This window comes from Pseudonaja textilis, chromosome 1 (genome assembly GCF_049901715.1).
Source record: "Pseudonaja textilis isolate UNSWEBS1 chromosome 1, rPseTex1.2, whole genome shotgun sequence".
In the NCBI taxonomy this organism is placed as follows: Eukaryota; Metazoa; Chordata; class Lepidosauria; order Squamata; family Elapidae; genus Pseudonaja; species Pseudonaja textilis.
This window is the reverse complement of record NC_141990.1, coordinates 181,751,774-181,895,952: the sequence shown is the minus strand read 5'-3', so window position 1 is coordinate 181,895,952 and position 144,179 is coordinate 181,751,774. Positions and strand designations below refer to the sequence as shown.

The following is a 144,179-nucleotide window of genomic DNA, read 5'->3' as shown; positions in this document are numbered from 1 at the left end:
GATATATGGATCTTTGGTTATTTGGGTTTTCTCCCGCGTAAGATTGGAAGTATCTAGGCAACGTTTCGATGAAGTCTCATTCATCATCTTCAGGCTTGTGTCTTCGGCTCTGTGACTTCATCGAAACATTGCCTAGATACTTCCAATCTTTCGCGGAAGAAAACCCGAATAAGGCAAAGGGTGGGCTTTGAGTCCCACAGCTGTGTGCTCCCATACAAGGCCACAGAACTGTGTCTTAACTCCTTTTTCAGAAGGCCAGGAGCTATCATCTTTTGTGGACCACACAGTCCTCTTCATCAGCTGCACAATCTTTCAGGAGCAAAACATTACACATAGCCCTGATTGAGGCGAGCTAATATTAGCAGTAAAGTTCAAAGCAAGTGAAATGCAGAGGTTGCAATTAAAGTCACTTTTGAATCAACTCTAAGAACGTACTGTAAAAATCCATGTAGATTTGTTTTGGAGATTGACATCAGTGGGAGGAGATTTGCCACTCTCTTCTTCTGAGATGTTTTTAAAACTTCCTAGTCTATATTTTAGCCTAGCTACTCTGAGGTCTCCCATTTAATTCTAACTGGGCCTAACTCAACTTCTCTTCCTCTTTAGACATATGTTACAGAGAATGATCCTGAAATCACATTATTTTCACTGGGTATTCATAAAATCACTGCTAGAGGTAACACACTGTTTTAAGGGTAACCTATTTAATGGAAGCAGTGTGAAAAAAACTTGTGTTGTTGTTTAGTCCCTAGGAAATTGAGCTGGTTACTCTAGATGAATGTTACTTTTCTGCTGCTCTTTGATGTAATTGTCTTCATAATTATTTGATTCAAGGAAAACCTCTTATGGTTTTGAGTTTTGCCACTTTTGATGCCAGATGTCTGGTTTATTAGATCATGAGAGGACATCTTAACCACAACTGTCCATGATCCTCAGCAGTGGAAATGTGGGTAGATCTGAGGAGTTATAATGCGCTGTGGGACCAGTGCAAATCTTTTGCTAGGAAAGATCAGTGTTCTGATCATTTTAATTCCTTTTTAATTTTCTACTGGTGCCATGCACAGGTATAGAAGAGGTTTTACATGGCTTAACAGTAGTATTTGTGAGAGGGATCTAGGTGTCCTAGTGGACTACCACTTAAGTATGAGCCAGCAGTGAGCTGCAGCTGCCAAAAAAATGTAGTCTTGTGCTATATCAACAGAGGGATAGCATCAAGTGAAGTGGTAGAATTGCTTTATACCGCACTAATGATGTCAGACTTAGAATACTGCATCCAATTCTGGTCACCACAATACAAAAAAGATGCTGAAATCCTAGAAAGATTACAAAGAAGAGCAACTAAGATGACAAGAGGTCTACAGGATAAATCATATGAGGAGTGGTTAAGGAACTAGGCATGTTTAGCCTAACAAAGAGAATTTGGGTGATAGGATAGCTGTCCTTTGGTACACGAGGGGCTATCACAGAGAGGAGGGCATTTACTTGTTCTGCAGAGCTCCTGAGGGTAAGACAAGAAGCAATAGGTGAAAGCTCATTAAAGAGAGATCTAACCTGGAATTAAAGAGAAATTTCCTGACAGTGAAAACATTTAACCAATAAAACATTCACTGGAGGATGACTAGTAGAAAACCCCACTGGAGGTTTTCTAGAGAGGATTGAACAACCATATGGCTGAGATCATATAAGGTCTCCTGCCATTAACAGTGGGTTTGTATTAGAGGACCTCAAGATCTTTTCCAGCCCTAAGATTCTATTCTACCTCAAGCTTCTCATGGGTGCTACTAAAAAGGAAGTTGCATAAGTATGATTCAAAATTATAGATCTCTAATAAGTAAGCTCATTGCAAGAAACAGGAAAGCCATTAAAAAAGAATTCTACTACTAAGTATAGAATTCAACCTCTGTATATAGTGAATTCAAGATTTAATTCTTCTGTTTGCACAGTACAGTGGGCTCGAGGGTTTTCACTTAATGTGAGAGAACTGGTTGCTAGCAGCCTTTTTTAAAAAAAAAAAAAAAACCTGTAATGGCCTTATCTAGTTTCGGATTATTTGCTTTTGACCTGTTCAATCAACATCATCTAAAACCTTCCCTGCTAGATGAAAGCATAGCACCCAGGGCTTAACTGGGACTCAATAATTTTTCATTTATACATCTTGAAAAATCAGCATTGGTCCTTGCCTGAAGTGCAAGCTCCCAATGCTCCAAAAGGGTGAGGGATCGCTAATTTGCTAAAAGATAATTGACTCCTTTTATATATAGCAAACTTTGCCCCAAGATATTTAATGAAAAGGTTTTCAACACTGAAAATGAAAAACTTCAAATACAAATCCCAATATCTTGGGATATGTTTCCACAAGGTTTAACCTTAATCTGTATCAGTAAATTCCCTGGATGAGTTTTGAACCACAATAATAAGCTACCCTAAGACTGTAGCACAAGAATCTGCCACTGCCTCTCTCCTTTGTCCTTTCGCAGTTGGAATATAATCTAGTCAGTCCATCACAGATTTTCAGTAACTGTGAGTGACAAATCCTTATGTGTTACAAGTCCCCAGTGCCCCTTGCTGTATCTGGTAAATTGGTCCTATGTTTAGGAAATTTGAATAGACAAAATTCCTTCCTTCCTTCCTTCCTTCCTTCCTTCCTTCCTTCCTTCCTTCCTTCCTTCCTTCCTTCCTTCCTTCCTTCCTTCCTTCCTTCCTTCCTACCTACCTATTATCTATCAATCATCTGTCTGTCTGTCCATAGTTCTTCTCAGCATGTATAATGCATGGTGAAAACAGACCAGTTCATTATTCACTGTGATGACAATTTCAGCCAATAAGTAATTTTGTGGTTTTTTTAGCTAGATTTCTGATATCAGAGTACAACACTAATTCCAATTGTCCAATCAATAGATGCTGGTTTTCCCTTATTTTTGCTATCCATAAAAGTGTGAGACCTTTGCTTTGAAAGAGAGAGAAGCAGATACAAAAAGGGCCTGTTAAACTACCTTCAAGGAAGCCTAGGTGTTTTCTATCATATCATCCCACCCTTAATCAAATTCTTTCTATGTCCTAAAATCAATACTACCTATATATTCAGATACTAAGCACTAACAAAATTATATTGACTGTGTTGCTTTCAGCTCTTTCTATGTCTTCCATTTATGTCTAGGGATTTGGCCATCTTGTTTTAAAAAGGAATTTTTCATTAAAACGATTTTCACATGGTCTTGTTTAGTTCTGGGCTTTGGGCAAGAAAATTTAACGTGTTTTCTTTTCCATGTGTTCCTGCAGCTGGACAAACTACTAGGTGTCAGGAGCTCAGCCTAATTGTTGACAACTTCCTGTAATTTTTTTTTTTTACTGTGGAACACTTAAAAGAAATATCTGCCAGTAAGATAAAATCACCATGGCTGCTAATTTATTATGCTTGAGAAGGTTGGTCAGTAGAGAGAGTTTTTCCCTTGCAGTGATACCAGAGGCAAACAAAATCTTTATACAGTCCATTACATGCATAATGATTCTGTCTGTCTACACAGGTTCTGTTTTAAGGTCTTGTTCTGTTGCAAGTTGAAAGGGCAGCAGGGGCTAGAAAGAGCTTTCTTGATTACAATGGATTCTACTTCTGGTTCTGTTGCTCTTATCAATCTATTCTTTTTAAGTGGACATTTCTGATGGTGACTAGGCAGCCCTTAGGTTTTGATGCTAATTTATTGCTATATTTGTTTTTATAATTGATTTGTTACTTTGTAGAACTCTTGGAGTCTATAGCACAACAGCTCAATCATCTTGACTGTAAATGGATTGCTCTTTGTGTGTAGAATGTGAGAAAGAAAATATAGTTTCCCGTTGAATAGCACATTTAACAAAAGTTGGATGACATCCCATCTACAACTATAGAGCTTCCCCAAATAGGAGTATAAGGATGGAAAGGCAGTTCTTGAAGCAGAAGTGGCCTGGACGTTTGAAGGCTTTTAAAGTGAGACAGCTGCACCTTTTTCTTTTAAGGTAAGGGTCTTCAAACTTGGGAAGTTTAAGACTTGTGGACTTCAACTCCCAGAATCCCTGAGCTAACATGATTGGAGGAGGAATTCTGGGAGTTGAAGTCCACCAGTCTTAAAGCTGTCAAGTTTGAAGACCCCTGTTTTAAGGCAAAGAGTAACCTGTTTATGATGCCTTCTGACACTCTGCCAGTGCTGGAATGGATGGAAGAAAAAGCCATAATAAATATAGGTAGTCCTTGACTTACAACTGCTTGTTTAGTGACTGTTCAAAGTTTACAACTGCACTGGAAAAAGTGACATGACAATTTTCACATTTATGACTGTCACAGTATCTCCATGGTCATGTGATCAAAATTCAGATGCTTGGCAACCAGCATGTGTCTATGATGGCTGGTGTGTCCTGGGGTCATATTTAACAGATAACAGATAATCAGAGTTGGAAGGGACTTTGTATGTCATCGAGTCCAACCCCACACCCAAGCAGGAGACGCTACACCATTTCTGACAAATGGCAGTCCAATCTCTTCTTGAAAATCTCAAGTGATGACGCTCCCACAGCTTCTGAGGGCAAGGTGTTCCACTGATTGATTGTTCTCACTGTCAGAAAGTTTCTCCTTATTTCCAGGTTAAATCTCTCCTTGTTCAGTTTCCATCCATTATTTCTTGTCTGGCCTACAGGCGCTTTCGAAATAGCTTGAACCCTTCTTCTCTGTGGCAGCCCCTCAAATATTGGAAGACCGCAATTTTGCAACTTTCTGATAGGCAAACTCAACGAGGAAGCCAGATTCACTTAACAATTCCCTTAACAACTGTGTAACTAACTTAATATCTGTAGTGATTCACTTAACAATGGTGACAAGAAAGCAATAGCAAGGGTCTAAGGGTCATGTGATCAATGTTTGTGACCTTCTGATGAGCAAAGCCAATGGGGAAGCCAGATTCACTTAACTACCAAGTTACCAACTTAACAACTGCAATGATTCACTTAACAATTCTGGCAAGAAAGGTTGTAAAATGGGGGGGGAGGGCAGGGAAACTCCCTTAACAATTATAAATATTGGCCTCAGTTGTGGTTCTAAGTCCTGAGGTAATGCTGTCATTGGCAGAAAGAACCTCTTTTTCACTATAGAGAAAAATAAGTTTTTGAGGGAATGCCAGAATCTGTGGTCTCATGCTTGTCCCCCCCTTGGCGATTCCAGAAAACATTGGCTGTTTTCAAACTTGAGCTCTGTTATTGCAGAGGAAACATTTACCTGATTGAGCTGCTAAAGTAACTAGGGAGAGAAAGAAGTGGGAAGGCAGCAATCAGACATTTTGTGCTAGGAAAAGAAAAAGTGGATTAGAGGAACAATGAAGAAAACACACACACACACACACCTCAATTTTCCAGAACCTTCTCTGGCTATAAGAATGGCCCTCACCGCATGTATCTCTTCAGTGGAGGGAGGCTGTTATTGATACATATGGCCTATTTTCCAACTGCCTTTTACAACACATTCAATTAGCATCAAAGTCAGTGTTTACAGTCATTCGCTTCCATCTGCCATCATTTCTCATTTCCACCCACTTCATAATACTACAAGTTCACTAATCATAACACCAGTGGATCATTTTCCCCCCAGTATGTAAAGACAAAGAAAGTATTTTTTTTTTATATATCCTTGAACAGTCTTGAAAAGATTAAGCTTCGCTCCCTTTCCTCCCAGGTGTTTCCATAGATACAATAAGTCTTTTAGATAAATTGAATAATAGTTTCTGAACTGAGTACAGGGTGTACCACTCTGGCACCCGGCTTTCCCTGAATTAACCTTTTAATACAGGGGCAGCTCCTTTATTCTGCCTCAGTATGGAAGACCAGGATTAGGGAGGGTATTACAAATCTACTGGGTGTCTCTTTTGTCCATCATGCACTCCTCTGTAATGTTGGTTGAGTAGTAAAGTTCATGTTGTTCAGAGCTATGTATACCCTGCTGAACGACTTCAGCCTCGATATTAAATTGAAGCTTCGGCAAAAGTAAGGCAGGCAGTCATCTAGTAATAAGAGGTTCAATGGAGACTAGCCTCCTCATGATACGTTCCTGGCAACGTGACTTTGTCATGGCCAAATAGTCTACACTTTCTGGCTGTTGGACCTTACAAAGATCTCTCAGCAAGAAGCAACAGCATGAGTACTGAAAAACAACAGTTAATGCCAAAACAAAGAGGGGTCAACCTATTATTCAAAGCACCTGTCATGCCCCTGTTGAAGACTGACTCTGAGGGAGAGGAGGAACAGCCGACAGAGAGTGGAAGTGTGGCTCCAGAGGTTGGGGAGGAGGCTGGAGAAGCGCAGAGGCCGGCTGGGCAGTCAGAGGAAGACCCAAGCCCATCCCCTCTCCATCCTAGGGCACGCAGGGAGGAGAGGATAAGGGAGACACATGAATGGCGTGGTCTACAGGAGAGGAAAGGGCCTTGATCCTCTTCATGGGCCGCAGCTGTGAAAACTGGTTAAAAGGACAGACATGTGTATGGGCCAGTGCTGCAAACAAAGCATGGAAATATCTCTAGTCTCTTGTTCCTCTCTGAGTTTGGCGTCCTTCCCAATGTGTGTTCCAATATCTGTGGTTGTAATAAAAAATAATAAGTCTTTATTGATTAGCTCTTGGGCCATATTGAAGTGCAAAGTTCCAGCAATTTGTTACTAAAATTTAATAAAAGCAATTCAAAATGAAATTTGATAAAATACTATTTAAAATGGAACTTGATAAAATACAATTTAAAATGGAATCTAGACAAAATACGATTTAAGATGAAATAGTAATAAAATACAATCCAAAATAAAATTGTAATAATGTACAATAATTTAAGATATAGATAAAATATAATAACATTATATTTCGGAGTTGCCCTTGCAATCTATCCTAATCAATCCCACATATGCAGATCTCAACCGAATCATTTTGTTTAAATACTGTGCTACTTTAAATGTTATTTTCAAGTTCTGCCCAGACATAAGGTAAGTTATTTTGATATCGGTATCCCAATGGGTCATTTGTCGGATATATAGACCAAGATACCTGTCTCTCATCCTCTTATACAGGCAACAGTCAAATAGGATATGAGCCAGGTCCTCTACCTCTGCCGCTCTGCAAATGCAGAGACACTCATTGTACAGTATTGCATGAAATCTCCTGTATCTAACCATTGTGTCAAACTGTTCAAATCTTGCTCTCATGAATATCTTCCTAAAATGTTTTGGGATTTGTGACTTCAAGTAGCTATTTACTTGGAAAGTACATTTGTATTTACTCAACCATTTCAAGTTGCCTACCTTACTAAGGATAGCTATATCAGTTTGTGCATCTATATCCTTAATTCTTCGGGCAACTCTTTTTTTAGATTGTTCTCCTGTTACACATGAGATAGGAAGACCACAACTTCTTACAAAATGTGTTAGTTTAATGATCCAGGAGATTTGTGATTGTAGTTTTATTTGCTCTAGTAGGCATAATTTGGGTAGTCTATCAGTCTCCATTTCATTAACTTTGCACCAGTAGTTATAAGCTTTAATTTTAGATAAAGCCTGAATTGTATAAATTCCCAATTCAGTTCTAACTGCTGCAGCAGATGTTCTTGGGTCTACACCCAAAATACATCTCAAATGCTGGGACTGTGTTTGTTCTAGGACTGTGGTTAAGTAAAGACCCCAAATTTCTGCTCCATACAAGAGCATTGTGGTAACCTTAGCCTTATAAACCTTGATTAATGGGACTAGGGACCCTGGATAACTACGTTTTTTTAGTTTGAGCAATAAATTCAAATGGGCTTTTGCTCTAAATGTACTCTGTTGATAATGGCAGCCCAAGATCCAGCCTTGGAAAAAGTTATGCCCAAATATACAAAGGAATTAACCTGTTCAATTGGTTCATCATCCAATTGCCACCTATGTCTCTGATGGTTTCTTCCAAACACCATTATTTCTGATTTAGATTTACTAATGATTAGAGAGTTATCCTGGCAATAAGAGCTAAATCTTCTTAATAGCCTATGTAATCCTACTTGTGTGTATGATAATAAAATCATATCATCAGCATAAAGCAAGCTGTTATAGTAAGTATTTAAGATCATCAGCACGTGTACCATGGTATCCTTCATTAACCCTGGCAAGTCATTGATGTATAAGTTAAATAATAATGGGGCAGGATAGACCCTTGTCTTATTCCTTTATTTGTGCAAATCCTGTTAGTCAGGGCACCATTAACCTCATACCGCACCCTCAAACAGGTACTTGTGTAAAGGGTTTTAATCAAAGCCAGAAGTCTGGGTTCTATTTTAAGAGATGTCAGTTTACTGCATAGTACGTCTCTATTTACCATATCAAATGCTGCTGTAAGGTCTAAGAAAGCAGCAAACAGGGGTCTTCTCTTATAGGCATATTTGGCAATTAGATGATTCATGACAAAGCAGTTATCAATAGTAGATCTGCCTTGTCTAAAACCATTGTAGGCTGACATCCAGTTAGTAGTAAATGACTGGATTGTTCTAGCCCACTTAATAGCATTCTCACTTTTAAGGCATTCTAATATTGCCTTACTGTCAACCTTAGCACAAATTAACCTTTTATTTTGAGTCACTTCTACCTTTTTACTAAGCCATCTGTCAGCCATGTTATATGGTCTTAAATCTGAGTGGCCTCGCAATGTCACACTTATAGGCTGATGGTCGCTATTGTCGCTAAGGTGTACTGTGACCTCCGAGAAGAGGTCAGTGCTATCTCTAGACACACAAAAGAGATCCAGTACACTACTTGAATTAGTTGAGTGGTGTGTATAAGGGTATATGTCATTCTTATTCTTACCTCCCAAAATTTGGAGATTACCCTTAAAAATTAAGGAGACTAGGAGCAAACCAGCGGCATTACTTTTACAATCTCTCGAGAGCCACTGAGGATGGTTTTCAAAGAACTCCCCTGGGATTCCCTTCTTCTGGGCAAGCTCATACAAAGAGGGACCCAGTCTAGCATTCAGATCTCCTAATAAAACCACTATGGACTGAGGATACAGAATTTCTGTATCTTCTAGGATAACTTCCAAGCACATCCAATATTTGGAATTATAGTGCTGGGATGTGTTTGGGAGAATACACACATTTACCAATATTAATTCAAACTGGTCATATTTAAATTTGACAGCTAGAAAGTACGGATACTTATCTCCATTATATAATTTCTCTCCCTGCCATTGCAACTCTTGCTTTATAAGAATGCATAGTTCACCAGAGGATCTCCCTTTGTTCTTTGTTTTTTGGGCTGGGGAGGCCCATCCCTGAAAGCCTGGCAGTTGTACTGGTTCGTCCACTTTGGTTTGCCAAGTTTCTTGAAGGGCTATTACGTCAAATCTAGAGAAAAAGCTCATTAGTCCACTATCAACTATCCCTTTCCAGCCCGCTATGTTCCAGGACACCAACTGTATGGGGTTCTCAGAAGCAAGATGATCTGGCTTGGTTAATTGGCTGGATGGTAAAGATGTCTGATGTCAACTTGACATTGGAGCCAGATCAATATCATCTAAGCTTCCCATATAAACACAATTGTTGTGAGGTTTGATATTTCTCCTCATGGGTTGCAGAACTTGTTGTTGCTCCTCTATATCTCCGTTGCCAGTATGCCTTTGCTCTTGCTCCAAGAATGTTTTTTTTTTCCCAGTGGGCAGGTAGTCTGGTTTAAATCTATAAATGTAGATTTATGTCCATTTTTGGTGTGGCATAGCTGTGGATTCATCTTGTGGAAAGCTGTTATGGGAGCTTCTAAATCAATTGAAGATGGAAGATGGATTATCTCCTTAGTGTTTGTCAGCTTAGAGGGCACTGTGTGATGAAGCCCTTTGTCTTTCAGTTGTTTCTCAGAGGTTGGGTCAGTCAGTGAAGTTACCCCACAGTCAGCCTGTGTGACAGTACCTTCTTTTACTGTTAAGGTAGAGGCAATTTGTTGATTAAATACTGTACATTGTCACAAGATTGTGTGGTTAGTGGAGCCAAATTAAACAGAGGCTTTGCTGTAGATTGACTTGTTGTCAATGCCTCTTTTAGGTCATCCAATCTTTGAATGATGCTAACTTGCTCAGGTTCTGACAATGCACTGTATAACATTTCCTCTGGCACATCCTCAGCAGTTCTTACAACTGTGGGTAATACAGTTTGTATATTGCTTCTTTGCCTTCTGGGGTGACTTCAGTTGCAGCAGCCTCAGGTTTAGCAATGTGAGAGCTGTTGCAACCTAGATTTAAAGCAACAGTTCCCACTTGGTGATGCTGTTTCAGGAGTGGGTACAATTTTCTGAGCAAAAAACCCTTATTCAAAATATTGGGAAGGTGCTCAGAAAGGGCTTCATTCTGAAAAGCATGGAGGGTATTATGGGTTGCTTGAACAATAGGAGAATTCTCATACATTGCATTCTTGCTGGCAGCCACTCTGCATGTTGTAGATCTATCAGAGTGAGTTCACAATGGAGCAGCTGGCTCAAGGACAGCCTAGTAGCTTTTTTATACTGCAACGCTCTCTATTTACTCTCCTGTCATAAATTTGCAAGGTAACCTGGTTAGTTTGCAGACTGTAGTTTTGTTGGTCATCTCTTTGGCCTTTACCTGATTGAGTGTTTTCTCTATATGTGTTCAAATTTTTGAGAGGAAATCAAGGTCCTTCGCTAGTTTCATTTTCTGAGTTAGCCATCCCATATCTATCCATGGTTATCCTCCCAAGTCCTTCTACAGTATTTGAGTGGCTCCTAACAAACGTTGCAAAAGATTCTTTCAGGCAATCAACCTTATTTATGACAATTAACAAAAGATCATATATTGAGTTTACAGTTTGAGCTGTAAGCAAACATTGTCTAGAGAGGAAGTCTGTCACATTTTCCTTCTTTAAATTTGTTACATCTCCCTCCTGAGCAAAGAAGACTGCTGTTGGGCTCCAAGAACAGGAGCCACTGTCCGCTAGGGAGGACAGCTCTACACACTGCTTATCTTCCAGTTCGGTTTGTAAGTCCCATTCCAATGAATCACATAAATTAAGTTTGTCTGACAAGGTGCCTGTGAATGAGTTACTCACTGGAACAGACTGTTTGCAATATAATCTTCCATTTTCTGCTGCTTCAAAGGCTTGGATGAACTCTCTGCTGCAGAGTGCTGTCTCTTCCTTCTTTTCCCCATTCTGATTTGTCCAGTAGTCTTTGCAAGGCAACTCAATATGCTGCCTTCATGCAGCTGGGACATCTTCAAGCCTTTATCTTGCCAGGTTCCCTTAATTGCTTCAGTGTGGTTTGTGTTGTTTTTACTCTTCATAATTTGTTGGCATTTTTAGTTTAAACGGCATTTCCTCCTTTTTGTAACTGCTTGTGGGGGAGTTTTTTGTCTCCAGTCAAGGGTATTTGGAGCTTTTTTTAAAAAAAAAATGTTGGTTTTTAAAACAAACATAAACAAACAAAACATAAAAACATCAAGTCATCTTCCATATATATACATACAGTGTGCCAGTTGGTTTACAAATTGCTTTGTGCTTCCATTTCATAGTTTTCAATTACAATTACATTGTATATATTCTCGTATTTTCAATCAAGTATAAAATACATTAATATCATTATTAATCAATCATTTGACTATACTTTTATTCATTCATGTTTTACGAAATCATCATATTTAACTTAATTTGTTTTATGACAGTTCATATTATCATCTCAAATCTATTCTACGATCATTTTGTAGATATAAGAAAAGAGTACATCTTTATATACTTATTATTTTCTAAGACTCTACATATTTCATTACTATGTTTTATTGTCTAACCATTGATAGAATAGATCCCAAATTTTATAAAATTGTTTATCATCTTGTTCTCTAATTTCAAATGTCAATCTACTCATTTTAGCACATTCCAATATTTTCTTAATGATTTCCTCCTGTAATGATATTTTCTCATTTTTCCAGTTTTTAGCAAGTACAGTCCTAGCCACTGTTAATACATTTACAATCAAATATTTCAATTCTTTACTATATATTTCAGGTAAAATTCCCAACAAAAATATCTCTGGTTTCAAATCTATATGCTTTTTTGTCATTTTTTCCAACCACGTGTGGATATTAGTCCAATATTTTTTAGCATCCACACATGTCCACCACATATGGTAATATGAGCCAGGTGTCTGATAACATTTCCAACATTTTTCAGATTTGTTCTTGAACATTCTTGCTATTCTTGTCAGTGGAAAATGCCACCTGTAAAACATCTTATACAAATTTTCTTTATATGCTGTTGACATTGTCATTTTATAATTTTGAGGCCACAATTTTTGCCATTTCTCTAGATCAATCCCATATCCAAAATTCTTTCCCCAAGCAATCATTGTTTCTTTAACTTGAGACTTCCGAATATAGTGTCTTCTAAAATACCCCTGTGTTTTAGTTCCTTTATACCATAAAAAAGCATGCCACCCCAACAACAGATCATGTCCTTCTAATGTCAACAATCTAGTGTTTCTTAGTGTTATCCATTCCTTAACCCACATCAGATTTGTAGCTTGATAGTACAACTCCTAATTAGGCAAACCAAATCCTCCTCTTATTCTAGCATCTTGCAAAAGTTTTAACTTTATTCTCGCTTTCTTACCTTGCCATATATATTTCAACACAATTTTATTTAAATGTTCAAAGTAATCTTTTCCAAGCCTAATTGGAATTGTTTGGAACAAATATAAAATTCTGGATTATATTCTTCTTGATTGTTGATATTCTCCCTATTAATTTTGCCATTTCGCCAAATCTAGCGCTATCTGCTGCTTAAGTTTGATATAATTATTCTCTTTTAGTGTACTGCATCTTGCTGTCAAGTGTATCCCCAAATACTTGATCTATTTTCAATAGATCTGCCAATTCTTCCTTTTGTCTTAATAGCATATTCTTTGTCAAGATCTTTGTCTTATTTTTATTTATTTTCAAACCAGCCACCTTTCCATATGTCTCTATCTTTTCTATAAATTTTGATGCTGTTTCTAGTGGGTCTTCTAAAATGAAAACCAGATCATCTGCAAATGCTTGCAACTTAAATTCTTCCTTTTTGATTTTCATCCCTTTTATATCCTTTTCATCTCTAATATTTCTGTTTAGCACTTCCAAGGTTAACACAAACAACAGAAGTGATAGTGGGCACCCTTGTTTTGTTCCTTTTCTTACATCAATAGAGTCTGTCAGTTCTCCCTTTATCATTACCTTTGCCGTTTGCTTATGATATATAGCTTCTATTGCTTGAATAATTTTTTTTGCAAAGCCCATCTGTTCCAGCTGTAATAACATGAATCGCCAATTCACATTATCAAATGTCTTCTGTGCATCTAGAAATATTAAAGCCATTTGTTTTTCAGGATATGCCTCGTAGTATTCCAAAGTGTCAAAGATTACTTTCATATTGTCTTTAATTTGTCTCTTTGGCAGAAATCCATTTTGATCAGGATGGATAAAATTGTTTAAGTATTTTTTAAGTCTTTCTGCCAATATTGAAGCAAAAATTTTATAATCTGCATTTAGTAAGGAAATAGGTCTAAAGTTCTTGATTTGTAATGGATCGGCCTCCTCTTTTGGGACAAGTGTAATATAAGCTTCTGACCATGATTTAGGTATCTTTTTCTTTGACATAACTTCATTCATAATTTCTAGCAATGGAAGGTTCAGTGATTCTTGTAATGTTTTATAAAATTCTGCTGGAAGGCAATCTGGGCCTGGTGCCTTTCCATTGTTTTGCTTCTTGAGTGCTTCATTTAACTCCATCATCGTTATATTGCTTTCTAACGTTGTCTCAATCTCTTTAGGTATCTGGGGTAGATTAGCATTCTGTAAATACTGTTTAAGTCTTTCCTCATCGATATTCTTTGTGTGTATAATTTCCCATAATAGTCTCGTATGATTTCCTTCTTCTCTTTACTACCATAGCAAACTTTTCCTTGGTCATCTACTAATTGCAATATTTTCCTTGATTCTTTCTCCTTTCTCAGTTTATATGCTAATCATCTACCTGGTTTATTTGCATCTTCAAAGTAGTTCTATTTAGCACCTCTAATTTTCTGTGCTAGTTCTTTTTCTATTAGACCCATTTTATGTTTGATTATATCCATTTTAAACTTAATGTCTTTTTTCTGTGGCATTTTCTGTAGCTCTTTTTCAAGTCCTTTATACTCATCCTCTTATGCCTTAGAGGCTAACCTTTTCATGGTATTTCTTTTCCTTGTATAGTCTATTATCAAGCCTCTGGCATATGCCTTCATTGTATCCCATACATTCTGGATTGATGTATCTTCTTTTTTGTTTTCTCTAAAGAAGAAAGCCAGTTCTTTCTCCATCCCCTGTGTGAAGTCTTTTTCCTTTAATATAGTATTATTTAACATCCATCTAGATCTTCTTCTTTGTCCTTTCCGTTTAATTGTCATTGGATTGTGATCTTCCCAAGTGCCTATTTCAATATTTATTTCTTGAATATTAGTTACCAATTCTGTTGACATCCATATCATATCTATTCTGGACCATAATAAACATCTATTTGAGTAGAAGGTGTATTGTTTAGTTTTAGCATTTCTTTCTCTCCATGTATTTTTTAAGTTTATTTCATCTACCATTTTAAAAATAAGATTTAGGGAGAATCTTTCTGTTTTGCTTTGTTGTTCTCTGTGCTGTGTAGTCCAGTTTATTGTCTACAATTCCATTAAAATCTCCCATCATAACTATATTAGCATAGTCCAGTTCAATTATTTTCATATGTAATTTTTTTATAAAATTCTTCTTGATTGTCATTCGGGGCATAGATTGCAATCAGGAGTGTTTTCACATTATTGTCCATTTTTTTCCACCATTAGTATTCTTCCATCGTCATCAGTATAAATCAATTTTGCTAGGATAGTATCTTTAATATATAGAACCACTCCTCTTTTCTTGCATTGTGTCAAAGAAATAAATATTTTCCCTAATTTTGGCTGTATCAACAATTGTTCATATTGCTTTTTGCATATTGTACTTCTTGTAGGCAGATTATATCAAATTTTAATTTCTCTAATTTATGGAAGGTTTTCCTTCTTTTAACAGTTGAGTTAAGTCCATTTATATTAATTGTAATCAGTTTTTTCTCTTCCATGGTTATATTTTGTAGTTAGGTTTAGCAGCTCTCATAGATCTTGGTTCACGTTGTTCTTTGGCTTCTACCTTTCCACCTATTGCACCTTCTTCTTTTTCAGTCATCATTTGGCAGTCCTCTTGGAATTCAATTAGTGAAATTTGTTTTTCTGCCTCTTCCTCTTTCCCTCCAAAAAAATTCTGTGTAAAATGATTCAGCTTTCTCAATTGAGTCAATTCTATATCTCTGTTCTTTCCATGTGAACATTAAACCTTCTTGAATCAGCCATCTATAATTCACGTCTTTTTTAAGTAGCATTTTGGTCAGGAATCGGTATTCTCTTTTCATCTCTCTCACTCTTCTGGGTACTTGTTTCAAGACCACAATCTCCTTGTCTTTATATTTCAATGTTTTCTCTTTTGCCACTTGCAATATTTGCGGTTTAATGGCTTTCTTTGTAAATCTGATGTGAACTTCTCTTGGTAAGCTATTTCTCATTGCATATCTTGTGAAGATTCGATAAACCTCATCTATTCCATCCATTATCTTCTCTTCAGTTATTTCCAAAGCTTCAGCCAATATTTCTATCATTATCTCAGTTAGGTTTTGTCCTCTATGTTTTGGAATCTAAGATAAAATTCTGATCTGTCCATCTCCCATCTCAGCATACCACTTTTATCTTGTTCAACCACAGTTAATCTGTTATCAATATCTCCAATCTTCTTGTCTCTTTGTTTATCTTCTTCATTTTTTTGGAATCTCTCATCATACTTCATCATCATTTGTTGAATGTTCTCCACCTTTTCATCAGTTTTCCCTGTTCTTTGTTCGATGTTATCTGTTTTCTTTTCAATATTCTCTGTTCTTGTTTGAATATTTTGAATTCCTTGTATAATCATCTGCAGGGTCACTTTTTCTTGTTCTTTTTCTTGCTATAACATTGTCTGTATTGAACATTGTCCTCCAGATGGTGGAGAGGAAGCAGAAGTTGAGGGACCAGGGGCTGTTAGTTTCCTACTCATTTTGAGCAATTCAAAATCTTCAGGTTCTTCTAGACCTTAATCCAATTGTGAAGTAACCAATTGCAGTTCCAAATAAAAATAGCAGGAAAAAAGAAGCCAAATAATAATAATAATAATAATAATAATAATAATAATGATGAAAAAATATCCAGGTTCTTGTATACCTTAATCCAATCAATTGGTTAAATAACAATAAAAACTCAAAAATGGAGGAAAAGACCATAAACAGATACAAAAAAGAAAAAGTTGTTAAATCCTAAAAAAGGCGGAAAAGTAAAAAATAAAAAGCTAAAAAAGAAAAGAAAAATTCTTCAGGTTCTGCAACACCTTAATCCAATTAAGAAGTCACAGATATGAAAGGATGCATAAGAAAAAAAAGGCCAGAAAAAATAAAAAAGAACCAATATGGAAGGTAAATGGAAAGAAGAAAAAAATACCAGGGACGGAGAGAGAAAAAAGAAAAAAGACTACTCCCTTAAAAAGAAAAGGAAGGAAATCATTAATACTAAAGCTTTTCCTTTAAAATAAAAAGCAAATGTAGAAATTTAACTTAAAAAGACAAGGAAAAAACAAAACAAAGACAAGTTCAAAAGGGCCAAAAATCCAAATAGCTATTACAAAAAGTAAACTAATGAGGAAGGGTAGCGCAGCTTAGAAAAAATAAAAACAGCATACTGCACTTTCTTTAATTATCCAAGGCTCTTGTTATAACTCTCTTCTCTAGAGACTTATCACCTTTTCTTTTCCTATAAGCTTCAACACCAGACTCCAGCTGTTGATAGAAGCCCAGAAGAGCACCTGCAATAATACTCTCTCATGCTCTTCCCTCTATCTTATCAAATAGCAATGTCCTTGAAAAGAAATCTCAGCTCTTTCTCAGCTTTGTCTGGTCAAGAAAACGAAATAGAATATTTCGAAGCCTCTAGTTGGCAGCGTAACAAAGTTTCTTTTGCTTTCGCTTTCCCCCTCTTTTTCTAAGCAAAGTATAATAAGAATTAATTAAAAAAAGAAAAAGATAATTAAAAAAAATAACTAAAAGGGAGTATCTAGCCTAGAATATTATAAAGTCAAAAAGGAGAGAAAGAGTAGATGAAAAGAAGAGAAAAAAAACAGTCCAGTTTCAATATGTAAGATCATGTATAGAAAATCCAGCAATGAGAAAAAAAAAATATTTGTTGGGTATATGGATACACCAACCAGGTTTGGGTTGAATAAATATGTAAACCTAGGATTAAGTGTCTTGTAGCTTTAAGCACAAGAAACTGCAATGTCATTGTGGGTGCGGTTGCAGACAGTAATATAGGTAGGAAGGGAAACGAAATAGACCCGGCTTCTGGATGCACCTGGTTTCTGATCCTGGTCTCGAGTTCCTGGTGTTACTGATCTCTGGTCTGTCTGCTGTCTGCCTACTGTTTCCTCCTGTATGAGATGTCTACTGCGCAAGATACTTCTCTCAACTGAACACAAGGACTGTTTGCTTGGTGAGCTGTGGATTCAGCATTGTCTTTGAGAGAAAGGTATCAGAGGAGAAGATTTACAAGCAGATAAAGACATTGTATTTACTGTTTAAAAGACTAGATAACTGGATTGATAAACTGGATACTGACATATGGACTGAATGACTATTCTTAATCTCTGTATGAATTAAATACCTATTTAAAAACCACAAACAGTGTTTTTGTCTCAAGTGTGTGTATACTCTAGGGCCCAGCCCCACTCTCATTTGGCTGCCTGGCTTGACTGCTGCTGTGCACTCAGCTCGGGGGTTTATCCCCAAATCACTAACAATATTACTTTGACATTCCTGTTTAAAATAGCTGCTTAGTCACTTCTGTCAAGACTTTTACTAATTCCTTCTTTTCCTTAGGGTGTCCTTTCAAATTTTAAAATAAAGAAAAAGTTCTCACCAAACCGGCACACTCTCTCTTTCTGTTTTCTTTCGTTTCGGAGCTGTCCCAACTCCAGCAGCTTTAATGGCTGCCTCTTTGCCGCTGGCAAAAAGAGCTTCTCCTGGATCTACCAGGGACTTAGCGATATCCCTGGGATCAACAGGATGCACTCTTTACATTCACCTTCTCTTTGGGACAGTTTAGATCCGATTGGACCGTCCAGGAGCAAAGATATCGGCAGCGATCTCAGACCTCCAAGATCGCATGCCGTATCGTCATGACGCCAGCTCTGCCCTCCGATATTTGGAGCTTTGAAGCAAAGTGAAGGAAGAAAAGGGGCTTCACCTATTTTTGTGACTGTGCTTACTTTGTGTCCCACCCTGGGTCATCACAGCACCTGAAGGCAGGACAGGAAGCGATGAATGGAAACTAATCAAAGAGAGAAGCAACCTAGAACTAAGGAGAAATTTCCTAGAAGTTAGAACAATTATTCAGTGGAACAACTTGCCTGCAGAAGTTGTAAATGCTCCAACACTGATTGGATAACCATTTGTCTAAAATGGTATAGGGTTTCCTGCTTGAGCAGGAGGTTGGACTAGAAGACCTCCAAGGCCCCTTCCAACTCTGTCATTCTACTATATTCTGTTACATCATACAGAATTGATAAATAAATCCAGTAACATAATTATTGTTTGGAAACTGAGACAGTATTTTGCTGTGTAAACAAGAAGGAAACAGCAAGGAGCCTGGGTGAGGCTGTGTTTTGTACTAATGCTGGTTGCTGCTGTGAAAGTAAAACTGAAATTGAAACTTCTCTTTTCTGCTTGTGTTTTGCATTTGGAACAGATTTCTTTTCAGGTGGGGAGGGGGAATAGAACTCCTTAGTATCAGAGCATGTTAATAATAATATACGAAATATTAATGCTCTGGTGGTCATTTTGAAAAATCCTTTCTCAGTGAGCACCTAGAGGCCAAGAGGAACATACGTGCCAAATTTCAACTTTATAGACTTTATGGTTCTGGAGATTTTGTGATGATGCATGAGTGGTATTTTGCTTTTATATATATATGTAGATTAGGATAAAAAGAAGAAAACGTTCTGATTGATTAGAAGATATAGGACAGCATACTGTACAAACTATAGAACAGTATTTAGCTGTGGTCAGAGAAATAAAAATAGATTGATCTGATAATAACAACTTAAGATAAAAAGCAAATCAGAAAGACCAGAATGTTTAGTGAAGAATAGAAATAATCATTCCTGGCAAGCATCTGTACAGAAGGGACAATACAAAAATAACATAATCCTCCACTTCATGGACTCAGTCTCTGATCAAAAAGAATCTTCTGGTATCTTTCATTAATAATTTCTGTTGGGAGGGCGTTGAATCTAGCCAAAGATAAAGCTTTTCTAAGTTTTGTAATCATTAAGAGGGCCTGCTATTAAGCTGCTAACAAACTATTAAGAGCTTTTATAAGTCACAAATCTGCTTTAGTGACAACTACTTGATTTTAATTACTTTGCCTATGCTTTTGCTTTGATATAGCTGTTGTTAAGATAAGCAGTTAGCTAACACTTACTTTGACGCTTACCAGAAGAAGCTAAAGAGGCTAACCACAAATGCTTCAGTTATAGGAAGTGTTAGCCTAGCTGACCAATTGGGCCTGTAACTGGATGAAAGGATTTTTCAAGTGTGCCTGTTACTGAAGCAAGAAAAGGTAACGTGGCACTTTGCTTAAACTTTGGTCAAGAATATCCAGGCAAAATCCAGAAGTATTCATCCTTAGCATGTATATTAAAAAACACATCCAGAAGTGGAGAGTTTAGCCAATTAAGAGCACCCCCATGCTTATTATGGGACGTTAGCTTAAACTGTGCCTGTGTTCAATAAATCAGGAACCAGTCGTGACATATCAGGAAATTCTGATATGTTTATGTGGCTTTATGGTATAAAAGCAGCATGTTGAATATCAGCAGACATGCTTGATTTGGACTGCCAGAAATAAATTGCTGAACCCAGTTTCCTCTCTGTGTGATTATTGGCTCAAATTATACTGGCAAAATGAACCAAGTATAGGACTGGGACAACAGTTATGCACCTAAGGTATTTAGCTACTTGTAGAAGATGTGCAGAGTGGCTCACGAATGTGTTTCTAGATAAAGGTGATAAATAAACTTGCAATATTCATCTGGCTAGCATCCTTGCGGCAAACAGCAAGTAGCCTGCCTCCTCAGTTTCTGCTGCTTCTGCCAGGGAAAGCTGGAGCTTTCACTGCTGTGCAACTGATTGGCAGTTGGATCAGCCTCTGCTTCTTCATAGCTTCCATGGAAGCCACTTCCTGGTTCAATTGTTTTCTCTAGTCTTAAGCTAATCCTTCTATAAATAAGGAAGGGATTTGACTTATGTAAATAAACTCTCTTCTGGACTGCTGGAAAAAAAAAGATGGGAGTACCTCAGCCTTTCCATGTTGACAGGGAAGAACTGTTCAGCTTCAACCACATTACAGTTTCAATAGTAAATCAAGCCTAACATACTTGAGTTTGTTAACAAATTCTCTTAAGTGTAGCATTGATCTCCTCCACAAACCATAAATCTTCTAGCTTGTTAATTGAGAAGCTCTCACAATATTATTTAGCCACAGTTGTTTTGCAGACCTTCCTCACCAACTTTGGACAGCTGGACCAGAGGAAATAGAGTGTGTGGTTCCATCTCCCTTCCATAGAAATAATGTGCTTGTTTGGTTTGGGTTTGCATGTAGAAAAAATCGAATAACACAATCAAATAAGGGGAAAATTAGATCAATTAATATTTTGGGGTCTCTAGTCTTGCTCTATACAAGTCCCTAGTTCTGAAGATTTATATATGTTACTCCAGTCTCAAAAGCATGTCCTACATACATGGTTTATTTTTGTCAGTTTGCTATGTTCATAAAAATATTTGCAGTAATAGAGCTTGACATGATTCTGCATTTTATAAACATGATGCAGTAATACATTAGCTTTTCAAACCAATATTATCAGTTGAATTAAAGTTTAAAATACAGGAAACCAAAAGAACAATGCTACAAAGTAGCATTAAAAAGTCATGTAAAAGACAAAATGTTCACTTTAATTGTAACCAGTTAGAATCCTTAATAAATTTTGGGTTGCCTTATAGCATAAGCAGAATAACACAGCAAATGGAAATCTCACTAATTACTGAGAGAATTTGGATGTGTACATTAGGTAGATGATCTGTATTTAGAAAGAGCATATGAGTTTTTTTGAATTGGAATGTAATAAAAAGCTTGGGACTGAATTTCATTCATTTATGTATTAGCAGAGAATAAGATGGAAATTCTCAGCATATTTACCTCAGTACACTGAGACTGCTGCAGTAGCATCCCCATAGGTTCATGGAGTTCACATTCAGAAGTATATTTTCCATACCTTTAATTCAGCATTCCTTTTCAGCTTCATTAAGGCATAAGCAACCTGAGATTCACAGGACACAAAAGAAATCCGAGAGTCCTTTTATGTGATCCTTAAAATCAGGCTGGTAAAAATATGGCCACTAATTTCCAAATTAAAGTGACATGATTTTTTTTTTCATTCATTTGAGACAACAAAGCAAGTAGAATGAAAGTAATAAGCCTCTAACCAGTTTGGTATGCGATTAAACATACAAGACCAGAAACCAGAGGACTATGATTTTTTGGCATGAAGCTTGTGTCAATCAGCTTCTTTAGGAAGAAAGTAAGGTCAAAGCACTTCTGAAAATGTTCTTAAGAAAACTGAAGGCCTTCCTCAGGCATTTTCCAAGAGTCAAAATTGACTCAAAGTCATACTTTGTTCTTCCAGCCTCTAATGCGCATAGCCTGCTTATTTGTTTGTTTTTCTAAATACCCCCCAGCAGAAAAAGGACACGAAAATTCCAAAACCACTCCATCTGTGATGTCAGCTGGTCACTACCATATTCTCTATGACTACCTTGGCAGGCACACAAACCAGATTAATAGCCAATACCACAGTCTATTCATCAACTAAGAACAAATACCACAATCTGTCATTCTCTAGACCAGGTATTTCAGCAGAATTTATTACATAAGTTTAAGTGAAAATGTAAAAACAACTAAGGCAATGCAATCTTTTGCAAATGATTAGAGTACACTCCAGATAGTTGGCTACATTAAAATTTATTTGCATCTGGGGACATATTTGAATTTTCTAACATAGAACGCTCCTGTGTGAAAATTCTGAAAACCTAAGGGCCTATGGTGGAACATAAAACAATAGGACGAATTTAAGTGGACTTGAAAGTGCATGTTAAATATGCATTTGCATGTAACTCTATTTTTCTGATATTTATGGAAGCAGCAAAGTGGACATCCTGAAATGAGGCTTAACTAACTTTATTGTTAATATATATCAAGTGTTTCCTGTCTTAAGGATTGTATGATCAAAGAAATACCTTCCAGCTCTAGGAATTGGTTATAATTATGAGGAAATAGAAACTGCTTTAGAATTATGATGTAGGCACAGTTTGAAGTATAAAGGAAAATGTTGCCCCAAGATAAAGATAGCATATTGAATTAGGACTGGGGATATTTGCCTTATATCTCCATGCATTATGGAATTAATTGACACAACGTGTCACCTTTTCTTATAGGGTTGTTTGGAAGAAAAAAATGTTGGGAGAAACCAGTTAAATAGCGTAAGCACGTGAAAGAAAGGATAACTACAAACAAAGACATATAAAGTACAGTGATGTAAAACAAAGTTGAGTAGAGTTGAGAAGCTACCTTAGAAATCATGCAGAGTCTGTTGTAGAGTCATTTATTAAGCAGTAAGCAAGTATAATAAGGTAAAGTACTTCACTAATGTGAAGATGGAAGGGAACAAGATCCAGTGGCTGGTTTCATGCTTTCATCTTTAATTTGGACTATCGAGGAAAATGACCGGAAAATAAGCCCAAGTGGAAGAATGCCTTGGCCAGCTTTCCATTAATGAAACATTCCATGGAAAAAGTCTCCAAAGAGAAAACATTTGAAGACATATATCTAATTCTGGTTATCATGCCCTTGAAAGTGAGGATGTAAAAAAATCAGACTGGCTGATTTGCTGTAGAAATGGTTGCAGAATCAATATGAGTAGGAAACTAGTTGAAGAAACAATGATTGTGTGTGTGTGTGTGTGTGTGTGTGTATATACACATACATATTTGAAGATTGTTAGAAAGGGATCAGTACCCTCTTATTTTCTTTGGAAGTAGGATATGCAAATGATATCTAATTTATTCATAATAAAGGGAGGAGTCTTTACAGAATTCCACTCTGACAGTGACCACAATTACAGAACAAAGGAACTTTAGAATTATGAATGTTTCTCTTTTTTACTGAATGGAGGAATTTATGTTTTACCAACAAAGGGAAAGTAGTATAGATCTATTTCAAGCTATTTAGCTCTCATCAGCTAGCCATAACCTTCTAGTATTCAAACCCAGGCTACTTGCATATTAGGTAGATGTATTAGCCTCTAAGCTATGGCTAGCTGATGAAAGCTAAATAGCTTGAAATAGATCTACAGTTATAGTAGTCTCCCTTTATTTCTTTATCAGTAAAACATAAATTCAACACAAAAATAATTTGTTGCAAAAGGAACTGCCTGTGAAGGCTCCTGGTTTGGGGCTGAAAGGTGAAAGCAGAAGCAGTATGCTCCCTCCCGTAATTGGGTAGACCAGATTGTCCTGATAGACCAGTCTCACCAGAAAAGAGAAAAAGAAAAAAAATCCCACTCCCAAACTAAGACATTGCATGCGTAAAATATTGCACCACTCCAAATGAAGTCCCAGCCTTGCACGTGCTTTGCTGGCAAGGAACAGCAATGAGGAAACATGAATGCCAGGAACCATTGGCAGACTTGGCCTTGAGCCGGGCAGCCTAGGCTTTGCTAGCTCTTTGGAAAAATATACAGGAAAATGCGACATCTTGAAAGTGAAGGAGATGTGATCAACAACAGCCCTCATCTCCAGCTTACCATATTAAAGATCTCCTATAAAATCATTTGCCAAAGAAAAAAAGAAAAGAAAGAAAGCATTGCTAACAGTTTTGTTAAGTTTTATTTCAAAAGAAGCTCTTAGCTGCTTTTAAGGAAAGGTTGAGGTAATGTTCCTGCTGTTGACAGTTCTTCAGTCATTGCATAAGATACAGGCTTCTTTTCCATGGTAATGAATGACAGCTCCACAATTACACTGAGGAAAATAAAGAATAAAAGGTGAAAAACAAGTGAAAGCCTGATTCTTTTACACCATATGTTTGATTAACAAATCCACTCCACCACCCCCACCAAAAAAAGCAATGACAGGATAAACATCCAAGTTGATATTTTTAATTCTTCTGCACTTAACAATCTGTGTATACCAGCAAGATTGAGTTTATACTGTAGAAGTGGTATTTAAAGAGCTGCTTGATAATTAAGCCACTTTCTCCTATTCTTTACCTTAATGGTGTTGTATGCCTTCATTCTGTGGGTAAAAGCTCTGAAAGAAAATTGTTTCCAAAAGAGATTCTATTTTAACCTTTAATCACTGTATCTGAACTGGAGACATAATGTTTCTTTAAAAATGATGATAACAAGCTTTTCATTAGCTCCATCAAAATGTAGTTTTATTATGCAGTAACCAATAGGTTAAGAGTGAAAAACTCTTAACTAGATCGATTACAAAGCTGCTGGGGTTTTATATATATATATATATAAATCATTGTATTGACAGAGGTCCAATTAATTAAGCTGGCATATTTCATAGCATTGGTTTTGGCATCAGATGTTGCCTTCTAACCACAATACTGTTCTGCAGAAAAATGGTTTCAGAAATACAACAGATTTTCCAGTTATTTCACTTCCTTGAATCTCTTCAAGATGATCACATTTCAGTAGGAAAAAAGCAAGCAAAGCAATTCTTATGAATTAGACTGCAATACTCATAAGCAGATACAGAGGTTAGGGTATAATGCAAAGTGTAATTTCAAACACTGTGCGTCCAGAAGATTATCTACTCTAGGCAAGATTTCCCTGACTCCTTCCATCCCACCTCCCAGTATTGAAATGTAAGGATTTTTTAAGTTTTGCACATTTTTAACAGACTCAGAAGCTTCTCTAGAGTCTAGACTACATATAGACTGATGTCTCCTATCCTGAACAGTCCACAGTAATGGTGGGATTCAAATTTTCTTTACTACCAATTCTGTGGGTATACTTGGTAGGCATGGCAGGGGAAGAATACTGTAAAATCTCCAGTCAAAGGTGGTATTTGCCGGTGTTCCAAACTTCTCAAAATTTCCACTACTGGTTCTCTAGAACTGGTCAGAACCTGCTGAATACCACCCTCTGGTCCACAGAATATTCCAGCTTTTCCTTAACAGGTATGAATTTGGGAGGAGGAAAAAAAGTTTCCCTTTCTCCTATTCCCATGAACAAGGCATGGCAACTACAAAATAAAGGCATAATCTCGAATCACTTTTGCTCTCTCCCAATAAAACTCTTCTTATGTACTTAAGTTGAATGTTAAGTACTTCTTATGAACTTAGGTTGAAAGCATTATATTCTTGACAGCTATTAGCTGTGGATGTGAATTTGTTTATTCATATAATGCCTGCTGTGCACTTGAGGAAAGGTGATAATACCCTCACCCAATCATCTCGATAAACACCATGTATGGATAAGCAATGTTATGACATCATCCAAAACATAAAATAGCATTAAAATGGAATAGTGTCTCAATGAGACTGCAGTGTCTTATGAAAGACAGGTAAACTGATATATTACTCCATAGATCAATTAGTCATTTGGCTTCATCAAGGCAATTTGTCTATTCCATCCCATCCCACCCCATTCTTAATGCTGCATATTGGGTGAATTGTTGGCCCCTTAAAGGAGAATTGTATCCTCAGTTAGAACATTACACCCTTCCAGAATCAGCTGAGGAAACTTGCAAAACTGATAAATCTGACAGTTTCACTTGGCTTTTTTTTAATCTTAAATTTGCTCATAATTCTTATGTATTAGACTGCAATACTCTGCCACTGAAAAAGTTACCACAACCCTCACATGTATTTTAATGCAATTTGTGTACTTTGAAAAAAATAATGCACCCAATAAACATCGTATGTCATATTATTTTACAGGATATTGTTGACCATGATTGTCACAAGTGCCTCTTTATAACTTTTTTATAAAAAAAAACACAAATATATTTCAAAACATAAGGAAAAGAAAGAATATTACTGTCTGTACTGATTTGGGAAGACTATGAAAACAGAATACTGTATCTTTCAACCCCGTGCCAAGCAGCAAGCCTTCAAATGTGGGACTGCCTGAATTAAACAAAAGTCAATTTACTCCTTGGTTGACTTAAAAAATGGACTTTGTGTTCCCCAGCTTCTTCTGAAGGAAGTTTGAAAACCGCAGTTTCATTACTGTTTGCAGCAATGTACAGAGTACACCAAAGAGTAAAGATTGAATGGTTTGTTAAAACAAAGACTAATCCAACACAGACATATTTTTTCACTACAAGCTTTCTGCTTCATGGTCCAGAGCTAGAGAGAAAATAGAGTTAGGAAGTGTGATGGTTTGAGGAGCAAGTCCATTTATTTCTGGGCACATTTCCCTTCAAAATGCCTTATCAAACTTGACCTGAATTATCCTGCCAACTAGAGCTTTAAGGGAGTGCTGAGTAAAAGAACATAAAGAATAAAGTCACCTTTCAGGGCCATCTATTTTAGTATGGTTCATATGGGCAGAATATTAGAGACATCTTAAAAATATATATATATATTCTTAAGTTTTCGCAGGCATCTATATGTATGGTATTCAGCTTTGTTCGGGTATTTTCCCATGTCATTATAGTTGTGCTTTTAAAGTTGTAGCAACGTTTTGGCAGAATCTCACCTGCCATCATCAGGCTTCTGTATTGTGTTCGTCTGTGAGTCAGACTTTCACAGCCGTTTCTGTTTTAAATTTGGGGCTAGCCTACTGCTGTGCCAGAATGGTTTTTTTCTTCATCCTGCTTGGTTGGGAGTCTTGGTCTGTGTTTATTGGTCTTGGAGTTTGCTGTGTTCTGTTTGATTGGTGTTTCTAATATCTTCTGTCTGTTTTGTGGCTTTTTTTGTCTTGATTGGCTGGCAACATTGTGGTTCCTGTATTGGAGGCTTTTAGTGTGGCTTGGCTCTGAGTAAATGGATGGCTATCATTTATTAGGAAGTTAGGTTTCATCTGGGTGCCTGGTTGGGGTGTGTTTGAGCTGGAGGTATCGGGCGGTGGGGGGGAAGGATCTGTTTGTGCCCAGGTGTTTGCCTGGCTTGTGGTGTGGAGATTTTTTTGTTTGTGAGTGCAGGCTTCCAAATAATTGACAGTCTGGTGGAATCATCTCTTCTATTCATGCTTTCTGGTCTTTTTTCAATCTCTATGGCTTCTCTGATAATTCTGTGGCTGGGGTTTTCTATAGTGGCTAGGGTTTTGGTGCCATTGAAGTCAATGCTATGACCTGTTGCTTTCATGTGTTGGACTAGTGAGGAAGTGTGTTCCAGCTTTTTTACTGCATTTTTGTGTTCATCCGGGCAAGTACTTATTCTTCTATTGGTCTGTCCAATATATGTGGCAGGGCATGATGCACAGGGGACTTCATATATGCCTTGGTTATGTATATATGTATGTATATGTGTGTGTGTGTGTGTGTGTGTGTATGTATGTATGTATGTATATATATATATATATATATATATATATATATATATATATATATATATATATATATTTGTTTTCTGAGGTTCTGGTATTTGTATGTGGATCTTTGGTTGTTCGGGTTTTCTCCGCGTAAGATTCAAGTATCTAGCAACGTTTCGAATATATATATATATTCGTAGATTTTCACAGGTACAGGTATGTAGGTCTAGGTGTGTTCGGGTCTTTTCCCATGTAAGATTAAGAGTATCTTGCAGCGTTTGGCGAGGTCCCACTCGCCATCCTCAGGCTGGTGCTTTTGGCTTTGTGCTTGCACTGGCACGGCCGAAAGCACCAGTCTGAGGATGGTGAGTGGGACCTCACCGAAACGTTGCCAAGATACTCTTAATCTTACACGGGAAAAGACCCGAACACACCTAGACCTACATATAGATATAGATATAGATATAGATATAGATATAGATATAGATATAGATATAGATAGATAGATATAGATATAGATATAGATATAGATATAGATATAGATATAGATATAGATATAGATATAGATATAGATATAGATATAGACATAGATTGCTCAAAAAAATAAAGGGAACACTTAAACAACACAATGTAACTCCAAGTCAATCACACTTCTGTGAAATCAAACTGTCCAATTAGGCAGTAACACTGATTGACAATCAATTTCACATGCTGTTGTGCAAATGGAATAGACAACAGGTGGAAAGCATAGGCAGTTAGCAAGACATAGGAGGGCAACAACCCATCATCAGGATCGCTACCTCCGCCTTTGTGCAAGGAGGGACAGGAGGAGCACTGCCAAAGCCCTGCAAAATGACCTCCAGCGGGCCACAAATGTGCATGTGGCTGCTCAAATGGTCAGAAACAGACTCCATGAGAGTGGTATGAGGGCCCGACATCCACAGGTGGGGGTTGTGCTTACAGCCCAACACTATGCAGGACGTTTGGCATTTGCCAGAGAACACCAAGATTGGCAAATTTGCCACTGGCGCCCTGTGCTCTTCACAGATGAAAGCAGGTTCACACTGAGCACATGTGACCAACATGACAGGGTCTGGAGACACCATGGAGAATGTTCTGCTGCCTGCAACATCCTCCAGCATGACCGGTTTGGCAGTGGGTCAGTAATGGTGTAGGGTGGCATTTCTTTAGGGGACCGCACAGCCCTCCATATGTTCGCCAGAGGTAGCCTGACTGCCATTAGGTACCAAGATGAGATCCTCAGACCCCTTGTGAGACCATATGCTGATGTGGTTGGCCCTGGGTTCCTCCTAATGCAAGACAATGCTATACCTCATGTGGTTGGAGTGTGTCAGCAGTTCCTGCAAGATGAAGGCATTGATGCTATGGACTGGCCCGCCCATTCTCCAGACCTGAATCCAGTTGAGCACATCTGGAACATCATGTCTCGCTCCATTCACCAACGCCACGTTGCACCACAGACTGTCCAGAAATTGGGGATGCTTTAGTCCAGTGTGGGAGCAGATCTCTCATGAAACCATCTGCCAACTCATCAGGAGCATGCCCAGGCATTGTAGGGAGGTCATACAGGCACGTGGAGGCCACACATACTACTCGTTTTAAGGACATTACATCAAAGTTGGATCAGCCTATAGTGTTTTTTTCTACTTTAATTTTGAGTGTAACTCCAAATCCAGACCTCTATGGGATGCTAAATTTGATTTCCATTGATAATTTTTGTGTGAGTTTGTTGTCAGCACATTCAACTATGTAATGAACAAAGTATTTAATAAGAATATTTCATTCATTCAGATCTAGGATGTCTTATTTTTGTGTTCCCTTTATTTTTTTGAGCAGTGTATATATATATATGTATATGTATTCCATTGGAGAGAAATATATTAATTTCCAGTCTATTCCCTGTTATGCTCATTACCTCAATAAAGAAAGTTTTTGTTTTTGTCATTTTACCTAGGGGAGAAGTCAAAATTATAACTCTCTCCACCTGAAGCTTAATGAGCTAGGGCTTATTTCTTATTATCTCTCTGTTAATAAGTATTTCAGTGTATTCCAGCTATGTCTCCAAGGTACAGCTAATCTCTGAATTACTACCGTTTTATTTATCTGTCTATTTATTTTAAACTGTTATTTGGTCTGAAGGATTTACTAAAATCATATTGTGCCTTTTTAACTGCTCTTATATCTTGGCCAATATTTTATTGCAGTTCAACTGATACCTTGCAACCTACTCTGGATTTATTCTGTTGGAGATCACGCACGCAAAAGTAAGGATGAAAATGTGCCCAATGCATTTCTATTTGAAATAAACTAACCATCATAGTGGTTGAAGCTCCACTGTGCAATTCAATGTTTGAAGCTAAACAGATCTGGTCCTGTAAGAGTTCAGGATGGAAGATCAACTGAGACCCACAGATCAGGTGTTTTGATTCTTCAAAGGAAAACATGAATGTCACTATACTATAACAGCAATTGTCATTTTCGTTTTCTGTAGGCCTGTGGTTCCTCTTTTATAACCCTGGGTTCCTGTTGGTTTTTCTAAAAAGATTATTGAACTGTGTTGGTTTGAAACAACTTTCAAATGAAATACTTCTCAGTGTGTGTCACAGAATATAAACAAGTTCCAGCATATGGTTGCAGTGAATTAATCAGGAAATGTAACCAGGGGGAAAAAGAAACTGCTTTCAATTTTTTAAAAAAATGTATTTTACTTGCATGAAAACAATTCAACATTTTGTCAAGAAAATTGATCTGTTCAATCTTGAATGTTCAGAAAGCACAGCTGCTAATATCGAGATATGTTAATTGAAATTAGTTTTCACAGTAAGTTTCCCAGTGTAAAAAGTTTTGAAGCTTTATCTTATTTTTAAGTTTATAGAATGTATTATGATCAAGAATGCTACACTCCTATGACAGCTCTTTATCCTGCAAGTAGAAGTACAAGGATACACAGCAAAAGCAAAAGCAGCAAAAGTCTTTCTTTCTCTCCTCCAAACTCTGCCAGAAATGAGTCTTTGGGACCCTGCAAGGCATCCTGATCCAAAAGGCTGCACCAGCAAAGACTCATTTCTGGTGGAGTTTGAGGAAGAGAAAGACTTCTGCTGCTTCTGCTGTTTTCCTTGCATGAAGCCAAAAGTCTTTCTCTCTCTCCCACCAATGTCAGCAAACTACCGTCAGTCAACATTCATATTAATGGTTTGCAGGATTTAAAATTATGAGTTCGGTGGTCCCTGAGGTCCAAAAGATTGGCAACCTGTGACCTATAGCATGATCTGTTCTCTTCACAAATCCAAACTAGTTAAAGAGATCCCAATTTAAAAAAGTCAAAAACATTACCTCAGACTTGCATCAGTATGACTAGTTTGATCCTCCAAGGATGTTACTGCAGAGAGGGAACATAGCAGATTTGATCCGTTTCTCTTCTTCAGTAACATCATGTTCCACTACTTTCAAAGAGGCTACAGAACCTCTCCCTCAGACATGTTAATGTGCAGTTCTTCAATCAATAGAAATATACACTGGCATAAATGGCTTTGGGTCAAGGGTCAAGCTCAATTCTATCTCAGAAAGGGGAAGATGTACTGCCCTTACAGATTAAGGTGAGCAAATTAAAGAAGGAAATGGATTTCCCCAGCTTCACTTTGCTTCTCAACCAAGGACCACCTCTCGGTGGTGAAATCTCCACCAAGCATTCTCCTTAATGTGGACTAAGGCCAAGGTTTTTGTGCAGGTGTTTTGCAAAGGTGCGTTCAAAAGAATATTCCTCCAACATCCGTCAGTGGTTTTTCAAGCTACATTTAAGCCTGAAAAACTAGAGACAGGCGAAGGCATTCATGTGTGTGAAGAATCACTCCCATAGCATTAAGCAACACCTTCTGCCTGTCAGCTCTTTTTTGAGTGGTTAAATCAATGGTAATGTGTGCATGCATGCCTTCTCCTTTTCTCGCTTGTCAGTGAAGGGCTTTCTTTATACTAAAGTTGACATTTTAAACAGAGCAATCTTACCACCTGCAATTAAAGGCATCTCCTATAATTTTAAATGAAATTTCAAATGAATATCTTGGAGATAGGAGGGGGAGATCTGGGAGGGTTTTTTTCCCCTATGTTTTGGAAACTTTTAAAGAAAAGTCATTGGATTCTATGGTAGTGTGACTTGAAACCCAGCTCATGTGTTGAGCTGCAATTAATCTGCAATTTTTTTAAAAAAGGGAAGACTATACTTTTGGTTATTGGTGGTGTAGTTGAGAAATTCATCAGTTTCTCATCTCTTTAGTCAATTCTAGGGAGGGGAGAATGAAGTGGGAAAGAGATCAATCAATCAGAATAGAGTTGGAAGGGTCTTCTACTCCAACCACCTGTGCAAGCAGGAGACCCTATACATTTCAGACAGGCTCTTCTTAAAAACCTCCAGTGAGGTTTTTAACTTCTTAAGGCAGGGGTCCCCAAACTTGGCAACTTTAAGACTTGTGGACTTCAACTCCCAGAATTCTGCAGCCTGCAGGCTGGAGAATTCTGGGAGTTGAAGTCCACAAGTCTTAAAGTTGCCAAGTTTGGGGACCCCTGCCTTAAGGCAAGCTGTTCTACACATTAATTGTCTTCATTGCTAGGAAGTTTCTCTTTGTTCCGGGCTGCTTCTCTCCTTGATAAATTCCCATCCATTATTTCTTGCCATGCCTACAGGTGTTTGTAGATGTGATGAGAAAGAGGGGTGGGGAGAGAAGAGAAATTTAAATATGCTCTACATCAAGAGTGTCAAGCTCATGTTGTCACAGCAGTGTCACGTGACTTATCATTTCCCCCCCCTTCACTAAACCACAAGTGGGCATGGCCAGCACATGACATATCTGGCCCATGGGCCAGGAGTTTGACAGCCCTACTCAACATGGAACTGTTCTTGAAAACCACCTGGAAGTTACAACTAGTCCAGAATGTGGCAGTGCACACAATATTGGCCACCTTTAGATTTGCCCACATTATACCTCTTAGTGCAAGTTGCACAAGCTCCCTTTCCTTCTGGTTGAAATTCAATTTAGAAGTGATGCTGGTCATCACTTCTAAAGTCTTACATGGCACAGTTCCAGTTTATTTGAGAGACTGTCTCTGTTTGAGAACTTCTGCTCATCCCATGAGATGGAGAGGGTAGCTACACTCCAGGTCCCATACCTTGAATTTCACAATCTTATGGGACCTATGAAATGTGCCCTTTTTATTACAGCCATAGAATACTTTTCTTTTTGATATCCAGCAGGCCCCTACTTTTTTCATCTTCTGGAAAGTACATAAATAGCTGGCTTTTCCCCCAAGCATTGGGATAAAATGAAGGCAGAATATTCCTGTGTCCTATATTGGGAAATTTAGTTCTGGCACCAGGTTTCCCTGGTTTTGAGTTTATTGTGGGGAGAGGGGTTTGTTTACATTGTCTGCATATATCATTTTTATTCTTTGCTTGTGAACCATCCAGTGTCTGGTTTAATGTGGGTGGTTATATAAATGTTTTAAATAAATAAGGGAGGGAAAGCTGCTAGCACTATAAACACACCAGCTACCCTGCAGATAAAAATGGAAGAAGGGGCAACAATATTCACACAAGCATATACCCCTTCCCACAAGAAAGCAAGGATCTGGGTTTTCTAAAGGCACGTCTACCACGCTTTTAAAAGAACAGCAAACTCAGAACTTAGAAGGAGCCCATATAGCAAAGGGACAATACTTCAAAAAGGCCCAGTCAGGCCTGATCATTTCCCAAAAGCAGAAGCCAAAATGGCCATGGAGGATAGTGCTAGGGCAGGGGTGTCAAACTCACAGCGTCGTGTTGTCATCATGTGCCATATTGCAACTTTTTTCCCTTTCACTAAACCGGGGGTGGGGATGGCCAGTGCATGTGCTAGGGGAAGGGGCACACTTCCAGCAGCTCAAATAATCCGTGGTCTCTAGGAAGATCCCAGAATAGCCATTTAGGGTAGTACATGACATGATTTCCACTGACACAAGAGGAAAATTGGTATTTTAAACTAGAACAATTAATAACCTATTTAATCCATCTCCACTGAAAGCTGGCAATGGGCCAGAGTGACATCCTTTGATTCATCCTTCTGCCAAGATTAATGGGATGTAAAGAGGAGCCCTAAACAAAACCTAACATGGTAGGTCCCACTGGGTATTTAACCAACCTGGCTCCCACTGAGAAGACCATCTAATGGGCTTATTTACCTATTCATGTGGATTTTGAGATTCATCAACCTTGCCTTTTAGAAGGAATTTTTTTTTTTAAGTATGACTTTATTTCTGCTTCTTTGGCATCTCTTAAGCAACATATTGTATCATTATGGAAGTATTTCTCTTGTGATTATGTTCTTCATGTAATAATTCTTGTGATAATGATAACTGGCTTCTCCAGCTGCTGAAAAATAAATGGCTGAATTTTTCTTTGTGAAAAAGGAATTTTAATGGTCTTTGCCAGAAATAGCAGGAGCTGAAGTGTCTTATGCAAAATAATAATTTTTTTTAAAAAAAAAAGCACTCAGGATGTGAGTCATTACCAACAGCAGGATAGTTTAAGCATTCTTCATTTTCCTATTGTTACAACATTAAAAAAAATAAAAGAATTGATACAGAAAAATATAGTTCCTATAAGCTGACCAGAGATCATGTGGCATCCCCATTCCCTTGTCTTCAGATCAGTGCATTTCATTTTCCACAAATAAGTTGACAATGCAGGAAATAAAAAGATGGAAAACTACACAACAGCACAACTGGTTTGCTAATTAATACAGAAGGAAAGTGAAATTCACTGTTTATAAGCTGAAGTATTTCTTTGGTATCTTCACATCTCATAATGATCCACAGTAGGAAAAAAAACACATTATCATAGTCTGCATGGAATGGAATTATAACTAAAACATAATATTTATTTATTTATTTGATTTGATTTGATTTGTCGATCGCTTACAAGGTATAAGTATAAACATGAGTAAGAATACAGGAAATAGGTACAAATAAATGGGGACAATAGGACAGAGACGGGAGGCACGATGGTGCACTTATGCATGCTCCTTACAGACCTCTTAGGTATGGGGTGAGGTCAATAGTGGATAGTTTGAGGTTGAAGGAGTGGGGGTTTGAGGATGTAACAACAAACTCAGGTGGTGTATTCCAGGCATTGACCACTCTGTTGCTGAAGTCGTACTTTCTGCAATCAAGTTTGGAGCAATTAACATTAAGTTTGTATCTGTTGTGTGCTCTTGTATTGTTGCAGTTGAAGCTGAAGTAGTCATTGACTGGTAGGACATTGTAGCAGATAATACATCTATCTAGGATTGACTGGAATATCATCAAAAGTTTGCAAAACTTCTGCAGTGGAAAAAAAAGTGAACCTGTACTGCTGAAATATTAATGGAGCGTTTGCTTGCAAGTTGTATACAACCCGTGCATAATGTCACATTTTATCAGGTCCTGCTATTTGCAGAAAGTATTTTGTTCTCAGTAGAAAGAAGGAAATTGATAATGTTGGGCAAATGAAAACATGGCATTGTGCCCAAAGGATCACTGTAACACAAAAGGAAAGGAATGTATAAGGTGGGGCGTCTGCTATCATGATCATCTCTTGTGAGCTGCTTTGGAGACCTCTTTTAAATGATGGAAGCAGGACATTACTGATTTTATGCATAAATAAATCACAGGATAAATAATGCTTTAAAATCATTTTCATCTTCATAGTTAATCCTAAACTAATCAAGAGCAGAGGTGGTATTCAGCAGGTTCTGACCAGTTCTGGAGAACTGGTGGTGGAAATGTTGAGTAGTTTGGAGAACCGGCAAATACCACCTCTGACTGGCCCCGCCCCAACTATTCTCTGCCTCCCGAGTCCCAGCTGATTGGCTGGGTCTTCTTTTGTTGCTCTGCACAGGAGAACAGAGCTGGAAAGCAGGTTAGTGGGGTGGGGAGGGAATGGGGTTTTGCAGTATCCTTCCCCTGCCATGCCCACTAAGCCTCACCCACCAAGCTATGCCATGGCCATTAAGCCACGCCCACAAAACCAGTAGTAATTTTTTTTTAATCCCACCATTGAGCAAGAAGTAAAATTTTATGTTCCAAAAATAACACAAAGAAGATAGCAGAAACTGTTTCTTAAGGTAGTTCTTCCGGAAAAACAAAAGATTCATCTGTGATGCAGTTTTCTTCTTAGCTTGGGAATAATAAAAAAAAATCCTGTCACATATGCATTTAAAATATTTTAAAATCAATTAAACTAAGGGAAGAGAAGTAATCAAAGTGCAACAGTAAATTCAGATACAGTAAAGTATAGATTACTCTTCTATGCTTAAGCTTGACTTCTCTCCGTGGATATAAAACAGGAAGCTTTAGAAACTTAGGATAAACTTCTGATTGATATTAGGCTATGCTTTTTAAGCACCTGAGCAGGACTTGTATTTAAAAACAATGTTTAAACTTCATTTCAAAGAGTGTCTGATAAGAAAAATGTATTGGGAGTGGGGAGAAGAGAAATAAAATGAAATTCTTGCCTTATAAGCAAAAATTAGTTTGCATAACCTGAGCAAGCTGATTAATACTTTGGCAGGAAACCATCAAGACTCTTGGCTGGATTGGACTGGGAAGTTTTTAAAAAAAACCCAAAAGGGGCAATGGCAAAGTTACTTAGATAATGAGATGGGCAGTGCCTTAATTTAATTAATTAAATAAATACTTTTGTACAGTCATCCAGAAAATTACCCAAATGAATCCTTCAAGATTTCAACAATAGAGTATGACTCAGAGAAAACTGTAGCTGAATTCCTTAATGATTATGGAGGATGATGGCCTTACATCTCATACTCTAAGCTAATGTGAATACTTTTAATACATCTCTCAGGATGTTACCTTACATTCACAAGACTGACAGCTGCTTCCCAGATGGGGAATACACATCCTTCAGTGTCAAACATGAACTTCTTAAAGGAGAAACTTAATCTACAAATCTCCTTGCTACCCCCCATTTCTACACTTCATACGCTGCCTCGTCTTTAAACTTCTCATCTCTGAGTTTTTCATCAGCTCCATCCAATTACAACTTTTTTGCTCCTCCCGTATCCTTCAAGCAGTTCATCTAGTAGTATGTTGGTAAATGTTTAAGAATCAATTCAGAGGTGGTATTCAGCAGGTTCATACCAGTTCTGGAGAACGAGTAGCGGAAATTTTGAATAGTTCAGAGAACCGGCAAATACCAGCTCTGACTGGAGATTTTATAGTATCCTTCCCCTTCCACACCCACCAAGCCACGCCCACAGAACCAGTAGTAAAAAAATTTGAATCCCACCACTGATCGGTTCCATTGTCTCTGCTGTGCCACTAACCATGGAACAACAGATCAACGCAAAGGGTGCTGTAGTTTAGTTCTGCTTTCAATTGGCTTGCAAAATTCATGAAAATTGGGGGGTGGGGCGTGTGAAACTGATTTTGGGTTTTATCAATTAGACAAGTTTGTTGTTATAGAAATGGCTAGTTTATATTGTTATGTTAAAAGTAAATACCTGAGGTTTGATGCTATTGTTTTATTCTACTGCACCAAAGGGAGTCAGAAGTCAATGCCTTTTCTTTCTTTTTTCCCTTTGCCTTACACTTTTCCCTTCCCCTTTTCCTTATTTATTTTTCTATTTCCTTATATTATAAATTAATAAAGAAAATGGAATGAGAGGGAAGGATAGTTCCAGTGAACAAGGGCAACCATAGAAAAATTCCAATATTATGACAAAATTCAAAGGAAGGAACCTGGAGCAGGTACTCCTGGGGCAGTTGTTTTTGGAGAAGGCAATCTGTCAGCCTTCAAGATTTTCTCCCTTTGCTTTGCATCTTTCGACTGTCATAAGTAATGGGGGGGGGGGGGGAATGGTTATGGGAAGTGAGCTGGAGGTGTTATAAACCAGAACTGTATAAGCTGTGTGGGGGGGATTACATTCTTGCTTAGGTTTCTATCCTATGCTATGCGCAGCTGCAACCCTTTATCAAACTATGTCAAGGTCAACGGACAGAAGCCTCATCACCACCTGGAGATGCCCACATGATGATATACACAACTTTTAATTGGATGAGCCAATTGAACTATTGGGGGTGGGAATGTTGTCATTACTTTGTATATGTGATTTACGCGCCCATTTTCTCAGATTCAGAATTCTTTTGTTGCTACCACTTGATTTCCAGTAAAAGATATCTTTTCTCTGATTAAATGAGTCTAAGTATTTCTTTCATGGATTTTGAATGGAGCACCAGCTGACATTATTCTGAATCTCCACATTACCAGCCCACCCGGAGAATTAATACTTTTTTTTCCGAGGGGGTCTGAACACAGTGTCAAATCCAGCCAATGACCAAGAAGACCTGGGAGCAACTGGAGGACAAGATTATCTGCTGCTAGAGGAAGCAGGGGAAGCCAACTTGTTAGCAGAACTAAATCTTGGGGAAAAACCAGCTGTAAAACCCAAATGGTCCCTGGGATTCGGTTGGAAGGATCCTGAGGAAAAGCCTCCTCCAGGAGTGACCACTACCTGTTGGCGTGGAAGAGAGGAGCCATGGCAGGAGAAGGAAAGAATTTTTTTTTTTACTAACTCAAGCCATGCATCTTCTAAATGAAGCTATCGGAGAACCTCAAACTTATCAAAGGTATGAGGGAGAGGAGGGGGAGGCAGCCCCAGCCAGAAGAATTAGAGCAGCCACCCCCATAAATCAACCTGGGCTACCGCAACAGGCAGCAGCAGCCCAGGGGCCCCCAGCGGGAGGAGTAATTGCCAGAAGACGTAGAACTCCAAAGGTGCCTCCATTGGAAGTAAAATATGAGAGGGATCCCAAGGAGTTAGGATTCTTCCTGGCACAAGTCTGGAGCCATAGGGAGGAATATGGAGGGGATTCACGTTAGTTTATTAAAACCTGAACATACCTCCGACTTGAGACCAACTCAAGTTGATCTCCCTGTACCATTGCTAATTGAAGGTGAACAACATTTTGAAGTTAAAGAAATTTTGGATCCTCAAAAACGAAGGGGTCGACTCCAGTATTTGGTTGCTTGGAAACATTTTCCTCTTTCCCAGGCTGAGTGGGTGAATGAGAAGGATGTTAGAGCTCCTACACTTATCAAGGCACTTATAAACTGGGGTGGGGGGGGAGTAGATTCTTGCTTAGGTTTCTATCCTATGCTATGCGCAGCTGCAACCCTTTATCAAACTATGTCAAGGTCAACGGACAGAAGCCTCATCACCATCTGGAGATGCCCACATGATGATATACACAACATTTAATTGGATGAGCCAATTGAACTATTGGGGGTGGGAATGTTGCCATTACTTTGTATATGTGATTTACGCGCCCATTTTCTCAGATTCAGAATTCTTTTGTTGCTACCACTTGATTTCCAGTAAAAGATATCTTTTCTCTGATTAAAGGAGTCTAAGTATTTCTTTCTTGGATTTTGAATGGAGCACCAGCTGACACAGTCTTTCAAATAATTTAATCTTATGCCATATAAAGCTTGTAAGGTACCAAGAACCTTCAATTACATTCGGAGTGCCTACTTGCAGCCAGTGCAGCTTGCAGAGTGGCAGGGTATATTATGCAAAAGTTTCATAATTCAAGTCTATTTACTTTCTTGTAACCTTTCTATAAATTAATAAACGGGTAGTCCACTTTCTTTTTCACAACTCTATTTTTTCAGTGACCTGCTGAACAGCAAAAATTTGCTCTGCAGAAAGCCAGACTGTAGTTTGGCTGAACTTTTGTTTAAATTCTTAAATTTAAATTTTGCTAACACCTTCCCGGGCACACTTTTAAAAATCATTTTTAAACATGCACCTTTTGTAACTTTGTAGAACGTCAAAGAACATGAAATGAATGCTTCTAAATATGTAACCTGAAAAGGGACTGAACTTAAATGCAGATACTAAAACACTAGAGAAAATATAAAATAATTAAAGATTAATGACTAAATTGCTCAAGTACTATGTACTGTAGAAGACACTACAATATTAAATGCTATTTAACTTCCAAACTATTAAATGCTAAAATAGTTGATTGTACTTTTATGTCATTTGTTAATAATCCAAATCTTGCACCTTTAAATTTTATATATTTGTCTAAAACTCAGAAACTTCAGATAATTAAGAGAAAACTTAAAAATAGAGAAAACTAGCCCGTGGTGATTTAAGTGCTGTTGTGTCCTCCCTCTTGCAGTGCCCGGAGGCTGTTAGGGGCTGGATGGGAGCAACAGGTTGAAACTAAAGCCTGGGAAGACCGAGTGGCTTTGAGTTAGGGGTTCATTGGCTCAGGGAGAATTGCCACCTTCGGTCTTTAATGGGGTGGCACTACCCCAAACAGACCCTGTGCATAATCTGGGGGTTCTCCTGGACTCACGACTCCTGCTCAAAGAGCAGGTGGTGGTTATGGCCAGGAGGGCCTTTGCGCAACTGCAGGTTATGCACCAGTTACGCCCTTTCCTGGACTAACAATCCCTACCCAGTCATGCCCTAGTCACTTCCTGTCTTGACTATTGCAATGTGCTCTACATGCGGCTGCCGCTGAAGAGCATCCAGAAGCTCCAGTTGGTGAAAAATGCAGCAGCCTGCATGGTTTTGTGCAGACCCAGATGTGCACAGGTATCACCTCTCCTGCAGGAGCTTCATTGGCTGCCAATTTGCTTCCGGATGCAATTCACGGTGCTGGTCGTCACCTTTAAAGCCCTTCATGGCTTGGGATCATTATCTGAGGGACTGTCTCTTGTCAGTCACATCTACCCAACCCATCAAAGTGGAGAGGCAGGGACTGCTGCAGGTCCCATCCCTGAGTGAGATACACTTGGTAGGACCCAGAAGGGCCTTCTCCATGGTGGCTCGCTCTCTCTGGAACATCATCTCCCAAAGATTAGAATGGGCCCCTCTCTAATACTCTTCCAGAAGGCGCTGAAGACCTGGTTCTGCCAGCAGGCCTGAGGAACCCAGAGTTGGATGGAGCCCATTAAATGGTTCATATGATCTATTGTCACTGGAGCAAGTGGATGGGGGGGGTTGATTTTATTATATTACACTATATTTATTTGATTCTTTTTATTAACTTTATTGTTTTAAGTATGGTTTATATTCTGTAAATCATCTTGAGTCGCCATGGGCAAATAGGCAGCAATATAAATTCAATAAATAAATACATAAATAAATAAATATTGCTATTGCCAAAATATATGGCTGATTCATGACTCCCTTTAATTTTTTTCCCATTATTATGGCTACTGCAGGTGGGATCCCATAAAAAGAATGAATGACGCACAACAGAATGAAGAGTTTTGTTTTATTTAAGGGATAAATCCAATACACATACAAAGAGAAGATCGTTTCCTGATCAATTGTGATCACCATCAGCGGGGGAGTTTTGTCATTTCTGTTCAAAATTGCTCCATTCTCTTTTCTTCTCCAAGCTGTCCTCCCATAAGGTTGAGGTACAATTGCTACACTCTGTGTTTGAATGCTGTAAAATATTCAAGTAAAAAAAAAAAAATCCCTTGTTTCCCTTTTTTGATATCATATCTGATGGTTTACTTGAAAAAAAGGAACCAGAGGATCTTCTGATTAGAGAAAAATGTTATTTTTGACAGTTGCATATCTTTCTTAAGTGGAAAAAAATTAGTAGCTTTGCTGTCAGTATTGGAAATGCTTCTGATCGTTAAATCTGTGAGTGACTTTGTTGGAGAATGTATAACAGTGAACCGAAGTACTGAAATGAAAATGAAATGAAATTTAAATTCCTATCATTTAATTATAAAATGGATTTGTGTAATAGTGCCAAAAAAGAGCCAACTTTACTTTGCTTGGTAGGATCCTGTTGCTTAAAAAACATTTTATCTAACCCATTTAAATTACAGAATTATGTGCTCATTATCCCACATTATCCCAAGCCTACATATAAAAATACCTAAGACTTTTTAGGGCTTATATATTTCAAATAACATGAATATTTAGGATTAATGATGCAGGCTTCAGAAATAGATCAAATGTATTAAAATCTCTTGAACAGCATTGGTAGGGGCAGATGTCTCAAAAGTTCTTTTTAATAGAATACCATAGCTTAAGGCATGAGGTAGCCTAGCGGTTAAGACCGGAAGGTTGGCAGTTCTAATCGAAGTACCGTGTGATGGGGTGACCTCCCATCCTTGCCGCAGCTTCTGCCCACCTAGCAGTTCTAAAGCATGCAAAAGCAAGTAGATAAATAAGTACCATTTTGGTGGGAAGGTAAAGGCATTCCATATGCATCAGTGTATAGTCATGCTGGCCACATAACCTTGGAAGCATCTTTGGACAATGCTGGCTCCCTCGGTTAGGAAATGGAGAAAAGAGTCAGACAAAACTAGACACTACAGTTGGACAAAACTTACTTTTACTTTTTTTTAACCATAGTTTTATGATTTTATATATTATTACTGGAAACTTTTTTAAATTCAATTTGGAGCCTGGATATTGTGAAAAATTTAAACCAAGTAAACAACTGTACATGATATCTGAAAGGAAGATGCCCAGAGGAGAAATTTCTGTACCTGTATCACCCCTATTTGTAGAGATTATAACTAACTTTGTGGGCTACTGCTGCATAAACCTAAAGAGGACCATCAGATGATAGGTGAAAGCCAGAAACATTTGTCTGCCTAAGGAATTTTTCTTCTTTGGAGCTGAGTCACACAACCTGAATTCCTTTTCTTTCTGGACTATCAGAATTTGGTTGTTCATGCAGGCTACTATTTTTTTTTCCCAGAATACCTCAAATATTTTTTTTAAAATGTGGTTGCTGTATTTTTGTAGGCTAAAACTAGCACTTTAGGCTGTACTCAGAAACTCACTGGTAGTTAAAACCCACAATATTAATATTTGCTGTTCGGCTGTAATCTGCCATCACACAGACTGCTTTATTCTTCTGCACCAATTGTGATTTTATACTAGCCATCAAAAAGCAGCCTCAAATAAAGCACATTGGGGCAGTCTGCTGTAGTGATAGAAAGGGCACGAGTCATAACTACCAGGGCCTTTTGTTCCAGATTGGGTACAATTTTGGTAAAGCTGAGTAAAGTTCCCACAATCTCCACCTACAGTACTCCTTCTGGGGTGGGTGACACCATGTCCAGAATTATGAAAGAGAGACAGATGGCTTCTTGGCAAACAGCAGCTCTACCATGATAGGATTCAAAATCCTATTTAGACTTCAGTCTCTAGAAGCTGAGACAAAATGTCTATATAGATATCTGGCCTAAATACCTGCAATTTGACAGATCGAATCTCGCCAGGCTCAGGGTTGACATAGCATTCCCTCCTTCCGAGGTGGGTAAAATGAGGACCCAGATTGTTGGGGGCAAAATGCTGACTCTGTAAACCACTTAGAGAGTGCTGTAAAAGCACTGTGATGTGGTATATAAGTCTAAGTGCTATTGCTACAGCAGCTTGGAGATGTACCAAGAGCATACTATACTTCTTTCAAATCTTATGAATAACTTGTTTCAAGCAGATGGCAAAACAGGGATAAGGAGACTAAACCCCGCTGCATCATAAATAGAATTTCCTACTGGGCCAATCTTTTTCCTCACCATTGACTGATTCTGCACTGATAAAGGAATGGAACCACTGCAGAACAGTTTTCCTACACTTACTTTAGATGGGCACCATAATAAATAATGAAAGGTCAAGAATGGAAGGGCATATTCCTCCCGTCCAGGTTCTGATGAAAGTCATCCACCAGAGCAACCAATGCCATTTCTGTCCATGTTCATGCCTGAATCCTAACTGAATTACTTTGTAGTTAAAGCCATACCTAAAAAGGTTGTATATAAAGCAGTAGTTGTTCAATTATAGGATGGGCCTGAGAGGATGCAACACTATCTCTTTCCCTGCACAATCCCGTCTCCCAAAGAGGCATAGACCATGTCCCAGATGAATCTATTACCACATATGCCAACTGAAGAAGCAAGGAGGGACATGGATCCAAGCCACAGATGGCAAAGATTGGATCAGAATATTTTTTTTCTGCTTCATCTGAGATGCCAAAGCAAATCCCAAATCACCCTTCAAAATGCTACCTTGGCAATTCAGATCCCTCCCATGGAGATAAGACTTAATTAATTTGTCTCTGTAGGCAAAATGCCATGCAATCCCATCAAAGCAGCATGGTGGCAGATATTCCTTGCCGCTTATTTCCAACTGAAAGGCTCCCTTAAATAGTGCTACTGGATACTAGATGAATAAATGATAAAGTAAGGTTGGAAAAGTACTGACACTCTTCCAAGGTGTGGGCTTGAATATGAACTTGCTTGGTCATGGTCACTTTTTGTTTTCATTCCCTGGCACTTCAAGCATTCACTCGTCACTTCAACTTTTGCAGCAATTCAGCAAACTAAGGAGCACCCTGAGGTCAGAAAATAAGAGAGGCTGCTCAGAGGCAATCATGTCAAATGCAATGGTCACCTCCTAACCGTAATTCTTAACGAAGTACTCAAAAGAAATTCTTTCCCTGCAGCGGACTGTAAGCTTATTTTGTGTTGGCTTTAATTTTCATTCGGCTACAAAACTCAACGCTTCTCTTGCAAGATTCTATAATTTGGGATTATATTTTGCATTTATCATAACACATGGGGCCATTATTATCTTAATTTCATTAAATTACTAGTTTGATAATAGTTTTAAATAACTGTGAGAAACTTCCCTCTGTGGATGCATTTCAACAATCCAGTTTTCTTACAAGCATATTTGTTCAATTGTAATGTGGGATGTTTAATTTTTACCTAGCACAATGTATGAACAGAATTGTGTGGTTGGTTTATGCACTGATGCTTTATGTGAACAACAAACCAAATTTTCTGCTCTTTTGTGAAAGTGTCAAGGTTGGGGAGGAAATCACTGTAGCTTTCTTTTAAGCCATTGCTGTCTTGCTGAATATTCTTCACTGCCTTGATACAAAACTTTCTGTCTCTTTCTTCAAGCTGAAACAACTTTTTTTAAAAAATAAATTGCCTACGCAATTTGTACAATTTTAAAAGGCTTTATCTATTCACCGTGTTATGTCTTTTCTTTTTTACCTTAACAGAAACGTTAATGTTATTAGCTATATTTCAGCTTTAACTGAGACTTAATAGACAAGTTGTAATATGCAATTTTTATGACATCAAATGTGAATCAGCAATTGCATGTATAGAAAGTTAATTATGAGCCTGTCAGCTATAACCATATGTGCAAAGAAACCACAAGGTAGGCTTTCAAAGGAAAAAAGATAAATGGCCTATCAACAATACAAAAAAATTAAAAACATTCAGACAAAAGATGCTTTCAACTAGAAACAGTATAAAAATTGAAAACCACTGGTGAAAAGTACACAATAGTCCTTAAAACCCAAGACTAGTTTTTCTTAAATGTTCCTTATACTAGTGTATAACTACAACAACATATTGGACATGAGTTGCATTTGTTTTGTTGCTTCATTCTGTCCCACCCCAGCAACAATTCATACTATTTCTGTTTATAAATCTTGCAGTTTGAATTAGAAATGTGTCCTGAAAGCACAGCAGGCCAATCAGTCACTAAAGACCTGATTTTTATCACTCTCAGCCTTCTGAGACATTACATCATAGTTAGTGAGGTTTTGTTATACTGATCTTTGTCTTTAGCATGGAAGGAAAATGTCTATGCTTTCAGTTTGAACATAAAAAATATACAAGAAGGTCAGCAAAAAAATTTAAATGATATTTTGCAGCTTCCCTAAAGGGAGGAATAAAAATATTCAGAACAAAATTGCTTCTTCCCAATAACTTAACACAAACAGTATTTTCAGTCTGAAGTCATAATTACACTCATTAAAATCTCTTGGGAGATTCAGAGTCAAGGACAGTTAGCATCAGGCATCGTAGCTCCATTTTCAGAGCCCAGTAAACAACATTTCTCAATATTATTTCACTAACATTTAAAAAAAAACAGATAACCATGTTTTGTTATTACTAAACTATGTAAATGATAGAGATGTTTGATGAATACTATCAATTTATTTATTGGATTTATACCCTGCTCTGTAACCAAAAAAGCATCCTAGCCTCTTAAATCCATTCAGTTAACAAAAAAAAATGATATGTGTTTACCATCAAAAGTACTCAGTGCCAAGGAAAGCAAGGTAGAGAAGGAAGAGAGGAGTTACTACTGAATCATGGCAAAATCTGTCCACCCAGAGACGATTCAGAGGACAGCCAATAAATATATTTCTTCCAGTGGTGGGATTCAATTTTTTTTTACTACGGGTTCTGTAAACATGGCTTGGTGGGCATGGTGGGCATGGCAGGGGAAGGATACTGTAAAATCCCCATTCCTCCCCTACTCCTGGGGAAAGGTTACTGCAAAATCCCATTCCCTCCCCACCCCACTAACCTGCTTTCCAGCTCCGTTCTCCTGTGCAGGGCAACAGAAAAAGTCCCAATCAGCTGGGACTCTGGAGGCAGAGAATAGATGGGGGCAGGGCCAGTCAGAGGTGTATTTGCCAGTTCTCCAAACTACTCAAAATTACTACCGGTTCTCCAGAACTGGTCAGAACCTGCTGAATACCACCTCTGATTCCTTCTCTAAAATTCCATCTTGAATTAATGCACGAAGCATGGAAACAATTGCTTCATCTGGAGCAAATAAAGCAGTATTTAAAACAATGGGGGCGTTTCCCCCATCCCTCCTAAACTCTATTTCTCCAAATGAAAACCATGTTCATTCTCTAGGGCTTGGAAAGGCAATAGGCCTTGGCAAGCTGAATGGAGAACCGTTCATGCGCTCTCTGGATCAGGGCTATTAAACTTGTGGGCAGCAGGCCAGATGCATCATGCGCTAGCCACACGCACACCCAGCTTAGTGGAGGGGGGGGAAAGTCCTGATACACCGCCATGATGACATGAGTTTGACCCTCCTGCTCTAAATGCTTCCCCTCGCTAGTAAATTGCTTCCCAAGCTAGTAATTGTGGGAATACTTGTTTTTAATCTATTCATTAATATTGCTGGGGGATCATTACTTGGGAATTCCCACCTTCAGAAAATAGCTTTTCTTTATAGAGGAAAAAGCCAACAGCATTTGAAAGCAATCAATGGCTCGAAAATTATCAGAACAAAATTGTCATACAAATACACTTCTAAAAAAAAAAAAAAGAGGTTGCTGTTACAATTGAATTTATCAAAAACATGCTTTGCCATATGACCAACTTAACATAGATTGCTGATACTATTTGAACATATTTCAACAGTACTGACTTTCTCAAAGGTACATTCACTAAAAACAAATTGGCTCTTCCAATTGAACGTCAAAGACAGGAAAATTAATCATGCAAGTCCACTGATCCTTAGCAAGAATATTAGGAAAAGGCTGGCTACTAATACCTTACTATGTCCTGTCCAAAAGTCTTGATTCTGGAGCAAGTACAAGATTTCTTTTGTTGCCTTTTACGGTTTCCTTTTTGAAGATTTAAGCTACAAATGAATGCTCATTTTGAAGGGTAGAAGCAACTCTGACAATTTCTCATCAAGTCCTCAGAGTATTTATCTGAAGAGTATTTATATAAATGCTATAGGTTGAAATTGGTTAAACTCTGTTTTTATTTTTATTTTTTTTCTTTCTGGTATATGTGTAATAGAAAATGCAATTGATTATACAAAGGATATGAGAAAATAGAAAACATAATGAACTAGAAGGGATTATGTGGGAATGTTAAATATTTATAATGAATGTATTATATGGAAACAAAGAAAAAATATGAAATGATTATATGAATATCTCTGGAATATATATAAGATATATCATTAGATGGGGGCATATACAATGTGGATCCTAAATGTATTAATCTTACTTTACTTTTACTCATTTTTTCTTTCATTGTCTAATTATATATTGGTCTTGAGAAAGTTATAGATGATAACAATACATAATGTAATATAAAATAGGTGGTAAGCTGAAAATGGAAATAAAAGGAGCTAAAGAATTGAAAATATATGTGAGGATGAAATGATTTTGATATTGAATTAATGAATTGAAATATGAAAGGGAAATTTATCTAAAGATTAGTTGAATAGATAATAATTTGAGATGATATTAATTAAGAAAGGTAAAAATGTAACTATGACTATGTATAAATATTTTAATCTGGAACTACGTTGCTCACGTGAAGAGATGTGTAAAAAATAAAAACAAAAAAAACTTTGGGGAAAAAAAAGAGTATTTATCTGAAGCGGACTGACAGAGAGGAAACAAGGCCATTGAACTCAGATATTTACATCTTAGGATTTTATTGTATGCTGAGGATGTAGGATGTAAGTAGTACAAGTGGGAATTCAGCCAAAACTCAAAATATACAACCCTATACATTACAAATCTTCCATATGTTAACGAACTGGTGCAAACTGCTAAAGCCGGTATTAGGAGAGACATAGTTTCTGCAGAATGCTGTTACCTACTTATTTAAAGAGGCCTTGTTATGTTTAATAGGCTTTACTGGCACAGATGTCCTTCAGTTTAGAGTCACAGCAAGGTAGTACTGTTGCATATAGGACAATATTTCCTAAACTAATAATTGCGCAGATGCTTGCTGTTGTTTTTAACCCTATTCATTACTATTGTTGGGAGATCATCTGGGTGGGCTTTTTCCCCAGGAAGCGACACTGGGGGCTTTTGTCCATACAGTAGAAAGTCAACAGCATTTGAAAGCAATCAATCGCTCAATAATTATCAGAACAAAATCTTCATACAAATAGATCACTAAATAAAGAAGTTGCCATTACAACTGAATATATCAAAGATGTTTACCACATATATAATTTAACAGATTGTTGACTCTGTCTGAACATATTCCCCACGTAAATCAATATGAAAACATGTACATATTTTTGAGGTTGTCCTCTAATATATGCATAGATATAATATATGCAAGTTATTTTTCATAAATACCTATTTTTGTTGCATTTGTCCTCAATATTCAGTTTGTGCACAGTTTGAATTCGGGTATTTGGACATTTACTTATATTTGCATACTAGTTTGTGAACAGATTTTTGGATCTGCAAAATGTATAGGCTTCCACTGAATCACAAACATGTTTCTAATATCCATGCTCCTAAGTGGACATTTGTGAAATATACAGTGTCAAAGAAAAGTTTAAGTCCAATAAATGATTATGAATTATGTACATACGTTGCAACTATAGGCACCTAAACATATATTGTATATCTGTATTGTATATCTGTCAGCATGGTAAATGAATCAAAGAGATTTTGTTTTCAAAACTAATGTTCACATGAAAGGATCTAGTATCTTAGATATATGCAATAGATTTGATAAAATTTCTTTTTATACTTCATAACAAAAGTTTCTCCCATCAGAAAACAAATGGGATCAGAGCGCCCTCTTGTGTCTAAGCACTTGTATTGTCTAACAAAGAAAACCACTGCCTAGCAAAATGCACAGTTGAGAATTCTTATCTGGGGCTGCCATCTGCACAATGCCATAAAATTACCTGTTTAAAAAAGATGAAGTACAGCCTGGTTTGATCTGGATGAGAATACAAAGTAATTCTCATTGTTAAAAAGAAAATCCTGGACTAGAAAAATAAATGCAAACTTGGTAAACGTTCTTAAGATTTGGTTTGGCAATGTAATTATTTTAAACGTAAGTTTCTTCATTGTTTATGCCTGAATAATATGTTTAAGGATACTTACATAGTTGAAAAAGAAAGAAGGAAAAAAAAGGTTCCTCATGATATACAATATCTATGCTAAGAGCAGGAATACTTTTTTTTCCCTTCAAGGGCTGTTAAGTTCTTGAATAAAGGCTTTAAAGACAGGTAATCATACTTGGGACTTCTGCTTTGGGTTCCTTACAGCATAAAGGGCTGAACATACTCATCAAATTGCACTAACTGCTGTTTCCAAATCTTACAGCTAAAATGTGTAAGGATGACTTTCAGTAGTTCTGCTTGTCACGTTTCCCAATTAACTTTAGTTCTACTTTTATAGAGACAAAGGCCACAATAGACCTTTCAAGTCTCAGAAAATTAGCAAGAGTTAGAACTTCTACGCAGAAGAATGCTTTGGCAAAATTTATCCAGCTATTTGATGATTCCACCTGGAATAATACTTTCCCCCAGCATGTCTAAGACATTAATGTAACCATCCTACCTTTTCCAGAGTATCAGGCTACAAATTAAGAAAAGGTCATTACAGGTAGTCTTGACTTACAACCACAACTGAGCCCAAAATGTATGCTGTTGTTAAGTGAATTTTGCCCCGTTTTACGACCTTTGCCTCAGTTGTGAAGTGAATCACTGCAGTTGATAAGTTAATAGCCGGTTGTGAAGTGAATCTGGCTTCTCCATTGATTTTGCTTGTCAGAAGATCACAAAAGGTGGCCATATATATGATCTTGGGACACAGCAATGGTGATAAATATGAACCAGTTGCCAACCATCTGAATTTTGATCACATGACCCTGGGATTGCTGGAATGGTTGTAACTGTGAAAAATGGTCATCAGACACTTTTTTCCAGCACTGTTGTAACTTTGAATGGTCACTAAATGAACTGTTGTAAGTTGAGGGCTACCTCTATATTGCTGGCTGTCCAAGTCAAAGACCAAGCTTATGGGACGACATTACGGTGCCCAACCCCCTGTATTCTTTATTAACTCTCCCTGTCCATCCAGACCTAAGGAATTTTTGTTTTCCCCTATCTGGGAGAAAGCCGTTTTACATCCCTAACCAAGACAGAAGCTATAAGGAGTGAAGTCCAGCCTCCCTCCTGGGATCTGGCCATGGTTTATTTTATTTATTTTTTATTTTATTTATTTATTTTGATTTGTCAATCACTTACAAGATAATAGGTATAAGTATATACATAATTATGAATACATGAAACGGGTTCATATAAGAAAAATAAGAGACAATAGGACAGGGACGGTAGGCAGGTTGGTGCACTTATGCACGCCCCCTTCTCTTTGGGCGTGGGAGTGATGAGCAGTTGTGTGGGATGTTAATGAGCAGGGCTGCAAAAAGCCTTCTCTCTCTTCCCACCCAATAATTTGACAGCTATTGCTAGTAAATAATAATAACAGAAGAAAGCAGGAAAAGGAAGAACGGGACGAGATATCTCAGATTCATCTGTATGGAGATACTTCCCCTCTCCCCCAATCCATCCAAACAAACACCTGCTCTGAGGGCTTAGAACAGCCACAACCTCTAAGCAAACACAGCAAAGGTAAAAGTAAAGCCAGGAAAGGGGCCGTTGCCCAGATACAAAAGAGGCCAGGGATCTCGCGTCTTTCCGGTGTGGAAGTCGCCGTTTTAAACCAGTGGAACAGCTCACCTTCCGATGGGGTGGGCGCTTCATCCCTGGAGGTTTTTCAAGAAGAGACCGGGCACGTCACTTGGTCTGAAATGATATAGGATCTCCTGCTTGAGCAGGGGGGATGGGGTGGGAGTGGGCTGGACTAGAAGGCCTCGAAGGTTCCTTCTAGCTCTATTCGGGTTCGGATTGGGGTTTGAGCAACTGCTAACTACTTGTTAAAAGGACAAAGAAGCTCCCCCTCCCCTCCTCCCCGGTCAATCGCATCGGGTTTGTTAGGAGGTTTACTCTTCAGAGTAAATGCCGCATAAACGGAAGAGGCGGCTAATAAGGAGGCCGCGATCTCGCTCTTGGCGCCGGGGCTGGCTTCGGAGCAGCCATGCGGAGTGCCCCTGCTCGGCACTTCCTCCTCCAGAGCTACTTTATAAGTTTGCAGGATTTGAGGCACACACACACCCACACCCACACATACACCAAATCCACCCTAAGATCGCCCCCCGGGAGACTCGGCGGTCGGAGCAGCAGCCACGTCAGCCCGCTTGCCCTTCCTAACCCCGCCCGCCTCCGGCCGCGAACCGGATCCGCCGCCTCGCTTTTCCTCATCTTCGCCGCTGCTCCCGGTTGCAGCTCCGGCTCCTCCCCCGCGCCGGCACTAGCAGGCAAGGATCCCCCCTAGCACCAGGTAAGGGCTCCGGCTGCAGCTACCTCGGCTCCACCGCCCGCGGCCTGGGCAAGATAAAGAAAGCTGGAGCCGCTCTAAACATCCTGCCTTTCCGGCTGACCCGATCTCAGTCCGGCTGCTTGCTGGAGAGTCTCTCCCGGCTTTCCTTTCCCGTTCCCTTCGTTGGAGGGCTTGGTTTGTCTCCGCTTTCCTTTTCCACCCGCCGGTCTTCTTCTGAGCTTAGGCCTTCTTTTCCCCACCGCATCCTCCTCCGCAGCCCGGGCATGCCTTGCTCGTTTTAAATGCCCGCCGCGGCTTCTGCATGGAGGCATTTTCTGGTGTGTTTTTAGCCTTTCCTCCAAGGTTTTCAGGCCAGGGGGGGAGCCGTTGTAGTTTCTCGAGAGGCTGCTACTCCGCTTCCTATCCATTATTGGTGGCTCCCTCTCCCTCCCTCTCTCTTTTTGTAGGAACAAGCCAAGAGTTTTGCAATTAGAATGTGATTTTGGCTGCTTCCCCTCGGTCCTCCACCCTACCCTAACCCCAGTGGGATGTCAGCACTACAATTCTCTCCTCCTTAAGTGTTATGGAGAGAAACTGCCAAATTAAAGTTTGAGCTACAGCTAGTCCTCTACTTAGGACCCCCAGTTAGAACCCAAAACTTCGGTTGCTAAGTGAGACAGCTGTTAAGTGAGTTTTGCCCCCCTTTTCTTGCCACAGTTGTGAAGTGAATCACTGCAGTTAAGTTAGTAAGACGGGCTTATGGACTTACGTTGCTAAGTGAAACATTAGTTAAGTGAGATGTGCCCCATTGTATGACTTTTCGTGTCCCTGTTATTAAGTGAATCGCTGCAGCTGTTAAGTTTAGTACAGTTATTAAATGAATCTGACTTTACCATTGACTTTGCTTGTCAGAAGGTCACAAAAGTGACACCGGGACACTGCAATGATCATAAATATGCATCAGTTGCCAAGCGTTCTGAATTTTGATCACGTGCCCATGCAAAAGATGTAACTGTGAAAAACACTCTTAAGTCACTTTTTCCAGTGCCTTTGTAACTTTGAACCATCACTAAATGAACTGTTGCAAGTTGAAGACTATCTGTATAGAGGGGTGATTGCTTTGGATGATAGCTTCCATAATCTTTTGCCTTTGTCTTTGCTGGCTTGGACTGATAAGAATTGCCTAAAGATGTACCTGCGTGGCATCAAATTGCATGCCCAAAGCAGCATTTCTATTATTTCGTCAGTCTTCCACAAAGGCAAGGTGGATTATTAGTGCTCCAGAAAGGACTGGCAGGACCCAGATCTATTAAGCCTCAAGAAGATAGCAGCTCTGTTAATATTTTTAAAGGATTAGGATGGCACTTAACTTGGCTTTCAAACCACAACCTAGGTTGGAGGAATGTTAATACAGTAAAATATCACTTATATTTCCCTTAGTTTTTTCAAAAATTTGTTTTTGAAGATTTTAGTATGTAATCTTTCACTCATTCTGATGTTGATTTCTCCTCAGGGTGAACTACGTGTGAGTGCATTTGATCATTTCCTGTAGCCAAGATTCATCTGAATCTTGTAAAGCTGCTTTGCTGGAGTGCCACAAAAATAAACAGGTGAACCTTTTCCTTACTATGGAGGCATTCATTCTTGGCAGGGTGTAGCTTTGTGTGCACATGCTCAAAGCTGAGAAAGTATCCTGTAGAACTGATAAATTACTGTATTACTTGACTAGAATAGCTAATTGCCTTAACCATCTAATTCCATTTATGTATTGAATGCTTCACAGTTAGATTGTGTGCAGTATAATGTGTGGTTTTTGCTCCTGATGGATCTGGAAATAGATGCGGAATTGATATTGGAACACCAAATGGATCATTTGGCCATATCCTCTAATGAAACAACTGTATTGACTACCAGTTAGTTTTCCAAACTAGGATTAAAATTTTGATTCTGGCAAACAAGAGTGTAAACAAACTGGGACCAGGATGTAGATCCTATCAAGCATTAGAGAAGTCCTCTTGAAACTGCTGGGTTTGGCAAAATGCTATTTTCTGGTTACTCATCGTTGAGCCTATGGTGTCCCCAGCTTTCTAACATGATCTCTTCCCCCAAACCTATGGGGCATTTATATTTTGTTCATTAGATCCCTGTTGAAAGCTATCTCTTCATTCAAGCCTTCACTAAATGAACATTATGCACAACGGTTTTATTTTCTTCTGTTTTTCATAGTTTTCATTACTTTATTATTGCATTTTAAAAACACAGAAATAACTGGTTTAAGATATAGCTAAAGGGGAAACAATATAAAAATCAGTTGAATAAATTAAGTATAAGGAAGCTTTTCTAGATTCTTGATAATCCTGAAATCCTTTAAGTTTTGAATTTGATTTACAGATTATTCCTCCCTAATTTACAGCAAACTCTGCAGGGCTTGGACTGGCCCACAAGAGAAGATTTGTTTCTGTGTTTCTACATTTTCTATTGGTTGGAAACACTTTCCTCAAGTTAAAGTGTTTAAACTCCCATAATTGCCTTTCAGGAATTATTTCTTACAACTTTTTCTTCCTAGCATTTTTTCTGCAAATGCAGGGTCTGCTTTTTTCAGATCATCAGAGTGCTGATACGTTGGTTGCGATAGGATTTGATTAGCTGGCTTGTCACCCAGTATGAACTGAGAAAGAATGACTAGCCCAAAGTCTTCCAGCCAGCTTTCATGTCTAAGGCCAGGCTAGAGCCCATAGTTTCCTGGCTTCTAAACCTGGTGTCTTAAATCACTGAATCAAAATAGTTCTCAATAATTTATTACCTGGAGGCCACCTTATTCTAAAACCAATTAATTGTCTATCTAGGCAAGTGCTGGCAGATTAGTTTGCAATGGACTTTCCTGTCACTTGCTTCATGGCTTCTTAATTGCATTCAACTGATTATATAAGGAGAGAACCTGGAACTTTCTTCCAGTGCCCAGCATATGCTCTGTCACTAAGGTTATGGTTCTTCCTCTTTTTTTTTTTTTTTTGACTGGGTACTAGGGGTGGGATGCTACTGGTTCGGCCTGGTTTTATAGAACTGGTAGCTGCGAAGATCAGCTGACACTGAACCAGTTCTGTGTTTGGCCCACCCACTTGCCCGGGCTCTAGGCTGTCCTTTATTCACTGCTTTTCCTTCCTCAGCTGCTTTGCATGACACAGCTGAGGTTGAAGAAGCAGAAAAGGAGGACTTTCAAATGTTGCGCTGATGAGTTCTTGCAAACACTGCACACACGATTGTCCCCAGTTTGGAGAACTGGCTGGCCCCGCCCCACCCACTCACTCCCCATGGGATGGGAGTCATCCAACTTGCCTGGTTTGGTAAGTTGCTATTTTTCCTCCCGCCCCCACCATCAGCTGTTCTTCTCTGCCAGGAGATTTAGGTTAGCTAGAAAGCAAGAAATCCAAGGATTTCTTGCTTTCTAGCTAATCTAAAAGCAGAGCTGAACCTTCCTTAGGACTGAAGCTTTTCAGTGCAGACTCAGTTAGCTGATTGCAGATAGCTTTTAAATTCAGCTGCCATCTCTAAGTTAATCTGTAATTCTGTGAGCAACTCAATCTGCCTGCCTGCTTTGCGGTAAAAGTTGCTCTTTTTTAATAACATTTAATATTTACATACACAGTGTGTTGTGAGTTAATTTTGTGAGTTTGCTTGCAAGCAAATTTTATGTGACAGATTCCGATAGCCGATTGCAGATAGATAGATCTCTAAGCGAATCTGTGATTCTGTGAGCAATTCAATCTGCCTGCCTGCTTTGCCTGCTTTTGGATAAAAGTTGGTCTTTTTTAATAAAAATATCAATATTTACATAAATATTTATAATATTTACATACAAGCCATGCCCATCCAGTCACATGACCACCAAGCAACACCCACAAATTAGGCCACACCCACAGAACCAGTTGTTAATAAATTTGAATCCCACCCCTGCTGGGTACTCCTACCATAATATATTCCCTGTTCAAGCAGAAGACCTTATACCATTTCAGACAAGTACCTGTCCAATCTCTTCAAAAAAAATCTCCAATGGAGATGGAGCACAAACAACTTTTGGAGGCAAACCATTCCACTGGTTAATTGTTCACATTGTCAGGAATTTCTCCTTAGTTTAGGCTGGATCAATGCAGGATATTTTGAACCAAGGAGGATATGAACTGTGTACAGCAATAGAGAAAAGGAATTAAATTTAAGTTATGTTTCTTTATAAGTACAGCTGCAGAACAATATAAAAACAGCAGAGTTGTGTTGAAGGCTTTAAAGAAAACAGAAGGAATTCAACATCATGAATTTGCTGTAGAACATAAAGGACCTAAAATGTGTTTTTTGTTTCCCTAGGCCCAGTCTACGTAAGAAGCATACATTTCTATGCCTGGACAGCAAAAATCCTACAAGAAGCTACTTCAGAAATATATGCAGTCTATGTTACATCAGAGTGAGAGCTGTTAAGTCTGTTGTGAAGTATACTTGACTTACGATATTCATAATGGAGACCTCATTTCCCAAAAGACAATGCGTCAGAGACTTTATAAAAATTGTCTCCTTGTGTTTCATTTTAATATGCCTTGTAGCTTTAGTTGATCCAACTCAAGACTATTACAGTTTACTTGGAATATCCAAAGAAGCAACAAGTAGAGAAATCAGGCAGGCTTTCAAAAAGTTGGCTCTAAAACTGCATCCTGATAAGAACCAGGTAGGTTAGCTTGTCAGGAAATGTTTTCCTGTTAACTAAGAAATGTATATGCAAATGTTTAAATATCTTGTAATGCATATTTTGTGATTAATTGGTATAATTGTTTCAAAAAGTACAATGTGTTATGTTAGAGTTGTTCAGTCTTGAGCTTCCTATATAATCGAAAGGGGAAATACCCACGAAACTCTCACAACTTCCGCAGTTAGCACTTCTCTTTTTTTTTTCTGCTTCCAAGAAATCATTTCTCTTCATATTCAACCTGTTGCTTCTTAATTGTGGGCTACAGTTCCAGATCTTGTAGTCAAATCTATTTGATTATATAATCTACACCAGTGTTTCTCAACCTTGGCAAGTTTAAGTTAAGTGAATTTCAACTCCCAGAATTCCACAGCCACAATCAAATTTGCCAAGGCTGAGAAACTAATCTATAGCTTCAGGGTAAATAATAATAGATCCATGAAATGTAATGCAGCAAACTACAAGGATGCGTGGTAAATCCATTATTTTTGTAATCAGAGCCCCAGTTGGCCATTAATAATAATAATAATAACTCTGACAACACTGCATGCATTTCTATAAAATGAGCAGCTGGTGTTCCTTTTGAAATAGGTCACACCTTGTACAGGTTTGCTGTGCAATGTGACATTTCTTACTTGAATTACGCACCCAACAGTAGAATCTGTCTTAATGCTATGGGTATAATAGCCGTGTTCTACTTCAAGCTCAGATCTTGAAAATGAGGAGGAGGAGGAGAAGGTTAGATTTCTGCCTACTTCTCCTTAGCAGTCTTTCAGGCTCTCTGAGAAGTTGCCTGTATGTTTATTGAGCTTTAGATAGAGAAATAAGTGAAAAGGTTCAGAAAGAAGCAAAATTATACCAACATGTAGGAATTTAAAAGTCATATCACCAACTCATGCAACAGTTCATTCCACTTAAAAAAATTCATAAAGACACTCCGCCCCCTCACCCCCACTGTAACAAAGTTGTAATATTGCTGATGAGGTGGTAACAGGCAAATTACCTTCTGTCTTGTCATAGCCCATCCTGCCTATCACTTGTCAGAATCCTAGGTAATGTTTTCAGCTGAAGTTAGCAAAAATGTAACGAGCTCTCTTGATATATGTCTAAGACACTTAAAAATTAATGCAATGCCAGTGTCAGAACATTTTTGACAATTAAAATGTCCTGAGCAGATTTTAATATTTTTTCAGTATCTTAGTTTTAACACCAGCGCTCTTTTTCCAGAACAATCCAGAGGCACATGAAAATTTCTTGAAAATAAACCGAGCTTATGAAGTATTAAAAGATGAAGATCTGAGAAAGAAGTATGATAAATATGGTGAGAAAGGTCTAGAAGATCACCAGGAAGGAGGTCGCTATGAAAGCTGGAACTTTTACCGCTATGATTTTGGTAAGATATTTTCTTGTACGTGAAACTAAATTGTAACCTATTTTCTGTGGTTCTTTTTTTTTTAAAAAAAAAAACACTTTCAGAGGAAAATATTGGCCCTAATCTGCACACTAAAAGGTATAGGAGAATTTAAGTCTTAATTAGGAGTGTGGGTGTTGTGTGGTAGCATACTATGTATACTTGGCTTTTTTAATTACTTTGGGAGCAGGCCACCCAGTATATTAAATTTATTTTGCCATCAAGAATTGTTAATGAGTTGTTTCATAATAGGTTCTCAGACTGCTTTCAGATTAAGTAAGTCTCCATTTAAAATTGTTTCTTGGTATGGATGGCCAACTGGCAGTCCACTAGCCAGCCATACATACATACGTGCATGCATATCAAATACACTCCTTGTGTCTGGTAATGCAGAGCCCAGACAAAGAATGTGAAGTAGCAAGCAAAAGAAATTAAAGGAGAGGTAGGGAGGCTATATAAGAGAAAAGTCAAACTAAATGTGGTTTATATTGTACTAATAACAATCATTTTATTTCTCCTTACTTTCTGTCCTTGCAAATTATCCTTGTTTTCCATTTGTGTATTGTCTTTTGTTGTTATTTTAACACTTCTAACCACCTCTCTGAAGAGCTCTATTTAACCACAGCTTTCATAGTCTTCCTTTTTGCCTTAGGTTCTTCCTTTATTTATGTTTCACAATTTAATTTTCATTCATTCTGTTTTTTTAGAGTTAAATCAACTCAGTGCGGTTCCCTTGATTTGTGCTCTGCCTGCATTTATTCAACACTCATTTGTTGCGTGTTGAATCATTTGAGAGTTATTGTTCATGCTATATTTTCTTGTTTTACCATACACATTTTCTAAATATCCAGTTCCTATTGCATGTAACTTGCTTTTATGTCTCTTCTCATACACACAACTCTCAATTATCTTCATCCTATAACAAAATGGACAGAGGCATGCTCTTAAACCAGCCATTTTGAGTTTCTCAACAAACAACATTTCTTGCCCTTTAAGGTAGACCTCTCTTGCTGGGGGAAAATGGGAGCATTTCAAAACAATAATAAGCAGATGGATATTTCAGTGTAAGTCTTATTGGGTGAAAAAGATGGTTAGCCCTTTGGTCTCACAAGGGGAAAAAGAGGTTCAATTGTGTCTCAGCCATTGTCTTAATACACTCACAAATAAGTGCTAGAGCTTTGGTTTCTTTCCAAGTTTTTGTATTTTGTATTCTTGACAATAAACCAAAATAATAAGATGAATCTTCTTGTTATGTGCTGTGTTAGAAGCTTGACAATATTATGCGTGACAGAATGAGCTATGAAACTCAATTTCATTTGAGCAAAAAATTAAACTTTACACTGTATATATGAATGACATGTAGCTTCCCTGCTTTAAAGAAATGTATTATAGCCACTATTGATGGATTTTTATGCTAATATTTAGTTATTATATAATATTCTAAGAAAGAAAGTAATTATTAGAACCTAAAGTATCTCGTTATTCATGGGTTAGTGGTCTCTTGGGTATATATGAGCAAAGGAGTAGTAATTGGTTATTACTATTTAAATGTTGTATAGTGGGATTAAATGGACTTCTAAAAATGCTAACTGAGGGCTTTTTTTACCAGGTATCTATGATGATGATCCTGAAATCATAACATTAGATAGAGGAGAATTTGGTAAGTCATTTGTGATCATGTAATTTCCTAACATTTTCTGCTTTCCAATTTCTTTATTGTATTGTTTTCTATGACTTTTGTTGTTGTTACTGTACGGATAGCAGAATGTCATTCAGAATCCATGTGAGGTGGTCTCCAAATATTTTTTTTATTTATACATTCATTTAGTGATTGCAGTTATCAAATTGGAAGTAAAATAATCACTGACTGAAATAGTCATTAGGTCACAGAAATCCATGCACCCTTTGTGAAGATCATTGCTTGCTGACATTTCATTCAGATAAAATTCTCCGATGAGGCAATAGCAGCATTATTCTCATTCTGGCATCAGTTGTCAGGTGTAGAAATTTGGTCATGTGCATCCAGTAGTTGTAACATTTTTTTCAAATGTTGTATTTGTGAATAGTCGCTAATCAAGGTGGTTGCTAAATGAGGAGTAAGTGTTGTACCTGCCTTTCATTTTGGAGGACAAAATGGCACACAGTTCTCCTCTTTCTCCTACATCAGCAACCCTATCAGGTTGAGTAGGCAGAGAAAGAGTGATAGTGATCAAGCTACTATCACAGAGCCTGGACTTAAAAATTGGTCTCCCTGCTTTTAGGCCAATAACTTAACCACTAAGCTCATATTTTATGCTCTTATCCCCATAATGCTGTTTTCATCCAGGGTAGACATATTAATATTAATTCTTTCCCTTTGTTTCCGTTTTTGCTGTGCCAAATGAATATGGTATGCATCTTAAGTTGACTTTTAAGTGAGCATATATGCATGAGATTAATAAATTGGCATGATGATTTGTAAGAAGTGGGATGCCACAATAGTCTGTGTTTCTGGACAGCTATAATTGAGACTGCAGGTATTATCTGTATTCTCCTTCCTTTGGTCCAGGACCTGCGCAGTTCCACTTTTAAAGAGCAAGGTTCCTCTCAACTTTTATTCAAAGGGGAAACTACGGAAAAGAACTTCACTCCTCCATGGAGTTGATGGGGTTTCTTAACCACTTTTGTAGCATTAATTTGAGACCTGTTCTTCAGCCAGTTTTCTTAATGCATACCAGAATATTTAATCGAACTGTAGCAGACTCTGCCAAATGCAGCATTTAGTTTTAAGAAGTACCTAGCTTTGGGGTCCTCTAAGGAAGGTCTAAAAATCAAAGGCTCCACTCTCTTTATTATTTCTTATTAGTGTTTCTAACATAGGCTAACTTTCAGTGGAGATGTTAGGTTCTGCCGGTCTGGTCATCTTTAAATCTAATTAGCCATGTATCGTGTGTTTTAAAGAAGGGGAGGGAATCTAGTTCCTTCCCAATCAACAAGGTGAGTAACTCTGGATGATGGGAGTTATTATTCAGCCGCAACTTATAAGTTTCAGTCTCATTTTAAGACCTTTTAAATTAATTTATATACTGTAAGCCTATCACTCTCCCCCAATGTTGATGGGCTGCAGAGAAACTCCAATTCTTTCCACATTATATTACCCTTCAATTCACATCATCTCTAGATCAGCAGTTGACTGGAAGACATGAAAAGTCTTTCTCAGCTGGAGGATGTTGGTTTAGAAGAGTAGGCTACTCTGTGTGCTCCCACTTCCCTCTGATTATGTTTGCCTGGAAATTTTTCAATGATAAAAATAATGTTTTTCTTCATCATTCTTTCTTGTTTAATAGATGCTGCTGTTGGTTCTGGAGAACTGTGGTTTGTAAATTTCTATTCTCCTCGATGTTCACATTGCCATGATTTAGCACCCACGGTAGGTTGCCACTGTAGGTGTGTTGTCATTGAATGTCCCAGTTTCTCTCTCTCTCTCTCTCTCTCTCTCTCTCTCGTGTGTGTGTGTGTGTGTGTGTGTGTGTAATCCTAGAGAGCTGATTGAGAGAAAAAGTGAAGACTTACCCTGTGGCATGAGAATAAGAGGAATCTTCATCCTTCTGACATGGACCAGGACTGTATTTCAGCTATATAACGCTCTCCAGTTTGGCCCATATGAAGCCCTATTGCATGTTTTGGCAAGAATGTAGTCAGTGTCTTGCAGTCTGCCACCATTTCTTCTGAAACAGTTCTGCTAGGAGTCATATCAGAAATTACTATGCCACTTTGACCATCTGTGAAAGTATGTAGCGATGTCAAACAAGAGTAAGGAATGTGCTTGGTAGTGGGGTTGAATGATGTCATTCTTCAGCTAACCTAAGAAGAAAATGTGGGTTTTTATAAACAGTACTAGTAATAGTATATTTGAGTTACAATTAAGGGAACAGATATTGAAATTCTTTTTAAGCATTTTCAAACTGGATAAAAGGCTGAAAAAAATAATCTTTTTTTTTTTTTCATTTGAAGTGGAGAGAATTTGCTAAAGAAATGGATGGATTAATACGCATTGGTGCCGTCAACTGTGGCGATAACAGAATGCTTTGCTGGAGTAAGGGAATCAATAGTTACCCTAGCCTCTATGTCTTCAAAAGTGGAATGGTAAGTAGGCACAGAACCTAGCACCCCATTACATTCCATAGAGGAGTGTTTGAAGTAACTCCACTGCACTCGGGGATCTCTGGCAGGAAGAAAAGTCTTCCCCCATTTATTAGAGACTTGGGGCCAAAGCTTGTCCTTGCTGCGTGGAGATGTGTAACCTCAAGCCCAAACACTCCAATACTATTGCAGGACGATATTGCAACATTGAAAGGAAGATTGTTTCCCCCCAGTAATTTATTTCTTAAATGAGAAAGATGCCTTAGATTTTCTCAGAATAGGCAGATTTTTTTTCCTTCTGCCCAAGTCTTCATTTGTCTTAAATTTAGAATTGCCTTCTTTTGAAAGAAGCGTGATAGAAGGCAGTTGATGCTGAAACTTGAAACAATAGGTCTGTTCATACTTCGATACTGAAAAGACTAAGGCAGCGCATGAAAGAGGTACAAGGTGTCCTCCTCCCCAATTTTTTTTTAACAGTGCTTGTCCCCAACCTTTCTATTGAGCAGAGATAAGGATTCTCTTTGCTTCCAGAAAACGGGAAGAAAAGCCTCTTCATAATCCAAAACCCTAAGCAATTTAAACCCTGGATTTTTTCCAATTGCAAAGAATGTGTCAAATCTGTGAGGGCTAAATGGACAGGATAGAGCATAGCTTGTTGCTCTGTTCCGCTTAGGCACAGCTATTCAGATAGCCAGGAGATTCGCCTTCAGAATTAGAAAACAGGCAGAGGGTGAGTCAATCAACGAGTATATGGCAGCTCTGAGGACAGCTGCCTTGCAGTGTGGGTTCAATGACTACCTAGAAGACATGTTGTTGGACCAGATTGTCTGTGGGGTCAGGGACCTGAGGCTCCAAAGACGTTTGCTAGCAAAAAAGGACTTGAACCTAGCTCTTGCCATAGAGGAAGCCCAAGCTGCTGAACTCTCTGCCCAATCAGCAGCTGAAATTCAAGGTACTCCGTTAAAGCCCAGCAGTTCCACCATCCATTCAGAGGAAGTGCTCAGTGATAAAGACCCCACAGACTCATCAGACATTAACCGTCTTAAGCAACAGAAGCCTTCACAGGTAGGAGTAGATCTTTTTAGTATTTCAACTAGGAGAAGAACTGTAGCATTGATAAGATAATGTTACCAATTCAGTTTCTATTCTAGATTCCTCTTCTAAACTCAAAAAAGAAACTTTCTGTAGCAAAGATGGAGGATAAAAATAAGCTCCCAAGAATATTGGTTAATATGCGTGACCACAAAATACTGTTTTAAAATTGGATGCTTTTCCACATTTTTTTAGAATCCAGTGAAATTTTATGGTGACAGATCAAAAGAGAGTTTAACAAATTTTGCCATGCAGTATGTCACAAGCACAGTGACAGAACTATGGGCAGGTAAACATTTATTTATTTTCAAATAAGCATTTATTTTCAAATTGCATGTGTTTTTCTTTTAGTGTTTATTATTTTAGCTCACCCAATGCAGAGTCATGGACAGTGAGTAGCTATTAACAAATAAATAGTTCACTATTGGATCAAATATAGGTGATATATTTTAGCCAAATATGTTTCTTTCATAAATTATAAAATATGTTTACAAAAAATATATCTTAAAGTTGAGTTACAACTAAATCATATTACGTAAGCCTTATGAACGATAAAGTAATAGGTACAAATTCCTAAATCCATTCTGCTGTTTTTCCCCGTAGGAAATTTTGCTAACACTGTTGAAACTGCATTTGCTTCTGGTATTGGCTGGTTAATTACCTTTTGCACTGAACAAGGAGGTAAATATATACTTACTTATCAAAGAAAATGGATGAGAGATTTTAATTCCTCTAACAGCCCAAAAAAATCTTAAAATTGAAACTGAGCAGAACAATATTTAGAATTGCTTCTAGGATAGGAATTTCTAAATTCATTTTCAATAATATATTTTGAACTTCAGGAGGCAGGATTCTGTAATTAGATAATATAACCCTGCAGGAGTCTTTGCTTTTTTAGCAGGTCTTTTGAAAAGCTATTTTTAAAACCTCATACCTACATTACTGTTTCCTTTGCCCTTTCTTGTTAATTTTAGACCTTCTCTATAATTGTAAATCTATCTTTTTAGAGGGGTGGAGGTCATCAGCTCTTCCTCCTTCCCTCATTGGGCAGAAGCAACCCTAGTGTCAAACCAAAGCAGGGAACACAATATGGAATTCCTAGGTCTCATGCTTCCCTGCAAAGCTTTAGGTGGAGTGGGTGTAAAATATTAAATAAGGAAAAATAGGAGTACAATAGATTGTTAGAAAAGACTAAACAACTGCCTCGACCTCATCTTCTGCAATATCTCAAACTCAATTTATGGCCTTCAAATACAGGAACCATTTTCAAACAGTGACCATAGCATGATTGACTTTTGTCTAAATTTACACCCATTAAAAGAGGATCATAATGATGGATCTCCAAAAATACAATTTTTAAAAAAGCCAATTATGAACTCATAGCTGCCGACTTATCATCTCTTGATTGGCACATTCTGTTCTCTGACTGTAACACTACAAAAGAACATTATAACGCCTTCTTGCTTAAACTTGAAAGAGTCATTAAACTATATGTTCCATTAGTAACCCCGTAAACAAAAACAAAAGAACAATTTACCCAAAATAATAAGAAAACTTCAATCTAAAAAAAAATCCTTATGGTGTAAAAACTAAACTAAACATGTAGCTAACTTTAAATACCAATACAACACCTTATGCTGACATATAAAGGCAGAATGCACCTATTACCAATGCAAGCAAGAGGAAAATCTTCTACACACAAAATTCACCCATGGCTTCTATAACTTTGTAAACACCAAACTTAAATCAAAAATCATCCCACCTCTAAAAGGCCCTAATGGGAAAGATTATAGCGATGAAGCTGTTAAGGCAAACCTCTTCAATAGTCTTTGTTAACAGTAATGCCACTCATTTCCTAATCGTACGACAATTAACTGCAATGATCTACAAACCGATTTTACTGAAGATAATGTAGAAAATGCACTACGCCACCTTAAAACTTATCTATTGGCCCTGATGGCTTATGTGCATTCTTCTTTAAAAAGCTCTCCACTACCATAGCAGAATCACTAAGCATAAAATATGTGTTATCATTCAGAACCCAGCTCTTTACCAAACCTATGGTCTTTAGTAACAGTCATCCCTATTTTCAAAAAAGGTGACCCTTGCTTGGTTGAAAACTACAGACCAATCTCATTGTATTATGTCACATGTAAAGTTATGGAATCAATTATTAATGCATTACCTTCCACCTAGAGTCTTAACAACTTACTCTCCAATAAACAATTTGGTTTCAGAAAAAAATTGTCCTGCAATTTGCAACTTCTACACTGCAAAAATATATGGACTATACTTCTCGACCAGGGTAAACCAATAGATGTAATTTACATTGACTTTTGCAAAGCATTTGACTCGGTACATGACAAACTACTATTAAAATTAAATTCTTATGGCATTTCCAGATCCCTTCACAAGTGGATTACTGCCTTCCTGACCAACAGGCAACAAATAATAAAAATAGGAAACGCCCTACCTAACCCTGCACCAGTTATCAGCGGTATCCCACAAGGGAGCGTTCTAAGACCCACACTCTTTACACTCTATATAGATGACCTTTGTGATCACTTATTAGCAACTGTGTCCTTTTCGCTGATGATGTAAAACTATTCAACACCGCCGTCAATGCTATCGTCATTCAAAAAGACCTTGATTATGTGTCTGAATGTCTAACAATTGGCAACTCCAAATATCTACCAACAAATGCTCTGTCCTACACATTGGTTAAAAAAATCTATATACCAAATACAATCTAGGTGGATATGACCTTGTTGATGACCCTCACTTTGTCAAGGACTTGGAGTTCTCATATTGAATGATCTTAAGCGCCAAAGCTCACTGCAACAGTTTTGCCAAAAAGGCTTTAAGAGTTGTAAATTTAATTTTACGAAGCTTCTCCTCTGGTAATACTGTTTTGCTAACTAGGGCATTCAAAACCTTTGCTAGACCAATACTTGAATTCAGCTCTGCTGTCTGGAATCCACATTATATATCTGACATAAATACAATTGAGCGAGCCCAGAAGTATTTTACCAGAAGAGTACTACATTCCTCTGTTCACAACAGAATACCCTACAGGACCAGACTTGAGATTCTTGGCTTAGACAACCTTGAAATACGCCGACTAAGATTAGACTTAAGCATAGTACATAAAATCATGTGTTATAACATCTTACTAGTTAATGAATATTTCAACTTTAACAACAACACTAGAGCGCACAACAGATATAAACTAAATGTAAACCACTCCAAACTCGATTGCAGGAAGTATGATTTCAGTAACAGAGTGGTCAATGTCTGGAACTCACTACCTGATTCTGTTGTCACCTGCTCAAACCCCCACTCCTTTACCCTCAAACTAACCTCTGTTGACCTCACCCCATTCCTAAGAGGTAAGGGGCATGCATAAGCACACAATCATGCCTACCATCCCTGTCCTATTGTCCCCAAATTATTAGTTCCTATTTCTTATATTTAAACTTATGTTTATTCTTGTTTCTGTTATATTGTGTTTGACAAATAAATAAATAAACAAATAAACAAAACTCCCAGAATTCTGGGAGTTGAAGTCCACCAGGCTTAAAGTTGCCAAGGTTGTCTGTAGACCCCGATTTAGTATGTTCTGTATTTCAGTTGAGACATGTGAAGAAATCTTTTCTATTTTTCATAGGATTCAATGCCAAGTATTGTATAATCTCTTCATGCTGAGGAAATACCTTAACAATTTTCCCCAAAGAATATTTAGCTGTGTAATGGTATTTGAACAACATACATACAAATGTGTAAATCAAATGTGTTTGTTTCAACTCCCAGAATTCCCAGCCCAGCACTAACTGGGAAATTCTGGGAGTTGAAATCCACACATTTTAAAATGGAAAGATTGAGAAATGTTGATGTAGATTAATATAAGCCTTTTTTTTTTAAAGATGTTTACTCCTTTTAATGTAATTTGTCTAGATTGTTTGACTTCTCGAACACGCCTTAAACTGGCTGGCATGTTGGTAAGCATTGGTGTTTTGTTTTGTTTTGTTTTGTTTTAAGAATATTTTAAATGCACTGGTGAAATTTGGCCAAAAGAAAACACGTTATCTCACTGACTTCAGTGGGAGAGAGCAAGATACATACTGGAGTCCTCTATCTCAATTTAACTTTGCTTTGGCCATTATTTCTAACTTCTTCCTATGATTTTGTAAACGAAGCATAAACAGGATGGCAAAGCATGCCTGCCATTCAAATATATGTGTGATGTATCTCTGTTAGGTTTCAGTGTTTCATTTTTCTCTTGTTTTTCAATACAGGAAGGCCTGGTTAAAGTAGGCTGGATGGACTGTGCCACCCAGGGTGAGCTTTGTGGTAGTTTGGATATCTCATCTAGCACAACAGCGTATTTTCCACCTGGAGCCACCTTAACTAATAAAGAGAAAGGAGGTGTTTTGGTATGAGTTTTACCATTGGTTTGCCTTTGTGTACTCTTGAGTAGTTGGTGGTGGTGGTGGAGGTGGTTAAAGGAAGAAATATCTTAGTATCTTTTTCTTCCAAGATTTTGCTTATGCTCAGTTGGTACTTGTTAATTTTAAGTGTTTGGGTATTATTGGCATTCCAGAGAAAGACTAAAGTTTTGTGTGTTGGAAAACACCTGTACTTTATGTCAGCCTTATCCAATCTGGCACCCTTGAAATAGGTTGTTCTAAACTATCATCATCATGCAGCATTGTCCATGATCTTGCTAGCTGGGTTGCTCAGATTTCTTATCCATCGTATCTGGAGGTTCTCAGTTAGAGCCCTGCTGGCACAATGGTTACAATGTAGTATTGTAGGCTGATTCTGCCCACTGCCAGGAGTTTGATTCGGACCAACTCAAGGTTGACTCAGCCCTCCATGTTTCTGAGGTTGGAGGCAATATGCTGGCATTGTAAACCACCCACAGAGAGCTGCAAAACACTATGGGACAATGTATAAAATTAAATGCTATTGTTATTATATCTTTAGAGAGCGTGTATTTTTACTAATGATACTGCCTTATATCATGTAAGCATTCTGGCGGTTAATTGACCCAAAGGTACTGAAGTGCCCAGTACTTAACAATACCATTTTATTCTATTTATTGTATTGTATTTATTGTATTCTTTTTCTAATGTTGGACAAAATATAAATATTTAGGATAATTAATATTAGTAGATACTGAGTAGGTTTGAGATAGTGGTTCAGGCATCAGGCTAGAAATCAGGAGACCTTGAGTTCTAGTCCTGCTTAGGCACAAAACCAACTGGGTGATCTTGGACCAGTCAGTTTCTCTCAGCCCTAGGAAGGAGACAGTGGCAAAACCACTTCTGATAAATAATCATTTTTTTCTTTCTGGAATTCCTTCAGTGTATTCTGAAATTTTGACAGGATCTAAGTAAGGGTAAGAAGGAATACATAGTGAAAAAAGTTATCTCATTTCTACAGTTCTCTCTAACTCGGGATCATTTCAAGAAGACTGAAATGTTTTAAGGAGCGAGAAGGTATCAGAAGTGGCAGTAAACATAAGCTATGCAAAGAAATAAAACTTTTTTATTCTTACTATTACATTTTTCCCTTCATCTAGTCTATTCAGGAGAGTGCAGAAATGGCTCCTGAAATGCATTAAAATTACTGAAACATTATTGAGAACAATTAAATTATGGTATAAATAAAATACCTGCTATACAGTTGAATAACATTTATTTAATGATTTCCACCCTTTTCAGTACGTGAACTCTTTAGATGCAAGAGAAATATATTTGGAAGTCATGAAGCACCTTCCAGACTTTGATACAATCCTGGCATCTACTTTAGAGGTAAAGATTTTGACTCACAATCTCTCTCTTCATTGCAACACATTTATTTATTTATTTATTTAGCTATTTATTTATTTATTTAGCTATCTGTATCTATCTATCTATCTATCTATCTATCTATCTATCTATCTATCTATCTATCTATTTATTTCTTAAATTCTCTCATTTTTTTCCCTAATAGGTCATACCTATCCTCTTTTCTTACATCTGGGCCATGTTTTCTTTTAAACTGTAGAGTAAGCCTGTACAACATGAGGCCTTGTGTGGCCCACTGGCATTTTTATCAGTAAATTCATTGCTGCCAAATGTTACCAGGAAGTCTGTATCCCAGCCCTCCTGAAACTGAGACTCTCACATATCTCCAGAGTTGCCAACTCTATTGTTGTCATCGGTATGGCCCATTCCATTTACAAAATGTGCAGGCCTTCTCCTGAGGTTTAGTAATGGCTCCGAGCTTACACCTGGCTTAAACCAGAATGTAAGAAGCAGGGGAGAAAATAAAATCTGTTTTGGTTGGGAAGCTCAAATCTGACATTTTGAATGAAAAGTCAAATAATATGAACGTATTATTGCTAAATTTGTTTAATTTGCTATGCCATATGTTTAATACAATATATGCATAAGTAAGCACATTCACCCATGCATTTGTTTGGCTCCACAGAAATATACATTTCAAAGAACCTTTCATAGAATTGCATCGTGAGTTAAGAAGAAATACATATTTAGAGTTATTCAATGGGAGAAAGCACGCATACAATAAGTAATATGGGGAGCCGCAGATAACCTGACACGTTATACACTTGGGAAAAATCAGCTAATCTATTTGCTCTCTTTTTCTATTCTCTGTTTAATATGTTTTTCCTTCAAAAAGCCTGAGTTGTTTTTCCTTGCCTTTTCCCTTTTCCAAGGATCATGTGGCCCACCATCGATGGTTAATATTCTTTCAGTTTGGCAAAAACAGCAAGTCAGATACCCATGACCTTAAGAAATTAAGTGTTCTCCTTAAAGCTGAAAATATTCAAGTAAGTGTGTGAAGCTCAATAGACTTTGATTTAAAGAGACAATACCATTTTATGTAGTGTCTTTTTCTTTAAACCCTGATCATTTTGAAGCTTTCTGCTACTTTCTTTTAGTCGCTTGCTTCCCATCTTCATCCAGTCACCATGTCCTTTTCTTAAAGATGTTAAAAAAAAAAGATGTTGAGATTCTAGAAAAAGTACAGAGAATGATTAGGGGACTGGAGACTAAGGCATGTGAAGAACAGTTACAGGAACTGGGCTTGGCTAGTCTACTGAAGAGAAGGACCGGGGGAGACATGATAGAAGTCTTCCAATATTTGAGGCGCTGCCGCAGAGAGGAAGGGATCAAGCTATTTTCTAAAGCCCTTGTAAGCCAGACCAAAAATAATGGATGGAAACTGAACAAGGAGAGATTCAACCTGGAAATAAGGAGAAACTTTCTGACAGTGAGAACAATCAACCAATGGAACAGCTTCCCCTCGGAAGTTGTGGGAGCACCATCACTTGAGACTTTCAAGAAGAGATTGGACTGCCATTTGTCAGAAATGGTATAGGGTCTCCCGCTTGGGCGGGGGGTTGGACTAGATGACCTATAAGGTCCCTTCCAACTCTGATTATCTGTTATTCTTGAGTGGGAAGACTTGAGTTAAACATTTTTGCCATATTGATATCATCAGCTAACTTGCTGTTTCATTGAGGATTTAGAGCATGTGCTGAATCAGCATCTAAAATAATAGTCTTTGCCCTTTCAGGATGGGATAGATTTGGAAGCGCACACCAATAATGTTAGAAGTCTCTGGATATTTCTTTTCTCCTACAATAGAAAATATAATGAAGTTACAAGGTAGTCTCAAGATTTGAGATCCTAACTTGCACATTAGAACAGCGTGGACATGCTTGGGATAAAACTAGGCTTTGATTGCATTTAAGGCCCATTGGTTAAAATATGACTGGAAAAGAGCTGATGTGGTTCCCATCTTCAAAAAGAAAAAAAACAGACCCAGGAAACTATAGACCAATCAGCCTAACATCAATACCCGGGAAGATACTGGAAAAGATAATAAAAAAAAAACAGATGTGCCAACATCTAGAAAAAAGTAAAGTAATAACTAGCAGTCTGCACGGGTTTGTTAAAAACAGATCATGCCAACCAATCTTATTTCCTTCTTCAACACAGTGACTAAATTAGTAGACCAGCAAAATACTGTGGACATGATATATTTAGATTTCAGCAAGGCATCCGATAAAGTAGACCACAACCTACTTCTTAGTAAGCTAGAAAAAGGTGGAATAGATAGCACCACCACTAGATGGATTCACAACTGGCTGGCAAACCGTACTCAATGAGTAGTCCTTAATGGGTCTAAGTCTACATGGAGGGAAGTAAGCAGTGGGGTGCCACAAGGTTCCGTCTTAGGCCCAGTACTCTTCAGTATCTTCATTAACGACATAGATGAGGGAATAGAAGGGGAACTTACCAAATTTGCAGATGATACTAAGCTGGCAATAATAGCTAACTTCCTAGAAGATAGGCTCAAGATCCAGATGGATCTTGACAGACTAGAACACTGGGCCATATCTAATAAAATGAAATTCAATATAGAGAAAAGTAAAGTCCTACACTTAGGCAAGAAAAACCAAAGATACACATATAGGCTGGGTGAAACCAGGCTCAATAGCAGTAACTGTGAGAGGGATCTTGGAGTCTTAGTAGACAACCAGCTAAATATGAGCCAGCAGTGTGCAGTAGCCGCCAAAAAAGCTAATGCAATCCTAAGTTGTATCAACAGTCAAGATCAAGGGAAGTACTCATACCACTCGATAAAGCCTTAGTAAGACCACACCTAGAGAACTGCATCCAGTTTTGGTCACCACATTATAAAAAAGATGTTGAAGCTCTAGAAAAAGTACAGAGAAGAGCAACCAGGATGATTAGGGGACTGGAGACTAAAACATACAACGATCGGTTGCAGGAACTGGGTTTGGCTAGTCTAGTAAAGAGAAGGACCAGGGGAGACATGATAGCAGTCTTCCAATATTTGAGGGGCTGCCACAGGGAGGAAGGGGTCAAGCTATTTTCTAAAGCTCCTGAAGGCCAGACAAGAAGGCCAGTTTCCTGAAGGAAACTGAACAAGGAGAGATTCAACATGGAAATAAGGAGAAACTTTCTGACAGTGAGAACAATCAACCAATGGAACAGCTTGTCCTCGGAAGTTGTGGGAGTGCTATCAGTTGAGATTTTCAAGAAGAGATTGGACTGCCATTTGTCAGAAATGGTGTAGGGTCTTCCGCTTGGGCTGGGGGTTGGACTAGATGACCTACAAGGTCCCTTCCAACTCTTGATTATCTGTATCTGTATGTCAAAACTGACCAGTGCTCTCATTACCAAAAAAGAAAAAAAAAGGTCATTTCTTACTCAAAGATCTTAAGAAAAAAAAACAGACAAAGAAGAAAAGGAAACAAGCTTTAAAAATGAGAGTGAAAGTAGAATATTTATTTTGTGGAAAGTTTGCCTTAAACTTATAACTTGTAACTGTTTCTTTCACAGGTTGGGAAGTTTGACTGTCTTACTGCTGCTAATATTTGTAACAGTCTGTATGTTTATGAACCATGTGTAGTGGTGTTTAAAGGACGAGGAATGGATAACTATGAAATCCACCATGGTAAACAATTTTTACACTTACAACTGGGATAGGCAGTTTAGTTTTTAACAGATGTATTTAACTGCTGCTTCACAGTTGGAATCAATTGGAATCAAAGTACAAAATGAGTATATGGCTTATTTCTGATTTATTATGTTGTGGTACTTGGTGCCCTTTCTTTTGGGGAGGGTTGGACTGTCTGCTGCCCCCGACCCCCCAACTCCTCTTTTGCAACACCTATTGAAATCCTCCATCAAATTGCTGGGCACATAATATTAAGATTTTTTTTTCATTTTCAGGACTCTGGGGTCATAACGGTTGTGCTGATAACAACTTGTGCAGATTAAGGCATACCCTGCAGCTCTTAGCTGCTCCAAACTTCAGGTTTATTCTTTACTAGTGAATTACACAGTAGTTCTTTACTAGTGAATTACTACACATACACATAAACTGTTCTGACCCAACCGGGTTCCTGAAGAGCAAACCATAGACAAAGGCAGTAGCCCCCACCTTTTAAGGTTTAATAAATTCTGTTTCTTCACAGATAAAAGGCTGCTTTCCACTAATTAGCTCCGACAAGAAAGAGCCTTGCCAAGTTGTTTGTCGATGCTGCCAAAAACCCAGAGATAAGAACTAATTTACAAGATTCTCCAGATACGAACTGAGTTATCCACAAGTTTAGCTTCAGAGTTTCTTTGCTTTCTGCAAAGAATGCTTTTTCAAATCTGGCTTTTATCCTCTTTAGGGAGGGGCCATTACCTTATAGCCTTACTCCCGAGTCACCTGCACTGCTTCAATTGTTCTTTCCTCCGAGTAATCCTTCGTGCATGTGCACTTGGCACAGGCTCCTCGGGAACCTCATCACTGCTGCCAGCCCCCACAATCTCTGAAGGCAGCAGACCACTCCCTGATGGTCGTGGCCCCTCATCAGAGTCCTCGCTCTCCTCAGCCATCTGCACCTGCTGCCAGCTAACCACAACATAAACACTTGGAAAGGGCCAACAATTTTGGTCTATCCATTTTTATATTAAAATGTGATATATAGAAAAGAAAAATGGCTTCCACTCTAACCATAGTGGAAAAGTAAAAATCTGCATGTACCAAATGTCATATTTAAGATATATATCAAAAGTAAACACTGCTATTGTTAAGAAAAGATATGACTAGGAGAGTTTTCAATTGTTTCTGTATTGGTCATTTTTCCATTCTGAATCGTCTCCTTTCTCCTTTGCTGTCATCCTCTAAACTGCTTGCTTTAACATAGCTTGGAAAATAATTTGAGGTATGTGTGGCCCTTTGAGTGAGAAAATGGCCAACTTTCTTTTTTTTTTCTATGAATTTAAGCAATCTTTTCCTTTTGCTTGTTTTGCTTCCCTGCTCAAGATTATAACTTTCTAGGACTGTTTTTTATTTGGTGAAAGATGAGATATCATTTAATAGATATTCCTCAGATTCATCAAATTCATTTGGATCTGATCTAGTTAACACAGTGGCCAGTTTGTCCCTGTACTGGGGTTTTCTGGAGTCAACATTTTGCTCTCAATTCACCAGAAAGAGAATTGATCTTATTTTTGCTGCTTTTAAGTAAAAATTTGGATGTTGTAGAATTCAGGGATGATTCTTCCATAAGGTTATTTAAAGTTAAGCTCAGGGTTATTGAAAGAGCCTTTCTCACAATATTGGATCATTAATCTTTTGTAGCTTTCCTTAACTAGCTGTCTGTTGGAGACATTGGTTTATATTGATGATGAGAGTTGCACTCTAAAACATACTTCTATTAGATAGATCGACTTGTAGCATTCATGTGCTTTCTTTCATTAGGAGTGCTATATTTATTATGAGTTCTTTAAAAAAAACTCTATTTCAGGAAGCAATGATCTTGCAAACTTGATTAACCTTCCTCAGAATGAAAGTCCTTTTTCTTCTACTTTCTGTCTTTTGCTGAACAAACAGTAGGTGGCTGTCTATACCACATCTCTTATTTTTGTTTCCTTTTAAAGGGAAAAATATTCTGTATGATTTAGTGGCCTTTGCCAAGGAGAGCGTGAATTCTCACGTCATTACACTTGGACCTCAAAATTTTCCTGGCAAGAAGAAAGAACCATGGCTTGTTGATTTTTTTGCACCTGTAAGTGTTTCATCAAGAGTCAGCTTTGTGTGTTAAGTTAAGTAACCAAGGTAGAATCTGGGACACTGTGAGTTCTAGTTCCACTTTTAATATAATGCCAGCTGGGTGATCTTGGGCAAAGTATTCTCTTTCAGCCCTAGAGAGAAGGCAATGGCAGGCCGCTTCTGAAAATCTTCCTATAAAAACGGCAAGAACATATCCAGATAGTCAGGAAGAATCACAACTGACTTGAAGGCACGCACACAAAAAAGTACCTCATCATACTTCCGTGTTGCCAGTGCACAAACATATGTTGAATAATAAAAGCATAGAAATAAATTCATCCTTAAAGAACTGAGCCCAGAGTTTCTTGTGCATTCCTTCTAGTTGAACTCTTAGCGAAAGATTATGTATGAATAGGTAATTGCCAACAACAATTGATTAAAAAGAACCAGAAATTGTGTTGCTCTGTTGACTGAGGAGGTTCTTTTTGTTTGTTTGTTTCTTCATTCTACCTCTTTGATACTAGTGGTGTCCTCCTTGCCGGGCTTTATTGCCAGAACTGAGGAAAGCATCAAAGCATCTGTATGGCCAACTAAAGTTTGGGACATTGGATTGTACAGTTCATGAAGGGATTTGCAATTTGGTAAGTTGCAAGTAACATTACCTGTATACACTTACACTGGCATACATTTACTCATATTAACATATGATGATGGGGGGAATGGGGAAATTACATCTTTTTGTAAGTTTCTGTTTATATGAAAGACTGTCTTCGACACATAGTTGCATGGTGCACATGCACAGACACACTAATTCTTTGAGGATATTACAACTTTTAAACTTCATGAACTTTAAACCTTGAAAATAAAGTGCATAGAAAGTAGTCAGAATAGTTTATCTGATTTTATAGAACTTTATAATAGAGGTGGATATCCAGATAACAGATATCTCTGGATAAGTCTATTGCTTATTTACTGTTAAAAGCTCAAGAGTTTGGGTCTTAATAATCAGGAAATATCTTTATCTCCTTAAGTTAAATTCTACTTCTTAAAAAAAAAAAGTTCAAAGCACTTCACAGAAGTTAAAACAATGTTCTTTGAATTACAATGTATAACTTTGAACCTGTAGTCTTGTCCATGTTTGTTGGGACTTAAGTATATACAATTGCAATATAAAACTTTTTTTTAACCCGACTAATAGTTATCCCATCTGACACCTGTGTTCGCTTCTGTTTTTTTAAATAAATGATTGCAGTAATATAGGATATGGGTGCTTTGGTTTAGTTTTCAGAAGAAAGTGCCTGCCAGAGTACTGAATGAAAGGAGGCCTACCTCCTGCCATTTCTCAATACTTTTTACTTCATGATCTTTTATAGCATAACATTAGAGCTTATCCAACTACTGTGGTATTCAATCAGTCTCACATGCATGAATATGGAGGACATCACTCAGCTGAACAGATCTTGGAATTTATTGAGGTAATTATTTATTAACATTTTCTACCACATTGCAATCCGACAGGAGTCTCAACAGCTTTACAGGAAAACAAATGTAATCAGAACATCTATGGTCCAGTTAGCATCATACAAAAGCTGAAGTATACAAGGCAGAAATAATTCAAGGATGTGTGTTAGACTCTTTGGCCTGTAAGATATGTATGAGGAAAAAATGACAATTTATTTCAATCATAAATTTATTTAATGAAACTTTTGTATCTAAAAAAATGTTGCAAATGTTGTCATAGTACATTAAAATCATTATATATTACTATACATTTAGTAAATAACTTAATTTGAAACAAAGTAAATATAAATAATCATAAGGTAATAATTACAAAGAAGGAAATGTAAACTGTGTAACACCATTTTTTTCCCATTTTAAACCTTAATATTTAGTCCCAGAAAGCCCTACCTATCTCCCCGAGAGACAATATTGCCCAGCACTGTTTGGTATGATTGGTGAGGGTTAATACATTTGAAAAGGAATTTCATTAAATCTTTTCCATTCTGTATTTCAGGATCTTATGAATCCATCAGTGATATCCCTAACACCAGATACCTTCGCTGAGCTAGTGAAGAAAAGGAAGAATAACGAAATCTGGATGGTTGATTTTTATGCTCCATGGTGTGGTCCCTGCCAAGCATTAATGCCAGAATGGAAGAAGATGGCAAGGGTAAAAGCAAATATTGCTCATTTTTAGTTGTCTTAGACTTAGAGTGTATTCAACATATTTTTTTTCCAAAACACCATCCGTGGAAACTCCCTCAGTATTCCATAACATTTGAATTTAATATACTACATCTATCATAATTTTTTACATATTGTTTGTCTGTGATAAATGAACTCCTGTCCTGTTCCAGGGCAAGCAAACACAAAACCCTAGAGAGATGGTTCCAAACTTTACTGATACATCTGTGAAATAAGTAAACAAGAGGAAAAGGAAGTGTAAGTGCAGCTGCACACGTGCCCAGAGCAGAGGAATCAAGTCCCCAAAAGCTTGCCTTAAACTTCCAATCCAAAAGAGCAGGTACAAGAGTGATCAAATGAAGTCCAAGGATTGTAGAAGATTCATCAGCCAGTTCCGGGTCCAAGTTCAAAAGACAGAATAACAGAGGTGGAAGGGACCTTGGAGGTCTTCAACCAACCTCCTACTGAAGCAGAAGACCTTATACCATTTCAGACAAGTGGCTGTCCTGTCTCTTCTTAAGTCTCCAGTGATGGAGCACCCACAACTTCTGAAGGCAAGCCATTCTATTCAAATTGGAAGTCAAGGTTCACACAGTCAGTGTTAATAAATAGTTGTTGCCAACAGAGAGGCCTGAACATGCTGCTCTTAAATAAAACAGCCCCAGTGTTGCACATTTGGAAGAGTTTAAGTTTGAGTTTGCCATGACAACTACTGACTTTAGTTCATTCAATATTTTAATTCCTTTCTGTCATAAAAAGTAGGCAGAAAAGGGTATGTAATAGATCAGGGGTTCCCAAACTTGGCAACTTTAAGACTTGTGGACTTCAACTCCCAAAATTCTTTAGCCGGCTATGCTTGGGGACCCCTGTAATAGATAGTAGACTTGAACATAAGCGGGGCCCAGATTACCTGCTTGCCCCTATAAATTGCACTTTTGTAGCGGATACTGATATTCCATAGCAACTAATTCCATAGTTCGAATTCATTGGAATAGTGCAGCAGATTTCTAAATGCAGTGAAAATAGACATAAAATGGGGCTTTTCTTTTCTTTTGAGATTCCATGTCTGATTTATGGCTCTGGTCTGTTTAAATTCCTCAGTTATTTTGAATAATGCATTGCTGTTCATGTCCTGGAATGTCAGCGAAAAGAAACACAGAAAAAGATCATTAACTTAGGCAAACACAGGGGAAATGATGACTTCTTGGCTGCTTGACTACAATTGCAACGTATTGTCTTTGGGAACAGGAAGATGCATCTCCAGATTGCTTTTTAACATAACTTTCTTACAAGCAGTTTGGGACTAGAAATTCACTGGAGAAACTTAGCTAGATGAACATCAGCTATACTCTATCTGTTTATTGCCATTTTATCTTTAGATTGTTTTTATAATGAGATCTTAAAGGCTTGGTTTACTATCATCCCCATAACCATTATACACCTATAAAAACTCAAAATTTCACCACCTAGGACATAGGCTAGGCTCATGTAATTCAGAGGCTTGCAAAGAGGTGTGCATTCTTTCTTTTTACAGTGTGTATTAAAATCCATACAAAAATAAAGACAGTCTGGGGGCCTTTTCTAACATGTATGTAATTGAGGCACTAATATGCGTGGCAGCAACTTTTTATGCTGTGTCGTCAGGAGGTTGCTTTCATCTCTTACCCTGCTTATGAGTGAGATAGTCTTAAGTTGTCCTTAGTTGTTACTGGTGTTTAGGTGGTATCTTTCCACTTATTCTGACATTTCCAAAGAACAGCCTCAAGCTGCATAAAATCTGTCAGACTTTGTTTCCTGTTACATTGAGTGAGTTGAAACAGGCTATAGATAAGGAATGACAAAGGAGAGTACCAAATTTCATGCCAGTGTACTTTTTGCTAACTCAAGACATGGGTACATGCCTGTGGAGAAACTCTTAGCAAACTCTTCAGATGACAAGCTATTGAATAAGGTAATTGGTAATAGGTTTTCTTTTTTAAAAAAAAACACATTAATTTTTTTATTGCAGTTATGTTTGGATGGTTTATTGGAGCAATTTTTACAACTCCAATTGAATAATACAACCCTTTGTTTTAGTTGCTGAATGGACTGATTGTAGTCGGTAGTGTGGACTGCCAAAAATATTTTTCTCTGTGTCATCAAGAAAACATTCAAGGCTATCCTGAAATAAGGCTGTTCCCACAAAAATCATCTTCCTCTTATCAGCACTAGTGAGTAATACAGTTATTCCTATACTAGGCTAAATTCATGCAAAAATGCTATAGTTAAAAATGCTTGTATGTGTAGGTGTATTTTGAAGATCTCAGCAAATCTAGATGGGGGAAATAATGACTGTCTAATATAAAATATAGTTTGTATTCAAATGTCACTATTCATATTGTGGACCTCACCATTAACTAAACTAAATGAGCACAGTGATGTAGGTATGTTAGCATGGTGGTTTGTTATTCTTTGGAATAAATCTTTTTTGTACCATTTTTGTTACTCAGATGCATGTAACTACTCATTTATGGAATTCCTGCCCTTGAGATATGGTGAATCTAGTATAGGAACTTTAAAACATGTTTTGATAAATTTGGGATGAAATAGATCCTAATAGCACCTATTAGGGATGACTGCTGTATGAAACGCCAGATGAGGGCACACTGTCCTTCTAAATCACTGGTGGCTTGCAAGCTTCCTAAGACTTTGACCATTGGACAGAGAAAACTATTGAATCTGACCTAGCACAGTTGCACTTGTAGTATATTCTTACTATTCATAAATTTTAATAAAATAAAAGTACACCCATTTCAGAATCCATAACATTCCATTGTCCCTTCCTGTCATATAGAATTTCTTCTATGGAAGAAAACTTGAGGGAAATCTTGGGCAAAAATTGAGACTGCAGAGTGTTTGTTTAAAGAAAAATGTATTAGTCAGATTCAGGGTAAGGATGTTTTTATGCAGCTCTTCTCACAACTGAATCTAGTAGTAGGAAGGTAACTTTGTTTTTTATATATTCCTTTCAACAGTAGCTACAATGGCTGGCATCGAGATGCCAATTCATTGCGAACATGGGCACTTAGGTGAGTTGCTTAGCTCTACCTTTGTTCACAGCTTGATTAAAATTTGTTTTGTTTGCTTAAAAAATCAGTTTGTCTGATGAAGAGTTCTTAGAAATGTGGAAGCTTATAGCAATGCTTTTCATACAATGCATCTTCTAAAACCAGAAATTCTGGCCTACCCTAGCTCCTTTTGCTGAATAAATTTTTGGAGTTGATTCATCATTTAAATAGTTGGAGCTCTTCAAAATTTTATTATTAAGATCCTAAGTGAAATTAATCAAAGCAAATTCTTCACTCAAATATAGTAAAATGTTACTTTTTTCTGAAATTCAGGTTGATCAGTATTTCCATAGTTGCTCTTCAACTTTGATGGTGATGAATGTGCAGTCAAAATCAACTTTCATGAATCTCAGCTTTTAGGAATATTGAGTTGTTTGTTGCACTCAAGATTCTGTGAACTCCTTCACATGAAGGTATTAACCTCATTGTCAATTTCAGTGGCTCTTTTGTTTCTTTAGTTATCTGCCTCAAGTGTCTGTGGACCTGACACCTCAGAGCTTCAGTGATAAAGTTCTGAATGGAAAGGAGCACTGGGTCATTGACTTCTATGCGCCTTGGTGTGGCCCTTGCCAAAATTTTGCTCCAGAGTTTGAGATATTAGCAAAGGTAAATTCTTATGGTTTTCCAGCATCAGAAAATATTTGTTCAATTGAATTTACTTGATGTATCCCACAAATTAGCTCCCAACCAGGATATCTAGCATTGTAACCTCTAGATTATTTTTCTCATTCAAATACAGTCTCCAGCAGAAGAAAATGTATGTAGCTCAGGATTGAACTGTGCAGTCCTTGGTGCTCTCTGAGCTTGATTATTTGCTTGTGAGTGTTTCATTACTTAACTAGGTAACATCAGCAGTGAACAACATCGCTGGTGAGCACCAGCATGATGCTCCTAACATCACAGTAGGTGCTCCTAATATCACAATGAACACCTAGGTAACATCAATCTAGTTAACATCATTAGTGAGCACCAAGGACTTCTCAAAACTCAAAAGTTGGGAATGACGATTGAAGCAAAATAATAAAAGGAGTCTATGTCAGAAATAGACATGTTGACAATATACTTATCTAAACATAGTTCATTTCTGGCAAATAAATTCTCCATTAGTGTCTGGAAAAAATAATGGTGAACCTCATTGGCTTATTTGGTTCGGTGGTTAAGGTGCTGGCCTAGAAACCAGAAGCCTGTCACTTCTAGGCCTTCCTGGAAAGCTTGTTTTGTGGTTTTGGACCAGTCACTCTCTCAGCCTCAATTACCTCACAAGATTGTTGGGGGGAGTATAGGAAGCAGGAGTATGAGGTATTTTTGCCACCTTGAGTTACTGTATTTATGTGTAGATAAGCCATGATCAGTTTATCTGAGAATAGGTATAGCCACAAGTATATATGGCATATATAAAAAAGGTGGGATAAAAAAATGAAGAAGAGACCATGAGTAGGGATACCTTGTGGGGCAGAAAGTGTTTGAACCTGAACTTTGAAAATCAGTTTCAGTCGCTCAAGCACATGAGTGTGATTTTTCTCACAGGAATTCACTGTATAATAGATAGCTCAAAGGCCGCTTTCCCAGGATCTGCTCGGTTGATTTATGTCTGTATTAGTAATGCTAGAACTAATTTATCATTCCAAACAAACATATCCTCTTATGGCAAATTTCAAGTGAGGAATGTACTACATTTTGGGGTGGGATGGGAGTTCTCTCCTTTCCTTGAAATAGCCTGAAAAGTTGAGAATGGCTGAATCAAGATCCATTGATTTGGAAGCTCTTGAGACTGTTTAGTTAGAAAAATAAGTAATTTGGGATGACAGAAGCATTAACTGCACAGAGTTATGAGACTGGAGTGTTTGAATGAATGAATGAATGACAAGTTAACTGCTTTCACCTAATTGCTTAGTAGTAAAATTAATTGTTAAGTTAATGGACTTTAACATGCAACTCCTTTTCTTTTTTCCTGTTTTAAAAGACCATTAAAGGAAAAGTGAAAGCTGGCAAAGTTGACTGCCAAGCCTATGCTCATACGTGTCAATCTGCTGGAATCAGAGCCTATCCCACAGTTAAATTTTATCCTTATCAAGGAACAAAGGTAAGCCATCTGTATCAGCAGTTGCAAGGAGTAGATTAGAATATTTGAGGATTAACACCTATGCCATCTTGCCATAGTCACTCTCTTGTGAAAACCTGCAGGAAAGCCACCTTCCACTGTAGACGTCTGGTACTAGATGCCTGGTTCTCTGTCTTAAATAAACCATGGTTTACTAAGATATAGATATAGGATGGGCATTTACAAGTGTTTTCAGAAAATACTTATTAATAAATGTATCTGTTCATATGCAGAGCCTCACTCCCTGATTATAAGCCCACCTGTTAAGTAAGCTCAAAAGAGGGGAGGAATTTCTAAATCGTGACCTCAATATTAAGCTACTCCTTATTTATAGGTATCACTTTGTTCTTCCAAAGACAGCAATATTAAGCCTACGCATTCATTACCTACTTAAGCAACACCAAGCATTACTATTAAACCACCTGTATATCTGTTTGTTCCTTGGATGTGCATGTATCTTGAGCAGAGCTGATCATTCTTTCTTGCTCTGTTTTTAAAGAAAAATATTTTGGGAGAGCAGATTGACAGCCATGATGCAAAAGTCATAACTGAACTACTGATGGAGAAAGTGAAAAGCCTTAAAAAAAAGAAAAAACAGTCTTCCAGAAAAAAGGTAGGCGATATTTTACAAGGTTTTTTTTTTCTTCAGAAACATACCTAAATGTTATTATCTTGTTCCATCAGTATTTTTTAGCTGCCATATTTGGCCTGCAAAAAAATCAGTGTGATCATTAGATGTTAACAAAGAGATTTTCCTGAATATTTATGGCCCGGATATGGTAGTGGTTGCATTTGTGGAAAAACTTTGTCAAGAATAGAGAATACTGATTTACTGGACACCCAATTTCCATCAGTCTGTCCAATGAATATTAATGTGCTTGAAAAACTTGTTCCTGAATGTTGAATAACTTTTCTGAATCAGATCACTGTCCCATCTTGTTGGATGATTAATTACCAATACAAACCCCTTCTTCATGCCCTCCAGATATGTTGGCCTTGGTGACTGGAATTTGGGTTGCTGCATGTGTGCTGGGTTTGAGAAACTGCCAAAAAGCAAAAATGCCATGTAATACAAACCTGAAAAAAATGCATCCTGTTTCCAAAGTTTGACATTCTTACGTTTCCTTTCCTTTTTCAATTTCAACATTTCATGGTTGAGACTGAATCATTTCAAATATTTGCTGATTAGTGGAGTTAAGAAGGCTGACTTTGGATGGGACTGCAGCCCAAACAGGTTGGAGTAAACAAAAACATGATACGGGAGTCCTTTGCGATCCCTGGGAGATCATTGCAAAATAACACAACAGTGGGTTCAGAAAAAAAAAGTGTGTCGTAAGATTTAATCCACAGGGAAGGGACCGATATTGAACAACTAGGAAATATTTAATACATTGTAACAAAGTAAATAAAGAAATGAGTTTTCCTCTCTTTAAGGTATAACACACAGCTGATCTTTCTGTAGCAGATAGAACAGAAGAAGCTGGGTTTCTGAGATTACAAATGAAATAGTTTCTCAGTATTTTACTCACTCAGTCATGTTTTCTGTTCTTTTCCTCCCTTTTCTGAAAACCAGGATGAACTCTAACTTATGAAATGAATTCAAATCATAGTGAATCTGCAGCAGTGGCTGATCAGATCATGTTCCTCAAGAAGAAAAGGAAATGCACTGAAATTCCTGAACAGGTGGATCTTGGATGACTATTAGGGAACATGTTCTGAATCATCCAAAGTGTACATTTAGTAATAAAGACATCAACTCCAGCAATCCAATTGGCACCCTATCTGCATCTCAGGAAGGCTGTTCTTCTTTGATTATGGACATGGGGCTTCATAGGTAGGGGGGTGGGGTTTCCACCTTCCCAGTCGTACTGTAGAGAATCATCTTTTCTTGTGTTGAAAAAAGAATCTCAGTAACATGGCAAGTGAATAGTCTTTTTTTCAAGATAGGAAGACTAAGCAAATCTCTTTGTCTCTGAGGGAAAAAAGATTTAACTTCGGTTTTACTGTTAATGCGATTCGTCAAGGATTCCCTGGGTAAGCTAAAGATCTAGGAATTATCAATTCCCTTTAACATTCAACCCTCTTTATGCAGAATATGAGTTATCCCAACCTCTAGGCTATGTTGAAGAGCACTCAAATCATCACAAACAACTACATGAAGATTTCAGTGCATGGCAGCTAAGAGAAAACCATGCTTGTATTGGTGGAACATTATGTGGAACACTGTAAGCGTTCAAAGAGCAATGACGACGTCTCTAGGGTCATACAACAAACTCAATTCAGCAGCTGGCAGTACATGCACAAGGTTGCAGTGTTGCAAGCTAAAGCAGTTTGGTTTTTCATCCCAGGCTAAAGAGTTTCCTTCTGCAGAGATTAATGAACAGAAGGATTACTCATCATGGCTGCAATCGTGATCCCTCAAAGCAACAGTGAGATAATATTGGCATGAATTTGTCCATGGCTACCTGAAATTCATTGGTTTCAGCAAAACTTGCTTACAGATAAGCAACTACAGAAGAACAGCTTAAAGCTTTTGACATCAAAGCATATACACGTTTTAAAAACAAGCCTATAAAAAGATATATCTGGATGGAATTTTTCCAGTTCAGAGTATACCTTTTTCAGTTTGTGTCACAGCAGAATTATTTTGTTTTTTTAGAGCAGATAGTCAAAGCTGTGTCTGAGGCATGCAGTGTACTTGGTTGCCAGCCTACTCCAATGTCTTAAGAAGCAACATTATAAAACATAAATTTATATGTCAAGTGCCTTCTGAACATTTTCTCATGGTTATGGTTACTTTTGTGAAGCTTGTAGTATTGGGAACCTACTTGAGATATTCTCATTAGACTTGTTCAAGGATTGAGAGCAGTGTCCTTGATGCATACCCATACAGTTGTGCTCATAAGTTTACATACCCTGGCAGAATTTATGATTTCTTGGCCATTTTTCAGAGAATAAGAATGATAACACAAAAACTTTTCTTTCACTCATGGTTTGTGGTGGGCTGAAGCCATTTATTATCAATCAACTGTATTTACTCTTTTTAAATCATAATGACAACAGAAACTACCCATATGACCCTGATCAAAAATTGGCATATCCCAGTTCTTAATATGGTATATTGCCCCCTTTAACATCAATGACAGTTTGAAGTCTTTTGTGAGATGTGTGGATGAGGCTCTTTATCTTCTCAGATGGTAAAACTGCCCATTCTTCCTGGCAAAAAGCCTCCAGTTCCTGTAAATTCTTGGGCTGTCTTGCATGAACTGCACATTTGAGATCTCCCCAGAGTGGCTCAATGATAATGAGGTCAGGAGACTGAGATGGCCACTCCAGACCCTTCACTTTATTCTGCTGTAGCCAATGACAGGTCGACTTGGCCTTGTGTTTAGGAACATTGTCATGTCGGAATGTCCAAGTGCTTCCCATGCGCAGCTTCCGGTCTGATGAATGCAAATTGTCCTCCAGTATCTTTTGATAACATACTGCATTCAGCTTGCCATCAATTCTGACCAAATTTCTGTGCCTTTGTAGCTCACACATCCCCAAAACATCAGTGATCCACCTCCATGTTTCACAGTAGTAATGGTGTACATCATAGGCCTTGTTGATTCCTCTCCAAATGTAGTGTTTATGATTGTGGCCCAAAAGCTCAATTTTGGTCTCATCAGTCCAAGTTACTTTGTGCCAGAAGGTTTGAGGCTTGTCTCTGTGCTGTTTGGCGTATTGTAAGCGGGATACTTTGTGGCATTTGCATAGTAAAATGACTTTCTTCTGGCGACTTGACCATGCAGCCCATCTTTCTTCAAGTGCCTCCTTATTGTGCATCTTGAAACAGCCACACCACATGTTTTCAGAGAGTCCTGTATTTCACCTGAAGTTATTTGTGGGTTTTTGATTTTGGGGTGAGGGGTGAGGGGTCCCCAAACAATTTTCCTGGCAGTTGTAGTTGAAATTTTAGTTGGTCTACCTGACCCTGGTTTGGTTTCAACAGAACCCCTCATTTTCCACTTCTTGATTAGTGTTTGAACACTGCTGATTGGCATTCTCAATTCCTTGGATATCTTTTTATATCCCTTTCCTGGTTTATACAGTTCAACTGCCTTTTCCCGTAGAACCTTTGACAATTCTTTTGCCCCATGACTCAGAATTTTTTTCCCCCATGACTCAGAAGCCGGAAACATCAGTGCAGCTCTAGATGAAAAATGCAAGGATCTGTCAGGAGTCCAGGAATTCATTGGCCTTTTATATACACACACTTAATTACAAGCAAACAGATCACAGGTGAGGATGGTTACCTTTAATAGCCATTCAAACTCTTTTGTGCCAACCTGTGTGATGTTATCAGGCCAAAATCATCAGGGTATGTAAACTTTTGATCAGGGTCATTTGCGTAGTTTCTGTTGTCATTATGATTTAAAAAGAGTAAACCCGGTTGATAATAAATGGCTTCAGCCATACTCTAACCATGAGTGAAAGAAAAGTGTGTTATCATTCATATTCTCTGAAAAATGGCCAAGAAATCATAAATTTTGCCAGGGTATGTAAACTTTTGAGCACAACTATATAGTATAATACTTGTCTGATGCCAAATCAAGACCTATACAATTATGAAACTTATTTCAGGTTCTTAAAATCTATATTTCACTTGTTCTTGCACCTTTCCTTGCAACTCTCTTACTAGTTGCCTGAACAAAAATATCTTTTTCTGCTTAAAAAATGAAGTATGAAGTGGTGTTTAATATTGACACAAGATTAGTGGCAGTATTGTTTTAAGATAAAGACACCACTTTTCACACCTATAGCTTTTTTATTATCGGCCATCAAGTTGAGTTATTGGTGACCACATCCTAATTGTTCTTGACTTCTTGTATGTGTAATATTTTTCTGCATATGGAAGGATCAAGAAGAATATATGCACTTCCATAATCTAAAATATCCATACCCAGATGTAATCAGTGATAGCTGAGCTAGGAATGCAGTTCTTGTTATAAAATTTCCAGATTCGCTTCTTCCAAAGCTAAGATTACAGTCATTGCTGGTGGATAGAAAGCAAAACAAGAATATGATTTGATCTGTAATAGAAAATAATAGATAAAACGGCTACATCTATTGTTAAATGTTTTGTTCATCGGTTTCTCATATAGCCTATTTGGGTTGCAAGGATTCAGTAATGTAAAAAATCTTAAAATGCTACCTTGCAGAAAGAGGGAGAAAAAGCTACCTGCCATTTAGTTTTAATCTTAAAAATTGACTTGCAAATTATTTTCTGTATACCTGAGAATGGGTTTTGCTAATAAGGAAACTTGATTTATGACAGGGTTTGGAAAGATCTCTTAGGCTTTACCTACCTTTGAGCTCCTTGATACAATCTAGGCCAAAGATTCTACACTGTAGGAAAACACTCCTATATTCTTGAATGATTAAATATGTAGTCATACTTTTACTAGACTAGAAGAAGAACAAGCAATTGAAGAAACACAGAATAAATATTTGATTAATTGGGCTTGCATTTGAAGATGTCTCAATGTAGGTAGCCTGCACTCATTTGTGAGATTATTGGCTCATTACTGGCTACAGTATTGGGAGTCAAATATATGTGAAGGCACAAAAGCTAAAACAACTTGTCTGGGGGGAAATATATACCTGTTCCTGAGTGCCTGTACTTCTGTGTGCTACAAAAAGGACCTTTATAAATGTTTGGTGTGAAAAAGGCAATTCTGTTTTAAAATCAGTTGTAAAGTTTACAAATAAAAACACTATTCTTTTTAGCCCTTTTAACCAGAACAGATACAAAGTTACACTGTGACTGACAAAAACTCCATGATTGTATTGTAAACCAGAGTTTATGATAAATTAAACTGTATTTCAGGATTGTGATATGTGATATTTCTGTCAGATTTTTTCCTCTGAATATGTTCTTAACTATGTTGCTTCTTTTCAAAGTTCCCAGAATCTTTAATCAAGAGGCAAACCTCTAGTAATGGAAAATGAGCTGTGTCTGAACTCCATCCATCCATCCATCCATCCATCCACTACCCTTAGTTTCTCAAAGACCTCCAACAAGTATTTGTGGGGCAGATGTTGAAACCCTGATTCCGTACTAACCTCTTCTAAAAAGGGAAAGTTGGAGTCTAGGTAGAAGTTGCCCAATATGGCTGGATTTAAAGAGGACTTTTTCAACAGGTCACACCACCAACTTCAAAGGGAAGTGGCTTTTTTTCCCTCCCTAAAAGGGGTATTAATCACCAAACATGTCCTATCAGCCATCTTAAGGAGTTAGAAGACCCTATTCCCTTCCTCAGATTTCACCAGTACAGAAATAAACAGGCCTATTAATTCCAGCAAAACAGGTTTAAACCAGATCTGTACACAGTTCTTATAGGAAACTCTTTGAATATCATTACTCATATTTTTTGCTGAAGTATTATAAACTCTGGCATTTCAAATGAGGTTTCATCATAAATTTCTGTTTATGATATCATAAAGTGATAATTACCAATAAGTATCCTTATGATGGTAGCTGTTACATACAGTGATATATTTTCGTTTTGCTACCTATCTGGGAAATAGCACAAGATATTTGTTGTTCTGGCTGGTGAATCAAACAGACCTGAAAGGGATGCCAGGTCTTTCGTTTTGAAAAAGAGTGGACACCTACCTGGCTATCTGTTGGAGGAGGGAGATCAAAATCTGCAAGATGAAGGACAAGACCTCATGATCAGAATTGCCTCTTTTGTGCATGTGACATTGATGCATTTATAAAAGATGCAGGCCTCAAGTCACACTGCCATCTTGCAGATTATATTGCATAGACACATACATGAACAATGCTCATGCCATTGCAGATACATTCCTTGTCCCACCTTCCTCTTTTTATAAAAGTATATATATTTATTGAAAATATGGGATATCGGCATGTTTCAAGTTGGCAGCAATTTCCACTATTGTCTTTACAAAATGTTGCCAGATCTCATTTTAAGCCATCACACATCAGCCTTTTTTTTTTTTAGAATATCCACAGGAAATGGGCTCTTTGGCTTAAAGTAGTTGTGCTACAGAAACATTAAATGGATATCATGGATTTAAAATTTCCTGGGGAAGATTTGCTCCTTTTTCTAAAAATCAAAGAACTAACTATAGCTGTTCCAAGTATATATTTTTTTCCAGTCAAAGATCATCAGTCGTGAAATCCAGGAAGGAAGACTTGTTGCGTCAGCCAAATAATAAAATACTTCTTTTTATGCAGGAACGCATGCTATTAGAAGCCAAATTCCCAAAGCAGACAGTTTCAGCAGATGCAACTTTCAGATCAAGCATCTGTGACAGGTCCAGAAAAAAAAAAAAGATATTGAACAGGAGAAGAATATATTACACTTGCCCAAACATATTTTGTAATACACTGCAAGGAGATGTATGAAGTAGCAGGCTTGATGTGGGCAATTAGTAACTTTTGATTCCTTATCGAAACTCATATTTGCACACTTGGACACAAATCATCAGGTCTTGCCTCAGAGAATATCTAGGTGTTGATGTGCGGAGTGTGGGGACAGAAACTGGCCTCTCTGTATTAAAAAGGAAACAGCCATCTTGGCTGAAATTTCAGACCTTTAAAAAGTGTGGGGGGGAGAGAGAGAGAGAGAGAAACTGACATTCAATGACACCATGGCTAAACTGGACAGCCTCTGGATATGGTGATGGCAAGTTTAACCATCCCTATTCCCTTTCCGGTTCACCTTCCCCCCTACATAGGAGTGAAAAACAAATCCAGATGCCACCCACCCACCCACCCCATCTTAGTTCAGATTTTAGGCCCTTGTCCCCACAAGGAGATTGAATCTTACATTACCTCTTTTTTTCCAGGTTCACTTGACACAGCTGAGCAGGGGGAAACAGTTTAAACTAAAACAAGCCTGGGGCTATTTGGGGAGAAAACTAATCCTCTCTTATCCTCCTGCTGACTCAGTTTTTGTGTTTTGATGAAGTGTATTGTGCAAACCTATTAGCCTTGTCACATTCAATGAAATCACATTATCCCTTGTAAGGGCAATAAAAGAGGTTTCTGGTAATGTTTAAAGGGACCAGATTTTGGGGAACAGAGGAGGGAAGCAGATATATAGACATAAGTACAAAAGGTGAGGCATTGCATAGTTGCAATTATCCCTTCTGGCCTAATTAATTTATTTGGCTGAACACTCTTGCATAGTAGTAAACCATAATGAGTTTGCTCATCATGCTGAGTCAAAAACAAACTGCAGAATCCTAGAATTAAAAGAGGCCACCTAGCTCAGGGCAGGATCTGCTAGAAGCTCTCTGACAGATGACCCATAACTAGAATTCTGATTGAGCCTCCCACTTTGCAGTCTACAAACACTTTCTTCAAACTCTTTATATTTTCTTCCACAGTAATCAAGACCTAAACTTGGTTCTGTAGCAGACATAGTTTTGAGTTCTCTTCAGGCAAGAAGGCAACATTTGGGGGGGGGGGGGCTGCATAAGTGCACCATTGTGCCTCCCGTCCCTGTCCTATTGTCCCCGTTTATTCATACCTATTTCCTGTATTCTTACTCATGTTTATACTTATACCTATTATCTTGTAAGCGATTGACAAATAAAATAAATAAAAACACTGCAAACACTCTTTGCAGATCCCTTACAGCACTCATGAGATTATCATCATTAGTTCACCATCAATAAGCATCAGGAAACTGCAGCCTTTCTCCCTCCTTGGCACTTCCTTTTTGTTCTGTCTCTTCCAACATCCTAACCAAAAAAGCCAATGCAGTCCTAGCCTGCCTCAACAGAGGAACAGTATCAAGATCATGTGATGTGTTAGTATTATATATTGCTTTGAGAAGACCACCCTTGGAATACTGCATCCAGTTTTCGTCACCATGACATAAAAAAGATGTTGAGACTCTGGAAAGAGTGCAGAGAAGATCAACAAAGATGATTAGTGGTCTGGAGGCTGAATAATATGATGGTTGCGTATAGTCTAATGAAAAGGACTAGGGATGACATAGCAGTCTTCCAATATTTGAGAGGATTTCCCACAGAAGAGGGGGCAACCTATTTTCCAAACTATCTGAGGGCAAGACAAGAAATAACAAATGGAAACTTAAAGAGAGGTCCAACCTAGAATTAAGGAGAAATTTCCTGACAGTGAGAAAAATTAATTATTGAGATGGCTTGCCTTCAGAAGTTAGGGTTAGGGTTGGAGTAGATTTCCAAAATCCCTTTCAACTCTGTTACTCTGTATTCTGCCAAGTTCTTCTTTGGTCTCCATGTTCACAAGTTAAGCTTGCTCCTTCATTTAGATATAAGTATCTATAGTCTAAGAACACTGACGGTAGAACCTGAAAATCCAGAATGTGATGTTCATTTAGATACGAATACAACTTGAGGCATTCACATAACAACCCTGCTTGGAGAGCTGTACTGGTTGTCAGATGGTTTCTGCCCTCAAAAGAAGGTGCTGCTTGTCACCTTTAAAACCCTGCATGTTTCAAAGCCTGAATATAACTGGGCATACCTTCTCCCACTGACATCTCCCTGTCTTATAGGATCTAACAAGGCAGGCTGCTTATGTACAGTATCTCCTTAGTCAGAGGGGCCTTTTCCATTGGTCTCCCTGTCCTCTGGAATAGTCTCTTTCCATATCTTCAGAAAATTGGTGAACCCTAGATTATTTCATGAAGTCTTGTGGACATGTACACTGTATATATACCAAGAGTTATGCACTGGAGACAAATTCCTTGTGTGTGTCCCATAACCCTTGGCCAATAAAGAATTATATGACTGTCCTGCTGAATGAACAACTAGGTGTCAGCTGGTGCTCCATTCAAAATCCAAGAAAGAAATATTCAGACTCCATTAGAGAAAAGATATCTTTTACTGGAAATCAAGTGGTAGCATCAAAGGAATTCTGAATCTGAGAAAATGAGCACGTAAATCACATATACAAAAGTAATGGCAATGTTCCCCCCACAATAGTTCAATCTGTCCATCCAATAAAAAGTTGTATATAACTTCACGTGGGCATCTTCAGGTGGTGATGTGACATCTGTCCGTTGACCTTAACATATTTTGATAAAGAGGTGCGCTTGCAATGTAGCATAAAAAAGAAGCATAAACAAGACCCCCCCCCCCCAATTTATACAGTTTATTATCTGAAACCTCTAGCTCGCTTCCCATAACTATCCCACCCCTCCTCCCCCCATTACTTATGACAGCCAAAAGATGCAAAGCAAAGGAAAGAAATCTTGAAGGCTGACACTAGGTTAATAGTTGCTGGTGGTTTTTATGTTTGATTCCCGGTGCGTGCAATTGTGTTGTGCCCTTCTCATTTTAGTTTTTAACTATTATGTATATGTTTTCATCCAAATTACAAATTGGAGAAGTCATATGCCACTCAAACTTGGTTGATCGGAATGACCCATAGGTCCCCAGATAAATAAGAAATCAATCTAATCAGCAGTTTCCACAGTGGAACACAAAAAGGTTCAGAGTGATCCAAGCATTATCACAGTGTTGCAATGCAAGTCCTACTTTTTCTGTATGTGCCATATCACACACATATTTACAAGGGCAGAGCCTGTGATGCAATTGCTTTTGCCAAAGTGTGGAAGTTGCTAGAACATACCATATGAATGTAAAAGCCATATAGTGTCTGAGAGGGATTAAATAGGTAAGGTAACTGGTTGGCAAAGAGTAAAACTCAATTGACTGTCACAGTTACATATTATTTCATGCTTTGTAAAGCTTTTTCAAACCCCAGTTAAAATAAGACACAACGTGAAAATTTCATGAAGCCAGTAGAGATTTTAAACTGCTATGCCAGATGAACTAATAATCATTTGGCAAGGAGAGAAGTTCAGATTATATTTATTTAGTATGATAAGTAAACCGAATCATGGTTAGAAATTTTAAAGCCCAAATATAAGTAAGGCAGCCACTTTGGTGTAGTCGTTAAGGGACTAGGTTAGAAATAGGAAGGCTGGGTTCTAATTACATATAAAGCCAGTTGGGTGAGCTTGTGCCAGTCACTCTCTGCCCCCCAGAATAAAAACTTGAGGATGGTAATACTTTTTCTTAGCTATTTTCAAAGATGGTTCTTTATTTTCCCTGTCTTCGTAACTATCAAAACTATAAACATGCAACCCTTCTTTGCTTTCTACCAGCATTATATTCTCCAAAATGCCCCCCACATATAAAGTAAATTTAGATAAAGCAAATCGCTGACCAATGGGGAAAAAAAACAGGGTTGAGAAGTAAGGTATCAAATGTTGCAACCCAAATACATTGACAATTATGCTCACAAATTTTTAGAACCTTATTCTTAAATGCTACGTTACTCAGACATGTTTTCTTCCTTCTCTCTCATCCAATAAGCTGACTCAGTAAACCACTTAGAGAGGGCTGTAAAGCACTGAGAAGGAGTATATAAGTCTAAGTGCTATTGCTATATGCAGTGAAAGCATTTTATGCAGCTGGATTTTTAACATGGGTGATTACCATGACAGACAAAGGGGTGTTGCACACCCCAGCACTACAGATTTTATTAACATCCTTCATTATGTTATGTGCCATTGGTTTGCCTAGGTTAAAAGCTTGTTTTGGGACTAGGGATCCTTCCCAGCTTCAGCATGATATAATACGTCAATTTTGCTTCTGGTGTTCAGGATTAGACCAGATGTTGATGGCCATTTTGACACCACAATAACTGTCATGCCCCTGTTAGAATCTGACTCGAGGGAGAGAAGGAACGGCTGACAGGGAATGAGAGTGTGGCTCCGGAGGTTGTAGAGGAAACTGGGGAAGGGCACAGGCCAGCTGGGCATTCAGAGGAAAACCCAGGCCCATCCCCTCTTCATCCTAGAGCACACAGGGAGGAGTTGATAAGGGAGAAACGTGAAAGGCGTGGTCTATGGGGTAGGAAAGGGCCTTGATCCCCTTCATGGGCTGCAGCTGTGAGGACTGTTTAAAAGGACAAATTGCGCATGGGCCAGTGCAGGAAGCAAAGCATGAAAATATTTCTAGTCTGTCAGTTCTTATCTGAGTTCTGGCATTCTTTCCAGTGTGTGTATTTTGATATCTGTGGATGTCTTCAAGCCCTTATCCTGCCTTGTCTCATTAATTGCTTCAGTGTGGTTTGTGGTTTTTTTTCTATTTATAATTTATATGTATTTTGAGTTTGAACGGAAGTTCTTCCTTTTCTCAACTGTTTGTGGGGGAGTTTTTTCTCCAATCAATGGTAATTGGACCTTTGAAGCCAAGCTGAAGGAATTAAAGAGACTTCACCTGTTTTTGTGACTTTGTTCCTTCTGTATCCCACCCTGGGTCATCACAGTAACAGTGGTACCTATTTGCAGGTACAGAAGTCAGTGGGAGACTGGAGACAACTAGAATAACTGCCCAACATGATAGTAAATATGCGACTGAGACATTTTCAGCCATTTTTTTAAAAAAAGAAAGAGATAAGAAAAACTTTCCAGCTCTGATTGGTGACTCTCCCTCTCTTCAGCGTCCTACGATTGGTTCCTGACTGGTGAATTTAATTTCATTGTTGTGGATTGGGATAAAATAATATAAGGCCAGTGAACAATATAAAACTGAATGTTGAGATTTTATTGGTAGGATTCCAGCTGAGTGGCTTTTGTTTGACTGCTGGCTTTTTATAAATATTTTGTAGATTTTGTAGTCCTGGAGTTAGTTCACCCATGAGAAAGAGTTAAAAAAAATCTCTTGGGTTCAATTTAAACCTTCTGAGATAATGGACTGGATCCATAACTCAGTTTTCGTATTCATTACGGTGAACCCTCGCCTGACTGAGTTAAGCATGTTATAAGGAGGAGGCACAGCCTGGTATCCTCCAGAAATTTTGGCTTTTAACGGTCATCTTCCTCAGTTAGCATGCCTAGTGGCAAGGTATAATAGGAGCTACAGTTCAAAAGGTTGCCTAGGAGTTCCAAGATTGCCTATTGCTGGTCCAGAACCTAAGTCCAGGCAATGGATAGATAAGCTACCTTTGTGTCCTGCAGCCAGGCCAGGTTTAGAAGAGAGTTTCTTCTAAAGATGTGTAAAATGCTAAGGTATTTCTCCTAAAAGGCTGCCTCCCACCCATCCCCTGGTTCTCTTGCATCTCTTGAACCCACTCCAAAAGACTGTACCACAAACATTGTACCACCATTTGGCAGACACTGTCACAGCTGGAGCTCCAAACTGACAACTGGGATTATTAGTGCCAAGCTGGTTTTAACACCCAGCTTTGAGAGCAAAGTAATATCTCAGCATCTGGTGTTTTGATGTCTGGTTTAGTTTCCAGTCTGTCTGTGCAAAAGAAAACAAACTCACAGCTGAACAACTACTTGACATTATCCCAAAGGACTGTAACTTGTTACTGAATAGAATGTTAGTCATTCTGGTTAGGACTAAACAATTGAGACCTAATTTTCCTCTCAGGGACAGATAGCACCATTTTGGGGAGTGGGAAGAACAAAAATGCCATGGGACAATGTTCAAATCTTCTTTGCCATCCTAAACTCATATTACGGTCCTAGTTCTAATCCCCTGCTCTTATGGCTCCTATTTTAATTTATACAACATTGTCAAAAATGTGTATGTTTTGTATTTGTTTTACAATATCTTGTTTAATTTCAACTTCTAAAAGAACTTTGTTTTTCAGGATTCGTTGTCCTTCAGTTGATTTTCTCCGTTTCATCTAAGGGGCTTTCATATTTTTATAATCACTTTGTTCTTTCAGCAAATGTTTTTATTAGGATTAAGGACAAAAATCTTGATAAATCTGTGTAGTTGGTAATTGTATTTTTCACTAGTAGTCTTGTCAAGCAGACTATCAAAATTTATTAGAAAATAACATTATGCAGAGTCTCATAAAACTTCTCCAGATGGAGCATTTTTATAGATGCTAAGAATATTTAAAGAGAGATAACTAGAAAAAGGGGAAGGATAGGAGAAGTAACATCATTGGAGTAAAGAGTGAAAACAGATTGTATAGCAATTAACTGGTTTCTAAAATCTTGCTAAAATACAACCAAAATAGAGAGAGGCACCTACTGGAGGACAAATTTGGAAACATGTTTAGAATTTACAGAAAAACCTTCTTTATTATGGACTCTCAGCAAAGATTAAAACTGTTCCAATATGTTCCAAACATAACCTAAAGCAATGAACTGCTTAATCAGGATGTCCCATTATATTGTAAGTTGATATCTTAAATGCTCTTGAAACCAGTAAATCCAACTCATGCCATGTTAGATACATTCTACTGCAATTAATGTAATTTCTGTATGGTTTTAAGTTACCTTTGGGATGGGAATAATTAGAGTCAGCTAGTAGCATTTCACCTCTCTCCTTCACTCCCACCCCCAGCATGGCAGCTGCTTGGCTGTTTAGCTTTAGACAAGTTTTTCCTTAGTAGAAAGACTGGAGGTGATGTCCAGATTATGGTCACTTCCTCCTATCTCCTGTTAGGCTTGGTTTCTTTCAAACAAAACCCAGAATAACTGGGATGGATTTATCAAGGGAGGTCCAAGGCTAAAGTAAGAAGGTATTTCCACCCTTTTGTTCAGTAGGTGAATAGACTACAGATCCACAAGAAGACTTAAGTGAGGATCTGTATTACGTGGGAGCCCACATGAAACCCCAGAGGGTGGTGGAGATAGGAGCAATAAGAGAGGCCCAGCACATTACCTCACAATGAAGCATATTTTCTTTCTTGATTTACAACTCTATAACTCTTCAAGTGAAACTTTGATTTCTTAAATCTCCCCACAAGGAACACAACAGGCCAACTTGCCATCTGGATATCTCCCCCGAAATTACAGACAAGACTTTCCTATGAAGTAGTCCAGGCAAGGCATTTAAATGGATGTTAATTTTACAACATCTGCAGTGATTTATGTGATTTGTTTAATGACATCATTACAAAAACAAGGCAAAATGGGTAATTCATAGCTATTTGCATCATTGGTGTGATTAAGTTATTACATCGATGATGCAGATTGACACAAATGATGTCAATTATCATGATGACATCCTTTCAAATTTAATGGACCTTCTGGAATAGTGGATTACCTCCAAAATGTTCCATGAATGAAGTTTCATTGTGGTTTGATAGAGGATAAGCAATTTGTCATTTACAAGGTTATAGTTGTTCATATTATTTCTGCTGGAAAAATAAGTCATCTTTCCTTATAATAAAATGTTTATCCATAAGGCAACAAAAATAAATTCAGTATTATTCCTTTGTCCGCAACAATGTTATGATCCAATTAGCTTGTAAACATTCATGCATTCATACGTTTTCATTTCTCACCCTTATTTTATCTGCGTATAGGCATGTTTTTTGCTTGGAAAGATGTTGTAAAGCAGGACTGTCAAACTCCTGGCCCACACCCGGTTTAGCGAAGGGGGGGGGGAGTCCTGATACATCACGTGACGCTGCCATGATGGTGTGAGTTTGACATTCCTGTCGTAAAGCATAGACAAATAGAGTTGGGAAAAGGAGGTTTCAAATGGTGTTACAGAGAGGGCTCTGTACCATTATTAGGTCCTGAATTTGGGGGAAGTCTATTTCCCCAAGGGATGACTTGGAGATGACTTCAACAACTTCAGCAGGAAAAAGTGACTACATAATTTTGCGGCTGATTTGCTCTATATATTTCTCATGACCTTACTTACAATATGAAACAGAAATAAGGAGAACCAATACCAATTGATTTTCTTCTTTTGTGGGATATTGAGATGACAGCCGTTCTCCATCCACCCCTCTTCCAGTCCATGGCCTTTGACATCTGAAGTCTAAAGGTGATTGTCTGACTTTCTCTCCTATTCATCCTTAGCATTTCAGCTTGGTGAGAGCAAAGAAGACTTTTGGGAGGGGGTGAGATTCTTGGGATTGAAAGCAGTGCCAATGTGGAAAAGATCTCAAGTCTGTTTACTGCGTGACCTGGGGAAACCAGCCTTTTCAATCGAGGTGAGATATAAACGTGAATAATACATTTCTCTAATCCTTTTGGCTAATATGCTTAAATTAACATGGTTTACCTTGACAAGGATTTCTCAGTTAGACTAATGGTGTTCCCAATGTAGTTTGCTACTCTGTGCTTCACTGTTTTGTCTAAATCCAGCCTTTGAATTGCTTTTCATGCTCAATTATTCTTTTGAATGACCCTTCATTGTCCTTTTATTGAAGAAAAGAAAGTGAGGCTGAGAACGAATCATTCTGCTGAAGCTTCCAACCGAGATCATTCTGGGAAGAAGATCAGCTCATTCAAACTCATAATCCTGATCAGTGTATAACCATTAGATTGTTGGGCAACATTTTTTCCCTAGCGTTGGGAGAATACGGAGGTTTCATGTTTCTGTAGTCATCTCTGTTCTGATAACACATCCAAACAGCTGATCCTATGAAAGTGATGGAACAAAAAGGATCACCATCTGTAATACTGACAGGAGGGGAATTGGAGTTGTATGTGAACCCCTCCAGTACATAAAAGCCCCCAAAATCTACTTTTTGAGTGTCTGAAGTAGAAATGGGATGGACATTGTGTATTATTCCAGAGTTCAGGCAGTCAGGAACAAGAACTGTAGCTCTGAAAATAGTTGTCTGAGTACAAAGCCATGAAAGGAAATGATAGCCTTATACTTCTGCCAAAATGGAGGTCTCTTCTTTTGGCTGGGCTCAGGGGCATTGCTTAACAATTTCAGTTTTTCCTCTTAATGGATTTTCTCTGGCAAGAGAAAAGATGGAAGAAGAGGTAGACATGAGGGCAGGGCTACCAAAGGCAGCCAGCATAAGAATCTGTAAATAAAGAAGAAATATTGCACAATAGCTTTGTGCAGGAATAGCTTTATGGTCCAGGTTGCAGAGTCAAGATAATCATTAAAGGAAAACAAATTCTGATCAAGCAAAGCTCATCACATAATCTGAGTAGGTCTGTGAAATGCAGTTCCATTCAACACCACACATTCTTTGAGGAAGTAGCAAATGCCTACTAATGAAGTCTGTTTTATTTTGCTAAAAGGGTACTGCCATCAGAACCCAGATGTTAGCAACAGCACAACATAATCATTTTGTCCTCTTGTTGTCTTGCAACTGCACTTACTTAGGGTAGAGTACATGGCATAGACAGTAGCAGATAATTCAAAATCTCACAGGCTTGCAGAAATGTAGCGTCCTAACATTCAGTGTCTATTCAAAACAACAATAGGCCAGTATTTTTGAAATAAATGTGCTCGAAAGGAGTAGAACATGCTCCAAATATATGTAACATCCAGATGCTGTGGCTTATGAGATAATATGTATAAGAACTTCCAAGCCTGTGGTTAATCTTTGTTATTGGAATTCATTTTCTACACCAAAGCCTGAGGTTTTCAGAAGATTCTGAAGACATTTGGGACTAATTGGCTATTTTATGATAAAGAGAAACAGATTGTATCAGGGAAAGTCAAGGACATAGCCCTGAAATTATAAACAAACAAAAAAACAGGAGAAGGAAAAGCTCCAAATCTTACTTTGTTTGGGGTTTTCCATTTGCTGGAAAAAGAAAGATAATATCTTACAATGAATATATTGGAATTAGATGATGAAAGAGAGGGAGGGGAGAGGAGGGGAAGGGGGAGAGACGGAGAGAGACAGAGAGGTAAATATCACATAGAAATAGTGGCAGACATTGTTATATCTTCTAAAAGTTTGAGCTACCCTGCTTCGCACTGAATTTGGAAATTCACTGAACTTAAAACTAGTTTTAGGAAGTTGATTTCTGTGCATTCCATCTGAATTTGGCATTGTAAAATCTGGAATCCATCAGTTCCTCTCACATATTATCTGTTCACACTTCACAACAATGTGAAGCCACAGCTGCCTATTCTTTAGCTGGTGTTCACCTTCGTACACACTGAGTTCTTCCAAAGAACTAGGATGATGTAATATATTAACATAGTACATATATATAGATAGATAGATAGATAGATAGATAGATAGATAGATAGATAGAGTGTGGCCTTTTATTATTGCTTTTTAAATTAAAAATAAATAAAATGGTGTCTGTAAAACCAATAGCTAGTTTTTGCCTGCCCTTGGGCCCCCACAGGCATCCTTAAAAAATAAACACGGTGGCAGGCTGTATTTCAGAACTTATATGGCAGTTGCAATTAATTCTGATGAATTACAAAGAGCAATTGTCTTAATCTTCTAGATATTCTTGAAACAGAAAATTTCTGATCTGGAGCTTTCAATAGGTTTAGGGTATTTTACCCTAAAAAATTTAGGGATGTGCAAAACTTCAAAGCTACTACTGAAATAATTACACAAAGGCTGGAAATGTTTCACAAATGTATAAAGAAATGAAAGAAAATGTTTAAAAAGTCATATGAAAAGCTACAGGTAAGACTTGTGATAAGTAAAGGAGAATGTTCAAGAAGAAAAGGTCCATTAAAAAAGAGTTGTTCTAACAGAAGTAATTTCAGAGCCCAAATGTTTTTTCAATGCAGAACAAAATCAATTGTAATCAATTACACACAACCTGAAATATAAAGATGGAAACAACAAATCCTGTTGCTTTCTGTGGGAAGCCATGGGAATGGCCTTGGAGAAGGCATCCAGAAGCTTTTAGGACAGCCGTAGATACAGACGAAGCATATGCTAAGCTCAAGAAGACAGGGAAATCTATGAAAGAGAGTCTGGCTGAATGGATAAATGATGGTCATATAATAACTAAAATATACAAATTGTTATTAAGATTTGATAAAGAGGACAAACAAAGACTATAAAGTGAAGAAAGACCATAAAGTGAAATGTGGTACAAACTTTGGTTATAACGTACTGTAAATATGGGTATATGGGAGAAAATGTGGGAAACTGGTGTCAAATTTACCTTGTGTTGTAATTTAAGAGAACTTGAATACAATGATATACCAATGGTATATGACACCAGCCAAACCAGCAGAAATGTAAAAAAGAATATCAATTCAGTGTTGAAAGTGTGAAAAGAAAGAGAGGGATTTTTATCAAGTAAGATGGATTTGTGAGAAAGCAAAGAGATTTGGTGCAAATCCATACAATGAAGCAAAAGATATTGGAGACAGAATCACGAAACCAGAATTATTCCTAGTGGGTTTGGTAGACATGCAGTTAGAAAAGAATAATAGCTAATTTGGAGCATCATGAGAAAAGTGCAAACCAAAGCCAAAATGGCTAAGCTACCCCACACAAATAATACTTACGGTACCTATATATCAATCTTTTCACTTGTACTTAGCATATATTTCTTTCTTCTCTTACTTTCCAATTCTCCTTTGGGAGATGCATTGCTATATGGAGTCTGCTTTCTGGTAGTCCTTAGCTACTTTTTATTATTGGAACTGAACTCGTAAAGTGGGTGAGGAAGCCCTGCATGGAGAAATTGCTGAGACCAAGATGGTTGTTGAACATCAAAACCTGTTGTCTCTCATTCCAGGATGCATGAAACAGAATCATGGATTTAAAGTACAAGAAGGAAGGTTTTGATTCCTAACAGCAATAGCAATTTGACAGTGGAACCACTTACCAGAGATATGGGGGCATCCATTTCATTGGTTCTGCTTGTCTTCAAGCAGAAGTTAATCAAACAAATGTTGGAATGCTTTAATCTGGACTTCTGTACTGAACAGGGAGTGTGAAGTAATAGCCTAAATATCGTATTCTAGCTCTAGGATTTTCAGTTGCCTATGTCCCCATTACATGCCTCTGTCTTAAAAATAAATTTGTTCCAAAAATAACCCAAAAAATTACAGGGGAATTGCGATAAGATTAATGGCATTCTTTGGGATGAGAATTGTAAAAAACTTTGGCCTCATGACAAGTTTACCCTCAAGGGTACATAGTTATAGGAAATGATCATTCACAAAGTAACAGCATCCTGCTAATTAGCCAGAGTAGATGCAATTACATATTTGCTCCCTAAAATAATAACACCCAGATGCAGAAAGGTATGGATTTAAGCAGTTGCCTTGATAACCCAATTCATCTCATTTGCACGTACATTTTTACGCATTTGCTATATGATAAAACAGTTTGCACACTTTGCCAGATTGTTTGTCAAAGCATTATTGTCAGTCTGTTCAATCTATCTGTATTTCTTTGTCATTTAGCGGTTACGAGCTGATTTTATTTTTAGCCACACTAGAAATAATATTTTGCTTCAACGCCTGCTGTATTGCTTCATCATGGTGGGGAATGAACAGGGGTGGGGGAAGGTTCTTGGGAGGGATGAGCAAAGAATTCTGGGAATGTACACCAGGAGAATATACTTCAAGCAGGGTCATCCCAGTTGTCCAGCTAAAGCAAGCAGGCACCTATATTGGCCAGTAGCAATATAAGAAGATGCTGGAGGTAAATGATAACTTCACTGACAATGGCAAAGGCTCACATTTTTATTGTGCAGAAGGCTTTTTTTTTTTTTACCAAGAAAACCACATAGACAGAAAATATTTTAAAAATCGGGTAAATCTAATTTTACCTTTTTAAATGCTGTCTAGAGAAGCCCTGTGGTGAGATGGGTGGCAAATTAATTTAACAAAAAAGAGAAAAGAAAAGAAAGAAACTTGCAGAGAGCATCCTTAGAGAGTCCAGTGGATTGTGGGCAGGAACTATACAAATTTGTCTTGTAGTAAAAGTGTATTTGGCCATACCCATCATGTCAACAATTCGTGAGTATGCTTGTAACATGTTGTCCAAACCTAAAATGCCAGCAGTGGTCCAAAGAGCTGACAAATTCTACAGTGAAAAAGAAAAAGAGAGCAAGATTAATTGTGTCATTCATTACTTGAGCTCGGTAGCTGTGTTGCCCCTTTAAAAGTCCAACTGAGAAATGGCAAAGGGCAAACTTCCAATTCTCTGTCTCTACATCTGTTTTCTGTCTCACCTGGCAAGATAGAGAAATATAGGAGAAATATAGGTGGTGATATGGCTAGAATAAATGGCCAGCATTGCTTGCTACATCTTTAAGAACAATCGCCAGCATCCCAATTTTGAGTAAATTACCCTATTTCAGAAGAGCTCCATCCTAGTTCATCATCATCATCTTCATTTAACAAGCCCATAATCCCTTGCAAGTTTGAGTCTGGGCAACTGAATGGAGCTAGCAGAGTGTTTATTGGCTGGATGCCCTTCCTGTTGCCAATGTGGAGTTTTGTTCAGCAGATACATTTTCAGTGTGCCCAGAGAGAGAAATATCTGCCTCTACCTAGGATTGAACTCACAGCCTCCTGATTGTGAGGCAAGAGCTCCACCTCTAGGCCACTGCACCACTCCAGAGCTCCATCCTAGTTGCCCCATATTAAATGGCTGACATGGAGGTGACAAAGTGAGGGACACATCCCACAAGGAAACAATGGAGCTAGGAACGTTGTTGTGCATTGTAAGGTTGCAGAGAGACCACAGGATTACCATCAGTAAAGTTTTATCTTGACATATTGCTCCACAACTATGGCACAGTTATACCTTTTTTTAAAAAAAGAAGTAACTGGCAACCGTGCACTTATATAAAGTACATTTAGAGCTGCACCCAAGAAAAACAATGTCAATCATTATTGCAAATAAAATCTGCAACAATCTGTATCGGATTCATTTTTAGTCAGAACCATGATGCAATGAGTATGGGAAGCTTTTTCATATTAAAAAAAAAATGTGCTGCATCTTGACCATGAGACACATTTTAAACCAGAAGGGTATAAAGCTAAAAATCACGAGAGAAGTAAAAACTTGAAGGATGTAAACAAAAAAAGAAAAGGAAAAAAATAGAAAAAAGCATGATGATTGAAGTTAAATATTGCATGCCACTTCCTCCTCAGAAAAGACACCCCCTGGGGTCATATTGGAGTCATATTAACATATAATGAAAATTATATCTCACCATTACCATTTAGAAGCCTTACATACACTCTCAGTCTAGTTTAAATTAATTAAATTTAATTTCTGAATGAAACCACTACACTGTGACATGCCAAAGAAAGATATGCCATTTCTTTTTTTGCTAAAATAGTTGTTTTATTTCATTTCAGAGAGGGAGAAAAATTGGAATTACAACTTCAAGCTATTGGCACTGCTACAAAAGACTTAAAAGGTCTGATCATTAGGATGATCTCTTGGCACTAGAATAGAAATATGCATTGTAAGTTATTTAAAATGTCTGCTGATTGCAAAGAAGTTGATGCTATTATTTGCTACTTGTAAGGGTGAAGACCCTATGGTTCTCCAGCAGTGTTAGACTCAGACTCCCATTGTCCACAGTCAACATGGTAGGAAGTATATGTCCAATGGTCCCACTCTTTCAGCTTTCTCAGAAGTGTTCATCCAAATCCCCAACATTGACCATTAAACATTTCAGTTGCATATAGGTAGTGAAATACAATCAAAAGGACAGCCTGAAATGACAAAATGCAGATCTACACTGAGATGGAGGCCTGAAGATGACCTTGTATTCCTGCAACTCAGCAGCAACAATGAAAAGGAGGGAGAAGTGTTAACAGAAGACAAGTATGGGGTATCTTTGGGCAAGATTTTAACAATTCTATACAACTTTTCCCAGAAGGATTAAGACTTTCAAAAGAAAGTCCTTCGTGCGGTTTTTGTCATGGCTAATGTTTTAAAACAAAGCTTCATATAAGTAGTTTATTGAAGCGGAATTGACATTTATTAGCAAACCTACTCTAAAAAGCTAAATTCTCTTGGTATAATCTCTTTGCACAACTTAGGCTGCCATAAAGAGTATCAATATGAATAAGGAGAAGGGGACAAACCCTTTAAAATTGATCAAATTTTCCACTTGCCAATTGTAAAAATAGTATGTGTTTCCCAGATAACAACTTTTAGAATTTATTTGCCTTCTGGTGTTTTTTTTCTATTAGAAAAGGCCCATTAAAATCTTAATTTTTCTTAATATGTGGAGTCCTGATAATCTTCACATTCACCTCATTCTTCTTTATAACTACAGGGTAATTTGGATTATATTTCTTTCCTAACACAACCTAAGAATTGTGGGATTCAGTTTTTTTTTTTTAATATCCTTTCGCGCAACTTGTTTATGTATATAGAGAAAATATTTGTGGCTTTCTAGACTGAAAGAACTGTATACAAACGATTATGACGAGCATCTAATAAAACCAATTTGGCCATTCAAAGAAATAAAAATGTTTGTCAATGTAATTCACAGATAGGTGTTTGTGAATATAATATACCTTTCTTTTCCAAGCATTTGTACTCCTGCACAGTGCAAGAGGCAAGAAAACAAGAAGGGAAGAAAAAACAACAACTAACATTGGCTACTCATAGTAAACAATAAAAGGCAACGTGCAATAGTGCAATTTCTCTTTTGCTGCTTCAAGAAAGCAAGTCTTTTAATTTATACAAGTCTGTGGATTAGTTTTGGCCTCAAGGTATTTTCCATCTCAGTTGCGCCTTTGTCGTGGATTGGTGCTTCTCCCAGATTTGGGAGCAGAATCACTTTGTCCAGGTTCATTTCTGCCTTTGACAGGATGACGGAGTTTCTGGTCCCAGCGCTGTAAGATTAAAAAGAAAAGGTGAGACTGCCACAAGGGCAGTTCAAATTTCTTCCTAAAGACGTTGATTGTCTCATCTTTTAATAAAAAGCGATTAGCCATTTATAACAGAATTATATTTCTATATAACATACAATTATGTGCAATGATAAATAAGCTGTCATTGCATCTTTCACTGTATTTGTTGTGGGATTGATATGCAAAATTAATGGCCACATCCCAGTTCAAATAATTACGTTCTAATTATCTGTTATTATGCATATCTATTTATCTACCCTCTTTGCTGGAATACCAGCTCAACATTTGGGGCCCTCAAGAGAAAGGAGCAAAATTATCTCTTTCAGAGGTACCAGTTTTTATTTTTGGTATCCTCAACGTGGCTGCTGAGATTATAAGAGGGGAAATCTAAACATCTGGAAAGCATTAGGTGGTGAAAACCTGGGGTGGATCATTCAGTACTAATAGCTGCTTTATTTTAATAATCCAACTTGGGGAAACTGTGTTAAAAACTTCTCTATTTATTTAGCATATGGCAAAAGCATGGACCTATATTGCTTCAAATGTTAATGCCCGGTGGTTTATGTTGAAAAAAAATCAGACATTGGGCCAGTGTAAACTCTTAACGGACATTTGGGTACAATGTGATGGATATATACCATCTCTATCTATTGGACCGGATGGAATATGTGCCTACTTCTTAAAAAAGCTATCCACTGCTATAGCTGAACCTCTAAGCATAATCTTTGAAAAATCTTTCAGGACCAGCTCCTTGCCAAACCTATGGTCACAAGCCACAGTCATCCCCATCCTCAAAAAGGGAGAACCCAGCCTAGCTGAAAATTACAGACCAATCTCCTTATGCTCTGTCACCTGTAAAGTCATGGAATCAATTATTAACCAATCCATTATCCTCCACTTGATGACAAACAACCTACTCTCCAATAAACAATTTGGTTTCAGGAAAAAACTATCCTGTAATCTGCAACTCTTACACTGCAAAAACATATGGACTACACAACTCGATCAGGGCAAAGCAATAGGTGCAATCTACATAGACTTCTGTAAAGCCTTTGATTCAGAGGTACACGACAAACTACTCCTAAAACTAAAATCTTATGGTATTTCTGGACAACTGCATAACTGGATAGAAGCATTCCTGCCAAACAGACAACAAATGGTCAAAATTGGGAGTGTCCTATCAAATTCTGTACCTGTCAATAGTGGTGTCCTCCAAGGCAGTGTTCTAGGACCAACTCTCTTCATACGCTACATAAATGACCTCTGTGATCATATTAAGAGCAACTGTGTTCTTTTCGCTGATGATGTAAAGCTGTTCAATACCACAGACAATACTGCTACCCTTCAAAAAGATCTTGACTATGTATCAGAATGGTCAAACAAAAGGCAACTTCAAATCTCAACAAATAAATGCTCTGTCTTACATATTGGCAAAAAAAATCAGAAAATAAAATACAAACTGGATAGTCAAGATCTTGTTGATGATCTAAGCTCTGTAAAGGATCTTGGAATACTCATCTCTAATGATCCAAGTGCTAGAGCCCACTGTAACTACATAGCCAAAAAGGCATTAAGAGTTGTTAACCTAATCCTACGTAGCTTTTTCTCTGGTAATATCACACTACTAACTAGAGCATACAAAACATTTGCTAGACCAATACTCGAATACAGCTCATCAGTCTGGAACCCACATTACGTATCTGATATTAGCACAGTTGAGAAAGTCCAGAAATATTTCACAAGAAGAGTTCTCCACTCCTCTACTTGTTGTAGAATACCTTATGCCACCAGACCTGAAATTCTAGACCTAGAAAACCTTGAATTACTCTGTCTTCGGTCTGATCTAAGTATGGTATATAAAATCATACATTGCAATGTCCTATTTGTCAATGAATATTTCAGCTTCAACCATAACAACACAAGAGCACACAATAGATACAAACTCAAGGTTAACTGCACCAAACTTGATTGCAGGAAATACAACTTCAGCAACAGAGTGGTCAATGTCTGAATACTCTACCTGACTCTGTAGTTTCTTCCCCAAACCCCCAAAACTTTAACCTTAGACTGTCTACTATTGACCTCACCCCTTTCCTAAGAGGTCTGTAGGAGGCGTGCATAAGCGCACCAATGTGCCTAACGTCCCTGTCCTATTGTTTCTTTTATTTTTCTTATATGTACCCATTTTATGTATTCATAACTATGTATATACTTATACCTATTATCTTATAAGCAATTGACAAATCAAATAAATAAATAAATAAAAATAAAATAAATAAAAATAAAATAATAAAATAAAATAATAAAATAAAATAATAAAATAAAATAATAAAATAAAATAATAAATAAAATAAAATAAAATAAAATAAATATTGTTGAGTCACACTGAGGGGTAGAGACATTGCTCCACTTAAACAATGAGTCCTGGAAACACCATGTTTGGTATGGATCCTGTTCAGAGTTGACCAATGGAAGGTCAAAACCTGTCACCTTTTGTTGACTGTCTGTCAACTATGCTAACTGTATCTGGGTGTTCAGCAGCCCATTTGGCTTTCCATTGTGTGTTGATGTCAAAGTTGTTAGACATCTGTTGAGCGAGTGCCAGAGTGGGCTTCCTGGATTTAAGCCTGCCAATTGATAGATGAGGAAGATCAACATGCACAGGAAGAAGTGGGTTTCTCATAATTTATTGTACTTCTTCACTAAGGTTTCCTGCCTTCGTAGAGCTGGTGGTGCAATGTGACTCAAGATGGGGAGCCAGCAAGTAGGAATAGATTTTATGCAAACGCTCATGATCCTCATTGTATCATTTAGTCTAGCATTGAACTTGCTTCCCATCTTGATCCTCTTAGTTTCTGGAGTAAGTTGTTCCTGGTATAATATTAGGCCATCTTAGGGATCTTATTAATAGAAATGAATTAGTGAATACCAGCATAAGACGACACAGGTTGAAAAGTGCCTTGCAGTGAATTTATTTTTCAAATAAAAACTAAATGAAGTCAACTGTAGCCACACTGGAGAAAAATAAAAACAAGCAGAGAGACAAATACAAACACAAACCTCCACTGACATAAAGTGAATACAAAAATTGGACAAGAAATGACAAGGATGGACAAACTATAGCAATCCTCTTATTTTTCAATCATCCAGTATCCATTTCTACTTGTGTTTCCTTCATCTGCTCTCCTTCCTCCTGGAATTCTGGGTGTCAAAATATAAATATCCTAAACTCAAATACATAATACTGTAAATAAAGATAAAGGTTCCCCTTGCACACACATGCTAGTCATTTCTGGCTCTAGGGGGCGGTGCTCATCTCCGTTACAAAGTTGAAGAGCCAGCTGTCTGAAGATGTCTCCATGGTCATGTGGCCGGCATGACTAAACGCCAAAGGCACATGGAACGCTGTTACCTTCCCACCAAATTGGTCCCTATTTTTCTACTTGCATTTTTTCATGCTTTTGAACTGCTAGGTTGGCAGAAGCTGGGACAACGGAAGCTCACTCTGTTACATGCTGCTAGGGCATGTAAGCACCAAACTGCCAACCTTTCTGATCGACAAACTCAGCATCTTAGCCACTGAGCCACCTGTAAATAGCACGAGGAAAATGCAGGTATTCTGAAATGAAGGTCTTCAATAAATTAGAAATAATATCCTAAAACTTGCAAGATAATCAATAGCACAGGGAGGACAATCTCCTTTTTCAGCCCATTTGCTATTTTTTAGTAATACTCAATACTTTCTTGAATAAAAATTTGCAGAATAATGTTCTGAAAAGAGCAGAAAAGAGTAAAAAATAAGCCAGAAATTAAATGTATAAGATAAAAGAAGGAAATATAGGGCAAAATCTAATTGATACAAACACCGTTCTCCATACTTTTCTACTTTTGCAAACAGCTTGGTTCCACATTGCCTTCACTTTTATTTTCATTCTATTCATTCTGCTGGATGCTCCTTGTTTACTTTAGTCACTCATGATCAAAGCATTTTTTTTATTGCTCTGCATTTTCTCTGGCCCTTTTGAGCCTAACTTTTTCATGTATCAATAGAAGAGAATATATGTAGCTTGTGGTTGAATAGTGGAGTCCAAGATGCTCTCTGAACTTGTTTGGTTGGTTGCTTGCAGAGATTTCATTATCCAGCTAAGTAACATCTTCAGTGGGGTTTGCTCTTTGTGTGTGTGTGTGTGTGTGTGTGTGTGTTACCCTATAAATGTTGGTTGAATTGTTGTCTTTTCTTTGGTAATTTCTTGATTAGGGCATTGTTTACTGCTTGTTTGTGTGCTGTTGATCCTGGTGTTAATTCCTGCTTATCTGGATGTTGATTGCTGGAGAGGAGGTCTTCTTAGCTTTTTGTTTCTTTTTTAGATTTTTTTATAATCTCTTTTGAATGAAGCGTAAATGTGGTTTATCTTTAATAAACTTCTTGATGGCCAATTTATTTGGCTGTACATTTTACTGTACATTCAACAGTATTTGCTTTTTATCTTTTTAATCAAAGTGCCTCAAAGCTACCACAGCCCACCTGGGTGCCATCACATACACTTTTGTCTAAAATTGTTCGTAAATGGAAATTTTTGGAGGACTTCATTCATAACTGAGAGTTTTAAGTTGTTAAGCAATTGTAATGTTGGAGGTTAGATATTTAGAAAGAAGAAAATGCAAAAAAAAATTGGTCACAGAGAAAACCAGATATAATGTTATGTTTCCAGGCCACCTTGACCTAAGAAGTGATCAATACTATTAACAAACACAGACTGCAAATGGAAAGTTAACTCTTATCAAACAATAAATTGAAACAAAGATTTGAACTTTCTGCTGCCTGTTTTTTTAACAAATCATTTATGACATGTCAGAATAATTTTTCAAAACATTTTTGACTTATGTATGCTATTTTAAGGACAAGATATGTAACTATGCTTTACAGATGACTTCCTTCTAAGGCAGAGATGGGGGAACAAGGACACCTTTATGACTTGTGGACTTCAATTCCCAGAATTCTGAGAGTTGACATTGACAAGTTATAATAGGGCCATTCACCCCCACCCAGCCCTGTTCTAAGGCATTTCTGGTGCCACATGTCTCTTGCTACCATACATGAACATGACTGCTAAGTATTAAAAAGTGAGCGATTGTTACAAGAATGAGAACATTTCATATCAAGGACAATAAGTCCACAATGACAGAGTTTTTCAGAAAACAAATATCAGCCATATTTTCTTCTTAGAAAGCACCCCAGTAAGAGATTGGTGTTGGTAACCAGTATACGTGGCTGAAGGCTTTATGTTGAAATGAATATGACGGCTGCATGTTCAAACACTGATAAATCAGCATGGGAAAGTGGACTGTAACATTTCCTTCTTTCAGCAGTGAGAGTAAGAAATAATCTATGTTGCATAGCAGATCAGTTTGAAACCCTGTTATGCAAAGTGAATCTCTGGACATAATGTCATACACAAAGCTCAAGTGAAAGAGCTCACACCATTGTTCTCCTCACATTGCCAATTTGAAAGGATTTTCCTGGATTCAAAATAACCTCCCATAAGCCGAGAAAGAGCAGGAGTACATTCAAAGCTCAGCATGTTCTCTTCTAGTGTCCCCTCAGACATGTACTTAAAAGTTCTTGACTTAATACTCTCTTAACCCCCGTCGAGATGGATTGAGTGGGCTATTGTTTTGTGTTTTGGCAGCAGTTTTTAAAAAAAAGGAGAAGAGGAGGAGTAAAGACAAAGGAAGCTTTAGCAGTAGTGCTGACAAGATCTCCACAGCCTGTAGATATGGCCAATTCTCAACAGAAGGATAAGCAAACTGTGTCAGGGGTATTGCTTTCTTTTTTGACACTTAACTATTTTGAAAAGCTTGAATTGGGCTGATACCATTGCAGAAGGAAGTCTACAATCAGTGAATATTTCTGTGGAGCCATTTTCTTTAAAAAATGTAGTGATTAGGGCTTTTAGCAGGATAGAGACAACTCTGAGCAAATTGCCTTCTAGGAACAATTGTGCTATGTGAGGCTATAGCAAGTATCAGTCATTTCACTTCTGAAAAAAAATAATAATCCAAGAGTACCACAGAGCATATATGGTTCCTGCTCCATCTTCAACCTCAAAGCTCCCTATGAAACCAAGAAGCTGACCATGCTTGGAAATTGGTTCCACATTTTTACAGAAAAAAAACAACACTATTCTGGATCAAAATATTATCATTACTCTGAAATCAACATTTAATCCCACTGGTACCACTCTGTAACGTTTAGATCTTAAACTAGAAATGTTTAAGATATTAACATGACCAGAGGTGGTATTCAGCAGGTTCTAATCAGTTCTGGAGAACCGGTAGCGAAAATTTCAAGTAGTTTGGAGAACTGGCAAATACCACCTCTGACTGGAGATTTTACAGTATCCTTCCCCTGCCACACTCATCACTGAACATGACCCATAGTTCTTCAACAATACCTTCCAATTTGTTGCCAATATTACAAAATGAATGATCTACACCATGGATGGTATCAATAGTATTCAGTAACTGATGTCAACTACATTTGTTTTTGGGTTTTTTTCCCCTACACATTCTGTAATTCTTTAAAAAGATCTGGAAAATATCTTGTTTCTGTTGCTTCATTGCTCTAGCATTTATCACTGCACATCTCATTCTGTCACTGACATTCCATTCTAGCAAATGTTGTCTTCATTGGTCATAATGCATACTTCTCGTTTTTCTGTTCATATTAACATGGGGTACATCACTAAGCACAGACAATTGATATGCAGGTAGTCCTTGACTTACCACCATTTGTTCATCAACCCACGGCCTTCCCCACCTTCTGAGACATCCCATGCTCCTCATATGAGAAGAGTCAGGATTGCATGGATGTCTTGCTTCATTACTGCTACAACCTGTGACCATAATTCTAGTCTCCATTGTGGCCGTATATGGAGGACTACTTGTAAAGAGTTGTGATGAAAAAAATCCTAAAGGAGAGCAAACCTGTTCCCAAAATGCTGTCCCTAAAATTTAATCATGCTACATAATTATCTTCTTTACTCATTTTCTGTAACACGTTTAATATTTTTACATCATTCTTTATAGTGTAATTCTTCAACTCTAGTTTGGATTGCCTTGGCTTATGTATTCATTTACAAATTTTGGAATTTGTTTTGGCATGGGAGACACTTGGTATAATGAAAGGGCATTCAGTATTATATAGAAAAAAATATCCCTCTGTGGGGAAAAGGAGTTGCCTGAGGCTGTATTCTCACGTAACAACATATAATCACATATAACAACATATAATCAAGGTCCAAGGTGATTAAGCAGTTAATTAAATTTGTCTTACCTTCACTTTTTTACGGAGACGATCCTTCCATTTCTCAGCTATGGAGCCTTCCACTAAGAGTAGTCTTTGCATTTTAAAGAAAAAGAACAACAACGTTTAGATATGAGAGGCAAAATAGCTTAGCTTAAGAAGAAAGAGAAAGCTTTATGTTTAAGGAGTGTATGCAGATTTATTAAGGGCCACTACAACTTCCACTTAAGTCCCATAGCAACAGCCAACTTCTCCCATTTGTAGAAATGTTTGTTAATACAATCTATACTCGTGGAAAGAAAGCTAGCTATGTATAAATACAGTAAGTATCCAAGTACGAATAGTAAGTAATACTACAGTAGTTTAGTTGCATCCTGCCTTAACTATTCTGAATTTTAAAAGATGCAAGAAAAAATGCAACTCTCCACAGTAATACACATTGATAGATTTTAAGGCATTCTTAGAAATAGAACAATTTTCACGGGTGGCTTTGTTTAATTTGTGACTCCAACATACCAAACTTTACAATCAATTTACCAAAATTTAAGGTGCTACAAGACTGTTTTAGGATAAAATTAGGCAGAGCTGTAGATCTTTGAAATTAGATAGCCCTTGAACTGATGTAATGTGACAATTTGAAGGACTGGCAGAGCCTGTGGGACGAGTTAAAAGAGGGATCCGTTTAGAATCACTGTGGAATAGACACAAGCTAACTAAGTCCACCCCTCACACTCTCTTTGACTCATATCTAGTTCTAACCATTAGTTGAGAAGATTCCTATAGATAAGCTTTTACAATAGATCAGTTAATTTGGATCTTATATGTGGAACTGGTTTTTTTGTGCTTGTCACAATTTTAGCCTTGGGAAAAGATATGAAATGTTTAAAATCAGCTAATATCACATTTATTCCTTGCATTTGAAATTAAAGTAACCTCACAACAAAATCTGATGCAATGGACCAGGCACAGAGATTGACTTGACCAAATCTATACAGTGTCTGATTCTGAAACATGAATTCCAACCAAGATCCATTTTTTTTCAGAATTTTCAGATTAACAGAGTTGGAAGGGACTTAATGTAGGCCACCTAGTCCAATCACCCACCCAAGCAGGAGACCCTACACCATTTCTGACAAATGGCAGTCCAGTCTCTTCTTGAAAGCTTCCAGTGATGGAGCTTCCACAACTTCTGAAGACAAGCTGTTCCATTGGTTGATTGCTCTCAGTGTCAGAAAATTTCTCCTTATTTCCAGGTTGAATCTCTCCTGTTGAGTTTCCATTCATTATTCCTTGTCTGGCCTTCAGGTACTTTGGAAAATAGCTTGACTCTTTTCTTTCTGTGGCAACCCCTCAAATATTGGAACACTGCTATCATGTTTCCCCTGGTCCTTCTCTTCACTAGATTAGCCATGCCCAGTTCCTGTAACCTTTCTTCATATGTTTTAGCCTCCAGTCCCCTAATCATCTTGGTTGCTCTTCTCAGCACTCTTTCTAGAGCAGGGGTCTTCAAACTTGACAGTTTAAAACTTGTGAACTTCAACTCTCAGAATTCCACCTCCAGTCATGTTAGCTCAGGAATTTTGGGAGTTGAAGTCCACAAGTCTTAAACTTGCCAAGTTTGAAGACTCTTGTTTTAGAGTCTCAACGTTTTTATAGTGTGGTGATCAAAACTGGATGCAGTACTCTAGGTGTAGTCTTACTAAGGCTTTAAATAGTAGTATTAGTTAATTATGGATGCAGTACTCTAGGTGTAGTCTTACTAAGGCTTTAAATAGTAGTATTAGTTAATGTTAATACAACTTAGGATTGCATTGGCTTTTTTGGCTGCCACCGCACACTGTTGGTTCATATTTAATTGGTTGTCCATTAAGACTCCAAGATCCCTCTCACAGTTACTGCTATTAAGCCTGGTTTCACCCAGTCTATATGTGTACTTTTGGTTTTTGTTCTCTAAGAGTAAGACTTCATTTTGCTCTCCATTGAATTTCATTTTGTTAGATAGGGCCCAGTGTTCAAGTCTATCAAGATCTTGAGACTATCATCTACAGTGCTGACTATTCCTGCCAGTTTAGTATCATCCGCAAATTTGGTAAGTTCCCCTTCTATTCCCTCATCTAAGTCATTTAAGAAGATATTGAAGAATACTGGGCTTGTGAATCTGTCATTCAAGATCTGTTGATAGCCTATTGCACTTGTTCCCTCTCCCCAGATGTGCTAGAACTGCAACTTCAAGAATTTCCAACCAGAAAAATGCTAGCTGAGAATACTGGAAGTTCAAGACCTTACAGTTCAAAAGGTTGCAGAGTAGGAAACTGTGACCAGAGGTGGTATTCAGCAGGTTCTGACCAGTTCTGGAGAACCAGTAGTGGAAATTTTGAGTAGTTCGAAGAACCAGCAAATACCAACTCTGACTGGAGATTTTACAGTATTCTTCCCCTACTATGCCCACCAAGCCACGCCCACATAACCAGTAGAAAAAAAAATTGAATCCCACCACAGACTGTGACCATTGGTTACAACTTAAATGATCGATCGATCAGGTTGGGTCGTCAACCAAGGACCACAACTGAGGAGGCTGAGATCTGCAGAATGGGAGATAATGCACCACACAGGTACAGGACTGGTTTGGGGAGAATGTGAGGTTTGCTTTTGGGGAAATTCTATGGTATACCCATTTTAAAGTTTCTTTACAGTGATAGGAAACTGTGCTAACAGTCTTCACCATGTATGGTCACAAGGAGTGCAAACTCCACAAAACAAGGGTTTGGGAACTGAGGTTCAGGAACTGTCAGAGGCCAGCATCCAACAAGACAAGTAGATTACAGCAAGCCAATGAGTGAGTCAGAACTGTGGTCTAGACCACTGAAAGCTTTGGCAAGCTTGGTTATTGCAAAATGCCAGCTGTCTACATTAGCTGAATAAAAATCATTTGATGAGATCCGAGAGGTTGTTCTTGGTGCCAATTACCTTCTTCAACAGGGGTTGTTTTCTATTATTAAATGCTGATTACCAATTCTTATTGCACATGCTTCCAAGAAATGTCTCCATGAAGTAACCTGGGCATCCTTAATTCCAGGCGCCATTGAGTAGATGGGAATTTTAAAATCAAGCTACAGACACAAAGCAGTATTTTTCTAGACAACTAGGAATGCATTTAACAAAACTCTGAATAATGATCATCTACCATTTTTATTTTGCAAGAAAGCTAATGAATTCCAAAAACACTCTTGCAAATAAAGGTGGAGTATTAAAAAATATCAGATAAACTTTAACTTTTATAAAAATATAAAGGTGGTGAGGGAATCAAGAGGCCCAAAATATGTTCATTTGTTTAATGAAGACATATATAAACAAAATCTATTCTACATGAAAACTCATGAGACAAGCGCTTCTGTTTACTAACTTCCTCAAAACTATGCCAAGTTTATTCACCAGAGATGCAGCTTTTCCCTTCTTCTCCTTTTTTAAAACCTCTTTTTCATTCAAAACATTAAATCTCCCATAAAACAACTTGTTTTTGATAATATCTGGTCCACAATCAAGATATTTCTCTTTTGGTTTCCTAATTTTACTCAGTTAACTGTGTTTTGGTGGAACTAATTAAAGAGGAGCCCATTATTACCTAGAACGTTCCTCATCTTCGTAGCCCATGATGATATATTCTTCATTAGCGTTAAGCGGTGGGCAAAGACAGCCAGAGTTTGCATATAAATTGACTGTGTCCCTGGGAATGTTCACCAACGAAGATTTTAGAATTTCTTTTACTTCAACCACTGCAGTGACATCATGACATTTGGTCTTTACTTCCTTAACTTTAGCCCGAATAACTGAAGAAAAAGAAGAAGGACAGAGGTTAAAATAAGGACATCTAATGCATCTTCCAAAATATTTTGTTCTTTTCGATCCCAGAGAAAAAACGTTCTTTTAAAAAAAGTTGAAAATTAATAATTGAAAACAGAGTAAAAGCATTCTTATTTCTTAAAACATAAAGCATGAAGGGTAGTTTTGGCACTTGATTATTATTATGAAGAAAACAATAGTAGCCTTCTTGAAATAAATTTTATTCTTTTTATTTCTTTTCTAGAGGAGTGCTGCATCTGTATCTAATGCTTCTGAAATTTCCAAAATGCATTTGGTTGATCTTGTTCCCACCCAGAAAGCTACTTATTCTTAAAGGTTTCAGGCGAAAATGTAGGAATACCAAGTTCAAATTCCACTAAGCTTCAAAACTTGTTGATTGACCTTGGGATGATCAATCTTTTTGACAGCCTGAACTACCTAAAATGGCTGCTTTGATCATGAAAAAGGTGAGGGAAGAACTTGAGCTCTTTAAAACTCACTTTCAGCAGACATTTTTTGATCCCCAACCAGAGATGGTATTCAGCAGGTTCTGACCAGTTCTGGTGGAAATTTTGAGTAGTTCGGAGAACCGGCAAATATCACTTCTGACTGGAGATTTTACAGTATCTTTCCCCTGCCATGCCCACCAAGCCATGGCCACAGAACCAGTAGTAAAAAAATTTGAATCTCACCGCTGTCCCCAACAGCTGCCTGCCTTTGGAGATAGCAATTGGCTAAAGTAGCTGTCCAAGAACCCCTTTCTGTGAAATCATTTCTGCTTTCCTTTAATCTCTTCTTCAAAAGTTATTTTTTGTCCTCATGCCACACTTACCATAGTTGTAATTGTTCCGAAGATAAGTCTTCTGGGTAGCTTTTATAGGCTTGCATTTGCAGCGCTCTAGAAAACAGAATTTTCCTTTGCATTAGAACTGAAAAAAGGAAAGGTATGTGATTTGGCAATAGTTACAAGTAAACTGTGCTGACAGTAGGAATTGGTTTGTGTCTCACTCAGCCCATTTCTTAACGGGAGAAAAAAAATAAGTTTACTGCTTATATACAATATCTTACAGATTTATTAGAGATCTTACTGTCAAAAGAAGGATGTTATAACCATTACAGGCATTTCTTTCTGCATACAGTCAGACACAGCATAAAATCCAAGCAACATTTTTAAAAAGTTTGCAACAAGTTATTTTCCCAGGATTATAAAACAAGATAGTTGTAGGATTTGTGTTAAGACACTGATTCAGAGCAGAAGATTTTCACTGGGGAATGCAGACCACGAAGATTCCTTGGTAGTCTAGACATGACCTATCCCACCAGCCTGATTTTTCCTAACACCTTCCCTTGCTGTACAATCACTGCTGCTGTCCCAATGCAAATCCAAATTACTTCAATTATATTTTCTTGTTATCCTTATAGACTAAGGTTCTTTGATACAGTGATTGGTGCAATGTAAGGTTCCCAAAAGTCATGAACAATTCATCTAGAGTAAAAGACCACCGTACTTTCCGGGGAGGGCGGGGGAGGATGTATTTGAGATTCTTAAAAAACAGAACAACACAGAAGTCAAGTTTCCATATCCCTAATGCTCCCTGTGCTTTGCATCAGATAGATCTCTCCTCTTGGATCACTTATTAGACAGGAGAGGTGCAACAGTAGGTGAACAAAACTGAATGAGGGCACCTGTACTTTTATTCTGGCCAATAAAAAAGAAATCTAAATACTCTCCTCTCCTGATAAGAAACCCACAGCAAAGAGTGGAATGCTTCTAGGATACTGCCAGTCTGCAGGTCATTGAATGACTTTAACAATACCTTCAAGTACACATTGTCTGTTTTTCAACAGGTTGCTATCAAAGCAAATCTCTCCCACTCAACCCTTTACCATCTTCCAAAACGATGGTAACTTTAATATTTGGAAGATCAAACATTCCCGCTTCTTGGCTAAGGGGAAAGGAAAATAAAGCAAAATGAGCTGACAAAAGTACAGGTAGTCCTCAACTTATGACCACAATGGAGCCCAGGATTTATGTTGCTAAATGAGAAATTTGTTAAGTGAGTTTTGCCCACTTTACAGCTTTTCTTGCCATATTTGTTAAGTGAATCATTGCAGTTGTTAAGTTAGTAACCCAGTTGTTAAGTGAATCTGCCAGTCAGAAGGTCACAAAGGGGGATCACAGGACCCAGGGATACGACAACCATTATAAATGTGTGTCCGTTGTTTAAGCATCCGAATGGTTAATTATGTGATCATGGGAATGCTGCAGTGGTCCTAAGTCTGAAAAATGGTCCTAAGTCACATTTTTCAGTGCTGTTGTAACTTTGACATGGACACTACGTGAACTGTTGTGAGTCGAGGACTATCTGGACTGGTACTCGTCACTTAGCAACCATTTGTTCAGCAACCATTCAAGGTTAAGCTGACACTGAACATGGTTGCACTGAACAAATATCATGCCCAGTCCCGGAAATTATGGGTGCTACAGAGTCCCTTGGTCATGTGAGCAAAATACGGGCACTTAGCAACCCACCGATACGTATAGAATTATAAATACAAAAATTAACCACAGGGACTCTTAACTCCCTGCCCACATTGCCACTTTTCTCCCATTCACCTGTAGCCCTTTTGGCTTCCCTGCTGCCTCTTTTCACTCCAATGGCAATGCCACACCCAGTTTGCTGTTTTCTTCTTCCTCCTGCTGATGAATTGCACCAAGGTTGGGGAGGACCTTCTTCCTGAGGCCACACGTACCCTTATCCAAATCGCACATGACCTTCTCGCAATGGAGTGGAGAAGTCAGGAATGGTTTGGATTGGATGGGCCCTTGCCTAACAACATGGTGGATTCAGGTAACAACAAGTCAACAGGAGTCCCAGACTGCTGTTGCAAAGCAGTGCGGCCATGTGACACGACTGCATTACTTAGTGATGGATATTCTGATCCTAATTACTGTTGTAACTCAAGGAGTGCCTGTAAATTCAGGACAGATCCTCACCCACATAGTCAGCTATACAATAGCTGATCTCTAGAACCAAATTTCCTATCAGTCCCAGCTACCTTCTCAGTATGATCAGCAATAGTGAGGTTTTTCTCTCTCAAAATATGCATTTTTCAACAATGATTTCTTCTGTTCTGATGAGGTAAGATATTACCATTGCAAGCTTATGCACTCTGTCAACTTGCTTAGTTAAATTGTTAGTTTGCTGCCTGATAATTTATATATCACTAAATAGAAAATACAGCAAACACTGCAGTAAACATACATACGTCCAAGACAATGCCATATGTTTTTACATGTCTTGCCTGACTTTTTGCTCTCAACTTTACTAGTCAAGATAAGAAATATATCAACAAAGATATGTAAGAACATTTAATTTAACTTTCACCTGGAAGAAAAGCTTATTTGCTTTCTTAGCAATAACAAGAGTAAAACTCACAACAGGGCTGTTTGTGTCTTCAAACCCAGAAAATATAAGTATCTGAGTGCTACAGATTTTCACATCTACTTGCATGATTCAAACCCAAGAACTGTGCAAAACATTTTAAGCTCAAAATACCCTGTTTCGAATGGAAAGCAACATTCCTTGAAGTATTCCAAGCTCAAAAGACTTGCAGGATAATCAGAATATCAACAGATGCCTGCAATAAGATTGGAATAAGCTGCTTTGAGCTCAGAAGCATTTTAAATCCAGAACATTTTGCACATCCAGTGGAATTTGTATCTTCAATTAGCTAAATTTTCTTAAACTGCCACTGCAGGAGAAACCCCATTCTTCAGTCATTGCGCTGGTTTCCACTAGACTTCCCAGTTCAATTCAAAATGCCGGTTTTGAAAATGCCTGATCTTATACAATACGTTGCTGGGTTTTCTTAGGAGCTAAACCCTGGTAAGTCATCTAGAAAAACTATTCTGGGTCTTGCCCCTCTTTCCCATGAAATAGGGATAGGGGAAGGGGGCGGACCACAAGGTAGTGGTAATCCTGTGCAGCATGCCATCTCCAGCAATATCCTTCGTGCTTCCTTTCTTGGCTGTTAGTAAAAAAATAATAAAGTTGGCATTTGACAATTTGAAGCCTACTGGGAGAAGAGTGTGACCAAAACATATTATAAAGGATATAAAAACAAGTAAAAACGAATGGCTATGGACCAAAGAATTAGAATAATGTGTAAAAAGGGATCCACTATAAATGTATAGGAAATGCTTCCAAATTGGATGTGATATCTCACCAAAAATGGTTTTTTTTAAAAAAAAAAGTTTCATATGTAAATCTCCCAAAATGAGGTTGTCTATAGCTTTGATGTAAAAGATGAGTCCTAAACATCCTAGGGATTGGCAGGTGAGAAGGAGATGTCCAGGCATAAGGAAGAGCAAGGGAAAACTATTTGCGCTATTTAAGACTTAAGGCACTAGAGCTAGAGAAACAATGGACATTGCAAATGAAATTTTTAAGAATATTATTTTTTATTGGCATAGTTTATTTCTTTTAGAATTCAATAACCTACAAACTACAGCAAGAGCATTCAATAACCTACAAACTACAGCAAGAGCATTATATTTTTAAAATTAAAAAAAAAGCCGGGAGAAACCTTAAGCACAAACGCACATTTTGTGAAAAGGACAAAAATGTTATTTCCAGCCCAGAAAGAACGGGTAATTATTTATATAAAAGAACTTGCCAATTGTTTTTGTCAGGGATTACTTGATTAGATATTGCCTAAAGACATTATTCACTAGAAGAAAATACACTACGGAACATTTGCAATATTTGTTAGAATAGTTCTTGTCCAAGACTTTTCTTTGAACAACATCCCACAGTGCCCCTTGTAATAAGGTTTTGAAGATATATATAAAAAAATGATAGTGCTGAAAATTTCCATGTTATTTTAGGGAATGTGAAGTGCTTCACATGGGATCCTGCTGTAATTTTTATAACAATAGCCTGATACAACCTGGCTCCTTCCCAATATGTTGGGATTATAACTCCCAGAATTTCCAACAAACATAGTATTTGGTTACAATCCTTCACAATTTTGTGCTACAGAACTTGCCTCGGGCACTTCACATTAACAGGGAACATTGGAACTTGGAAAATAAATTGCAGGGAGGTTAAGAAGAAGGTCAGATGAAGATTGGGAGTAATAATTGGAGAACATGGTGTTGGAAGAAATGTCCATCTGGGTTCAGGTCCAAGTGGGAAGAAAGACACTGGAAACATGGTGACTGCTTAGAAAGATGGTTTAATGGTGGACCGAACCACATGGGTCCTGGGCAAAAAAGGGAAGAGATGCTGAGAGTCCCTGGGTTTTATGCCTTCTTCGGGCTTTGAACTTCACAGGAAGTTCAAAGGCACAGGAAGAGTATCCTGAATGGTTGCTGTGAGAGGTCATAGCTAGCTTTGTAGGTTGTCTGTGTGCTAAGTTTGGTTGAATCTTGCTGGGTGATGCAAGAAGGGCAATTAAATGGCACTGAATCTTTGTTATGTAGAAAAGATTGGCCCAGGCCTTAATGGCTCATTAACAAAGTTGGGGGGCTGAGTTTCTGCCTCCCTTTGAGGGGAAATATTCTGCCTTTTGAGTATTTCCTAAAATATTTCATTTTTCTAGGAGTGGGATGGGTTTTAACTTCCTACAATGGCACATTCATATCTGCATTATAAGGGAAAACCAAGGATTAGCTTTAAGGAATTACTGCGTAAATATAAACCATGTTTGTAGGTATATATTTAATTTCTATTACCCATTTCTACTCTGGTGAACACTCCTGGGAGATAAAAAAAAATGTTCTTTGTGTATATAACAAATTTACTGACTGGATTCGGTGATCGAAAATCTAGGAAAGTCTTATTTTAAAGATTTGAATTTCTTAAAACAAACGGAAAACCATTTATTCTCTATGAAACTTTAAAAGCTTCTTTAATTCATTTCACTTTCTTTCTTTTGTAAAATAATGGACTGAACATGCCATATACATAATTATACGAATTCAAGACATAAAGCATATGAAAACGCCAGAATCAAACTTTATCAAAAAAAAAGAATGTCAAAGGAAAAGCAGTGTTTGCAAAATTAACAATCTTCTTGGGTACAATACCAGTTGAACAGTTACCATAGAACAGACTCTTATCTAAATATATGTTTCTACTCTGCCATTGTTTTATCCAATTTATCATTTTCCTTCAGTTTATAGAACTGGGAGAACGAGGCAAGTGGGAAGAAACTTTTATTTCAAGCAATATTTTTTGTACCATACAAAACATTCTGACACTATTAGGTAGCTTCTATTCTGCTGAGACCTGAGCTCAACAAAACAACAAGAGTAAAAGGCAAAAGCAAAATATTAGATAAAAATGTACTCACCGGCATTGGTGCCTCTACAGTTCCCATTATTAGAATCCATAGGGAAATCTGGCATGAATTGTTAAATATGTAAACAAGTGTTAGTATAGTTTCATACTAGATTTTTCAACACAGCCACAACAAAACACTTTAATTTTTCATCCATTAAAAAAGATTTCCCCAATTTGGTATCCTTGGAAGAGTTGGCCTGAAATCTCAAAATCCCCATTATAATATAAATACTGTAAGTTCTGGCACTTAAAATCATGGAATGAGGAAGACTGTGTTATTAGTAAGTGGAACTAAGATTATATTTGCTTTTTCAAAAATCAGGGAGAGCTTTCGCTCAGAGGCCAAGAATAAAAGTCCAACTTCCTATGATAAAAAGGTAGTCCTCAATTTATGGCCAGTTGCTCAGCAGCTGTTCAAAGTTACAACCAAACCAAAAAGAGAACAAACGACCTGGATCCAAAGTTCTAAAAGTCACACTCCTTTGGTGGTCCTGCATTTATAGCCATTTGCAAAATCCTGTAATCACGTAATTAAGTTTATAACATTTTGCCAAAACTGGGACTTCTGTTTTTGGCAAAACTATGTCCATCAGTTCGCTTAATGACTGCAGCATTCAGTTAATGACCACATAAAATGTCACAATACAGATAGTCCTCAACTTACCACAGTTTGTTTAGTGACTGTCCAAAGTTACAACAGCACTGAAAAATGTGACATGACAGTTTTTCACAGTTACCACCTGTGTAGCATCCTCATGATCATGGGATCAAAGTTCAGATGCTTGGCAACTGGTTCATATTTATGACTGTTGCTTATGTCCTGGGGTCATGCAATCTCCTTTTGCGACCTCCTGACAAGCAAAGTTCATGCGGAAGCCAGATTCACTTAATAACCAAGTTACTAACTTATCAATTGCAGTGATTCACTTAACAACTGTGGCAAGAAAGATTGTAAAATGGGGCAAGATTAACTAAACAAATGTCTCACTTAACAACAGAGATCTTAGGCTCAATTGTGGTCATAAATTGAGGACTACCTGTATTTTATGACTGCCATGACATATAATGGTAATATCAAGCTGTATTACAGTCGTATGTCAAGGACTACCTGTATACTCAGAACACTTTTTACTGCCACTGTGATAATGAAAAAGCTGGCCTAGAGAACATAAGAACTGCCCACAATATTAAAATAAAGACATTAATCTACATTTGTTGTTACTACTGCTAATCAACGTACAATATCCTTGTCTTTAAAGATCACCCCTAAAAATGCTTTAGATCAGGGGTATCAAACTCAATTTCACTGAGGGCTGCATTAGGGTTGTGTTTGACCAGGGGGTGGGGGGCAGGTGGGCATGTCCAGGGTGAGTGTGGCCAGCTCAAGGTCACTTGTGTCAAAGGCCTCACCAAGCTCCATTTTCACTGGCAGAGGCTCCGCAGGCCAGCCCTTCGCTGTTTCCAGCAAGCCCCTGTGGGCCAGATCTATGCATCCCATGGGCCAGATCAGGCCCGTGGGCCTTGAGTTTGACACCCCAGCTTTAGATCAATATTTTCATACACTGAAAGACCAAGAATACATGATCTTTAAATATAGGCAATCTATTTAAAGAATGAGCCTGGAGCCCCATTTACAATCTTTGTATCTTTACAATCTTTGTATCTATTTCACCTCTGTATTTGTATCTATTTCACCTCTGAACTTTAATAGCGATTCATTAAACAGTAACTAGAGCTATTCTTGTAAACTAGGGCCTGAAGCAAAAAAAACCATGAAAAAATATATCCAAAATGTTCTTAACATTAATTCAACAATGCCTGCCTTATTAAAACAGGCCACAATTTGATCAAGACAAGCTTTATTAATTAAATGATCATTAAGTCTTTCAGCTATATCAAATTATTAAATAAATACTGGATATCTTTCATAAGGCAGAATGATATGAAAGGACAGAAGAGAAAATGGAAATTTCCAATTTCTTCCAGAAGTCTTTTTGAATGTATCCTGCCATGGAAATGTGCCTGTCAACTTAATGCATTGCCTATTTATAAAAGAAACATTGTTCATGTCAATAACATCCAGCCTGCAGTTTTCCAAAGATGTAAAGTTTATAGTTTGTCCCAGAATCTTTTCCAACAGGATCAGTGGTCATGCTGGGCATTAATTAGGGTGGCTATTAATTCATTAGAAATGTAGTCTCCATAATTACAATGGTATTTTCTTGGAAACTGCTAAACTGTGGTATTTCAGGGTTCTTTCTCCACCTTGTCTAGACAAATTCACTCAATATGTTTTGGACTAAACTCCCATCACACCCAAATGGCCATGCTTGATAATATGGGAGCTGTAATTCATGCATCTGGAGACCTTCAGATAAATTAAAGCAATATTAAAACAATAAGACAGACTAACACCCCTAAAGTATAAGAGCCATGGTGACGCAGTGGTTAGAATGCAGCATTGCAGCCTACTTCTGCTGACTGATGACTGTTTGGCAGTTCGATTCTCACCGGCTTAAGGTTGACTCAGCCTTCCATCCTTCCGAAGTCAGTAAGATGAGGACCCAGATTGTTGGGAGCAAGATGCTGACTCTGTAAACTGCTTAGAGAGGGCTGTAAAGCACTGTGAAGTAGTATATAAGTCTAAGTGTTAATTACTATTGCTATTCACTGAGCAAATATCAAGAACGCACTACTAATGTTACATATTCATGCTTGGGATTTTATTTTATTTATTGATCAAATCTATACAGTACCTGACTTGCAAGACTCTGGCATGTAAAGACTTTGGCATCAGTATGGAAGATGTAACTGCCTGCAGCTTGAAAATCAATTTGCTGCAGAATCAGATTCCTTCTGGCAAAGAAACAGGGGTGTCTTTTCAAACGGGGAAATGGCTTCAGATGAAACAAACAGAACTTCAGTGGGAATTCATATCTTGTCTCTACATTCTAGCCACAATCTTTAAACTGCATTTACAGACCACTTCCTGCCAATAAAATATGGAAGAGCCATATATCATCCCTACCTTACTGTGTTTCTTTTTATTATCTATCCCTGTCCCAGCACAGCAAAAAGGGGCCAAGTTGAAGAAGGCTGTGCCAAAGTACAGTATATATCTCTTCTCAGAACGTTGGACACAATTTATTCTTAAATGTAGAAGATTTTGTTTTCTTCATTTATTTCTGTTATGTTCTGGTCATCCGTTCCAGTTATTTGTCCGTTGTTTAAGTTCATGGGCGTCTCAACATCTGTGAGCCTTAACGATTTGGTGGTTTTCCACATTATTAAGTTGCTTTTGTTGGATGGTGCTAAGACAGGATTATCTCTATTGGACAATATTGCTTATACTTGCAGCACAGCTAAAATTGTAGCATGGCTCCCTAACTCCCACTAAGAGATTAAAAAAAATAGAATCCACAAAACACATTGTATGTTTTGTTTTGATTTTTGCCAAAAGTAGACTGCAGATAGCAAGAATGTGACACCCTCTGTCTGGTCTTTCTGTTGACGCAAGACTTCCACCATTCAGAGCACTGACCTTGGAAGGATGGAAGGCCAAGTCAACCTTGAGCTGATGAGAATCAAATTCCAGGCTGTGGGCAGAGTTTAGCCTGCAATACTGCATTCTAACCACCATGCCACCACAGCTCTTACACAACCACAATTGGGACCAGAAAAGTGGTTGTTAAGTGAGTTAACAAAGTTATGATTTTTGCCATAATTGAATTACATCGTTAAATGAATCAAATATGATTGTTTATCTGGGTTCCCCAATTGACTTTGCTGGTCAGAATCCAGTTGGGAAGGTTGCAAATGGCAATCAAATGCCCTTGGGATGCTGCAATCATTGTAAATAAATGCTGGTTGCCAAGCAATGATTGTAGGGCTATTGTAACTTCAAATGGTCGCTAAACGAATAGTGTAAGTCAAGGACTACTTGTATTAGGAGGACCCACCTTTTCTGAAGTACCCTTCATTTGCCCTTCATCTGTCCTTATGTAGAATGCATTCAGTTCTAAGGCCATGATGTGACTTTTATGATTTTCTCAGCAAAACACAGCCAAAATAAAACCTGGCTTCCCATTCATTATGTGAGAATGCAGCCAGTTTGCTCCACCTCAGATAATTGTACCAGCACATGGCTAAACAGGCTTTTATGATGGGCTGAGAAACAAACCCAAATTTATTTCTTCTGTTATACATTTATGCTTTAGCAGCATATTTGCTATTCTTTGTTGCACAATCAGCCAGCTGCTTAGACTGCATTTTGCATTTTTGTCCATTTAATTGAGTCCTTCCCAAGGACTGGAATAGGCAGATGTCGTTTGATGGGGTTAAAGGTACCATCGCAGGATATAAGCTTTTCCAAGTAAAGCTGCTTCTTGCAATTGACTGATGGTGATTTTTGACAATGCCACAGTGTTCAAGTGATGCTCCAGATGATTTGGGGTTGTGCCTAAGGTGCCTATCACCTTTGGTTCTCTCTTTGCTTTCTTTTGAAACAGTCGTTCTATTTCTATTCACAAGTGTTTGTATTTTGTGATTTTTATCCCTCTCCGGGTTTTCTTCTTCTATTTTGTTGTCTCCAGGTACTGTATTTTCCTCTGTTCTTTTTTAAAAATCTTACTTATTGACAGTTGTTAAATCTGGGGTGTTGTGTGGCTGGTGCTTGTCTGTTTGAATTCTAAAGTCCCAGAACATTTGAGCTTCATTTTGTATTACATTATCTTTGTTGTGGTCCCCTCAGTTCTTGCTTGCAGGCAAGTGGTGTTTCTTGCAGATTTTCCAATACACCATTTGTTGCTATTTTGTCATGCCATTGTTTGTAATTAGTCTGTGCAATCTTCTTGCTGAAGCTAACTAGGTAGTCCGCTTTTCTTTAGCTTCTTTGCATAGGCGGCACTTGCTATCTGTTGCCATCTTATCGATTCTGGCTTTGTATGTATTTGTTAATAAGGCTTGGTCTTATGCAGCCATAATTAGCCCCTCTATGTCTTTCTTCAACTTCCCTGCTCTTAGCCATTGTCAAGTCTTATTATGAATTGCTTTGCCTGCTAGTTTTTTTAAACTATGTCATATTTTGTCTCCCCTTGTCTCTTTTCAGTTCTTCATTTGGTTTTTCTTGTAGACCAGTTTGGTTTCTGCAGTACTCATAAACCTTCATGGTATAACAGCTTCAGTGCATCTTCTTCACTGTCCTTCAGATATTCTTCCAATGCCTTTTTTTTCTTCATCAACTGTCTTGGATCCTTGCAACCTTCCATACCCACCTATTTTCCTTTGTAAATAGAAACTTATTATTAATAATTGGTCACTCAGTCAGTCAGATGTTTAGACTGGGTTTGGCATTTTTATCCACCAATGGAATCCTTCTCAAGGACTTATGCTAGGGATACGTTGTTTGAGGGAGTTAAATATAGTGTCACAGGATGTAAATTATCTCATTACCTTTTGCAATTGACTGATGGTGACTTTGTCAATGCAGATGGTGTTTACATGGTATTATATTCTTAACCTGCTTTTTTAACATATAGCTTAAGGCAATGAACATACCTAGTACTCTTGCCTCCTATAACAACAACTTGTGGGGTGTAGTGGGCTAAGAGTCAGTGGCTTAAATTTGCCCATAATTAGCAAACCAATTTAGTAGCTTATTTTTTCTCCATGATTTTCAATAATACAATTATATTTTTATATTAAGTAAAATGAATATATTAAACAAAGTTTTTTGGGTGGGGGGAGATTGAGCAAGGATGTTGCAGAAAGGCTAGTTCTCTGAGTGAGAAAGAAAAAAGAAATTTCTTAGTAAAATAGTTCTACTGTCTCTCCAGACAAAAATATTTGGTATCTGCTTTGGTGGCAGATTGAGAAATGTCTACAGAAAGAAAAACTGCAAATTAAATCATTCCAAAATAGAATAAGCCTTAAATCAAGGGTTTTTAAATCAATAATAAAATGTCTTCAAATTTTCTGGTTCAATCGTGAATAACTTTAATACTGAAGTAGTAGTACTAATAGCGATTTGCAAATTGAAGTTGAAAGAATTTTTTGAGGGGGTGTTAATTGTAACTAGAACTCATATAGCCATACTGAAGTGATTCCCCAAATATTTTAAAGTTTTAAATTTACAGCACTGACTTTGCAGAAAACTACCTCCAGTGATACCTCCATGAACTCTTGGTTAAAAATCAAACAATCAGAAAATGCCCAGTAATATACTATGACATTCACTGGATAAATAGACTATGATGATGACAAATATGATTACTTAAGATTTAAAACCATGTATTTTAATACCAAATCCCTTCAATGTTCTCTTAAAGCAGATCCCCTCTAAATTCATTTCATCTTACAAGAAAAATGAGATTATAGGTCACCATTTTCTACAGTGATTGTCCTTCCTAAACATTTTCTCAGATGTATTGTTTCAGTAGCAAGTTGGTTACCAACACCAAGTAATAACCATTCTCCTTTGGAGATAGCAACTGTATCAAAAGACATGAGTTCAAGAAGGGCGGGATAGGATTGAAACATACAATAGTTAAAAAAAAACATTTTCTCTTTTTACAAGCAAGACAAAACTGCTTGCTTACATGGAGAACTGTAGTTACAGCCTCCACTTTGTTTCTCTTTTTTTCCCCTAGGAAAGAGCACTATACATCTTTTAAAATTCAAATATCAAAGAGATAAGCAGGGTGCTGAACAAAATCGAATGTTAGTGGTGTACAAAATGGTACAATCCAAAATGCCATCCCATCAGAGGTACCTTCTCAGGCTGCTCAATAGATGGTAAAATTTGCTTTGGCAAGGCTGTTTCCATGAAGTGACGTCCCAAGGAGGGAACAGAAGCAGTTTTGAGCTGGGGACTCACTTTGCCCATATGAATGCCTGTCAGTCAGCTGTTCATGGCTAAGAAAGATTGTTCAGGATTGGTGGTCAGATTGCTCTCCAAATTCATACCCTGTCATTCTAGGTGTCTTGAATAAATCTATTTCATGGATGAAGGGTTCCTTCCAGGGATAATCTTTTCATTTGGGAGAAGTGTGTTCATGGACCTCGAATCACCAAGGGCTGGATAAGAGAGTTATAGGAGGACAGAGGTCCTATCTTCTGTTATAAGGCAGGTCACACATTTAGTTTCAAAGGTGGGAATTCTTGGTTCTCCAGAAGTTGAGTGTCAACTCCCAGCAGATTAATCACAGGAAATGGGAAAAGCTGTGCACTATGTTGTGGGTAATGGGAAATAAGATTTAACACAGCTGAAAGCTGCTAGGTGGTGAGAGATGGCCCACAAAATTATGTGCCATTCAGAAACACTGCAACCTGCCATTAAGGCAATGAGTCACTAGGTAGCCTATTCCTTAGGCCACATGGACTGCATGGTTTTATGCACTCTCCTGGCCTAATTTTGGAAGCCCTTGCAGTCGATCAAGGCAAGTGACACTAGAATTGAATGCAATAATATCTAAACTCACTTTTGACTTTGCCTTCCATACCTTCCTGCCTCAGCTATGTCCATCATTGCCCCAACAGATTTCTCCTGAGAGAAAGCAGCCTTGTGTGTGGGAAAACGATATTCATCCTGATTCACAATGATTGGTAGCGGGACTTTCTCCGATTTTAGGCCAGAATCTTGCCAGGACATAGCAAGAACAGGAGTATGTCTGCACAATAACTGTATGAGTCGGTTTCCCCCCGCACCCCGTGGCTGTTATCACGAAGGAACTTCTTTGATAAATGCAGTACGTTTAAGAAGATTCCCCCCTGAATCCTTGTGACCATAACTTAGCGGGACACATCCAAAATACAGTACAGCCCCAGGTGCTACAAACCCCCACTTCTTTCTGGCCACATACGCCTACAGCATACGAGCCACATGGAGATGCGAACTCAAGATGTGGAAGAGAATGATGGGTTTTCAGGGGAGGTACCAGGGTCCTGGAGTGTTTAAGCACAAACCTTGAGTCCATGCACACAGGTGTAATTGATCCACAAGTTACACCAGTTTGCATGGACCCAAGGCTTGTGCTTTAACCGCCCAGGGTCCTGGGACCCCTCCTGCAAACCTATCGGTCTCCCTCCCACCCCCACCCCCAACACACAATTTGAGTTTGTATCTCCATTTCCCAAAGTTTCAAGTCACTGTTTAGTCTACTTTTAGAAGATGAGGAATTCGTATTCCTGGAAGGAGTGGGGAGAGGATGGGGAGAGAGAGGAGTGGGAAGAGAGATGGCTTCGGCCTAGTGGCCAGCGTGTTTGTTTAGTTTAAAAAACATCTCAGCACCAAGAATGTCATCATGTTCCCCCTCAGTGAAAGAAAGCGTTCATGGATTCCACGCTGGCTTTATTCAATGAAACTATTGTGCTCTTTCTGGTCCTCCGTAATAGGTAACGTTGGGGCAACCTGACAGAAAACGACTTCTCCGTGGCTCTGAATATGACGGCTTCTTAATGGCTGTTTTGCCAAGCTGGATTTCAGTGCTGATCTGTTCTGAAGGCACTTTGGGAAGCACCTCTGTGATTAGGGGAGGTGGACCTTTGCAGAGGCTTCAATGTGAGACATTCACCCTCCCCGCCCCCACTCCGCCATTCGAAACCACTTGCCCACAGAGCTTCCCAGCAGGTATCAAACCCAAGGCAGCTGAAACAACAGTCAACACTCTGTCTGTAGACGGATCTGGGGAGTGAGGTTTAGAATGGCTGAAGCTTGAAGACCAGTTGTCAAAATACGAGGCAAATGAAGAATGGGGAGTGGGATGAGCCTGAGGAGGGAGGTGGCTGCCCCAATTGTCTCAGCTGAGCCAGAAGGTGCAAGTTCAGCTGTGAGGTAGAACTAAAAAGGTACAGTTAGGAACACACTGTTTGGTTGTACAATGTACTTTTAGAAAGCCACAAGACAGACCAAATCTCTCTTGTGATATATACCTTCCTTTCTTATAAAGATTCTTCTAGCTTTACTGTTTCAAATCATAAGCTAGCCTAGATTTTCAAATAAATCTCAATTTTCAGGTGTTTAGACAATGTCCAGAATAGTTCCCAAACCATTCCAAAACCTGGCATAATGGAAAAGCAAACCTTCTGCACAACCAAGCCTGAAATATAGCAACTATTTAGCAAGCCAAATGTCAAGCCAATACAGACAACTTCCTTAGTCCCTGTAAAATAGAACACTTTTTTGGCATTTATTTTGAGCATCCAGAGTGCTCTAGCCTTACAAGAGTAAGGTATAAGCCTGAAAACACTTGTGACTTTTCAAATCCAGCAATTTTCCTCCATTCTTGAATTAGAAAATCCTTTTTAAAAAAAACTAAAATACAATTTTTTATTTCACAAAAATGGTATAGAGCCATATTTGAAATGCCCAGGATTGCTTGATCCTGCTCTAGAGCTAAGCATCCATTACATGGATAAGTCCCTGCGGTTTTCTTGGCGACATTTTCAGAAGTCTGCCATCTTCTTAAGTGCACTGTCTAAGACAGGATTAGAAGTTGAATTTCCTCACTCTTCATCCAGCATCTTAAGCACTAGACCAGGGTTGTCAAACTCTCAGCCCATGGGCCGGATGCATCACACGCTGGCTATACCCACACCCAGTTTAACAAAGTGGGGGGGGAGTCCTGATATGTCACATGATGCTGCCATGATGATGTGAGTTTGACACCTCTGCACGAGACCAAGATGGCTCTTGCTGTGCTAATAGATATACCTTTATGCTCAGCTAGCTTATTTGAAAGGCATGCATCCTTTTGCCAGTGCTCCTGTCAACTCAGGTGGCTTTCAAGCAATTCCTCATCACATTAAGGATGTAGACCTTATATAGAGTCCCAGATATTGTTGAACAACAACTTCCACTGCCTTCCAAGCTGAGAGCTTGGAATTCGGCAATACAGGTTGTCCTGGTTCATTTAGTGACCGTTCAAAGTTACAACATCAGTGAAAAAAGTGACATGACCATTTTTTCACACTTACAACTGTTGTAGCATCCCCACGGTTATGTGATCAAAATTCAGACAGTTGGCAACTGACTCACATTTATGACCATTGCAGTGTCCTGGGATCATGTGATCACCGTTTGCAGTTTCCTGAACGAGCAAAGTCAATGGGTAAATCAGATTCACTTCACAAGCCTGTGACTAACTTAACCACTGCAATGATTTACTGTGTCAAGAAAGGTCGCAAAGTGAGGCAAAACTCACTTAACAAATAGTGACATAAATGTGGGGCTCAATTGTGGTCGTAAGTCGAGGACTACCTGTATATGAGAGATTATGGATTTTCCCACCTTTTCAGTATGGAAAGGGTTTCTTCTCATTGGAACTTTTGGGCAATGGCAGGATATACCAGAAACTGCATCCTAGAAATCTTAAGCAAAGCAAACAAACTACACTGCCAGCTAATATAAACAATCTTGGTTTTTCAGTATACTTGGCAGTTGAAGGCTTCCATTTAATTTCATTGCTCCAAGATGTAAAGGAATTTTAAGGGTTATCTGCCAATGCTATCACCTGGTGAGCCTCACAGCCAGGAGACTTATTAGCATAAGAAGGATCTCATCAAAGATATTTCCCGCCCCTCTCAGGGACATTCTGGTTGTTTGTTACAATCTTGCCTCATAACAATTTAAACATACTGGAGAAATGCAAGGAGAAAAGTTACACCAATGAGTAGCCAATCCTGAAAAGGTTACTTTATCATCACGGATCAAGATTTGCCAAATGGAATTTCTCAAATCTCTCGTTTAATTATGGTAGGCTCTGCCTATAGCAGACATAGGTAAGTACCCTCCTGATCTTCTTACTAAGCCTATATGGTAAGTTAGTAATTGGTCACAAAAGCTACCTTTGGATTCCAACACACATTTCTCTTGGAGTCTCAAATGCTCTCATAGCCTCTGAGCAGAAATCATCAACTGTTTCCTAATTTCTATTCCATTTCCAAAGGGACTGAGGATAATAGTAAGTTGACATGGAAATGGAGAAGATTGAGATAGTTTATGGGATTGGTACACAAATCTGAGACACTTCGACTAGATTAGGCTGCAAACGAAGAATAATATGCATAAACATTCTCTCATTAAGAAAATTAAGTAACTCACAAATTTGTGTAGTGGAAACATTTAAAACCTGTTCACTTAACTACCATGTAAAGGAAGCTTTATTTCCTTTTTAATATATGCACTCACATACAATATTCTATTTTATACCCTTTGAACAATGTAATTATCCGTTAATCTTTATTTAAAATGCTTACATTTCCTCTACATTGCTCTGTAATTCCAGGCAGGATGTGTTAACATATTTGTCATACAATTTAAAATACAATCAATAATAATGATTCTTTTTGTGTGTATATACCTTTGAGTCACCACTCACTTCCAGCAACTGCCAAGGCTAATCCTTATACTTTTCTTGGTCAGATTTTCAGAAGTGTTTTGCCCATGCCTTCTTCTTAGGGCTGAGAGACAGTGACTGGCCTAAGATTACCCAGATAGCTTCATGACCAAGGTGGGACTAGAACTGCATCCTAATGCAGGGTTTCCCAATCCTGGCAACTTTAAGACGCATGGACTTCAACTCCCAGGAGTCCATCCATCTTAAAGTTGCCAAGGTGGTGAAACCCAGTTTTAATTGAATGTTAAAAAAAACCCAAGACAATATCTGTGAAATGCCATGTGTAGCTGAGAAGTGTTGTGCAGCCACCTGATTTACAAAGTGGCCAAGAGGTATGCGTGCCATTATTCTAATTCCACTGTGCAGCCACCTCTTCATGGATATGCATCCTCCCTGGCTTTAACTAGAATCCAAGGAAAAACAAGAACCTATTCCATCTCTGGAACTCCTTCAGATCAAGAAGTACGAGCAGCAAAGGAAGCCGCAGAAGGATGGAGGTTCTCAAAACAGAATCCAGCCATTTCATTTTTCTAGCATCTTCAGCCCTAGCGTTTTCCAGAACCACTGCCAAAATAAATTTGAAAGAAAACACACAAGATCCTAACAATAAATTAGCGTTTTGCAAAGAAAAACTTTGGGGAAACTGATTTTGTCAGCCTAGGGACAGACGCACAGCAAATGAAAACTAGGATCCTTATTTCTTTTCATAGAAGACCATACAATCGGCTTCAATACTAAGCAAATGCTCAGTTCATACATAAGACCAATTATCTTAGTTCATCCAACAGAAAAGAAACCTGCAAGCATGGGCAAGCAACAATGTCTACAATTGTGGACAAACTGTTAAGTGTCCTTTATCTTCCAGTGGACTTAGAGAACACAACTCTACTAAAGCTGGTACTATCTCTTCTTCCCTTCCCTTGCAGACTTAAATACATTTTTGTAACATTTTGAGTGAACCAAGAAAAAGCTAACAAGCATTTTTAGATGATCACAAAGAAAGTATTGCCTGAGAACAGAGTCCAAAGACTAAGGTTTTTCTTTCAGCTTTTTTTTTTTTTTGCTACACAAGTTTTACAATAACTCAGACAGAGAACAGAATATGAGACAGTAGAGGAGGTTGCAGGCTTCTGGAGAAGCTATGATTATGGAATGGAAAGGCAATAATGGAGTCAGATCAGAAGACCTGGTTTGCTGGAATTGTAGTTTACCAACACCAGATAAAGCAAATTATCATGGTTACACACTGGAAATGGAAAAACACCCCTATGCGTAGAACAAGAAAATTAAAGGTACTTAATTGCTTTAATTGCTGCTAGAGGCTAACCCTCATTAGCTCCAGGCAATAACATCTGGAGACCTCGCAGGTTCCTCATCTCTGTTGAGATGTATCAGGCATGATAGATAAGGATTTGAAAAGTAGATTAATCATTTCATAGTTCTTATGATTAAGTTTGTTTTCCAAACTAGAGATTTACAGAGTAAATCAGCATCATTGCGGCTACACAAAGGTGTAAGCATGGTTAGACGATTACAAAGTACTAGAGAGGAATTGGCTTGCTTTTACACAGATCAAAAGAGTTTGATGGGCAAGATTGGGAACTCAAATGATTGCCAGAACAAGAGACTGCTGCTTAAGTTGTGGGCACATATAGAAAATAAGGCCTAGAAATATGAAAGAAGTACAAAGGTTTATTTGCAATCAAGGAAAAGATGGGTAATTGGGGAAAGACCAGCAGACTTGAGACAATGATGTTTTGTTGAGGAGGACTTCTACAGGTTATCTTAGGGAGAAGTAACTCTGAGCATATTTACCCACATGTATTTCCCCCTTCCCTCATGGTACACATTCCCCACCCTCATCTAACACAGCGAGTCTATAGTTTCTCCACCTCCCCACCCCCATTTCATTTGTCCAAGGGGCCTCTAGATAAGATGGTGGTGGACTTCTGAACTTGGAAGTCAATTTCCAGGGATCCAGAAAACACCCGATGGTCCCAATTCTAGCCAGGCTTAGGGAGGTGGAAGGGAAATGTCAGAAGGAGCAAAAGGGCAGGGCCAGGGATCCCAGGGTGGTGGCTGGGGAGGAAACTGAAGGCGACTCACCGGATCCTTCCGCTGTGACGATCGCCTCGGGGGAAATACAGACCCCTCGGTCGTAGACCGGCAGCTCGTCGCAGGCCAGGCTATCCGGCCAGGCGTGGCCGTACTTGATGAGGACCGGTTCGCAGCCGGCCCGGGCCCTCTCGCAGACGGACTTGCAAGGCTTGATGGGCTCGTGCTGGAAGTCGAGGGTGCAGATGGGCGCGTACATGGCGCAGAGGAAGAAGAGCAGGTCCGGGCTGCAGTGAATGCCCAGCAGCCCCTCGAACTGCTCCATGGCCAGGATGGCGTTGGCCTGCGTGCTGTGGTGTAGGTGGTTGGGCATCTTGGTCATATTCCAGGGCAGAGACTTGCACAGGGGGATGCGCACCGGCTCGCAAGCCGCGCCCCGTGCCGGAGGCGCCCAGGAAGCCAGCAGCCCGGCCAGGGCAAGCAGCAGAGTGGACGGAGGCAGCAGCATCTTCGCAGAGCCGTGGCCGCAGCCCAGAGACATCTTTCTCCCTCCACCCCGCTTCGAAGCCCGCTGGATTCCTCCTCCGGCCGCCCAACTGCTCGGGGAATCCTCTCTGGGCGAGTCCTACAAATAGTCTGGCCGCGGCGGGGGCGTGCCGAGAGCTGGCAGGGGGAGCCTCTCCCAAACCTTCGCGCACAGCTCGGGCGGGGAGCGAGGTCGCGATCCCCCCCACCTCCACCACCACCCACCACCACTCCAGGCTCGGGGAAAAAAGCGAGGCTCGGGCAGTGGGAGCAGCGGGCTAGAGACGCCGAGTGAAAGAAGTTGCGGTGCGGGAGAGGCGAGAGGTCGAGAAGTTTCTTGAGGAAGACGAGGCGCGCGCCACTTCACTTGTGCGACCTCAGGTCCGCGCCGGCGGACGAGCCCGGCTTCGCTTGATGTGTGACTGGATCGCGCCGCTGCCTTTTCACGCTCTTTCCCCACCACCTCCTCCCGGCCGGAGAGCCCCACCTCCCTTCTCCAGCCGCACCCGCAACCCCCCCACTTTCCCTCCTCCCTCCCTGCCGGCCCCCTCCCTTTTTCCTGGGAGGCTCGGAGGAGAGACGGGAGAGAGGACCGACCTGACCTGAGGCTGCCTCCGCTTCCCTCCCGGCCAGGCGCTCCCCCGCCCCTTTCTGTTTATCTGTCTGGAAAGCGGCCGCTTCTTTTGCTCGCTTTGCGCCGGTTTTCTGAGGAGCTTCTGGTTTTGCCCGAAAACGAGACGTGGGGACAGTCCCACTCCAGGCTGAGGTTAACTGGCAACTTGGTTTAGAAAAAGCACCTTAATCCTCCCGCTCCTCTCTCAAACCAGCCTTAAATTCCTCAGGGAGTTTAAGGGGGTGGGTGGGTTGTCGTCGTTCTTTTTCTAACTTAAAGTATTCTTTTTTTTTTTTACAACTTTCTGCTTCTTCTTACCTCTTTCTCCTCAACAATAGAAGCGGCTCATAGTTTGCCTTATAAATCCCTCAAACCTGCCCTCTTTTGTCTTTTAAAGACGCTTTTCGTTTGTCCTGGCTTTCCTCCCCATCCATCCACCAAAAAAAAAACAAAAAAAAACCATCTTTGGGAAAACTTTCACTTAGCGGCCAAAGGAAGCTCTTTCCACATGGATCCAGATGCTTTTGATCTCCAAGGAACAAATAGAAAGCAGACCTTCTTCTCCCCTTGCTGCCACCTCCATCGTCCCCACTCTCCCACCCTTGGATCCCCCCTTCATTCCCCACTGATCTGTGAGGGGGGGGGGGGACATGGCTGAAAATGAAGCCACCGCCAATGCACACCCTCCCACCCAAACAGAAGGTGGAAACCAGCCAAGGAGGGCAACAGAGTTCCCTGCAAGAGGCAGCCTAACAGGAAATCACCTTTGCTCCCCATCCCTCAACTATGCTTTTGTTTTCACCCTCTCCTTTACACTCAGCCAAGAGAGTTGAAAATAGAAAGGAAACTTGCTTTATCCATCTCTCCCAGGGCATTCCTGCGCCCTCATTTGGCTAGAAGGAATAGTTACAAAGAATCGTGAGTGAGGGTCAGTCCTACATTGGTTCCAGTGTTTAATAATGGCTTAAGGTGGTTTTCCGTATGGCTGTAGTACAAAAACTGTAAGTTGTACTCAGCCTTCTGATTTTTCCAATGGCATTTTTATAACTGGGAGAAATCATGCAATCATCTTCCTGGTTGCTTTAAATTATTTTATGGCCTACTCTTGTTGCTGTACGGTTAGTTCATGGTTAAAGATTTGCAGGCGGGTGCTACATTTGCACCCAGCACACCCCAAAGCATCAGTTTGAATCCAAAGGACTGCACCATCCTAAAAGGTAAATCTTCAAGTTGAACTTGACTTCTGATGTCTTCGTGCTTAAGTGCACAATCGTGCCTACCATCCCTGTCCTTTTCTTTTCCAAAAGTTTTTATTTTTTACAACAAACATACAAACAAAACATAAAAACATAAAACCATCTTTCAATTATATACATACAGTGTGTCAGTTGTTTACAATCTTTTGCGCTATCCTTTTTTTTAGCCATTACTCACAAGTTGTATAAATTCTTACCTTGCCAATCTAACATATGCTTATGTATTTATCAATCATTAATCATTCATTTGACTAAACTATTTTTCCACCATTTTATGCGAGATATTCTTAGTTTCATTATAGTTTAATCTTATACATTCATCCAATGGTTATATATTTTATATATATTTTATTGTAAAACTTCCTAATCTATTTCTTTACCATGTCTTTTTATCTAACCATTGATAAAACAAATCCCATATCATACACAATTGTTTATCTTCTTGTTCTCTAATTTCAAATGTCAATTTACTCATTTCAGCACAGTCCATGATTTTCTTAATAATTTCCTCCTGCATAGGTATTTTTTCATTTTTCCAATTCTTAGCAAATACAATTCTAGCCGCTGTTAAAAGATTTACAATCAAATATTTCAATTCTTTGTTGTATATTTCCAGTATAATTCCCAATAAAAATATCTCTGGTTTAAAGTCTATGTGTTGTTTTATCATTTTTTCCAACCATATGTGGATTATAGTCTAATATCTTTTTGCATCCGAGCATGTCCACCACATATGGTAATATGAACCAGGTATCTGATGACATTTCCAACATTTATCCAATTTATTCTTGAACATTCTCGCAATTCTCATTGGGGTAAGTGCCACCTGTAAAACATCTTATACAAATTTTCTTTATATTTTCTTGACATTGTCATTTTATAATTTTGAGACCACATTTTTTGCCATTTCTCTTAAGTCAATCCCATATCCAAAAATTTTCCCCCAAGCAATCATCGTTTCTTTAGCTATCCCTGTCCTTTTGCCCCCATTTATTCATACCTATTTCCTGTATTCTTACTCATGTTTATACTTATACCTATTATCTTATAAGCAATTGACAAATCAAATAAATAAATATCCAGGTTGTTTTCTTGGCAACAATACAGTGGGTTCCCATTGAGTTCATTTGGAGTGTTTTCTAGATTTCAGAGTTTATAAGTTTCCTGGTGCCTCCTGTCCTAATACCAATCAGTCAGACACTGCGTGGGTTTTTCAAGATCAGACAAGGTTAGCTAATTGCTACCGGGTGGTGGTGGGGCTTTAACATGGAGCTGTCATTTCAACTACTCATGCAATAGCAGTCAGTAGAGCATTGAAGGAAATTGGAAGGGGGAGGACAGGGCAGGATATCTATGTCGGGGAATATAGTCTCATTTTTCTTGGAGGGGGTATGAAATTAACTTTGTGTGATATTCCTGCTTTCTAGCAAATTTGGGCAACCTGTGGCTATTCATTATGGGCAGTTATTGGCCAAATATTGGCAAATGCCCATGTTTTATATCAAGCAATGGCTAGGTTCTATCCGATGAGGAGTCTTTTCGCATACTCACCTTTTTTTTTTTAAGAAAAGCTGCCAGTTTCAGTTTCTGCCACTTCCCCAACCTTCCTAGAAAACTGCAATTGGATGCCTTGCTCTGGATCCAAAAGGTGGTATTAATTAAGCTTCTCACCCCCTCCTTTGCAAGTTAAGGGTCTTCTTTTTTACAGCTTGCTATTTCTTTATTAAATTTCAACAAGCATAAAAAAAGCACAATTGATAAAAACGGGTTAAGAGACACTCATAAATAGGGAAAGAGAGACATGAATAGGCAACCAAGGATACAGTACTTGTATAAACAGAAGCAAAGAGCCAAAACCACATGTTAGTACCACTTTATAAAGCCTTAGTAAGGCCACACGTGGAATACTGCATCCAGTTTTGGTCACCACATTACAAAAAAGATGCTAAGATCCAAGTTGCATTAGGCATTTAATGAGCAATTTGCAAAATGCAAAAGGAACAAGTTTTGCAAGTTCATCGGGCATTTGCTCATGGATGTCATTGTAAAAAACCATGGCAAAGCAGTTTATTCGTGGCTTTGTAATATTGGAAAAAAAGATTTAGGATAAGGTTTCTTAAATGATCATTTAGTAGATGGATTCATTTAGCATGTAGCTTGATATCATGAGCTGCCAATGAAGATGTGGGTTCTGTTTTTTTTAAAACACAGCTTGAGATTCCAGGATGACTTTGATTTTTGTTTATTTTTGTTTCAGTTATTACTGACAGGGCCCATCTTGTTCACATTCTAAATATTGTGGGATAAGTTTTACAGATTTCTAATAAGACTTAAACATAGATAGCCCTTTGGATGTGGAAGAGGACTTTATGAGGGAGACATACACTTACAGGAGCAATAAAACCAAACAATATATTGGAAAATAAAAAACAATACTATATACTATGACACAATGAAACAGCCCAGCATTGATAACTGCTTGATAAATTTTCTGGTGGGGGTGGGGAGTTCTTTGCAACTTTTTAAAATTTGCAGAGTTCTCCAAGGACTCCAGAGCAGGTTGGCTTTCAGTTAAACCATAGATACAAATGAAATTACAGACATTTCATATATAAATATTCATGACACTCTGGTAGGGAAAATTTAAAATGGCATCATGTGTAATTTGTTACAGGTGTAACCTTTGTGTAATGTAACTTAAAACAGTCACAAAAAAACCTCCAAGGCCAAGAAGAAGGTCAAGTTGGAAATGATATGCAGCTGTTGTCAGCCTCTTATTTCAATGGTACTTTTTTTTTTAAAGCTACACCAAAGACCTGCATAGTGTTTTCCTAGTTACTGTTTTCTGTACTGTGTATGCTGTATTTCAATAGTTGGAACTAATAATCTATATTTGAATCTAATGGAAGATATAATAAATGAGGCCTTTTATATGATGGGCCAAGAACAATGTTTCTGGAAGATTTTTTGTTTCTGTTAACAACCTTTTCCAATTAAAAAAAAAAAAAATTGGAATTGTGTCTCTATGTGCACTGGAATAAAATTCCAAGTGAAATAAACTGGCAATCAAAACTCCACAGGGATAGCTAACAATATGAATTAACATTGCATTTGATAAAATATACTATTTCAATTTTAATTTTAATTTCCTTGGAATTTCCGCAAAAGAAATATACTGAAGGTTTCCTTAAACATTGCCAAGTGTCAGTAGTTGATCAAATAGTTTTTCATAGTGATATAGCAAGATGGATCACAAACTTATTGCCATTGTATGCTCAATGCTTAGGAAGAAAATACAGAGTTCAAAAAGGTTGTCTTCTGAATAGGTTTAAGTTACAGGAAGTTTAAACTTCCTGAGCAGATGGACCAGTTACCTAGAAGAACAATGGCCTGGGGCTTTTGACCAGAAGCCTCTAATTAGGATTCCCTCATTCTGAATCTTCTGTGTTAAGTAGTCTTACTTTAAATTACTTATAAGATTCCCGTTCAACCTATAAAGTTCACAAAATTACTCTTAAGTTACAATTGGCCAACTTCATCTACCATGCCACTAGATAATGCTTTATTTATAAGCCACAATGACTGGGTTAACATAATATAGTAAGCAGTGAATAGCTAAATTCTGACATGCAATGGGCAATAGGAATAAATCTGAGGAACCCTGAGTTAAAAGTCCTTTCACTGGATCATCTATAATGCTCCATTATATTGCAGAGGTAAAATACCATTAAAACGCATTAAGGAAGTCTTTTTCTGCCAACCAGACAATCCCATTGGAATGAGGGGAAGAATGTAGTAAGATTCCTCAGTTTTATAGGCTACATTTGGGGGAAAGCCCAAGACGAAATGGATTATTGAATCATTGCTTTCATTCATAACGAAGTCATATAGTTTAGGACATGTCAGAGGTTTACATATGAACTTATTAATGTGTGGGCTACAATTACAATCACTCCAGTATACTAAAGACTGCATCAGCAATTGTAGGGATCACCTGCCTCAAGTTATAACGATTACCTATCATTTACAACTATCACTTTCCAAACTTTGCCCATTGCCTCTTTCATTCCACACCTCATCTTATCAAGCTTCCTCTCCAGACCACCTTTGTCTAGTAGGATATGTACTGACTTATTTCTTAATTTCAAAGTCCATGACTCAGCTGGAAATTATTTAGCAAGGCTAATTCTGTTTTTAATTATTATTATTATTTAATAATTATTTAATAAATAATTCATATTTATTATTCATCCCACAGGAGCATCTGCTTTTCTCTAGACCAGGGCTGTCAAACTCCTGTCCTGTGGACCAGATGTGTCACACACTGGCCACACTTATACCCGGTTTAGCAAAGGGGAAAAAAGTCCTGATATGTCACGTGATGTTGCTGTGACAATGTGAGTTTGACAACCTTGCTCTAGACTTTATGTGACTAAATTTAAAACCTGTGGACAATATCTGACTTATCAGTAGGATGGTAGAGAAATAGGAAATAACAAGAAAAGATAAAAGAAGGGTGTAGATTTGGGGAAAGGCATATACCAAGTCTCCAAATTTGTCTTCAGATACAGGTCGTTCTCATCATATGACAATTGAGCCCAAAATTTCTGTTGCTAAATGAGAAATTTGTTAAGACAGCTGGACACAGAAATGGAGAGCAACTGAATGGGAAGGGATCCTTGCTTAAAAATAAAACATAAATTTCAAAGGGTTAAGAGCCGTAAGATTTTAAATAGGTTTTCAAAACAAACCTTGAGGTTCTTGGGAATGTGCAACACCATAAAGTAGGTTAGTAGCAAAGGCACAAATATATCATGGTGATTGTGTTTTGTCACTAGCACCTAAATCAAACTATAGTTTCCAAGAATAAGCCAATTTGTTTTTCTACCCGGAAGAAAAACCACAAATTACAAAATCACCTGCTGTTTTTTCAGACTGTCTAATGCAGCGTTAGTCCTGGTGGAACGATAATTCAGGACTCTGATCTTTTCTAATAACGTAGTCCATTGTTTCTTTATGATAAAGATTACTTGAGCTGGATGAGGGTAACTTGAGAAAAGGCTTATCCTATGTATCTCATCATTTAATATTTACTCTAGTTTGCTATTAACTCAACTAAGTATCTCTGATCTTTTTTTTAAAGTGTGCATATTTGCATCTGAATTGTTGTTA

At 38.2% G+C, this 144,179-nt stretch overlaps 2 protein-coding genes and 1 long non-coding RNA gene across 8 annotated transcripts; 1 reads left to right on the top strand and 2 right to left on the bottom strand.

Annotated features, from left to right (window-relative positions):
* Positions 1-41,048: 41,048 nt before the first annotated feature.
* Positions 41,049-47,860, bottom strand: LOC148127954 (uncharacterized). Its single transcript, XR_015740727.1, has 3 exons — positions 47,146-47,860; positions 41,986-42,080; positions 41,049-41,485 (listed from the first exon to the last, which is right to left on the bottom strand). It is a non-coding gene; the product is annotated as an uncharacterized LOC148127954 (long non-coding RNA).
* A 3,191-nt stretch (positions 47,861-51,051) lies between these two features.
* On the top strand, positions 51,052-87,969 carry DNAJC10 (DnaJ heat shock protein family (Hsp40) member C10). Of its 5 annotated transcripts, none has more exons than XM_087919850.1 (24): positions 51,052-51,175; positions 53,265-53,361; positions 56,111-56,465; positions 57,711-57,876; positions 59,504-59,554; positions 61,221-61,303; positions 61,888-62,019; positions 63,304-63,397; positions 63,712-63,789; positions 67,063-67,106; positions 67,404-67,541; positions 68,835-68,924; positions 69,833-69,946; positions 72,492-72,606; positions 74,586-74,713; positions 75,222-75,338; positions 76,071-76,172; positions 76,712-76,867; positions 78,958-79,091; positions 79,896-79,949; positions 80,447-80,594; positions 81,952-82,071; positions 82,589-82,702; positions 83,663-87,969. In XM_087919850.1, exons 3-24 carry the CDS (start codon positions 56,259-56,261, stop codon positions 83,672-83,674), a joined length of 2,397 nt encoding a protein of 798 aa, XP_087775976.1. In that variant the 5' UTR covers positions 51,052-51,175; positions 53,265-53,361; positions 56,111-56,258; the 3' UTR covers positions 83,675-87,969. The 5 variants fall into 5 exon arrangements, with proteins under 5 accessions (XP_087775976.1, XP_026552736.2, XP_087775975.1 ...); XM_026696951.2 differs by lacking the exon at positions 51,052-51,175 and adding an exon at positions 51,551-51,772; XM_087919849.1 differs by lacking the exon at positions 51,052-51,175 and adding an exon at positions 51,714-51,946.
* A 16,145-nt stretch (positions 87,970-104,114) lies between these two features.
* FRZB (frizzled related protein) lies at positions 104,115-137,970 on the bottom strand. 2 transcript variants are annotated; one of them, XM_026696949.2, is made up of 6 exons: positions 136,665-137,970; positions 123,176-123,223; positions 117,648-117,713; positions 116,598-116,802; positions 113,006-113,069; positions 104,115-105,651 (listed from the first exon to the last, which is right to left on the bottom strand). In XM_026696949.2, the coding sequence occupies exons 1-6, from the start codon at positions 137,152-137,154 to the stop codon at positions 105,541-105,543; spliced, it is 984 nt and encodes a 327-aa protein (XP_026552734.1). In that variant the 5' UTR covers positions 137,155-137,970; the 3' UTR covers positions 104,115-105,540. The 2 variants fall into 2 exon arrangements, with proteins under 2 accessions (XP_026552734.1, XP_026552735.1); XM_026696950.2 differs by lacking the exon at positions 123,176-123,223 and having other exon boundaries at positions 136,665-137,737.
* Positions 137,971-144,179: the final 6,209 nt, after the last annotated feature.

What these genes read in the sequence shown, in the direction of transcription:
- FRZB (XM_026696949.2), bottom strand. Translation starts at nt 137,154, where the DNA reads ATGTCTCTGGGCTGCGGCCACGGCTCTGCGAAGATGCTGCTGCCTCCG. An exon ending in CGTCACAGCGGAAGGATCCG is followed by an intron (nt 123,224 to 136,664) that starts GTGAGTCGCCTT and finishes AATTCATGCCAG; the next exon opens with ATTTCCCTATGGATTCTAAT. An exon ending in GAAGATGAGGAACGTTCTAG is followed by an intron (nt 113,070 to 116,597) that starts GTAATAATGGGC and finishes TAAAATGCAAAG; the next exon opens with ACTACTCTTAGTGGAAGGCT.
- DNAJC10 (XM_087919850.1), top strand. Translation starts at nt 56,259, where the DNA reads ATGGAGACCTCATTTCCCAAAAGACAATGCGTCAGAGACTTTATAAAA. An exon ending in GCCATGATTTAGCACCCACG is followed by an intron (nt 61,304 to 61,887) that starts GTAGGTTGCCAC and finishes TTTCATTTGAAG; the next exon opens with TGGAGAGAATTTGCTAAAGA. An exon ending in TTGTTGATTTTTTTGCACCT is followed by an intron (nt 74,714 to 75,221) that starts GTAAGTGTTTCA and finishes CTTTGATACTAG; the next exon opens with TGGTGTCCTCCTTGCCGGGC.